This window comes from Pezoporus occidentalis, unplaced genomic scaffold, assembly GCF_034315485.1.
Source record: "Pezoporus occidentalis ecotype Australia unplaced genomic scaffold, CSIRO_AGI_Poc_V1 ctg173, whole genome shotgun sequence".
Taxonomy (NCBI): Eukaryota; Metazoa; Chordata; class Aves; order Psittaciformes; family Psittacidae; genus Pezoporus; species Pezoporus occidentalis.
The window spans coordinates 667463-811641 of NW_026913565.1; the positions used below are offsets into that span (position 1 = coordinate 667463).

At 43.0% G+C, this 144179-nt stretch overlaps 1 protein-coding gene and 1 long non-coding RNA gene across 5 annotated transcripts; one reads left to right on the forward strand and one right to left on the reverse strand.

Annotated features, from left to right (window-relative positions):
• Positions 1–16572: 16572 nt before the first annotated feature.
• Positions 16573–56263, reverse strand: BDNF (brain derived neurotrophic factor). 3 transcript variants are annotated; one of them, XM_062614222.1, is made up of 2 exons: positions 55617–56263; positions 16573–19525 (listed from the first exon to the last, which is right to left on the reverse strand). In XM_062614222.1, exons 1-2 carry the CDS (start codon positions 55617–55619, stop codon positions 18764–18766), a joined length of 765 nt encoding a protein of 254 aa, XP_062470206.1. In that variant the 5' UTR covers positions 55620–56263; the 3' UTR covers positions 16573–18763. The 3 variants fall into 3 exon arrangements, with proteins under 3 accessions (XP_062470206.1, XP_062470208.1, XP_062470207.1); XM_062614224.1 differs by lacking the exon at positions 55617–56263 and adding an exon at positions 54737–55175; XM_062614223.1 differs by lacking the exon at positions 55617–56263 and adding an exon at positions 36654–36930.
• On the forward strand, positions 20955–22804 carry LOC134161408 (uncharacterized). Of its 2 annotated transcripts, XR_009963963.1 has the most exons (4): positions 20955–21080; positions 21694–21897; positions 22062–22133; positions 22212–22804. It is a non-coding gene; the product is annotated as an uncharacterized LOC134161408 (long non-coding RNA). The 2 variants fall into 2 exon arrangements; XR_009963962.1 differs by lacking the exon at positions 20955–21080 and having other exon boundaries at positions 21115–21897.
• Positions 56264–144179: the final 87916 nt, after the last annotated feature.

Genomic DNA, 144179 nt, shown 5'->3' on the forward strand with positions numbered 1-144179 from the left:
TTGCTTTCCAGCAGTTTCAGATTACATTTCACCCTGTGCCACATCTGCACTCTACAGATGTTGAAGCCCAGAAATCTCTTCCAGCAGCTAAGTTTGGCAGCATTTGTTAAACAGTTGGGGTGTTAAAACTCAGAACTCATGGTACTAGAGGGGCATGATATCTTTCCCTGTTGAGCAATGATATATGTAACAGTAATCACAGTGTTTTTTCAGAAACCTATTTATAAGGATAAAAACCTACTTCTGTCACCCATTTTCATGCTAGGGCTGCTTGCTGCTATGTTAAAATCTATGACTAGTCCACTACAAGGAGCATCAGGTTTTATTAGTTGAGGGGAGGGAAAGCAATAGGTCTAGTGTTGTTCTTTCAGTCCTTCTCACACAGATCTCCATGGTATAGTTCTTATAACCAAGTAGGGATTTGGTTCGACAGTTAATTTGCTTTGTTTCACACGATTTTGAAGAATTTCTTCTATTTTTACAAAGGCAGCTGAGTACATAAGATGTATGAGAACTGCTAGGAAGCTGAGAGACAAGTAGGACTGGCAAGATTAGTGCTGAGGATTTAATTAATTTTTGAGTAGTTTTTGATGGTATATTCAGCTGCATAACTCGCTACCATTGTTTTGAAATAAATTAAAACATTTGTAGAATTATCTATCTTACCAACACTTCTGTATTGACATGGCTCTCTGCTCTAGCCGTTACGACTTTCTCCTGGGAGAAGGCTAGCTTGATAGCTTGCTAGTTTGAGTTAAGTGACTTAAATGATAAGTGGCATTTTTGTTCTCATTACACTAAGAAAAGTCAATCAATATAAAGCACATCAATGCACTAATGTAGAAGCAGAAACCAAAGAAAACTGATATTAAATGGAAATTTAGAATCCATTATATTGAACACTACAACTCAATTTCCTGAACTAGAGTTGACAAACCACTAGTAAATGTCCAGCAGGGAATAGTTCTGCACTGATTATACTGACTAGATGATTTAATAGGTCTTTTACCTCCCTAATACCTATGAACATATGAAAATCAATGCAGCCCACTTAGTACTTTCCCTCTTTCACTCCAGATGCGTGATTTAGCTACCTACAGGAAGTAATGCAGAGAAGCCAGTTGTGTGTTACCTCTGGAGGGGGGGTGGAGGGGGAGGCAAGCCCCATACAGAAATCCTAGGCCAAAATCCTGAAGGATTTCACTTTGATGCCTGGTAAAACCCCTCCTCCCTTCCTGCGGAGGACCTTCAGTCAAAGCCTTGCTCTGGGAGAGGAGGGTGCCAGTCCCCAGCTTTGGTACAATGTCCTACAGAAGTGGGGGAGAAGAGGGAGCTTGTGCCCAGCACCCCTTGCTCTCCATGGATGGTCTTAGGACACTGGTCCCTGCAAACCTGTGGAGAGAGGATAGGGACCAGGCACTAACTTGTCTCTGATTAGGGCTCTTCCTGTAAAAACCTCAATAAGGCCTTACTGAGAAATATGCCAAACAGCCTGGCTGTATGGATTTATCCAGGTTGGTCTTCTCTTCACATCATCTCAGGGACTGTGGAAGGTTTGTGTCTCTGAGGAGCGGAAGCAGACACCTCTTCTGTATGGCCAAGGTTTTATTGCACTTTTAATTTCTGAGCTGTCATTTCATTTAGTTTCCAGTAGATGCTACTCTAGATGCTCGCTGGAGCCAGTAATTGCTCCTTCCCTGAACACCAGACCTTTACAGCTATGTTCCTTTGTGTATTTTCAGAATACTGGAAAACAGCATTTAGCCATCGAAAGTTGATCAACAATGTGAAACTGATTAATTAACAAGGGAAGAAGAAGGAGCAGAGCTACAGAGCAGATCCTGAGCCGTGCCTGCCCCATGAAGCCCATGGTGGAAGGCTAGTACCGGACCTAATCCAACAGTTTTCAAGACATTTTAGTAAACAGTGGCAAGAATATGTGAAATCACATTATACACCAGCAGAGCTGGTAAAAAGCAAGCATGGGTATACAAGAAACAATAAAATCTTGTTATACAGTAGTGAAATAAGGGAAAACAAAATAAAACATCCTTTCCAAAGCAATCTTCATGAATATAAACAGAAAAATTTGACCACAAATTGTTTCATGTTCTCATTTACAATATTCAATGTGCAAATGTCATTGACACAGCTTATTTTTCACCAGTTTTGATGTATTTCTCTGCTTTTCTCAAAAAAAACATGGAGGAATATTATTTATTAAAGAGTCATAGGTACCCTTGCAAAGACTTTTGGGACAAAGGACATGGTTTAACTAAATAAATACTAATTTCTCAGCCATTTTAACCCACTCGGCGCTATGGACACAAAAGCCTGACATTCACTAGAAAGTATGGGAAAAAGTATTCTTACCCAAATTTGTATTCATGCTATTTGTTAGTCACGCTTTATGTGCTGGAAGTCCTGGGAGGATAAAACCTGATTCAAAGTGTCTCACATGAAAGGATGCTTAATTGCCACAGAGGTCCTGTCCTAATATCAAACCCCTGGTAGGCTAAAGGCCAACAGCACCTGCTTGTAGACATTCCCATTCAAACCCTTTGCCTTCTTCACTGCCTCTGAGAAATATGTGCCCTAAAACCCTTTCTCCTGCCCTGCTTTCAAGAAGAGACCGACTTATACACAATGACTAATAAAACAGGACCAGAAATTCTGTGAAATTACCTAAAAAGTAAAAAAATAAATCAGGGAAGTGTTGCTTCAGACTATAATTAGTGAAATCTACTGTGAATATTAATGAATGACACCGAGCAAAGTTTTACCAACATTGCATATTTCCATAGCGACTCATCTACAAAAGTCTTCACCTTTTTTTCCCCCTGATACTTTCAGTAAATTTTAAAGTAAGTGGCAGCATTAACTTAATCTTTTATTTAGCTAATAGGGAAAGGTTGCATTAGAGCTTTCCTGGAATAAATGGAAGTGTACTTTAAACCAAACGCGTAATGGCAATTCCCCATTCAGCTGGGAACTGCACTAAATATGGCTTTGTCAAATCTTGAGCTTTTATCGCAAGTGTCACAATATCTGACCTTTTTCTTAAAGCTCTAGTTACCAGAATCATGTTGTTATGTGAAAATCGCATCTTTTATTAGGGGAATAAAGGTTTCCAGCCTTGATGGCTACAGATAAAATGTCAGTTCCAAAGGCTCCTAAAGCAAATGAGAAGTAACTGAGCACCTACTATTAAAGACCCCATAATAATAGAGCTTCAGCTATACACTCTTACATGAGCATTACAGACATGTCTGTGAAAATGTGCTATTATACACAAGGTGGGGGAAAATGGTCCAGTCATCCCCCGTAGACCTGAGCATCCACCCTTTAGGATCCCTGCTTGAACCTGGGGATGCCCACCTCCACATATCCAGGCTTTAACACCATGCAACGGTGCTGGGGAAGCCTGTGGAAGAGATTCAACTCTATTGAGCTAGGATTAATTTAACTGCAACACTCTTATTTGTGCATCAGATAACCTATTAATCCCAGCGTTTCAGGCTGCAACCTTGTTAGTAGTCACTGGCTTCCCTCCTCACCACCACTTGCTGAGTCCTGTTCCTCGCCTACCCCATTCCCAAGACCGTTTGTTTCTCATTTGAACTTTAGCTGCCTGAAAAATAATGTCAACAGCAATCTTGCAGAGGCAAGTTTTGCAAACAGGATACTATTACTTTGCATAAAAGATAACCTTTGTTGAACATTTTGCATGGGAACCTTAATTCGGCATCTGGAGGAAGATGACTATAAAAGCATTCCAGAGCATTTGCATGTCAGAAACCAAGTGTCACACTCACAGAATCACAGAATGGTTTGGATTGGAAGAAACCTTAAAGCTCATACAGTTCCAACGCCTGCCATGGGCAAGGGACACCTTCCACTAGACCAGGTTGCTCCAAGCCCTGTCCAGCCTGGCCTTGAACACTGCCAGGGATGTGGGGGCAGTTGTGGGGGCAGCCACAACTTCTCTGGGCACCCTGTGCCAGGGCCTCACCACCCTCATTAATAGGAAAAAAAAAGAAAACATCAGCTAACCACTTAAAAATACAGTTTAAAACCTTTCTTTCTACTGTCATATTACACTTTATTGTTATTTTTTTTTCCTACTTAGGCTTTCCTTGCAGTATGGGTTACAAACACATGGTCCTGCAGGGTGCAGAAGTTACACCACATAGTAGAGCTGCCCCAGCATGGGCTCTGTCATTACCTACTGGTCCTTCCCAGTGCCTCTTGCATCCCATGGCTGCCCACTCCCCCCACTGATGGCCATGGGGACTTCAAATGGGTCAAACACAATGAGTGCAGATCCTGTCAGCATGCCATGAGTTTCAGAACATTGAGGTTACTGTGCTCCAGCTGAGCTGTAGGCAGAGATGGATGGGTGCAGATCCCTCGGTACAGCACAAGGGCAGTTTCCGTGCACCCTCAGAGTGCTGGACTAGAAGGAAAGAGTGGATGGTTCTCGGGCGGTGCCACCCTTGCCCTGCCTGATAATAACTGCAATTTAAGATTCTGCAGGATAAACTGCTCAAACAGGGAAGAGCATTATGGTTTATTGATGATTTGTCACTTAGCGCTTTCCACAGGCAGTGGTTGAGTCAGGAAAGAGGGAGGATGCCACAGTTGTGATCTTTTTCCCTTCCATGCAAATGGTAACCTAGGCAATATGCAAACGCATCTGCTTAAAGCAAAAGAGTTTCACTCCTAACCCATTCCTGCTCAGGCACAAATAATGGCAGCAATTAGGGAGGTTCAGCAGTACCATGCAAATACATAGAGTGAGAGATGAGAAGCTCACAACTGCATATTTAAATAATATAAGGTTAGTAGAGAAAAAGAATCTATTTTAAAAATGCCAGCTAATCCATTAGGAAAAGCAAACAAGCACTTGTTATTTGTTCCATTTTCATGAAAATGTCTTTAGAACTTAAGAGATACTTATTCTTCCACCTTCTGTGGTGTCTGTGCGAGATGCTAATTCTCAGGTGATAAATGAGAAACCAAATGAGACTTTTCCAGAAAAATGGAAGAGATCAGAGTTATGCCTCAGGTACTGTGTACTGTAATTGATGGCTTAATTATAGTCTATCTGAAACCCACTGGGTTGGGTTTTTTTGCTTTACAGATGGATGTGGCATAAACAACATCCTTTGCACAACTTCTCTGCCAGTGGTTTTAATTGATTGCTGCATTGATTAGGTGTATGCAGATGGCTGGGGGTTTCCTCTGAAAAGTTTTTGACATCTCATTATATAGCACTCCTGAAAGTGACAGGCACTTGTGGCTTACACGAGTAACATTTCAGTTGTTACTCTATGCTACCACAATGGTTTCTTTTCACCCTGAACATCCCTGTAGCTGAGCTGGCTGCTGTGTGATGCTGGCCAGTTTGGAACAGATAGATGAGACCACAGCTCTCGTACCTCACGTGTCCTATTCTCGATTCAGGTATGTACTGGGGTGACTTTACTAAGTAGCTCCAGAGCCAGGTAGGAAGAAACTGTAAAGCCAGCAGTACAGGTGCCTGGCATGTTGGGAGTCCCATATTTGGGTTTCTGGGCCAGGCAGACTGCCAGATGCCTGAAGATCAGAAATGTCAAGGTGTTTGTAGCAGTAGCAGGACTAATTTTATGTTTAAATCTCCGGTTTCTGTGCATACCTTGGACTGTCAGGAGCAGCGTGAAGCGAATGCTGTTGCACAACTGTGTACTACAGCTCGTGTTCAGAGCCGGAGCGTGGGTGGGGAGGGACTGGTTCCACATCTCCAGCAGGAACCCTCCAGGATGTTGTAACAGCCACACAGAGAAAACATCTGCTCGTTAGCGAAGCTGCTCCGGTTCAAACGCCAACAGCACACAAGCACGAACAAGCCCTGTGCACAGGCTACTCATGACTACATCCCCACAGTGAGCTCACGGCCTCTGCGCTTGGCCCCCCGGTCCCTTCAGTCTCTCCCTAACCCACTGTGCTCAGCAGCCTCCCCCAGCCTGCAACTCGCAGTATTCTGAGGGTTTGGGGTTTCCCCCGGCCAGCTGCATTGCTGCTGTTTCTTTTTCCCCTTCCTGCAAACACACTCACCAGCCACCAGTGCATCCCCCCCAGGTCTAGTTTCTCTTTTATTTCCCATTGCTCCATCTAGTTGCCTCCACACGCCGCATGTCAGCCTTTTCCCCCAAAGGCCATGAGAATCCAGGAACACAATTTCCCATCCACTTCCCAGGCTGCTCCTTCCCAGGGCAAATCCTGCCTTCTTTTCCCCATATTTTGTCCCATACATCTCTTCCTGGAAAGCTGTTAACAGACCTTACTCTCTCTGCAAAGCACAGACCTACACAGCCACCACCCCCAAATGTCCTTCAAGCAGTCCCATGGCTGCTTCATCCATGGGTACAGGCTCTCCAGAGGCCTCTTGTGGAGGGAGAGCAGCTTTGCCCGAGGATGGCTCATCCCTGGGGCCAGGTTCATATGGTGGTCTTGGCCACGGAGCAAACCTGTCCTCACTCTGGGCTCTGCTTCAAGTGAGGAGTTGGAGAAACAACAGGAGGGAAGGGAAACCGAGAGGATGAGACCAGTGATGGTGTGATAACAAAGTATCCATGGGGCTTTTTCCCAGTCACCGTTTACCTAGGCTCATGAGCCAGATGCTCAGGACCCCCATGTGCACCCATCTCAAAGGGCTGGTGTCAATATACCCATCTTGGGATTAGAGTCGAGTATGTGTGGGAAATGAGTGCAGGAAGCACTGGATTCCAGCTGAGCTGGGCCCATCCAAACACCAAATGCAAGAGCTGTTTTGTGGTGTATGCCCAGGCCTGTGCAGGGGAGAGCTGGCTCCAGGGACCTTACCAGGAGATGTCACAACATTTGCTTGCCAGGCCCAAAAAAATAAATGTCTGGAGGCCATATTTTCTGTCATTTCAAGCCTGAAGTGTACTTGAGGAGTCTGAAGTTCTCGACAGAGCTTTATACGTGCAGAGGGGGATTTTATTTTGAACATCCTTTAAATACTCTGTGGGTAGGAGTATTTCCAGTTTTGGAGTGGTGCATGTATTCTGATAAGTAAAATCAGCCTACAAAGTGGACCTTTGCATTGGCAATCTATACAGCATGTATCTGCACTAGTGACTCACACAGCCTGTCATGGGTTTTGTTTAGTTATTTCATGTAGAGTTATATTTGTATTACAAAATATTTATATTGTAGATATTTTAGCATCAATGAACAGGTGTGTTGCAATACCCATTTACAGAAAGGATAGTTTTGTGTCCAGTGATGTGCGGAAGTCTTCAGAGATGTGTCATCCAAAACTAAAAGGTTTTGGCATCATACACTGCATGTCAGCAAAGAAAGAAACTGTAGGTCAGAAGTGGTAGCAGTAGTTGAAACACTTTTCCTAATCACATTAATATTTAGTCAAATCCTGTTATACTTCCCAAACACTGCCACTGGCCCAGATTCTTCTCCCAGGTACACTCATTATGTTTAGAATAGATCTGTTAAGGAATAACACTATGTCTGCTGCCCTGTAAACCAAGCTGGTCCACCAAGATGGATTGGCATGCTTGCCATGCAAGGAAAGGAAGCAGAGTTTGATCTCTGCAGCTCAGACATTGTGTTGAAGTTCTTGCAACTCCCTAGTTAGTGCTCACAGCAATCACAGCTTTGGCCAAATATATTTTCTGGGCTCTTGCTTGTTTGTTTTCTAGTATACATGTTCAGCAGAGTCCATTTCCATCTGCGCAAGCAGTCACCACAGCACCAATTAACTGGTCTCATAGAAGTCTCTCTCTAGGCCAAGTCTCTCTCTTTGAGGCCAAGCGACAAAGGGCTTCAAAACATTTGGTAGCCACTGGAAAGGAAAAACTTCTCCAAAACAATTTTTGTCCCTGAGACTTTAGACAGACAATGAAAGCTTCCCTGATAACACAGATCTGCCAGCTTATGCAGCACTTCATGGAAAATTCAACTTCCGTTGGGCTGCTCTCTCTGCCTCTGGGAGATGCTGTTTTTCAGTCCTGATTCTTTGAACCGCATTTACTGCCTAGCATTCTGGATCAGATGCCAAACCTTTCCCACAGCCATTTGGCTTGCAGGTGCCCAAACACCCTCCTGCCCAGTGTGCACTTCCCTGCAAACCCCAGCAGCATGTGGAGCTGCTCAACAGGCACTTGGCCCCAAAAGCTTAGCAATGGGATGAAGGCATCCAAAGGAGAGAGGCTACAAAGCCAGACGTGCAGCAGGCACCCCATCCTGCAGGATGGGTTTTGCAGTGCTGCTGAGGATACAGTGCTTTGGGTGAGCTGCCTTTTGGTGTGCAAAGGTGGGATAAGAGACAGAAAGTTCAAAATTCATGGTGGGATGGGCACCTATGGCATTTGGGGTGGGCTGGGATGAGGCTTGGAAAGGTCGACAGGACATATGTGGGTGCCACCCCATCACCCAGCCATGGGATGCTGGCAGAGCTCTGCATCTATATCCCTCACAGAGGCTTCCCATGCATGTTGTTTGGGCTGAGGATAGCTTGTCCATGCTGATAGAGCATTAATAAAGTCAATATTAAACATCTCTGCTTGAAGGCAGATCTGCAGTAGCCATTAAGCAGTGTGGCTTCTCAGGGCAAAAGGGTCCCTGGGGGGTTTGGCACAGCCACCCAGGATGGGAGCCCTCATCTGCCACAGTGGGTCTGGGTAACCCATCCTCCTCCACCCCCCCACCCGGGGCCAAGCTTTGACTCTCCACCAGCCCAAAACCTTTCTCATTTTCAATAAGTTTGAGTGCTCTCCAAGCTGCACGACCCTAAAGATAAGAGCTTATCTTTAGTGCAGTGTTAAGAGCCTCCTTCTTGGGCCCTGATGATTCTTGGGACAGACACAGCAAAACCCCCTCCTGGGTAACCAAAAAGAAAACCTCTGGATATGATCTATACACATGAAGAGGCAGAACTAGATGGTGGCCGCAGCCCTGAACTAGAGCAGAGGGTTTGCGCTCTGTCTAGTGGGGGGATTAAAACTGCTGGGTGCAACAAGCTCGTTTGCTTCAAAGCAAAGTGGGAATTCCGGGCCGTCCGCACAGCTGTGGGACATCTGCCCGAACACAGGGCTCGGGGCTAGCAACCTGCTGAAAAAGTATAGGCAACAACATCCAGAGCAGCAGCAGCAACAAAAAAGAAAACAACAAAAAACAGACAAAACCTGATGGGAAAGCAGAGCTCGAGTGTGCCTGAGGCCATGTGTCAAATCTGTGGCACCAGTGAGACATGAAGGGTTTCTTGTCCCTGGTTGATTCCCCAGGCTGGCTGTATCTCAAATATATGTGTGTAAATGTGAAACAGACCGCTGCCTGACTTTAATTTACCAGAAAGCTGAACTCACACAATTTAGGAGCGTGAAGACCAAAGTGGCAGGAAGAAGTTACACATGTGGTTGTTTTCAGGCCCCCAGGAGAAGGCTGTATCCACCGTGCCCTCAGAGCAGCCTCCCAGACCGGGCAAGGTCCCACTCGCACCTCCTCTGGGGTCAGTGGTCACCAGGGATGGAAGCATGCAGGTCACACTGTGGTGGTGTCAGGGCCCTGGTGCCAGCACCACCTGCCACAGGGGCTTCTTCACCTTACTCTGCAAGAGCAGAAACTCATTTCTGCACAAGCCCACACCGAATGAGACCACTGCACTGGCCACCCTCATGCTTGACCTTTAGCAGTAGCCAGCAAACCATGCCCAGGATGGCAGCAGAAATGGGGCAATTTCATAGCGATTGTCTCCCAGAGTATTCCTCCACCAACCTTCCTACCAGGGTCTTCCTGAGCTAAAACTGATACTGTGCAGAATGACTTCTGCTAAGTTTATTCTCTATTGATTTATTGAGCTGCTCTTCAATCCTCCCACTAAATTCAGTAGATACTGTCCTTTTCAAAGGCAGAATTAGGCTCTGTGATTAAGGAGAAATTGTCCAATTTAAAGGAGAGAAAAATGAAAGCTTCAAGAAAGATTTGCAGGTGTTTCTGGGCTCTCAGCTTTGCTCTGAAATGCTCCAACACACCGCCGCGTAGGTGGTCATTTTGGTAGTCTGGCACGAAACTATAAATTACACATAGTTACAGCCCTACGTAATACCTGACACACACTTTATTAGAGATGTTGCACCAATTCCTAGAAACCATAGCTATCTACTGTGTTACAAAGCACAGAGCATATCTTGGTTCTAAAGGGGAATTTATGATGTGACCATTGCGTGGGTAATGGATTGCAGACCCCTAAAATAATCTCAGGCTACAGGAGCGCTTCATATCAGGATCTCCTCATGCTAACTACCTGCCTCAAAAGTTTAAGCAAGGTTTTAGATCATCAGCCCCATCCACTGTATTATCTTCAGTAACAGGCAGGGCTAATTAGCTGTGTAGCCATTGTTTGCACTACTTTATCCTCATTATTTCTCCAATTTGCCATGCAGGCAACAATTATAAAGCCGTAAAGACGTGCAGAGTTATGCCTGGAATCTCTGGTTTAATTTAGAGGAGGCACAGACAAGAGCAGCACTGCTACTGCTAACCGCAGATGCCTACCTGACAGATTTATGAAGAGATTTCATGTGCTCTTCTGCCTTTCCTCTGTGTCCTATGCTGTGCAAGTGAATTTAACAGCTGGCAGATGGGGTCCTGGAGCCTCTGTGCTCACTAAGCTTACCAGAATAAAATACCTGACTATCCAGGCCTCAATTCACAAACTCACATGAAGATTTTTAGCTTTGGGGAAACTCAAGGCAATGCATATTCTAAGGGAACATGCAAACCAATGCTTTCCCTCTCACAGCCCCTTCTGAGTGTTTGCCCTGGTTTCCCCTTGGAAAACAAAGCTCCTATTTGGCACTTCAGGTGATAAACTTCCATATAGCTCAGTCTTGGAAATTCCAGGTCACTCACAAAAAGACTTCTAAAGTCAGGAAAGTGGCTCATTCTTCCTGAAGGGCTAAGCAGAGGCTGCCAGTTCTCAGAATTTAAGCCTGGGTTCACCTACACCATGTCATGCCCTGCACTGAGCTAATGAGAATCTCTGTTTTCCACCTACTATATCTCTGTGCAAACAGTGCATGGTGAGAGCAGGCTGCAGGCAGAGGGTTTCCTTTGATTTCCATAGTTGCATCCCTCCAGTCCCTCTCCTGCCCCAACAGCTCTTCAGCAGAGACCTGCACTGCTCAGAGGTATGTACCAGCAGCTATTAGCAAGACTGGATGAGCATGTCTGAACTCATATCCCCTGAAACGGGGAGGTGAGCGCTCCGCACCAGCGCAGCTGACAGCAGGGAGGGGAAATTTAAAGGCTGTTGTGAATAGTTCACCTGAAGCTGAATGAGACTTTCTCTGTACCCTTCAGAATTAAACAGCCAGACTATGGCATCTCTAAGACTTAGATGCTAGTCAAATACAAAAGAATAAAGGCCAAAATATGTAACCAGCTAGGAGGTGACTTAACATCAGATGAAGCAAGCACAAGTCACCTTGTTGCTGCATCACAGCACTGACAGGTGCCTGCACCCACACCAGCACCACATCCATTTGACCATACCCTCTGGAGCAATAGCTTCAACAGGGCAGAAAGGACATTAATTTACAAGTTGATGTAGTGATTTTTTATTTATTGTTTAATCAATGCACTCCTTTTGTTGCCAAGACAAGTGTTCTTGCTCTTAGTATTGTTGGTGGGTTGTGCCATATGGGGATGTCAGGAATGGTGATTGTGCTTGTCCCAAGAATAAAGCAGGCCAGAGATGCCTAGGAACAACAACAACAACAACCAACAAATTTATACAGCATAGGTGGGGCAAAAAAAAGAATTGTTTCTGTGCTTTTTGTTCAAGTAAGTGTACTTCTTGTAACTAAACAGGACTTAAGATGTGCATTTGTTATTTACACCTGCTTGTTGACAGACAAAGGCAGGGATGTTCTTCCTGCTATGCAAGATGCAGCTGTCCTGCATCACATCATCTGTACTTAAATTTCAACAAAGCTCACTAGATTTCCTCTTTTTTATGTTCCTCAGAGCTCTTTTGCATACCTACTTCCATGCAATTTTGCAGCTGTACCAATTAGTGCATGCAATACGTGTGTTTGAGTAAGAGCAGAGCATAGAACTGTGAGGGAAATGAACTCATTGGCCTTTCCACAGATGTAAATGGTGAAGCTGGCAGCTCTAGCTATGTTTGTAACACAAACATGGCCACAAATACTCCATGTTGTCTTCAAATAACAGATTCCCAAGACTGACATCCAAATATAGTGAACCTTCTATAAAGAATCATGCTGGGGTGAGAGCAAAAATGAGTCTCCTGGCAGAGTGGCCTTTAGCTAAAGGTCAGAAAAAAAATAATTGGGAACCTTATTAAGGTAATTTAAAATCCTCAGTGGAGATGCTAGTTAAAGGAATATTTAGTGCAGTCAGTACCTACACTCTTATTTAGAGTCTGAGTAGTTTTAAAAGCTATTATAACCTACATAACACAGTAGAAGACAGTTTGGTTTACATATAAGAACTGCAGCTTTAACTTGGAAATTCCAGTACTTTATAGATTTAAGCTAGACCAGATTGTTTGCTCAGGGTCTTTTTTCAATAAAAGGGAGGAGGGGATGGTATAAAGAAAGGATTATTTTAGCAAGGGGAAACATTTTCATAGTGCAGATGTGTGAGACATCATTTCTGAAAGTGCCAAACTGTACTCCTAGCAGGGTATATTCCTTCCTTGTAACACATCCCTTTGCATATCATCCAAGATATTACTCCTATTAAATAAATCAAATGCTTCTGGAGTTCCTGCTCTGTCATTCTTTACTGTGATACAAAGTTTATTCAGGTTCAGAGGGGATAAGGAAGAGCATTATTTCGCCTCGTGCCGATGGATAAGAGCAACAGTGGCACTGATATCTCATGTTTCTGTTTGCTGGTACCAGTACATACAAACAACTTTCTTCTCCCAACATTTTAGCTTGGTTTCCTCAAGCTCATTTTATCCTAGCTGTCTGCCTGGCCCTATTGGAAGGGCCTCCAAACCCCAGTCACAGCCTTCTCCCATTGCAAGGTGCTTCCAGTCCCAGGGCAGCAGGTAGGATAGCCCACTCCAGCATCCTAGGGGCTAAAGGCAGTTCTCTGCCTCTTCCCACTACCACATGTGTGCCTTGCCCAGCAGGTAGAAGCAGAAATGAGGGATTGAGATGAGAAGCCTTGGAGCTCTGTGACAAATTCTCCTCCTCATCTCCTAAAATCCCTATGTGAGCAAACTGGCAAAGGTTACGTTAATGAGATCAGCTGGCAGCAAGGAGCCCTTAATACCTGCATGTCTCTCCTGGGCACTGGGAATCACCACCCCTTGGTTCCCTCTGCAGGTTGTTCTTATGAAGCAGGGACCTGCAGCAATATGTGGGGTGGCTGCAGTCCTATATGGAGTCAGCAACACAGCACCAGCCCGATCAAAAAAACACAGCAGCACCAGGAGGTATTTTGCATTTAGGAACATGCATACACATATTTGTTTCTTCCATAGGGACACCCAAGAGAACTGAGCAGGTTGCAGACAGGTTTTAGAGACTCACCCTCACACAGCAATGCAAAAACAAAGCACTACTTATTATTTCCCTCAACAGAGGGCTGGCCTAGCAAAGAGCAGCTTACCTCTGAGTGCTTTCTGTCACCATCTAACAGGATGACATTCAAAAGAGATGATTTTGAGAGGCATCCCAAATTCAACAGATGAATCCAAACCTTACCTGGAAAAGTTGGACCCCCTCATGCTACCTCCAGGCTTTCTCCTCCCACAGGCATCAAAAAAGGATATTAGTTTAACTTCATTGGTTTATATCAACACCATAGTATCTGACTACCCAAAATGGTAGCAAGGGAGGGGGAAGCCAAACAAAAATCCACCCCCCAAAAAAACCTTCAGAAAAATCTTATCTTCTTCCAAAACATCCCCCTACAGAACCTTCTGACCTTCATAACTGCTTCATAAGGTGAGGTCCTTGATGCTCTTTATATTCACCTCAAACAAATGCATCCATTCCTTCTTCATTTTAACTGCCCTGCCAGATGGTATCTTTTCAATGAGATCTTAATTAGAAGTAGCCTGTGGAAGCAGTACATTGGATCCACCTGGGACAAACTGCAATAAATCTCCTCTCCCTCTGCTTGCACTTCAATGTAGCTTTGGGATTCTCTTCAAGAATCTTCTTTTACTGCTTGCTGTTGTTTTCTGGCTGAGTAGTTCAGAAGTCTAGCTATATGCCTTTATTTCAGCTCCAAGTAATAAAAGCTATGGAAACATCTTTCTTTTCCCCTACAGAGCTAGGATTCAGTAAAGCGGATGAATGAATGAATGGATGGATGGATGGTTAGCTCCAGTATCTTCCTCCCTAGTTCCAGTATGTCTTTTGAAGGTGCCCATCTCATTCTGTAGGTACCTGGGCCATATCTTTAATACATATTTCATAAGTTAAAGCAACCTTACCCACCTGTGTCCTACCTAGGGTCTGAGCAGAGCTGGCTCCCATAGCCACGAGCAGGCCTGTGATGTGGTAATAACACAGCCCTGTTCTTCCATCCACCAAAGGTTCTAGTACATGTAACTGCTTCTGTTAGCTGATTTTCAAGACAAAAATAAAGCAAGCAATGTAATGATTATAATAATAATCTTCACAAGCACCACTTCCTTGGTTCCTGAGGAGGCTTTGCTGGTGGGAAATATTCAGCAATAGAATTTATTGAGAGTCTGGATTTGTGCTTCCCTCCCCACCTCCCCCCCCCCCCCCCCCCCTTAAGTTATATGAAAGTTTTCTATTCATCATGAATGAATAGAAATCTTCATCATGAAGATTTATTGAGGGCTATGGAATAATTAAATATACAAAGGTTTGGCAGCTGTAGTAGAGAATATTCTTTTAGAAATGCTAAACCATGTTAAATCCAAGGAATCCTACTCCTAGTACTCCAAGGGGGTCATAAATAAGTTCCGTGCAGGGGATATAAATACAGATGACACCACTTAAAAATCATGACTATAGCTATTGAGTTTATATCTCACATCTTCCTTAGTTACTGAGATTTGTAACCCCTCCCCCTCACTTCCATTACACTTATTTTATGGCTGAATAAAATCATATATATGTGTCATTCATGGGTTTTTAGACTCATGAGGACTTATGTCCTAGAATTAAATGGAAATACATCATTCTGCAAGTATCCCCAACTTATATGGAAGGTCAATTCTTTCCACCCCTCCCCTCCCAATGCTAGCTGTCCATCTATGAAACAGGGGGCTATCTGCCCTCCGAGTGAGAGTTTTATTGCTAAAATAAAGTAAAAATGGTTTTAAAACAAAGAACACACATCTTTATAGTAAAACTTGAGTTTGTTTTACAATTAGAGAAAAGAGTCACATGGTCCCCCAAAAAACCCCTTTTATATATATATCTTTTGAAAATATATTTAAAAACATAAAAAACTCTATAGTTAAACATATATTATGTTAATCAGTACACTTAAATATAGCTTAATTATATTTACAGTATGACGCAGTTGCTTTTAAATTTTAATGCCAATTTCAGCTTTTCCCCCAAACCATAAAATTATATAAATATACAATAAATATTTATGTTACACAAGGTGAATAATAGAGAACAAGGCCACAGACATTAACTTACAGTTGCAAGAGTCTTTACTTTAACACAGCACTAGGCCTGCTGACATGCATGATATACCTTTGTCACAAACAGACCACAGCAAGAGTTCCATTAAGTGACATGAAAGAAAACCGCCCCCACCCCTCCTTCCCATCTCTGTCTTAACTGAAACTGCCAAGCCTGGGCTCATGGATATATTAGGTCAGGCAGGTGAGAGTCATGGGAATGCAGTTTAATTGCCAGTTTCACATTGTATCAATAGGCATTGAATTGGTGGAGTATAAGGAACCACTCCAGATGTGGATACAGAACACAGTTATTCTGTAGGTTCTTAGCTCCATCTCTTAGGCCCCCTCTCACCTGCAGACTGCCCTCTACCCCTCTGAACCTACCACCCCACATCAGCACCACCCTGACCTATGTTGGGTGAGGATTGCTGAGTTAAGGCTATAGCCATAATTAACTTTAGGAATGAGGAACTTTATTTCTAGCATGGGTTATGCATTAACACTTCTCTTTTGGAAATTCAATTTCTTAGAACTGGGAATTGTTTTATTCCTGTATCTGAATTAAATTACTGTCACGTCCTAGCTATCATTTCTTTTTCCAGTCTAGATGAGTGATCCATTTGTTATTCACTCATCCTTTCCCCTCCTAAGCGACCAACCCTGGTTTTAAGGGGAGCCACCGTTACACCATCTCTCTGCTGTAGTTTAGGAATATTGCTGAGAATAGCTCCTGAGCCATGTCTGGATTATTAAATGCACAGAATTATAATACACACACAGGTATTGGCCACAGAGGAATTGAATTCTCCCTTATACCAACATTTACTTTGCACGAAGAACAATTCAGTTGAAGTTTTGAGACATTTCATTAAGTTCTTCCCTCCCCCCCCCCCCATTTCTGATATCTGTGTGGGAGCCTGAATAGCTGCAATTGATTGGGAAAGTCAAGGTTTGAAGTTCAGGTGGGACACACAATTTCCTCTTCTCTATAACAATCCAGTGTGCACAGGGCCAATGCAAAAGGTTTTCACTGCACAGCTGGGCTGGTTCCCCTTTGCCCATCAGTTATCCCAGGGAAGGGGAAGCCGTTCTAGCCTAAGTAGAAGAAATTACTGATTTTGAAATGTTAGCCTCTGTTAGCTTCCAGCATGGGTTTCTACTAGAAAGGACATGAAGTCAGTGTTAAATATGCTCTTCAGAGAGAATTACTGTGGGGGAGCATATTCCAAATAAGCTTTGCCCAGTTCAGGTTTTTAATTAACTCAAACAGTGAGGCAGATTAACGCAGATTCTGCACCATTCAGAAGTAGTGATATTTCACAGTACTTCCCTCTTTGTTCAGATACTTTTCTTCATCTACAGGAATTACAAATATAGCATCTGCCTCCAGTGAGCTCACCAATGAGCTATTTCTGCTTCTCTGCCCACTGTAGTCAGTGCAAGTGCTATGCACAACTCCCAGGCTTCCAGCCGGCCTCTTTAGACATACTTCAGGATAGTTAGAGGGGCAGTGCCCAGTTAATACGTATATCAGAACCTCAGCAACATTAAGCAAACTCCTCCAGCACTTGCTCTCCATGTACTTCATGAGTATATTTTTTTCTTATGCCAATATTTGTTTCATAAAATAAGGCTGACAGCAGAGGTAGAGCCACACAAACTCCAAGTGCTTCATCTAGAAGCAAGGCTTCTTCCCACCTCATTCCCCAGCTATCTTCCAGGCAGGGATGCTACTGCAGTTTCCTAACACACTTTGAAGGCCTGGGGCTGCTGGAGATGCCCTGGAGGGTAAAAGTGTAAGTGGAAAAGGCAAGCTCTCCCTCTCACAGGATGCACAGGACAATGTTTAGTGCTGACTACTCAGTCAAAATAAAACACTGCTCTCTGTCCTTGAACTCACTGAGCTACTCAGTCCCATGACCAACCAGACAAACCAGGTTGAACCTGCAGATCCACCATCACCTTTCTAGACATTCCTTCTAGTGCCATTCTTGTGTGCTTCACCAAGACATTTGAACCCACCACAGAGACTTTTATTACATGAAGATCATTGCTCTCAACACTCTATATATAGAGTATTTTCTATATGACAAGCTCCAGTTGCATGGTAAGTGAAATACTTCAAAGATCACAACCACCATCCTTCCAGAGGGAGGAAAAGAAAAACAAAAATCAAACACAAACAAACATGGTATAAGCAAATGCAGGTCTCAAAAGACAGCAAATAAAAAAGTTAAAATAATTAAAAAAGAAAAGAAAATACTCCAAAGAAGCATGTTGCCATACAGTTAATTAAGTGCTGTCTTTCAGCTTCTACAATGTGAAGTGGAACAGTGGAACATCACCATTCTTTTTCAGTTGCCTCTTTTTTTATTATTTTTTGTCAGTAGTTGGACTGCTATTGCAAACACCTTTACAACATACAAAAAGGAAACTGGTTTTTAATCCAGGATAAGGTAACGAGAGGGGTTTTTTTCCTTTTTCAATCTGAAGGGAGTTCAAAAGTAAAACAGAAACAGGAAAACTATGACAACAGCACCTTGACATTGTTTAATTCCAACGCTATCAGGAGTTAAAAGCAGTAAACAGATATAATACCAACAGGAATAAAGATACTCACTGTCTAAAATGTAAACGGAATGTTTTGGTTCAATTTATTTTTCTGAAAGAGGACAGTTTATCATCAATTCACAACTGAAGCAGCATGCAATTTTATTCTTTGTTTTTTTTTTTAATCTTTTTCTATTATCAATTCTTGGCAACGGCGACAAACCACAATGTTCTCAAGGAATGTAATGCAGACTTTGCTGTTTGCTTGGGTCTCTTTTTTTGTTTTTTTTTTGTTTATTTTTTTTTGTTTGTTTTTTGTTTTTTTTTTTAACCTTGTGCGCAAATGACTTTTGTTCCCCTTCAGGTCATGGATATGTTCAATAAATAGATTGTGGAATCACTGTACTGTATAAACTTCAGTTATACATGCAGTCCATAAAATTATTTTTTTACCGAATAATTTACCCTGTTATGTATATATACAAATAGATAATTTTGTCTCAATATAATCTATACAACACAAACCCACTATCTTCCCCTTTTAATGGTTAATGTACATACACAGGAAGTGTCTATCCTTATAAAGCGCCAGCCAACTCTCTTTTTATTATCCATAGTGAGAGCTCTCACGTAAGACTGGGTAGTTCGGCACTGGGAGTTCCAGTGCCTCTTGTCTATGCCCCTGCAGCCCTCCTTTGTGTACCCCTTGGGGTTGCATTTGGTCTCATAGAAGTATTGCTTCAGTTGGCCTTTGGGTACTGGGACTTTCTCCAGGACAGTGACAGTTGCCCCGGACATGTCCACTGCAGTCTTTTTCTCCGCCGCTGTCACCCACTCGCTTGTGCTGTCGCAGACGCTCAGTTCCCCACGGCGAGCTGGGTCAGAGTGGCGCCGGACCCTCATGGACATGTTTGCAGCATCCAAGTAGTTTTTGTACTCCTCAAGCAGAAAGAGCAGTGGGGGTTCCAAAGGCACTTGACTGCTTAGCATGACTCGAGATGTGTACAAGTCTGCATCCTTGTTGTCCTCGCTGGGCTGGATGTCCTGGTCTTCATCTAGAAGCTCCTCTATGACATGTTCAAAAGTGTCTGCCAGTGAGGTCAGTCCTCTTGAACCAGCGTTGGGCCCATTTAGGCTCTCAAGAGTCCCGTGGGTCCGAAGACCTGGGTAAGCCAAGCTGCCTTGTCCTCTTACACTAGCTTCTTTCATCGGGGCAGCTTTCATGCAACTGAAGTATGAGATAACCATAGTAAGGAAAAGGATGGTCATCACTCTTCTCACTTGGTGGAACTGTTAAGGACAAGAAAAAGGAAAAAAAAAATAATTTAAAAAGGATGGAGTAATAATAAAATTCACCTGAGCTGTCATGAGACATGCGTTTTCTGCAGAGATTTGCTGCATGCAGCCGCAACTCATTACCCCCAGTAAAACTTACCCTTGTACAAAGGTATTTGTTGATTCACAGTTTCAGAGAAAGCATATGCCAAAGCTTGGGCAACACTGATGCCACCAAGTCAGAGTTCTTACATGCCAAAGTCTTCCTGTAGTAAGTATTAGATTAAACACTATGCAACCTCCTTATTTATTGACTGATTATACCTATTTAAAGTAACAGCAAAGGCAGAACTGATATTGAGCAACGCAACATTTCAGCAATAAAAGGCAGCTTCAGAAACGTGACAAGCAAGACTTTCATCTCAAGTGGAAATATTTAAGATCTCTCTATGCCAAAATATTTTGTTGTTCTATGCACAATCCCCTCCCCATCCACCCCCCAAAAAGCACCAGGATAAACTGCATTTGTTTTTTGAAAGCAATCTTCAAAACACAAGAAGCCAATGCCACACAGTTCTGACATTTCAGCAGGTCAATTCCTCAACTAAAAGTAGAAGGTATGTGTGTATAAATACAGAACGAGAAAATGGTCCAGCACAGTAGACTAAATTTGAGCAGGACAGCTTGCTTGCATCATGTGAATGCTGTGGAAGGGACCTGTTGGATTACAGGCTGTTAAGAGCTACACTGAAATGACAGTACCAGAACCACTGTACTGTATTTTGCCAAAGCCCTATAGTGCCTGCTCTCAAGCAAGCAAAGCAGAAATCCAGCAGCACAACCAGCCCTACTGCCACACTTAACAAGCTTGCTCATTTCTCTCACCCTCTGCCCCAAGTTCTGGCACATGTTACGCTTTGAGGCTTATGTGTATGCTTGGCTCTGTCTTCATTGAGCATGGAGGGGTAGCACCAGGAAAGTGCCAGTATGAAAACTCCTCCCCAGGCTTGGATTCTGCACGACTCACTCTTCTCAGCACTCCCAACAGCTTGGGCTTGTATGACTGCTCCTTCCCAAGTGCTTCACTAAGTCTCTGTAGATTGTACATTCCTCAAAGTAGAAATGTTTTCCTCCTCAAGTGCAGAGTACACACTGTGTACTATTACAAGAACCGCCAAACCCTGCAGTGACAGACAGCTATATTTTGACCTATCTCAAGAGCTACTACAACATCCATCACATCCAGTTGTTATTTTTTCTCTTTCTGATCCCTGCTCTCACCAGTTCTGCTTGCTAGAAAGCAATGGCATTGTTCACATTTTTGAAGCAGCAGCTAATGCTTGTTTCAGAGCTTTTGAAGTTCATTCGGAAGTACCTCATACTTGGCAACTCTCATTGGAGTAAATGCTATTTCTGTTTGCCAACAGGGTGTTATGTTAAAAGGCTTACTTCATCTCTTGCAAATATGCTGTGGGAAACTAGTACTCTTCAGACTGGAACATGGAAAGACAATCTATCATAAAGCATACAAAGAAAATGAAATATGTACTGGAATGGCAGTGCCCAAAATGTAGGTCTCAAATTATACTTAATGGAGTGTGGGGAGAGTGGGAAGTGTTTGGGTTTGTGTCCATGCCCCTCTCAAACAACATTTTGGCTAAGAATCTGGCTGGCTACCCCAGCACAACTCTTTTTCCATCTCTCCATCCTTCTTCCTGTTTAAAAGTGTTACTGTGGCATAGATTTATTAAAATTAAACAAACCTGACATGTGACTCACAGGAACATAGTGTTTGCTCTAACCATGTAGAACACTAATATTTTGCAGATTTTTTTCATCCTTGGATTTTTATAACATTCTACAGGGAGCAATACCAGATTTCTTCCTCAAAGGGGGGGAAGAGAAACACTTAGAGAGATGATTTACAACTCAAGGAAGGTGGTTATCAGTCTTCCTTTATCAAACAAGGAAAGACAAGCTAAGAGGGAGAAAAGGTGGTTCATACAAATGCAGAGCCAGTGGAACAGGCAACACAAATAATTCATGTACTCTGAAAATTGTTTTATATAAAACTTAAAAGGAAAAATCCCCAAACACCCACATCAAACTCTGTGACCACCAGAGCAGCGAACACACAACACAGATCTTCTGGCTCCTTATCAAGTTCCTGTTATTTTCATTAGAGTAGTGCCCAGAGATCCCAGCCAATATCTTGACTCTGGAGGACAGATTCTGCCTGAGCACATAGTAGTACCCCAGGGGCCTTCCAGTGCAAAAGATAGAGGACACCACACAAGAGGCACCAAGCCCAGCACAAAACAAAGAGAAGATTGCACCCATCAGCTATATACACTGGTTGGAGGCTGGACATTTACTTTTCAAGGTAAGTAGGTCAGCCTTAAGTTAGGCAGGATCTTTGGACCAGGCCACATCCTTCACTGCTGTCACTGGGCTGTTTACCTCATGGTAGCAGTGAACTTGGAGGGATGTGAAATGAATAGAATAGCAGCTATGCAACTTGATTCACACATATATTTTTCTTACACAGAAGAAGACTGAAGAGACGTGGAGAAACCTCACCAATTGACTTCAGTAAGACCTCAGCATCCTCTGCCAATGGCTGGTTGGTCACCAGATCCAATAGTACTTTATAGCTCATGTTAAATTAATCCTTCCTCAATCAATCTTGCCTTCCATTTAGCAAGGAAACTGCTGTCAAGCTTGATCAATTTACATCTCATCTGATGACATACAACCACTGCTGTTATCTGACTGGCAAGAAACAGTGTACAACTGGGCTCTGAAAACCAGGAACTACAAGACAGCCATTATCCATATAACATACTGAAAACACACAAGGAAATGTGTCCACCTGAAAGCCACCCTTCTTCCTCCCATTTATAACAGTAGAAGAGTATGGCACAGTAAGCTTTAGCAGCACAGACACGCAATCCTGCTAGCAAGCAAACAGATCAAACATCTACTTCTTTGTAAATGAATCCCAGACTATGCCTAACTGTATGAGCAGGATATGAAAAGGTTATTCTATCTGAGGATTATACACAATCCTTGTCTTTGGCAGCAAAATAATATCAAATTATTTAATAGAAGAAAACAATATTTTAACACCTAGGAAATCTCTTCATTTTAAAGGCCATAGTAATTTCCAGCAGCAGCTGCTCAAAATCTACTAGTTTAACATCCTATAGCAGAGCAACATTTAAATCTCACTTCATGGGTAGAAACACCACCTTTCAGCTACTGTTGAACTGACTCATGAATGCATGGCTCATGAGTCAGTTCATGAGTTAGTGAGGCAGGACTAATACTCCAATGTGGCACCAAAAAGACCATTGGAAACACTTTGGATGGCAGCTTCAAGTCCTTTCCCTCGGCTCCCTAACTATCTAACCTTCATTATACTGCAAAGATTAAAGATACAACCTGCCCTGTTACACTAATACACTAAGGGGCTTTTTACAAGGGCCTGTAATGACAAAACAAGGGGAACGGCTTTAACCTGACAGAGGGGAGATCTAGACATAGTTTAGTGTGTGGTGTCCCTGCCCATGGCAGGGGGGTTGGAACTAGATGATCTTAAGGTCCTTTCCAACCCTAACCCATTCTATGATTCCACAATCAGGAAGAAATTCCTCCCTATGAGTGTGGTGAGGCACTGGCACAGGCTGCCCAGAGAAGCTGTGGCTGCCCCATCCCTGGCAGTGTTCAAGGCCAGGCTGGATGGTGCTTGGAGCAACCTGGTCTAGTGGAAGGTGTCCCTGCCTGTGGCAGGGTATTGGAGCTGGATGAACTTTAAGGTCCCTTTCAACCTAAGGCAGTCTAGGATTCTGTGTTCATTCTCATGGCTGCAAGAACATCCTTCCTTCTCCCATGCAGCATAGTAAAGCTGAAGCAATGAAAAGAGGTCACCCACCATAGACCAGATCTCAGGAAGGCGTGACCTAGTTTGTACTTCAATAAAGTCCACACAATTACAACTAGAATAAGGGCACATAATTGTGGCAGTTGTCTCCACTAATGGGAAGGAGGCTCATTAAATGAAGGTCATGTCAATTATCTACTGCTAGTTTACATATGCAGTCAATTACCTAGCTGTACAACTTTAGATACTTACATTTAATGAGGATTCACCACTTAATTGTTTGATTTCATTATTTTTAGTTATTTTAAGTAGAAATCTAGCAGCTTAACAGGTTGTATTTCCAGCAGAGAGACCTGAGGGACAGCTGTGAACATGCGCTTGCTTTTCTGCATCCTGATACGTGCCATGAAAGCTGAAGTAACTTTCAGTAGTGAACAGATTCATAATGCTTTAGTCTCCAGCAAGAAGTGTGTGGTGGAAGATAAAATTAGCAGCAAGGAGACATTCATTTTCTGCCTTGCCATTTTTTAAGACCTTTATACACAAGTTCAATTTACTAAATACTATTGAACAGCACAGGCATGAGTTCCTGCTCTACGCATCATTACCAGAGTGTGTGAACAGATACCAAAATGGGATGCATGTCAGCACATGATTTGCAGAGACTAAACATACTGAGAACAAATAGTATTAACCTTTAACACATGCATAACTGGATGTCTGACACACTGGTTATCCTCTCGGCTATTTATGCGGCAAACTATATAATTACTTTTTATTATTGAAAACAAAGCACCCCCCAAATACATACACATGCACACCCACACTCAATTTGTATTCTTGTTAAGTTGGTGCTTCGTGTCAGGAAGAAGAAACCCATTTTATTTTTCTCATGTTGGTTTTCCCTGAGGTAATAAAATCTACTTACCCGTAATGCCAGAGATGGCAGAGACTAAGAACCATTTTGAAGACTAAGATGAATAGCAAGCAAATTTACAAGTAGTTTGTAAACTGAAGCTTTTAACATGAGAAATTTGCTTTTATCTTACATTGCTAAATATTGCCTATGGTACAGCTTCTGAGAGCAGTGAAACTCCACAAAGCGTTCATTGGCTCTGGAGAGGTATGCATCTGGTTAAAGCACTTCCAAGGGGGTTTTGTGGGGTTTTATCACTCTCCCCACAACACACTGAAAATAAAAATCACAACTTCTCCTGCCAACCAGAGGTGGGAAAGAACCCAAAGAGAACAGTGGCAAAATAATAATGCCATGATATTATACCCTGATCTTTCACAGAGTTATGTGTCAGTTTCTTACCAACTTCCTTTATACTTTTCTGGATACTGCAAAGGGCACAGACTTGCTTCAAAGGTTGAAGAGAGAGAATCCAGCTGCCCTAATGGGCACACACCAGACAGCCTCCTCATTACAAGCATCCTTATACTTAAATTGGCCAAGTGCAGGACTACAAGGAGCTCCCAGCAGGATTTCTGTCGGATGGATCTCAGTCCCATTCTGCTCATACCAGGAAATCAGCAGGATGAGTTTTGGCACCACACACAAGAGAAGGAATAGCAGGCCATACTCACACATGGTACCAGTGCTTTCAGAAAGACAACAGCCATGGAAGAGAACAGATGTGGACTATTTTTGTAACTGGACAATAGGAACCGATTGTTGAGCAAGTGACACAATGCTGCCTTTCCAGCTATTTGTACAGCATCCTGCACATGTGGCTTCCAAACTGCATCTGGGGTTGCTATCCCTATGCAAACAAACAGCTCCAAAAAGGTACTTGTGTGCATGCCACTACACATATCAAACACAATCTGCTTTACCATAACATTTTTTTTTTTTGCCCTAATTCCATGTTAAAATACCAAGGTATGCAGTGACAGTCCTCCTCAAATAAGGAGGACTCAAATAAGAACCACTACAAGCAGGTTTATTTTTGCTCATCAGGAGTATCATGGGTAGGGTAACATGCTGCACTCCTACTGCCATGCCTGAAATACTGTACAGTAGGGATGTGACTTCAAAGTCTAAAACCTAAGCATTAGCAAATTCCAATTTCAAACCTGACTTCAGGCTTAAAAAACTGCATTAATCTGTTTTAGAGTTCATGTCAAGTTACATTAATGCCATTCTGTGGTCATTCAGAAGTAACATTATGCAATGCCTGTGAAAGTAAAGTTCACCTTATAGATTAGGGTACCTATTTTGCCCCTCAAAACAAGAAAAAGAACCACAAAACCATTTCATGAAATAATTACTCTGTGCCACAATACTATCTGGTTCTTCTACAGGAGCAGATAATTACAGTTCTCCAAAATCATTTGCTTTGATAGCCACTAGAGCTTTATATAATGCTAATTCAACCTGCACGCAGAAGAACCTCAGACCTTTGAGCAGCATCTGTGGTTTGTCTTCCATTTCACTATGGCTCTCTCGTACAAAATACTGTGCTGAATCGTCACAGGACTAAGCTATTCTGCCAAGTACACACATGAAGCTCCCACTGAAGTCAAGGATAATTGGCACCCGAGAGTAGGAACAGAACAGAGCATGTTGCGTGCAAACTAGCGTTGAGTTGGATCCCTTGTACCGTGACATGTGTCCAGCAGCCCTGGCACAACCCAGAAGCTGCTGTACCAGTTGAGCTTGGATCTTACAAATGCCTGTAAACTTCTGAACAGCATGTAAAACATCCCACGCACCCATCGGTTCTGCTGCAAGTGACAAGCTTCCTAGGACCTATAGAACATTATGCACTCAACAGGAATGTAAGTGAAGCTTAGCCAAGGAAAGTCAATGGTTAAAAAGCATAAGCATCAGATGGAGCAGTTACCCATGGTTTGGGCAGGTAGTGCTTTCTCTAGGGTAAGGGAGAAGAGCAAGGGCTATACCCATTTGTTGCAGGACTCTTACCTTTGCTGAGACCCTGACTGTGTGTGGCATTGCTGTAAGAGAATACCTTGTTTTTAGCCATAGTCAGTCCTTGAAATGAAGCAGATCAGTATGTCGTGGTGTGCACAAACCCCAAACTGGAAATGCCTGTTGTCAGAGCCCTGACAGGTATTAACAATATGCCTGCATTTGCCAGTGGTGTTATCAGTCATCTTTTGGCTGCCCGCCCTCGTGTGCAGATTTCTCTCAACACATGCTCAGTTCAGTTGTTAGCACGGCATCTCTATGGAAATACCTTCCACAGATGGGGCAAGGGATAAAAGCTTACGCTGAGGTATCTATCAGAGCAGCTTCTGGGAGGAGTCAACTCCAAAATTATAAGGGAACAACCAGACCAAGAGCAGAAACTGGGCAGTTTGCAAAGCCACCTCCATTTACATTAATGGAATAATGAAGGATCTGTAAGGAGCAAGGATATACTCATTAGGAATCTAACCTACCTCACCAGAGCCAGCCCTGCATGTGTCCTGCTGTAACAGCAGCTTTTTCTTTGGAGATAACACTGTTGGAAAATTAGGTTACTATGTTAATATAACTGTATTGAAAACACTTCAGCGAGAAGTGCTCTTTCACCACTGATATTTCACCATGACGCAGTTCACCACAGATCTCAAAGCATTACAACATTATAGTTTTTAGGTTTTTTTTTTATTCCACACCCTCAAGGTGGTTTCATGCTGAAACAAAACTTCTGCAATTGTATGCCTGGCTCTCAATCCCTCACCTGTTTTAAAAATCTGGGGACCAACTTCAACTGGATTTAATAGAGGGCAGCAAGTTTCACTGACAACATTATTTCCATGGTCAGATGTTGGAACTAGCATACAGTAGCTCAGACATACCCAAATAACACCATCCCCCCTTCTTCCTTAGTCAGGCAAATACCAGTGTATGTTCTTACCCACTCAGACTTTGCCGCTTTTATTTCACACGCTCCACAGAGGAAAAGCATTTGGAATTACTACAAGGGGTGAGAAGGTACATCTGGTAAAGATGCAAGTGTTTGAAAACAAGCTTCACGAGTTGTAATGCTCAAGGTACAAACATTTAATGGAACATACAGAAAAAAAGCTTGCAGTCTGGAAGGAAAAAGTAATTTCTAAAGCTCCTGCCTTCTCCCAGTTGTAGAATGGTGTAATTTCTTTCACAGTAGTATTACACTTCAATTCCTGTAAATTACACTGAGGCAGGGTCCTTCCCCTCCCCATCTAAAAGTGAAGTTCACCTGGTTCATGACTTTTCATACTTTGCCACCAAATATAACTACAGGTTGTGGCATCATGGGAGATTATTTCCACAAAAGTTCTTGAGGTTTATTGAAGCAGTATATTCCAGTGGACCTAATCCTGGTGGACACAGTCACTGCCTCGTGTAAGCCCATAGTTCACAGATTTATACCAGCTGTAAAGGTGGCCCTGTACTTATGCACTCATAAAAATCAGATGAGTCTGACACCTAAACCCAAGATAACAGCTGTATCAGAACAAAATGTGACAGGTTTCAGCAAAACAGCTTCCTCACATTCAGGACTCCTGAAGAATACCTGCATATTTGGTAATAATTACTTTTTTTTTGAGGGGGGGAGGGGGGGGGGGGAAAGGGAAGCTTTCTAGGTGTGCAGACTAGCTCCTTCCTTCCCCCACCAAGAGCAGCACATAAATAGCTCAGACATGCCTGTAAACAGAAGTATGCAAAATCCAGCCCAACAGCACCTAACTTAACTCTGCTCTGCACTTGGGTGTCTTGTTTCACTCAGACACCCCCCGCTGAAGAAGGTGACTTTGCTGGCAGCATACTGTTCTCACTGTAAGAGCCCTGAAGCTCCAAAGGACAAGTTTGTGTACAGGCTTTCTGTCATTAAATAAACACTTCCCTAGAAAAACTTCAGTACCTGTCACCTCACACAAGCGGATGCTATTGCCCTGGAGTGAAGGAGAACTTCTTTTCAAATAGCTGGGGGTGGAGGGAGGAAAAGGAAAGTTAAAGGGAGAAACATTAAATTACCCAATTAGTCTGTTGAAAACTCTCCCAAACCTCTGCACAACACAACAGATTATGTAGAAGTCACCACCCTATTCAGAATCAAAAGCAGAGCTGTCTTATCAAAGATAATTAGTGGTTCTAGAAAGGAAAAAAACACTTAGAAGCTGCAAGAGCAGAGAGACCTGGTTCTTATGTACAAGTGAAGAGTTGCAGCAGCAACATTTCTTGAAGAACATGTTATCAAAACAGTGGCTTGCAAACACTAAATCTCAGCATCCCTATGTGAGGAGGAACCACATCAGAAATCCTGTTTTCCTTCTGGGTAGGCTGAAGCCCACAAAGACATTTAAACAACTTACCCCAGATTGCACAGCAAGTTGCTGATGCACCAGAGGACAGCAGGGAAGCTCTTGCTCCCAATCCCTTGCTTCAGCCACTACCCCAAGCTGCCTTAACCACGCGTATCACTCACAGATTTTGCAAATCTCTCTATGGCCACTTAGATGTCTAACCCAGAAAGAGGCAGGGCAGCTGATTAAAACCTTAGGGATATTACTTTGAATACATATGCTAGCTTACTTCCATCTGTGTCATTAATTAGTTCCTGACTGTAGGTTAAATGTAGGGCATGTTGTCACGAGCCTAAGGTGGGGTGGCAGGACCTCCTGCTATTGCCATATGGCTTTTTGTTTCTTCCTTCATTCTTCAGCTTTTAGCCTCATGCTTCTAATTTGTGTGCTCAACTATTATATAACAAAGAACAACAAGAACAACAAAACTAGCGTTAAAATAGAAACATTCTTCACCATTAAAACCTTCATGAGGTTTGATCTGAAATGCAACACAACTTCCTGTCTCATCCAGGGACTGCCTTTACCCGCAGCAAATTTGCTATGAAATTCAGGAAAGACCTAGTCCCATGGAGAACTGTGACTGCACAAATAGGTATGTACCAGCCCTATAAGCACAAACCAGGGCGGCTTGCCAGGGCCCAAAGGTCAGCCTTCATTTGTATGAAATGGAGAAGTGCAAGGCAATGTCTATTCATAATACAGATGTTCAGCATATACAGGGGATGAAGCCAGGGTAGCACCACTATACCTATCAAAACAAGGAAAAAAAGATGACAGAGTTCCATTTGTCTTTTTTTCCCAATGCATCTCCACAGATGCATTCTTCTGTTAAAATACAAATGGCTCAGGACTGTCCTCAACAAAATTACAGGTCATGTTTTGAGGTATGCCTGAACATGACTACTTGTAAGATATGGAGAGTGTCAGCAGTTCATCTTCTAGTGAATACCAGTAGGTCTGGTGGTGCTTTGTGACTGAAGACTTACTCCAAAGTTAGTTATTGTGCTTTCTAGCTCTCATTGCATACCTGTCCTTCCATTAGCTAAAGGCAAGGGAAATGATTTCTGGTATTTTCAAGTATAAGATTCTATAATTTTTATAACAGTTACAGGAATAAGAGCAAGGAAAAAAAAACATACAACAATACCTATGTTGAACAAAACTGATTAAGAATCAGGCAATACGACTTCATGGAATTCATGATGTTGCATCTAGGTTTGTCAGACTTCTTTGGAGACATAGAACTCCAAATAGCTTCTTCTTAAATCTTATTTCTGCCTTTTTATTTTTATTTTTTTAATGGAGGCGTGTGGAATTGACTCACTTCTCCTTTTGCAACATCAGTATCACTCCTGCTACTTTTTTGCAGTTACAACTGCAGGAAGGTTCTGCACAGGGTGCAGCAGAAATTAATCATCAGTGTAAAACAGAGAGAGAAAAAGGACTTAACATGAGTCTTCAAGGAAGGTAGCTTTGCTCCTTCTTTTCAATTCAGGTGCAAATCATTACCTTTAAGGGGAAAACTCATTTTCAGATATTCTTTTGCTAGTCATTACACGAAACGGATTTCTGTGAGAAGATGTAAAGAAGCACCCGTTTATCCTCTCTTCGTACCATTTCATTGGCAGGAACTTGGCAACACCCTGCTGCTGTAATAAGACATGAAACATCCTTCTTTGCCTCCCATAAAATAAAACCAACCCTTCTTCACCAGTCTGCAGGACACTTGCTGCCAACAACAACAAAAATTAATCACGAAATTGACATAAACTGTAATGCTTCTATCTGGAAAAGCAGAAATGGGAGAACCTCAGATTCATTTACTGCTAGTTTTGGTTCAACCGATTATAAAGATAAAGGGCAGTCATGATGTTCAGCAGCAAATTCGTACTTCACCACAGTTTCCTGGCACAGGTTCTGGTTAAGTTACCCTTGCCAGCTTGAACTTGTTAGTGGCTTTGCTTCCCCCTTGGACTCACACTGGCTTTCAATACAAATTCTATCAAATAGCATTTCTCTCTTGGCATTTACAGCTCAGTCAAACTGGATTATCAACTCAAAAGGAATGTAAATAGCAAGTGAAGATCCAAGTTTTAATGCAGGCAGCCAGCAGGCACAATTATCCACAAATACTGCAAAACAAGTCCTGTCGTTCATCCCAACAGCGTCCATGCACTTCTGTGGTACAGTGACAGCTATGACTAAGAGGAGGTTAGTTTACATACTAATCCAGCCCTTGAATAAATTTTAGATTTCAGTTCTTTTTATCTCAGCATATCAAGTAATGAACACTTATGGAGAGTGCCACGGCCAGTGTAAAGAAAGGTAAACTAAACCATATGGATACTAAATGTTGCACCAAGCATATAAAGTAAATGGCAGGAGGCACTAAGGAATCCAGAGATCGTAACCTTTAATTCCTTCATCTAGACAAAACGTCATTTCTCCAGGAGCTGTTATGTTTAAAGAAAACCATGTTTTGATCACATTAGATAAGGTACAACCTGCACTAGAACTGGCACAAAATAAGCTTAACTGCCTTTCTTAAGATGTGTACTAACGGATGGGGTAGTGAAGTGGGAGGAGGGAAACAACACGACATGACAATGGGAATGGGATGACAAGGAGTTAGTTCTGGTATTATTGTTACAGCTTTAACTGCAGCAACAAGTCTTTTCTATTCTGAGTTACTAAAGAGCATATAACAGCATTTTGCGCAAGGCTTTGCCTAGTTGAATCTTTTTCCAGGCTCTTCCTGCTATTCTACACACACAAAGGACTTCAAGCCAACTTGTAGCCCAGTGTAGCCAACTGGAAAGGCTGAAGTTGGATGTGGAACTCCAGGTGAGCCAAGGGTAGTTTCTTAAACACTAGTTTGGAACAACAGTTCTCATACACCCTGGTATGGTACAAACAGTTTGCACTTGCGTCCTGAACTTGAATGGCAAATATCCCTATATCACAGCTCCTCAGTTTCACACAGGAAAACTCTGATTCCTCAAAAGCTATATACTAAGTGTTTCTCCTGATATACTTTACACTGACAGATTTCAATTACCTTACGAAATCACCCAAAGCATCACCCAGGAAGATACGCAGCACACACAGTCAACTACTGGCTTGAACTTTCAAGGCTCTGGGAGATCAAAGTTAGCAGCTCCCACTGAGGTTTAGTTGTGTTGAGTTTCTTATTCCACTGGGCACTTGATAGCCATAAGCTAGCAGTTATTATAAAAGCCCCCAAAACATACCGTGTCTGTAAGAGCCCAACAGAAATAACTGCACATGAGATTGAGTTCAGTGGGTAAAAAAGGCACATTGTTTCTCTTTATAAGCAGTTCCTCACAAATTAAATATGGAACAGTGCTTATTCTTCTCTCCCCAATGCAAAGGAAAATCCTGCTATAGCCAAAGATTGACGTACAAAACAAAAAGCTGTGAGTTCAAAACAAAACAGGAAACTAGATCCTAAGAATCAAGGGGCAGATAGAAAAAGCACATGCCATGTTGTTAGATTTGAGGTAGCAACAAATACCTATATATCCAGTTTAACTTTGATACTTATTTGTATCAGGAAATCAGGAACATCCTGGATCTAATGAAACCAAGCTAAAGGCTGCTGCGCTGATACATTAAGAAAAATCAGGATTCCACCAATTATCTACTGAAGGATGACCCCTATCGATTAGACTTCAATAATGGGATGGGGAACAACCTCCCCCAATTCAATCCTTAAGGGAGGAGTTCTACATTGCATTTTTTTTGGTGCAAGCTTTAGACGTGCTACCAAGTCTCAGCCACAGCTGTAAGAAACACATTTGACTTGCAAACACTTCTTTAGGTGTAGTCTAAAGTTCATTCAGCAAATGATTTACTCAAAGTGATGCTCCTCATTCACTTATTTCCAAGGAAGACCATAAAAGAGTGGCTACCTGCATTGATAGGACAGGATTTGCAGGCACCACCTCAGTTACAGGGTTAATTAAAAAACAACACAGCATGCACACACTACACTGCGGAGTAAGAACAGTTTGGACCGGCAGCCTCACTTGCCTGAGCCATGACATCCACGAGCAGCGTGTTTGGCTCGTGAATCTCTAGGTGGCGGTAGCTGCTCAGATTTTAGATACCGAGCGAGGCTTACCTCAAATTTAGCAACCAGTATTCCTCCCATACTCCTAGAATTGCCTTTTCTAATTTGAAATGTGACCCCCTCCCCCATTTCTTCATAATTTATAGTAGTCTGAAGCTGAGTCACAAGGATTTCTGCATTTTCCTAACCAAGTACACAAGAAAAGAAATGAACTGCCAAAGTATTGAGGTAATTTATAGCGTAAGGCATTGAGAGCTTCTAGTCGATCAAAGGACTCAGAGAAACAAACATAAGAACAATCATGCCTTCTGTTCTGTAGAAATGCCACGGCCAGAAATAACTGTCCTAATTAACTGGTTTCAAAAAATGACTTCTCTGAAAGATACAATATTCTTACGGAGGAAAGTATACAACTGCTACAGCCTTATGGCAGCTGTCACTGGGCATGACAATTCCCTATATGAAGTTTCCTTTTACCTCCTCTGGTTGTCTGTGGTGCTCATCTTCAGACAAATGTATCCATCCATAACACTTAAATTTTGCTATAACAGGACCTTCTGCCACCACTAGTATCAGTGTTACTAAAGGATTACAGCCACATCAGAGCAGCAGCATCCCAGCCAACCCTCTGTTCACAGTTTATAAAGGGCAGAAATTGTGTTCAAGATGAGGTTGGCTTTGTTTTTTGGAAGCCTGTTGCCTATTTAGTCAAGTCCATAGGACCTTCAATGCTTCAGACTGTTCCATGTTGATCATTACTGCTGGGTGTAGCAGCCAGTCTATAGTTGCCTGATAATTAGGTCCTGAAAGTCAAAAAGGAGGAAAACATGCGCCTGACCCTACACATCCCCTCCACTTTATGAACATGACCACTTGTCCATGCAGAACAGGACAACTTTTGCCAACAGTGCTCTTCATAGGACAGCTCAGAGCCTAGAACTGTAAGCAAGATGGCCAACATAAGATTATACCAGAGGACAAAGGCCATAATATAATGGTGACGCCAATAAGTCACACATGTATCTCCAAAATTAAATCACTTGTTTTCTGTTATTGTATAGTCTAGTATCTCCAAATCAAGCAGCATAAGGATTTATATTGATAACATGTATGTTTAAGAAGGCACCATGGCAGAGTTGCCTGTATGCACTGCAGAGCAAAATCTGTTATTTATTGTTTGCATTACCAGAGCACTGAAGGAGCCCTTGCCAGGTACCAGGAACAGCACACAGACAACACTACCTCTGCTCCAAAGAACTTATAGTCAAAGATAAGACTGAATAATGGGTATGGATAAGGAAGGGAGACAGTATGATCTGCTGACAGACAGTGGGGACAGCCTACCAGCCCCATCCCAGCTCAAACATCGGGCAGTTTGCTCAGCACAGCTCTTTTCCCAGTGGGTACCCCAGCAAACAGAAGAGGTTTTAGCACCTTTCTAGCTGGAACCAAAGACATCAGGTTATTGGGTTACCTCTTCATTTTGGCAAATACACAAAAATAGCCTAGCTTTGGTGCTTTTAAAAGCTTCTTTTTAAAGGGTGTTCACAGCTAAGCATTAACAAGAATGCCAGCATATGAACTGATCTAAGAAATGATTGAGTTTCCTAATTAAGCAGCATTGTAGCTATTTAGGAGGAACCAAGCACTCACAACATATGCTTGAAAACAGGTCAAGACAAGTTAGCAATTAACCTATTAAAAGCACATATCCTCTTCTACTGGAGTCTCCACCAGTTCACACAATGCCTAATGTGAGATTTCTAGTGTAGGCACAGGGCACATTCCTAGAACAGCATTTCAGCTTTTTATACAAACCAGGGAGGCAGATATGGGGAATTTTTTTTAATAGGACCACATTTACTACACAATCCCCTCTACTGAGTGAATTGTTTCTCATCAGCATGGAGACTTGCCCATAGAAAGGATGAGAGGGTCTCCTACTTTCTTGCAACCTGCTTATATACCTGCACCCCAGCAGAGAGCTATTACCTGAGCTCAACAGGTAATGCAGCTTCTTGTGTTTTCTTCACTGTAACAGCAGAGGAAGAGCTGGAGAAAGTGCTACAGGTACTGCAAGGACTCTTAACTGCAGCTACTTTCAGCTTAGTACTCTTTGCTGCATGCAAAGCTTTTAAGCAAAGGCACAGATCCTTGTTTTCTGCTATATTCTTTCACATTTGAACAAGCCTTTAAAATCCTCTGCATCTGTGCACTACATTTTGTAATATTGCAGCACACTGTAGTACTCCCATAGCACTATGCTACAACATAATGCCTTTGTGTTTAAAAGCATGCTGCTTGGAATTAAACTTTTTTTTTTTTCCAGTTTAGCCTCACTCCCTCTAAGGTAAAAGTCCTTTCCCATTTTCCTCCACTGCTCTATCTGGATTATACCGATAAAGCGTTCTTGATCCTTCTGACCCGTTTTACCCTGATTTCACAGCCATATAACAATAGGATCTACCCTGCAGCTCCGGAAAACAGAGAGCACTGGTGACGTGAACAGAAGGCATGCTACTTACAAATGGGTTTTCCCAGCCGAGGTTCAGTGGAGCTGAACATTAAGTGGTAGTACTACAGCAGAAAATTGTTGTGAGTTGGAGCCCTGCAGAAAGGCTCCTGTATCTAGTCGTATTAAGTAAATAGCTGAAACGTCTACCTGCTCCTTCAAGGTATTAAAGTTGAAACAGAGCCATTGCTTTGCCCTGAGACCCAAGTGAGAGGCGGTGGACCCTTCCCTTCTGCTGTCCAACAGCCACTCAAACCCAGGGACGTGAAAGCTGCTCCTGCCTGCATCCAAAGACAACCGAGGAAATTAATTTTATGTCCTCATCGCGCCATGAATTAAAGATTACAGAAACACTTGCTGAAGAAAAATGTATCGCCCGGATAGATTCCTTGCATTCATTAGAGCGGCGTTACTAGAAACATAAATAAGTAGTGACTATTGATCTCACAATAGTCATGACCTCAGAACAGCAAGCTACAAGAAACTGAAAAGCATGTTTTAACCGTAAAATACAACCCAAGGTGCAACTGCACCCCTTAAAAATCAACAACCAAAGCAGGCATAGCCCACAGCGGTGACACCTTACCCTACTAATCCTGCAAAGGAAAAGGGAAAAAGATCAGAGGGGCAGCGCCAGGGTTCCAAAGTATTGATTCAGCCTTGCCAAGCACATCCACCCTAACGCCAGCTCCTCTCAGGCTGGGGCATGTTTTCCACACCAACACACAATGGAAGCCGGCGGGCAGGATCCATCCCGGCTCCTCTCCCTCCCTTCCCCGCAGGGGGTCGGCGGGCGAGCCAGAGGACAAAGCCCCCACGGCACCGCAAGCCCGGTGAGGGTGCCCGGCGTGCTTCGCATTCCAGCTTCGGTCCCGCTTCAACAAGTGCATCGCTCCCGTCCCTCAAGGCCCGGGGCGGCGCCCAGACCCCGTCCCTCTCCGAAAGCGGCTCTGCGCGCGCTCACACACGGCACGGCGGGGCCCCGACACCGGGACCCTCCTGCCCCGGCCCGGCCCGGCCCGTCAGCAGCTGAGGGGAGGAGGAGGCCACGGCCGCCAGGGGGCGCCGTCCTCGCAGGGCGCCGCCACGCGGGCACGCGCCCCACGCCCGGCCCCGCCTCGCCCCGCGCCGTAGCCGCTGATACCGCCGTCGGGGAAGCGGCACCAGCGTCCGCCGGGCTCCGCGTCCCCCCCTCCACCCCGACGGCGACAGCCCCAACGAAAGCCCCGCCGGGCCGCCCACCCCGACCGACAGGTGCGGAAACAAAGGGGCGCGGGGCTGCCCCGGCCTTCCCTGCTCCCCGGACGCCCCGCGCCCGGCCCCTCAAGTTTCCCGGCGGGGCGCCGCGTACCTCGTCGTCCACACAAAGCCTGTCCGGATCCCCCGTCCGGAAAGTCACATCCTCTCCCGGGTGCCCAGTCCCACCGGCCGCCTCTCGCCAGCCCGGCAACACAAGCAGCAGCTCAAGTGTCTCATCCAAGCTTTATGAGGGGCGGGAGGGCAACGGAGCCGGATCCCCCACCCGCGCCGCCCAACTGGAGCCTCCCGCCCCGGCCCGGCCCGGCCCCGTTGCCGCCGCCGCCTCCCCGCGGAGTGGCTTCGCCCCCCGCCCGGGCGCCTCCGGGCAGCGGCGGCCGCAGGCACCGTGCGGCGCTGACCCGCTTAAAGCCGCCGCGCTGCCCCGCTTAAAGCCTCCGCGCCGCCTCCCTGGCCCCGCCACCGCCCCGCCCGGTCCCCGCTTCCCCGGCGCCCCCCGAGCAGCGGGAAGGGCGCGGAGGGGCCGGGCCGGGCGGGGAGCGGCGAGAGGCGGGGGTGCGGGGGGGATCGGTCCGCCCGCCCGGCGCGGGATATTGGTTTACCCAGGCGGGTATTAAGCAAGCCCCATCCATTTAAATATCGCTCCAGCGCTGACCTCTTCCGTAGTTTGCCTATTAAGAATGCAATCAAGATAATAACAGGCATTGCTTATTAATGAGCGCTCCAGGTAACGTTACACCGGTGACTTTCTGGAGGCGCGCAGCGGGCGCGGGTGCTCAATCCAGGCGGCCCAGAGGCGGCTCTGCCCGCACAGGCACCGGGACTGGCAGCCGGAGCCGCCCGGCGCCCGTCGGCCACCGGAGCAAGGGGCTGCCGCGGTGCCCGGAGGATCCCTCCCGGCAGAGACGCCCCGCTCGGCCCTGCCCGGCCGCCCGAGGGACCGTTTTCCGTCCCCCCTGTCAAAAATCTGTCTGGCCTTAACCCCCTTCTGCCTGTGCACCCGATACGGTGAATTATTGATAGTGGAAATTGCATGGCAGAGGCAATAATGGCATCCCCTGATTGAGTAGCTCCATTTGATCTTGGTAAAGACAGAGATGGCACACTCCCCGGCCGGGCTGGAAGCACACGCATGTGCCAGCGGGGCGCAGCACCTCGTGCCACGGCTCACAACTTCATCCACATCCTGGCACGGGCCAGTGTGGCCTCGCCTCCCATCTCCTCACCCATAAATAATACCCGAGGCATTTGATTTTCAGAAGATACCCCATCTCTTTTACAAGTTGGTTGTAGAATCCCAGAGTGGTTTGGGTTGGAAGGGACCTTAAAGCTTATCCAGTTCCAACCCCCTGCCATGGGCAGAGACACCTTCCACTAGACCAGGTTGCCCCAAGCCCTGCCCAACCTGGCCTTGAACACTGCCAGGGATGGGGCAGCCACAGCTTCTCTGGGCATCCTGTGCCAGGGCCTCACCACCCTCATAAAACTTATTAAATCAATTATCCTTCTACACCTTTAAAGCCCAACTGCAGTCTAATTGAAATTAACACCAAAGGCCTGTCCACTTCGGCATGCCTGTGGCCCTCTATACCAGGAGAAATGTGTGCAACTCATTGCTGCCTTCAGACAGTCTGATTGCCTGTGTGCTTTTGCTATGAAACACCTGCATTGATTAGATCAGTAAAGTAATAAAATATCCCAGGCGTTTGAAATCTGAGCACACCTAAGGCCTTACATATAAAACAGCTTTTAATATATATTAAGGGAAACAATCCTGGTGGTTAATATCCTTTGCAGCTTTAAGAACTTCTTTAAAAAGCATGCGCACAGTACCACGTTACCATCCAGCAGCTTTTTTGCATGGTGGTAAGACAGCCCAGTTTTGATACCCTGTGTTCTTAAGATGATGCCCACAAATACTTGGATGATCTGCCAGTCAAGTTTAATAGCAGCAGCAGCAGAGGCTACTTTAATCAGCTGTCATGTAATACATTACATGCGTGTTATTCCTGGAGGATGGCCTCTTCTCCTACTACATTAGGCAAGCAGATGAGCAGCAGCAAGTACCATGCTTTAGAAACACCCAAGCGTCTGCTGGCTTGTTCTCAGGAGCGAAGGAGAAAGCACATATCCTCAAAAAGTCTGCTTGCAATCAGAACAAGCTTTTTAATTTTGGAATGGAAGCATGTTATGGACCACCTGACAAATCCTCGTGCTGTGATGTGTGCTTTCAGCTCAGCTCTGCTAAGAACATGAGAGCCATCAATCCCGAGCAATGTGTGCCGAAATTCCCACTTTGCTCCAAACATGCTGCCTTTTGCCCCGGTGCAGAGATTTTCCTGGGGAACAGGCATGGTCATGGAGCTGCTGTATCTTGCTGGTATAATCAGCCCTTCGGGGATTATTAACTAGCCAGTGCTTGATTACTGGGAAAATTAAAAAGAGTGTAAGTAATGATCTGTTTGTACTTCTAATGCACATACAAGCTGGGCTCCATATTTTTCAATCAGGCCCTGACTTCAAGGAGAATTTTGTATGAATGAGCCCCAAAAGACTGGGCCCACAAGGGATTAGTTTGTGAAGCAACCGACGGTCATCATGCAGAGGAACTGCCCTGATAGAGCTCTGCTCCTTTGTCCACATGACATACTGTAGCTTGGAGATGTACGTGAGCCCTCTCCTTTGAAACCTGTAGGATATGTAGGATGCAGTACTCAGACATTCTCATGTTTCCTGTGGATTCATTCCCAGGTGACCCCAGAAAGAATTCTCTCTTGCCACATGCAAAATAGAACATCTCCCATCTTCATTCACAGAGGTTTGGACTGTATAGGCATCAGAACTGAGTGGCGCTCAAAAGGAAAGCTGCACCACAGGCTGCATGGGGAAGAAACGGGCAGGCAGGCCCTATCCTGATGATGCTGGGTTGGTTGATTCAAAGCCTCAAGCCTCTTGGTGTCACTGGCATGCCCACCTTACAGCATTTACCTTGAAACTGAGTCTTTTTCGTATACCTAACTAGTTAAAATAATTTTTTTGCATACGCAATCCACATTTCACCCTTTTCCATTCAGCAACAGGGAAATAGTAAGAAGGAGTATGAGTTGTCAATCAACATGTTGATTTATCCCTGCAGCAATATCAGATTGCTTGCAGGGGGGCAAGACCATTGCTTTTTGCTGAATTCAATTTAAACTGTAGTATAGGCACTAATGATGCTGTAGATACTATAAAGAAGAAAGCTGAAGCACACACATCTGGTTTCTGTCTCAGTGGAGGTTGTGCATTATAGTGATTGATGTACAAGGTCCAAATTTACTGATAAACTAATTCTATGATAAAGTAGTTTGTGGGGCTCTTAAATTCCCCCATTGCAATTGTAAGAGAAGCAATAAAAAAAGTCAATATTTGAAAAAAGTAACATTCTTAAAAGTCCGTAGTTAGTCAATACACAGCTGGTGATTCAGTCTCCCCCCACAAACATGTCTTTACACTCCTCATTTTATTCACATAGTATCTCGACTTGCTTTTGAACAAGAAAAAGGTCAAGAAGCTACAATTTGGACTGCTTCTCACTTGGTTGTCAGGAAATATAAACTAATCCTGATTACAGAAATGGGAATGCTGTTGAGGTACTTGGGTTTGACACTGGAGTATTTTTACTATTAATAATTTTAATTGGCTGAGGTCAGTTCTTATATCACGACAAGCATTTTATGTTTAATTATGTTTATTCATGTTTCCTGGTTACCTATCTTTGCTATTTTCTCACATTAAAGGGCTGGAAAGTTCATGGAAATAAACTTTTCCAACTCAAGTAATGCTAAAAATTGCAATGGATTATATAAACACCATTGGAGGTTGCAGGCACATTGCATTTGTAAGAAGATGACTGGGCTGTGAGGCCACTCTAATGATTCAGTGATCGCAGCACACACAGCAGAACCACTCATACTCTACAGTAACATCAGCAGGTCTGGAAAACCCTCAGCATCTTTGAGAACCAAACCCAAATTCTGCTCAGCTATGTCAGGTCTTTGTACTCATCATCCAGGCTGTGACTGAGCGAGGTGGAGCGAGAAGGGGGTCAGCCAAACTGCGGCCACAGCTTCTCCTGGGCGTCTGCAGTACGTGTTAATGCCCTGGGGTTGATAGCACTTGGATTTCACAGCCTCGAGGTTTATTTCACATCCAAGCCGCAAAGAGTTGCTATGGTTCTGGTCTGCAAGTAGCTTGCTGGGTGGCCAGAATATACCCTGTGCCTTAAATAGCACAGGGTACTTGCTCTTAATATCTAGCATAATTTCACCTTTGGTGAACAATGTCTGCAGAGAGGCCTTTCAGCCTCATTTTAGCAGGGAAAGTATTTGTGAAACAGCAAAGACCCAGAGACCTTTCATTAGACATAGTTTGTAGCCTGCATGTGTAGGGGATAAAGCAGTGAAATCTATCCTTTCAATCACAGGCACTGAAACCACAACATTTTTGCTGAAGAAAATATCACCTAATAGCTCAGAACCTTCACCCTGCAGCTACAGCAAAAGTGAATTTGAAACTCCAACAAACAATTAAAATAATTGGTTTCTTCTCATGTCTGCTGGAGGTGCTCATGCCAGCTTTCCATCACATGGGGGGATCTGTACCCTGGATCTCATCCCATGCCTTCTAGTCAGGGATTTCAGCACAATTTATGCGCATGAAACCGCTCCTAGAACAGAGCTCTGTGGTAGGTGCAGATTAGTGTAGATTTTACAAACAAGGAAATGCATGTGTCTATTATATATAAATTCATTAAGCTGCTCATGAACATACTTGTTCGACAAGCATGCCCCTTCTGTGTTTGTTCCTTGCCACTGCTCGTGTAGTTGTCTCTACTGGCATCAACTGTCACAGAAAAGCAATATGAATCATATGTGACAATTACCACATACATCAACTGATGAACACACACAATCCTCCCTGTCCAAACCTCCAGGCTTCCCTTTTGGGGTTTTGTACGAACTCCACACGCTCCACCCAGGAAATCCCTCTTCCCTGTGCAGAAGGGCTGGGGGTAGCCCCCAGGATAATTCACTGTTCATCCTGACTACCTGGTCCCACAGCCAGTGTGGAGCTGTTGGCAGGCTGGCCCCGCACTGCTGGGTGGAGAGCAGCTATTGAGGATGGTGGCAAAGGCAAAAAGCAAAATAAAAAAAAATAGAATAAAGAATGAATCCAGCCCAGCAGCAAAATGAAAAGTTGGGTTTATCATTTAACTCTTTGGCACTCACTAAAACTGGGAATTCACCTCCCAAGTGTGTCTGCCTTACTGCTGTCATTTTGGAGGCATTAAACACCCGGCACCTGAGCAAAGAGCAAAGTATCTGGGTTATGCCTGAGGGTGTCCAGTGTACCAGCTGTCTGTCTGACGTGCAGTGCAGAGCCTTTCCCCACTTGCCCCTGGCCTCCCTGCTAACAGCCCAGCCACAGCTCCATTGCAGTGGATAGAAAAGAGGGCATGGAACAACAACAGCAACAAAGCAGGCTCCGAGTCAGCCACAGACATGGGAAGGGAAAAGAAAATCCCCTCTTCCCCAAAGAGGTTGCGTGTGATTCCTCGAGATGAGGGAAACACGAGCCAAGTGTGGAATGATTAGATGGTTGGAGATGCACTCTTCTGATGAATCCAGCCATTGGAGCTCTGTGATTAAGGAAGATCAGAAAACCTTTGGTGCACTTGTGGGTGAAAGGTGTTGGGATTGACTCATCTCTAAGTATTCATCGGATTTCAATTAGATGCAATACAGTGGATAATTTTTATTATTTAAAGGGATTAGATTGTAGGGGTTTGATAAACTTAGCCAGGCATCTTGTCAGAGTATGTATGTACCTTACCAAACCCTCCTCCATGCGTAACTGTGGAGAGCATATTTTGGGTATGTCCTAAGAATAAGCAAGGCCCAAATCCCCAGGTTTGCAGTCCTGTGAGTGCTCCTTTGTAGTTTATTTCTATTCGAGCAAATAAAATTTCCTCTGACATGAAGCTCAAGCCCTCCCTTCACCAGGTGCGGGCAGCTGTGTGATATTGCCCGGAGGGTGATGGGTGATAAGAGATCTAAATCAAGCAGTCAGGGAGGGGAGAAGGGAGATGGCATGCTGTGCTGAGGGTGGATAGCTGTACCAGGGTGCCCACCACCCCCAGCCCAGAGCTGGCAGGAGGGATCCTCCTTGGGTACGCAGAAAACCTTGGGAATGAAAAGCATGTGTAAACATTAAATAGTTATTGTAGCTCTCCTGCCCTGTACTACTTTAATATTAAGGCATTTCAGACTGCACTTAGATTGCTGTCTTCATCTTCCCAAAGAGGTTAAGGTGCTTTGGCTCCATCCCTCTTTAAAGCACAGCCATGTCAATACTTTTAACAAGCTGATGTGTTTAAAGATGAATTCAAGATTTGTTTTTTTAAACAGGGTATTGAGCTATTTTACCTAAGAAGCAACTCCAGAGTTCAAAGCATTTTCCATGTTAAGCACCTAAAACATTAGAGAGAAGTATCTGAGAAACAGTAGATATTTTTGTTAATTGCAAACTAAAATTACCAGTGCAGCAATAAAGATTAAATAAATAGAGTCCTCAAAATGAATCCCAGACCACATCATGTTCTCCTCCTCCAGTTACCGTGACTTGTGGCTCAAGAAACAAGTACTGGATTAGTCACATTAAAGCCAAAGTTCCCCTTGACTAACATGTTTCATTTGTTTGCTGTCTTTTCCTTTTCTTGAGCACTTAGGATTGTTAACCTCCCACTAATTTAATAGCTGGAACCATGATGTGTATAAACGTTACTACATTCCACTTTGGAGATTAATAGGCAGGTATGTGTCAGTCCGGCAGTTTTCACTTGTCCATGTAAAAGGGATGGTCTCTTTATCTGCGGTGAAGGAGAAATATTGATATATTCCTGAAATACTGATTCAGTAAATCAATACAAATGTTAAGCCATTTTAAAATAACTTTCCTCAAGTCCTCCATCATTTCTCAAATGGGAAAACATATCGATTTGTCTGTCCCAGCCTGCACAAGGACAGGGTGGCTCTTGAAATGTGGCAGTGGGGCAGGAGCATCCAACAAGGGACATGGGCACCACCACAAAACCCATGCAGCCAGAACATCAAGCAGGAAGAAAGCAACTCCACATGCCCCAAAACCCCTTCTATTTTTAGGGCTGGATGCAACTCAAAGACTACTCCAGTAAAACCCACCCCTGGCTTTGGCGAGACATTCAGTGGGGCCTTTTCTCAGTGTTTCGAGACTTGTGCCATTGGAGTATTCATTCGTAAACAACATTATCTACATTTATTTCCTGGACACTGTTTATTTTTTCATGTAGTTTGTACAGCTGAAACGTAAACGCTTGCAAGGGACCAGTGGCTTTAAACACCCCTTTGCATTTCATTATTTAGCCTGTTTAATCTGCTATAATTTACTGCAACTCACAGTTGTATTATATGGCCTTATAGTGCCTGGACTTACTTGACTATAAAAAACACCGAAGTCAACAGGAATGCAAAGTATTTAAATCAGAGGAGAGCCAAGTGCTTGATTATCAGTGAGGACTCTGCAGCAAGGCAGTTAAACCCTTATTTTAGACTTGCATTACGTTGCTGTTTGATGCTTTACCCTGCTATGTGCTCCAAGCAGGATCCCTTCCCCTTCCAGGCATGTATTGTTTCTTCCCCTTTGGTTCCTTAATTTGGGTTCGATCCCATAATATGAAAAATATACTCTGATATTGCACCTAGAGCACATTGATGAGGCCTAAAGAGCTCCTCTGTGATGGGAATTAAGATCAAAAAGGATATGGAATTTAAATATTCAACATCTCTTCTCAGATATGAAACAGAAAAAAATGTTTTGATGCAAAAGTCATTGCGACAGAATATGTTACTTAGACTCTGGGACCATATTAGGGTAAAATGGCTTTTTAGATAGAAATTACACTGAGAGAAACTCCTTCATATGGAAATTATGACATTTTGTCTATTGCCTCTTACTACAAATGTTTAAAAGATCTGTTAAAAATATTCTTTTAAGAAGTTGTATCAAGATAAAAGAAAGTGAATAAGAACCAGTATAATTTAGAGGCTTATTCCTGATTAGTTTCCTAATTTAGACCCTGTTAACTGCCAGAAAATTGCACCACTTACCAGAGCTGGGGAAGCCTAACTGATAACATAGTTTATTTTGCAGTTTGGGATTGCTGTGCTTTTGTCAGGCCCTCACGCTTGCAGTAAATGAATGTTGTGTTAATTCAATGTACTGATGGAATTAATCTATTTCCAGACTCAGGAAAGAAAGGCTGAGCCTGAGTGCTAACCCAAACAAAAGACAAGTGCACAAAAACCATATTCTCGCTGTCTGCTTCACGAACTTTCCCTACACCTCCATCTGAGTTTAGCTGCTTGATTTTAGCTAACCATGGATCTTTACTAACATCGCACAAAAAAACATGGACTCAGGAGAAGGCAGGCAGCTTGCCCCATCAAGGTTTCAAATACAGCCAGGCAGGACCTACTGACAGACAGCTGAGGGACTGCTAAAATGGCTTTCCAGGAAAATGGACCTTAACATCTGGGCAAGATGCATCACCATTTCTTTTCCGTCTGAGCTGCTCCTCCCATCAAATTTGTTTGTATTGGTATAATAGACAGGGTTTGGGGAGTATCCTCAGGTACCTAAAGCATCTCTTCTGCACATGCTTGAACCATACAATCCTATAGTTTCCCTTCCGTATCAATCACTTGCCAATCTATGTTGCCAGAAAAGAAGAGAGGTTCAGGCAGGAGGTGAGGAAAAAATTCTTTACAGTGAGGGTGGCAAAACACTGGCACAGGTTGCCCAGAGAGGTGGTAGATGCACCATCCCTGGAGACATTCAAGACCAGGCTGGATGTGGTTCTGAGTAATTTGATCTAGTTGAAGATGTCCCTGCTCATTGCTGGGGTGTTGGACTAGATGAGCTTTGAAGGTCCTTTCCAACCCAAACTATTCTATGATTCTATGATCATCATTTTGTCTCTGCCTTGCCAAGTGCTTATGATTATGGATAAGGAAAAACTTACTCAGCTGCAGCCCAAATGTCTCCTTTACAAGAGTAAAACTGTGCTGCCACTGAAGGATTGGTACTTGGGGGCTCAGGGATGGCTCATGACCATGTCCTGATCCCATCACAGCAGTGATGCTGCCCTAAAGCCTCTGAGTGCCTGTGTCTAAGAGGCTGTGCTGTCTTTTTCTCAGAAGAGTCAAAGGTGGGGTTGGACAAAGCTTGAGAAGAGGTTGATTAAACTAACAGCAATGCCAAGTTTCAAGCGGAGCACCTGAACACACCATGCATCTGCCAGAGACTCCTCCATGGGGCTCCTTCCCTCACGTCACACAACCAATTTCCTCTTCCAGGGGCTCTCCATGTCCTTCCCACCCTTTCCCCATAGTTACCTGTATCATGGGCTCTTTCCTCCAAGCCACCTTCTTGCACAGTTCCCCATCCCTCCAATCTCCTTTTCTCTGGCTGTAGGAACAGTGCGTGGCTCATTACTGGCTACAGGTTTGCAGCGAGGGTGAGCAGCAGGCTATTGCTATGGGAGGTATTAATGTTCATGAACAATTAGCTCTGTGAGCTTCAAGGAGATAGCTGATCCTATGTGCAGGGTCTCAGGGGTTACCTCAGCCTGCAAGCCATGTTGGGAACCCAAACTGGGCGAGAGTAAAAGGCAAACTGATCCGAATGAGACTTGGCTCCATGGTTACACCATCCCCAGTATGTCCTAGAAGAGCATGTGCTGAAGTCTGCCTGACTGTCCATTGCTGAGAGGGAACTGGCATAACTCACATCATCATCATCATCATGTTTACAGCCTTGGCAGAGGTGAGCTAGGAAGTTCTGCTGCTAAAAAGAGCCTCAGGCAGCTGTCACACACAGGCAGCAGCTGGTGAAATGGCCTCTAGCGGTCAAGAAAGCGAGCCAGTATGTTGCCTTGGTCTTGCCCTATTGCTCTTGGACGGGCTGACTTGCCAGGGGATGGTACAGAACCAAAAGAAAACCACTTGGAAAGGTCCATCATCTTTGGCTTTCCTCCTGGCCTGAAGTGTATGCCTCACATCATTCTGAATTTCCTCCCCATTTGTATGGAAAATCCTTATGGATAAATGAATATGAAATTCTGGCTGTTGCAAATTAACTTTCTAGCTTTGCCTTAAAAAGGGCGCAGCCTTCTTGTAGATATTTTGGTTTCCTTAAAATTTGGGAGCCAGCCGAATTTTCTTTAGGGAATGCTGTGGGAAATCTTTGATGGGAAAGTAGATGATAAAAATAACTATTTGGTGCCAGAGGCAGTAGACTGAGGATTAAAAGCCCCTCTGAAGTCAGAGACATTCAGGTATTTGAAAGAGCTCAAAAAAAAAAAAAAAGGCACGAAAAGCAGTGGGTATCCTGGGCTATGACCATGGTTGGGCAGCTGATGACTGAGTCTAGGTGAAGGATTTGGGAAGAGGAAAACAACAGGTGGCGGGCAGAAAAGGCATGAGAATCAGATCTGCCTGGGGAATAGGTGGTGGATAGAGTGACCGACTGCTGATGTGGGAGCAAATGCCGTGGAGAAAGAGAAGAATCAGGTGAATCTATGATTAAACTCTCCTTCCTAAAAAAACCTAAGACCCTTAGACTTAAAAGTACTTGTTCCCTTCAAAGAGTATGAGAGGAAAATGTAACAGATACTAGTCGTGTCACTTAGAAAGGTGTTCAAATACCACGATGAATGACGAGTATGGTATAAAGACTTAGAATAACTTACTTAGTAAACCAAATTTGTGACATGAAAAGAGATTCACGTGAGAAATATTGTAAGATTCACTTCTTGTGTAGATGCCTTTCTAGAATCGATAGATACATTATTCCTTTTTCTTGTCCGATACAATGAATTTTCAGCAATGGAATAAAGGGTGTCACGCTTCAGGCTGCAGCAAGCGACACGTACACAAACAAAAGAAACTTGAGATGTATCATCATCCACTGGCAAATTCCAAATCCAGAACTTAGCCTCACTTAAAAAACTGCTAGGGCTTTCTGTTTTCCTGTCTGATACTATTTTATCAGATACCTGTTTACAATAATCATCCAGATAGCTTGTCAGATGCTTTTATGAACTTTTGGCAGATGTGAATGAACATGTATTTAACAGAGCCAGCTCTCCACCTAGGCAGCTCCAGTCTCTTGACCCTTGCTCATGAAACCCACTGCATCCCATTTGCAGTAGAGTTGGTCAGGTTTCAAAAGGTATTTGCTGTCAGAATCAGCTGCCCCCCTTTTTTTCTTCCTTCTACTTTTGGTAACCACCTGTTGCCCTGAAACCCATTGACTTTTCATGATGCATTTTGTTTTGAATCTGAGTATTTTATCAAAAGTCATTGTCAGACTTTTGATAGCAGCTTTAGAGGAAAATACTGAAAGATTGCTTAAACACTGTGTAAAACAATACAGAGCTGAGTTTGTGTTGAAAATGTTGGGGGAAGGGAAGGAAGATCATTCTGAAATGTCAAATAGTTTCAAAACTCTGTCTACTTTGTCAGTGTGTGGCCTTTTCTGTTTCCTCTGGGAAAATCTGAATGGGAGCTAAGAGACAGATACAGAACGACCAGCTGGCCACCATGCAACCTTCTTCTGTTGCTCCTGTTGTAAGGAGTGAAAGATGTAAAAGAATAAAGAAACCTGAATGCAGGATCAGGGCTGAAGTCAATACTTTGATATTTCCATAGCTGTACAGGTTTACTGTCTCTAATATTAAAGTAGCATGTTGCAAGAGTGAATACGTTAACCTCTACTGTTATGTCTTATCTTAGGCACAAGCAGTCCCCATCTAGACAGCCTCCATCATTCGCAAGAGTTTCTTAGAAAAAAGAAAAAAAAGACGCTTGAAGTTATTATATTATTATTATCATCATAATATTTTAATTTATGGTAATTTTTACCTGATTCAGTGCTCAGAGAGGAGTTTGATAACTTCTCTGTATTGTTGATGAACAAATAGAGGAAAAAGAATGGGAAAGACCTGCCACAAACCACCAAAGATGCATAGGAACTAAGCTTCATGAATGAAGCAGCCAAGGAACCAGATTCATTGGTCTTCCCTCCAGTCTGTCCTTAGAGAGGACGTATGACCACATGTACAAAGCAAACCCGCTGGACACTACCCTTGTTCTTGTGCTCTTGGTAAGCAGATGAGAGAAGGGTTAATCCCAAAGTCTTCCCACTGCCAGGATCCCTTCCTCCTCAGCATGCCTCAACTTTTTGTTTTAAACTGCTTCAGCTTGTATTTTATCATTTGTTATAATAATGGAGTCTAGCAAGAAGCTTGTGGCCCCATAAACTTTACACATAATTTTAACTATGTCAGCTTTAAAAAGTCAGTATCTGCCTCATCAAAGGGCAATCATATCCAATGTGGGTGTTTGTGCCAATTGTGTTTTGAACTGCAGCAATAATCCAACCAAACCATGCAAAAGAGCTTTTCTACACCCACATTTCTTAATTATCATCATGAGACTGAGGTAGTTGAGACCAGATCTATAATGCTTTCTGGATGTCAAAATGCCCACACACCTTCTGTAATACTTGTGCTACCATCCCCCTTTTATATTGCTTTTGGCTGGTCCGTCTAATTACCTATCACTGTAACTGTTTGCTGCATGATTCCCAAGTCCCACAAAGGCTTGTCAGGAGGAAGGGGCTCTGTTTAAGAAAATAGGAAACAGCTTGTTCGATGAGACCTTCTTAGCTGCACCTATAAACATTTTAGTGGGTGATAAAACCCCTTTGGTCCCCCTTCAGAAATGAACCATTATTTTTTTTTAGCTATCAGGTGAGACCTAGAGCTTTAAAAGCCTTTGCATACATTGCACCTGTAAACAATGTGTTTTCTTGGGAACTTTGGGCTCTACTGTCGTTTGGAGAATAAATGAGTTCATCATTTTTGCATGTGCTACAGTCAATAAGGATCTGGAATAGGAAAGTAGTGAAAATGTTATGACTTAATGAACATGTTGCGTAATCATTCTTGCCAAATGTCAAAATAAATTGGAGGTCAGAGCGTACAGTTTACACTTGTTAAACTGGGGGCTTGTGTGCTATTTTGGGAAGATAAAAAAAAAACAAAAATGGATAGACCAGACCACGGAAAGGCAGGGGGAAGAGAAAGCACACACTTGGCCACTGATGGCAAGACCTTGGTCCATTACAGTCCCACCACTAATGTTCCCCATGGGAGTACAACAACTTAGGACCATGGGGAAACCATTTCTCAACAGCAGAATTGGCTCTATGGCGAATGCCCCAGCCTCAAATCTCTCCACCAGCCAAGGAGGAGCAGGGGCCAATCTCCCACAGCCCTGTTAATGCCACAGACCAGACCTCTAATCCCTAACCCCTGCCTCCCTGGGAAGCGAGGAGCTGCACTGCAGGTGAAAACCAGTCACATCCATTAGGGACTTCAAAAGGCACTTTTCATCAGGATATTCTGAGTTCGTATTCTGCCATGAAGTTCAAATGACAACGGGAATAAAGTGACTGGAGCCAGATTTCACTTTTGCTGGAGGCTGTTGTGAAATTCCTGTTCACTTCTACAGTGAATCTCATTGAATCCAGTTTTGGCATAGAGGTACTGAGAAAAGCAGGTTTTGCCTATTTTATGCAGAGTTTTCTGTTTGTCCAAGCAAGGAGTACCTTGAAAGCTCCAAGTTGGGAAATATCTACACAGTTGAAGGCCTGATTCCTTGAACACCAAAGCAGGTCATGGCTATTTTCCCTTTGAGATTGCCTCAGGAAAAGACCAATTAGGATTACATGATAAGCAAAATTACTCCCATACTTATGTGATTAGGAAAATAGGACTCTCAAACAGCACATTCAAAGAGAGATCAAAGCAATGTTGTTCTTTTGCGGTTAGATTTTGACTTATTTATGGTTTTCCCCATTGAGTACATGTTCTAGCAGCACTGAGAGGCCACAGGCACGTGCTTCTTACTCCACCTCTACTTCTAGTAATGGGAGTGCCGCAAAGGTGCCGATATTTCTTGCTGCTTGCATGAAATGTGTGGATACATGTACTTTCATCTATTTTGTTTCATGGTACAGGGAGGGGGGAAAAATCCTTTTCATACACCTACATCTATCACATAGCAACTAAGAATAGAAGCAATATTGAGACAGATGGAAATGTTAACGGTGACAGCTCACAAGCACGAATCACACATTTGTGAAATAATGAAAAGGGTGGGCAGTTGTTATATGAACCCCATGTCAGTTGGTATGTTTTCCTGGCTATAATTTTTGCAAGAGTGCATCTCAGAGATATTTTTGGTTAATGGGAGAAGACGGTGCCTTGCCCTGCCCTGCACCTTGCTGGCATGTGGGTGTAGGGATTCACTGAGGCAGGCGAGCCATTTGCTTGCAAAACTGCACATCAGGCATCCTGGGTGCTGCAGGATGTCCTCTGACACTTCCCTGCCAGGGCATTTTAGTATTCCTAACCATGTGGTGGGAGAGACGCAGACAGGAGGTGTAAAACCATTTGGAAACCCAAACACAAGGGAAACACATGATACTCACACTGGTTTCAAACCCTTACTTCCAGGCATACAAGGATTAACTTTTTTTCTACGTATCATCTGCCTATGTTCTGTGGTGCCTCTTACCAGCTGGACTCACTGACCACGAACTAAAATGGGGATTATAAAGCCAGCCCAGTGTTTCTAACCCACGTTTCTCAGTTCTTTGTAGTTCTTCATGCCCAAAAAGCCATAATCCCCATTTCAAGGACTGCCTTGACAAGCCTGTTGTCACTAGCCCCAGTTTCTTAGCCCCAATCTAATGCTAGCTCAAAGGGGAGCAAGCTGTGAAAGTGCCTGTCCATATGGATTTTACCTTGTGCTACCTGTCTCTTTCCCAGGCCTGAGGAACCTACTGATTTTCAATGACTTTGAGAGGTACTGTTTCCTGCAGATGCTGTTTAATGAACTTGACGTGGCTATTTTTTGCTGGAGGAATGAACTAGATCTCCCGAAATCTTATGGATGCTCTCTTTGTTTGCGTGTTTGATTAAAAAAATTCGAACAGCTACATCTTTGAGCACTCTGTGGTGATTTACTGCAGTGATTCATAGTGAGACTTACAGCTCTGAGGAAAATCTGTCCCTCAGGATTCATCCACCTTTCCAGAATTTCTCATGGCAGAGCAATCGTACACCACCATATTTTGGAAGCAGCGTATGGTTACTAAATGGCAACCAGTCTTTCATTTTCTTGGAGCGTTTCTGAGAGCTCAACAGTATCAGTGTGATAAAGAAACAAAATAAAGGGCCTGCCTCACAAAGGGAAATGTGTGCATCCAGCCACCTCAGAATAATGAAATACTAGACATAATCCTCCAGCACACATGTCTGTGAATGGTGACCACCAAAAATAAATAGTGAGGACTATCAGACCATTTGAAATGGGAAGTTATTGAATGATGCTAAAAATCAAGTGATTATCCAAATGGAGAGATGCCAAGAATGATGAAGTTGGAGGGAGACCATGCCTACCTCAAACACCATATGAAAACAACATCTCATGCTGGACACAGACACCCAGCAGCCACTAGACCACTAAAGACAACACTCATGGTATCAGGTAAAATAAAAGGAAAACTATAAAATGGAGCAAGACAGACAGCAAAACTTTGCAAGACAAAAGGATAGTTGAAGGGGATGGGACATTTTACAGTATCATAACTATAAGCGATGAAAGGTGGTGATGAACCACCACCACGCTGGTGACAGCTCTTGGAGAAATAGTAGATACTAAAATCAATAAAGCTACTTGCAGATGAAGGTATGAGTCACCGTGAGCAAATGTGACCGAATAGGGCCCAGTGTCATTTGTTAGCAGCTTTCCATCCCATGCGACTGCAGAGAACTATTAGAATTCAACACAAACATAGCAACAGAAGCAGAAATACTGGAGTGAAGAGGGGGGTTAAGAGCTGGAAAAGAAATAATGGGTGTAAAATTAAAATATAGGAAGATATACAAGATTACCCATGGAGTGGAAAATTGATACGAATAGAAACTCCCTAGCAACCTCCTATATAACAGAACCATTTTTGGGGGGAAATGGATAGGTCTTAGTAGGGCTCATCACCAGTAGAGCACGGTAGGTGTATTCAAGTATTAATTCTACCACCTGACTTTTCCATAGAGTAAGAAAAAAAAAGATCAGGGGAAGTTTCACCACGAACTGAATGAAACCGAGACTGCAAACTAGGTGTGTGTGAGTTTTATCCAGCCTGCCCATGACGGGTGCTTCCAAGACCCAGCTCTTCTCGGGCTAGTTTCTCCTCACCTTGGAGCTCCCAAGAAGTGCCTCTCATCACATCCTGATAGGCATTCCCAGAAAATGGTCTACGAGGGGAAATGGAAAAATACATAGCGGGGATCCTCCCCGGCGCCGTCCCTGGGCTCCCACCCGCACATCTCCGCGAGAGGAGGGTGCCTGCTTTTCTTTAATGATAAAAAAACACCTTCCCCCCCTCCCCGCCGCGATAGGTACTAACGCAGAAGAGAAGCCAGGTGACGGAGTTGGTGGGATCTACCCCTGGTGCCGTCCTGCAGCACGTCCATTTTAGCTGTTTATCCAGGGGCTGCTATCGACTAGCCTCTCCCGGGGGATGGGGACGGGGAGGGGGACGTGCGGCATCCCCGGCCCCCTTCCCGCAGGATGGTGCCTCCCGGCTGGGAGGCGGTCGCCGTAGCAACCGCGGCGGGGACACTGACACCCACAGCGGAGGGGGGAGCCCGGCCCGGTGCGGTGCGCGGCGGGGATGCCGCGCCGTCCCCCGCGGTGCCAGCCCGCTGCCTGCCGCGGGGTTCCCTCCTCAGCGGAGCTACGTGCGAGCCGCGGCTGGAGGCTGGGGGGGGGGCACGTATCCTCCCTCCTTCCCTCTTTTCTTCCTTCCTTCCTCCTCACCCGCTCCCTCCCTCCTTCCTTCCCCGGCGGGCCACGGCGCCGCAGCGGGGCCGGCCGCGGGGCGCCGCCGGTTCTGCCGCAGGGAGCGCCCGTTCACCGCCGCGCCGTGGCGAGCTGGGCTGAGGGGAGCCGGACTCCCCGCTCCGTGTCCCCCTCCTCCGGCGGGGTGCTGCCGGTGTCCGGGAATCCCCATAGCGCGGAGGTGCAGGCTGGCCGGAGCAGAGCGGCGGAGGCAGCGTGGACTCCTCCTCCGCGGGAGCGCACCCCTCCGAGGCAGCATGGGCGGGGGGGGGGAGAGGGACACATCTCCGTGAGGAGCCGGAGAGCCCCAGAGCTTCTCTACCTGAGAGCACTGCCGCTACCGCCGCTGCTTCGCCAAACTGCTGACTTTCCAGAGCTTATTTTTAGCCCGGAGACTAAATATTATTAGCTACCTTTCTACGTAGGAAGAATCGGAAGGGGGGAGGGGGTAGAGGGAGGCACTAGAGAGAGGGAGATGAGCAGAAAGCTTATCCGAATGATCTCCAGGTGGGGGGGGGGGGGGGCTGCCTTTGGGTTTCAGGCTTGTCAAACACCACCACCACCCTCCCTTTAATTATAGCAAAGTAACTGCGGATATTGGATCATCAGCAGTACATTCACGGCTCTCCCTCCCAGCCGATGGTTGCGTACACAGAGGGGCCATCAGGACTCCCTCAAGCTGAGGACCAGCTCATTTCCATGTAGGTAAAGATCAGATGCGTCTTTTTATCTATGCAGGATCAGTTGTGCACGGTGCCAGCTAGGGCTCAGCTGCATCTCTTTAGCTATGCAAAATCAACTTGCATCCTTAGCTAGAGGGTTAAAAATAAATAAATAAAAAAATCCGTTGCATCTGCTTATCTAGGTAAAGCTCAGTTGCGTCTCTGCCCAAAGCATGCACACGCACATAGAGAAGAGATTCCCAGATTAAAATCAGGCACAACTTAACTCAACTCGTAGTACAATCTCACCAAGCTTCTCCTGCCTTTTCTCGCCTCTGCACACCGAGCAGCCAGCAAGGTAACAAAACTAAAGACTAATGGCAAAGAGCAGGCATCCATCCCCGCGCCGCGGAGGGGGAGAGGCAGGGGCCGGGGGGGGGGGGGGTCACCCCTCCGCTTACCTTGGTCACAGCTAACACCACGGGCAGTGGCTAGATCGCGGAGATAAACACTGGCATTTCCCAAAGTTGACACCGTCAAACCAAGCCCCGGAGCTTGCAAGACTCTGTGGGGTCTGGTTTTGGGTGTTTTATTTCCCCTCCTCTCTGTTTCCTATTCCAGCCCGCACCACCAGGAATCCAACTTCGCCCAGCTACAGCGGGGCGAGAGGGCGGCGGGCGGAGAGGGGAGGGGAAGGACCGGGAGCAGGGAGAGGGGGGTGGCGGAGGGGAAGGGGAAGACGGCGGGGAGAAGCCGGTATCAAGCGCCAGCAGCTCCCGGAGCCCGCAGGGGCGCGGAGCTGGGCGCGGAGCGATGCGGAGCAGGGCCGCCCCCGCCCGGTCCCCGCCGCCTCTGTCCAGGGTGCTGCCTCCGCCGCTTCGCGTCCCCCCGCGCCGTCACGTGCCGCGGCCGCGCCGCTCCGCACACCGCGCCCCCCCCCCCCATCTCCCCAACCGCTCCCTCCCGCGGAGGGCCGCGGAGCGCGTCCGTCCGCGTGTGTGTGTGCCCGTCCCCCCCACCCCGGCTGTCAGCCGCGGAAAGAGCCGGGGGGGAAGGAAGGGGGGGGGAAGCTCCCGGCGGCAGCTCCAAGTTTCTCAAGCGCGGCGTCTTCATCGCAGCCTTAAATCAAAGAGCTTTGCGATTAAAGTTACACCGTCTAAAGCACAATTCCCCCGGCCTCCGCGCCTGACATGCTGCTCTGGTGTAGTAAGTGCCAAGAAAGCCGAGCCCGTGATACCAGATACTGTCGTTAAGCAACAACTCAATCTTTTTCTTAATTTTGTTGTTGTTGTTGTTGTTTTCTCTCCAGTTATAAAAATAGGCTTTTTTATTGGTACTCACCATTGTTTCTTTGCTGTCCTGGAGACAGAAGTGTCTTAAAATCCAGTCTCTCCAACAGATGCTGGAAGGTAATGTGTCTTGTTTGAAGTCATCATGTGAGAACTTCTGCTTTGCTCAGTGGATCGCCCACCACTTGGTGTGACTTATGAATCTAATAACCCTTTGCAATATCCGCAAGCTTAAACTCTCCACCACCTTGGTGCCTACAGAAGACAGAAAGCAACTGGCAGGGAGTTTTAAAAACCTATAGATTTACGCAAATGCCTTAGCTCAGAGTCACGTTTCCCTTTGAGTTATTACGTGAGCTTAATGAATGAGAGGGGTTACCAGCTAACAACGGTATAAAACGTGATCCCAGCCGCCTCCCAGGAAACCAGAGCGGGACGGAAAGTTCCCGAGGAAAGTCCTTCCCGGCAGTGGAGCCAGCCCTGGCTCCCGCCACCCTCCGTCCGCCTCCTGGCCCGCACCGGCGGCCGGCCCCAGAGCTCTCCGCTGGGGACAGGTAAGTAAATGTTTGCCTTTTGGTTTTTTTTATTCATTTATTCATTTATTTTTAAATGTCACGTTCACTCCGGCTCACACCGGGAAGCGCTCCAGGGACTTGTTGCATCCTACCTCCTGCCACAAGAGGAGCGTGGCAGAGTTGCCAAGACGAGTTCCTTTCGGAAACCCCTGCCTTTCCCAGGCGCAAATTCCCAGCACCTCCTCCTTCCCTCGCTGTGCCCCCCGGGGCTACCCCACACCAAGTGGGAGGAGGGAAGCAGGGTGCATCCCGGGACCCGGCCTTCCCCTTCTCCCCTTCCTCGCCGCCCGTCCCCGGCCGTTCCTGCTACGGCTCCGTCCGTCCGTCAGTCCGCGGCGTAAAACCACCCACCCGGGCGCAACCGCTGTCCCTTTCCCCACGGGAGGAGGTCGGTCCCCGCTGTTATTCGTGCCACAAGTCGCACAAAGTCCTTGCCCCAGCATTTTTGTCTCCGAAACTCGAGTTGATTACTCGCTGAACAGCCCAGCGCTGAGCGTGTGCGGGGCGGGGTGGGATGCGGGGTGGGGGTTGGAATGCAGGGAGGGCTGCTTCGCCTTTGGTGTCGAACTGTAGGCAACTGAACCCGAACTCTCCAAAGTTTGTGAGAGCTGCCCCTCCTAACAGGAAAAAGCAAGCCCAAGCCTCAGCAGCTCATCGCCCGCTCACATTCTCTCCCGAGCGACTCTCGCAATCGCGTTTACGGGTCGTTTTCTTCCGAGCGCCCCTTCTCCCATGCCCACCCCCCGCGTCCCAGGTACCTCTGCCCGGGAGCCCAAGCAATCAGCCTCTTCCATGACAACCATCTATGTTGATCCATGCAATAACCAGCAGATGCTGCCCTAGGACTGGTACAGCTGGTACTTCCCTGCCTCGGGGGCAAGGTGTTAGAAGAAAAGTCAAGTGGTCTCCAGCAACGCTGCCCTGAAGAGAAAGAACTGCTGGATCCCTTCATCGGCGTCCCGCACTTGCTGTATGTCATGCAGCAGGCAGAGCCTTTCAGAGAGGCTGTTGCCGGTGTAAGGCTGCACCCAATAGATCACCCTATCAGTTGTCACCCGAGCTGCATCCTTAAGTATTGATCTTCAGTCAGGAAGCTGAAGTTTTCTTCCAGCAGTTGGAAGTACTCATCATTTGTGTTACTACTAGTTGGGAATACTGCTTTTTAAATAACATTAAAGAAAAAAAAAACAAAACAAAACAAAAAACCACCCAAAAACCAACTCCAAACCAAACTGTTTCAGCAAGTGGGCTTGCAGTGAATTCTGCCTTCCCCCAGCCTTCTAAGCAAACAGCTCCTGCCCCTCCTTCAGGGGAATAAAATAACTATGGTAATATTTACTTTGGGAAGCTAGTCACACAGTTCATATTTTGAACACACAAATATGTATTCAAGTCTTAAAAGTTTCTGAATCCATGGAGTTCTCAGTGGTTCTGGGTAGAGAGAACTTTATAAATATGAAATATCAGTAAAAAAAATATTTTTACATACTTATTTCATAGCTCAAAAAAGAGTCTTTCATTGAGAAAGCAGCTCCAGCTCTGCCACTTGTAAGGAAGTACCTACAGTACCTACAACACTGTTCCCCCTCAGCTTCTCATCTCATTAAGTTCTTAGATATTTCAATTTTCTGAGGAAGGTCTCAGTTGTCAGAGATGCCCAGAAGAATCCTTTGGTGGGTCACAGTATTATACTGATGTAGTAATGTTAAACTTTTAAAGCTTCCCAGGAGATCCACAGCAGGAACTGGCTCATTTCCGTCCTGCCCAGCTGCATTTTCCAGAGCAAATCAATAGGGTTTGCTAAGACTACTAAGGCAGGGTCATGCTGACAGTACCACAAGCAAAGAAAGAGCTGACTATAAGAGCTCCTGGTCAAGACTTCTGCTTAAGACAACACAATAGAAATCCACCCACTTGGGGATAGGTGACAGATTATAACCTCCCTTGCTCCTTAGGCCAAATTAAGCATGTATTTGCTTTATGTCACTTCAATCACATCAGTCTGAAGTAACAAATGCAAAACCATCAGAGTAATCAAGAGAATGGTACCAAAGTGTAGGGAAGGAAAAAAAGTCATTGGTAGGGTAATATGGGATGCTATGGAGTATGAGAATTATCTGGCAGAAGAGGATGAGGTACTATAAAACAATCACAGTCCTTTCCTTATTGTGTCATTCACTGGTGAGAGAACAGCCCAAGTTGTTCTAATGGACCAGAGCTGAAGATGGGACATCAGTCAATGCACAGAAGTGCTGGAGGAGAGTCACTGACAGACAGCTGGGAGATATTCCTGCAAGAAAGGTACCGGAGAGGGAATGGAGTAGAATTAAGCCCAGATGCCTGTTGAGTTTTCAGCCACTTCCTTTCTCTACATCTTGTTTCCGACTATGGTTTTTACCTTTAGAAGGGCTGATCCCTAGGCTATGGGAGATTCAGCCATGAAAAATCACTTGATGTGAGTAGGTGTAGGGGATTATTATTCCTTATTACCATAGAGGGGCACAATAGATTCAAAATTACTCATTGGACAAGTCATACACATCAGTACAAGTCAGGACCAGTGAGTAGAGTTTGGTCCACCACTTAAAACTAATAGTCAGGTGATCCATTTAAGGGGTGTTGAAACAGGATAGCTGTTAGCTTTTGCCAGAATGACAGGGCCCAGAATTTGCTATATCCAGGTAGTTCATACATATAAGGCAATGTACATCTCTTGTTCCAAGTCTGTTTATCTTGGATTTACATTGTTACCAGATGAAGTATACAGCTGTAGGATTTGACTTCAGTGGGACTACTCATATGTAAATAGTGACATAACTGTTTATCAGATGAGGCCTAATTAAGTGGGAATCAGTCATACATTTTCCCTTCTCTCAGACAAAAGAATGCAAAGAATACTGCAGGAGCACTGCTAGAAAGCCACAGCACCTTGAACCATCCTGCCAAACATCCAAAAATCCTCAGCGAGCTGCAAACATTCATTCCCTGTCTTAAAACATTTTTGAAAACAATGAGCTATTCTTGGTTGGCTTTTTCACATACTTGAAAGGCTACCAAAATGTGTGGACAACTGCTAAGTGCACGCTAAAAGACACCTTACACCCATTGTGCACAGACTGCTCCTTCAGAGATCCCTGAAAAACCACCTGGAACACCAGCGTTAGCAATCTGAGCAGAATCAGATGCTAACAGCAGCTGTCAACTTTCTGTATTATTACATCATTGCTGTGTGAAACAGGGCTGCCAGACATCAAATGGCGTGTTTGAAAGAAAGGTCCCCCAGGGGTCACTGTGTGCTGGTTTGGCTGGTAACCTTCTGCTCCTTCAACAGGCAGGTTTGGCACCTGCCCTGCTACTCCCTGGAGGGTAAATACCATCCTCCCAGTACGTGTTTAGAGCAGCCTCCCATCAAGTGTTGATTTTCTGTGGCTAATCTCCTCCTCCTAGAGAGATTATCCCACTCCCAGATCTCCATCTTTTCCTGCTGCAAGCCTTAGCAGACTTTCACTCTGCCTTCTCCCTCCCTGGAAGAGTTTTTCTTTCTTTCTGAGCCTACTCGTCTTCAAACTGCTCCCAACTGCGTATATTCGATGCTGGTAACATGCAGATGAACATCGTAGTCATGATCCCACTCAGATACTAAACAAGCCTCCCACCAATGCCTAGTCCTCATTTAAAGCACTAGAACATTTCAGCTTGCTTTCAGTCTCCTGAAAGCACCAGGAAATCCTCTGGAGTAGGCAGGCGGCAGCAAATGTGTTTGCTGTGTTTTCACCTCAGAGAATGACTCGGCATGGACTCGCCTCTGAGTGCATGGTTGGAGGGCAGAGAGGGTGAGACCCCTAAGGTGTGGTGGTGGATCCATAGCCAGCACAGAGCCTTGGCTCCTGCTCACCTCCATTCAGCACTCGAGGAGAGGGGCTTTCAGCATCAGCATCAGTGGGAGGCATTTTGCATTTTGGCTTCTGTTAAAATCACAAGTTGTGCCAAGGTCATGTTCATGCTTGGTTAAACCAGAAGAGAGACCCAAAGGAGAACTGAAGCTTGGTATGCCCAAGGAAACCCAGACCTGGTATAAGTCAAGATAACATCAGGGTTTCCACCATCCAAGGTGTTTTGAGCAAACACCTTGAGATGCGTGCCTGGGGCAGTGTTCCTGCACTGCAGGGGCAACAGTGCAGGCTACAGCGGGAAGAAGCATGGCAAAGTTAGGAATGGGGCTGCCAGCACTGTGTCAGCCTGTTTACTCATGCTGGAAAATCCTTTGCTCTGCATTCTCGACTGGTTCTAGGTCCTCCTGCATCGCTCCTGCAGCACACTGGGGCTGTACCCAGGGTTTAAGAACGGATGTTTGGTTTTGCATTAAGTATTTATTTGCCATCAACTGTTGTAAAAGTTTTGCTCAAGCTATTTTTGTTGTTTATGGAAAAGGCGCTGTTTCAGGAAAACTTCTAGAAATAAGGTTTCGTTTTTCTCAAACTACCACTGATGCAAATGTAGTTCAGACTGTATCTTATCTGCTTATGTGGCACTCATTCAGGTTAGCTGCAAAAGACAAGAGAGGAGATAAATGTAATGGAAACTATTGGCCCACTTAAGTTCTCCTGGATGACCTAAGCAAAATGAGCCAGTGAGTATCCCTTACTAGAAGAAAACCAGAGATAGGGAGAGAAATCAGAACCTGCAGAAAAAAAGAAGCATGACAGCCGTAATCTGTTACTATTGCAACCTGATTACAGGATTCATTGACATGATGGGGGACCCAGTCTTTTGGCAGTAAAGACAATGTGTTGCTTCACATAACCACAGGGAAAGTATTTCTGGGAATAGCAACCTTTAAAACTGATTTTTTTTTTAAATTTCCTTTAAGAAGAGCAAACCGACAACAAGACCGTGAACAAAATAAGCTACTCCACCACTTCATCACACTTTTGAATGCAGTTCTGTACAGCCCTGAGTTAGTAAAGAACTCCGGTACTTCCAGTACAGAAATACTCTTATGGAACTAAAGGGGATTAGCCTTAATTGTACTTATGAGCAGAAAGTAAACACCTACTTTAGTTCCTTTCTAAGTTAATGTTTATAAGGAAACTATCTCCCAAACTGTATTAATCTACTTCTCGACAGTCAAATACCCTATCAGTTTCCAAGGGAGTTCTCAGTAACAGCTGAGAACCTCATTGAGCATGATGGAAACGTGTTATTGTTAAGAACAAAATATCTGTTGGAGAAATTATACACTGAGTTAGCAGAGAGCAAGAGGAACTGGGTGCATATCATGTCAGGATTATTAAGGGATGCTGGCGAGCTCTGAGTAAGAGCGACACTTGACTTTGTCTCAGCATTTATATGAGGAACTCTTCCAAATATAACTGTGTTCTCTGTAAGTCCCCAGTGTAAAAAAGGAAGGAGGTAAGTTGACAACAGAAGAAGAGGGGAACAGGGAAATAGTAATGTAGGATACAAATGCTAAAGGAAAGTAGAAATACAGAGAAACTGTTATGAGGCCACCACTGAACTGCGAGCATTTAGTAAATAATAACCTCCATCCAGGCTCTTGCACCAAGTCAAATGAAAAAAAAGCGCTGCTGTGTTTGCAACTGTCCAGTATATTTTTATCCTGTCATTTTCCAACTAAAATGACAAACAAATTCTCCCCTGAGACAGTATTCACAGCAGCCAGGAAATAGTGCTAATGTTGACCTAAATAAATAAAGCTTCTCCTGCATAAGAATTCCTGCAAGGATCCTTTAACACAAGGTACTCTGAAAACATTTACTGCAAAATGCATATGAAGCCCAGAGGGACAAACACCCTGCTAGACACTGTGGTCTCACTATCCCAATTTGGCAAGTGAGGCTGAGAGCTTTATAAATATACTGCTGAAGAAAATAGTAGTACAGGGTAAGACTTCTGATGCCAAATCAGAAGGTCCTGGATCCTACTAGACAACTTTCAGTTCCAGCACAGGTGAATTCTCATAGGGAAAAACCTTATTTTGTGGAGTTGTATGCAAGTGTTTGAGCTAAGGGGTATTGGGACACATACAGCTTTACCTACATTGTTTGATGATGATTTGCATGATGTTTTCTGCCTCAGGTGGTGCTATTACTCCTGCTTAACTTTTTGATGGGGTTATTCATTGCTGTTAATGAGAGCAGTTACCCACTTAAAACAGATCTCTTTAGGTGCATTGTTTATTGAGGTCAGTTAGGTCTGTTGTTCTTAGCCAATCTGAAGCAGTAGAGCTGAGATCCCTTTCCAAAACCAAGGCACACATAGATAGGGGCATGTCTAAAGGAAGATTTTATGGAGTCTTATTTATGATTTTATTGTAAATGCACCAAACTCAGCAATGTAAGAGGTTGTTGGTAAAAATATTATTGCTACTCCTACTTTCCATTTGTATGATAGATTTGAAGCTGGTTTAGTTCCATTTGCAGCCCACATACAGCTGCAGCATCCTTCCATTTGCTCTACCTGATAGCTTCTCACAAAGGTAAGCTGTTAGTGAAAACTTCACTGGCCATGCCTTCTGTTCCATGGTCAAAGATGACAAAATTGCCTTTTGTTTTTCCAGGATTTGGGGCTAATATGGCAAAAAAGGGCCATTATTTTCATTTAGTGCTCCCTCTAATGCTGCCTGCTTACCTTAAAGATGTTCTGCATGAGCTCTATGAGTCAGTACCTTTCTTGCATGTAATGTGCATAGGAAGCCTTTACATGCACAGGAGTACTGTGTCCACCTCTGGGACACCCAGCATAAGGAGGATGGGGACCTGTTGGAGTGAGACCAGAGGAGGCCACTGAGATGCTCTGAGGGCTAGAGCAGCTCTGCTCTGGAGCCAGGCTGAGAGAGCTGGGCTTGTTCAGCCTGGAGAAGAGAAGGCTCCTGGGAGACCTTAGAGCAGCTTCCAGTGCCTGAAGGGGCTACAAGAAACCTGGAGAGGGGCTTTAGACAAGGGCCTGTAGGGACAGGACAAGGGGGAATGGCTTTAACCTGACACAGGGGAGACTGAGATGAGATCTCAGGCAAAAATTCTTCCCTGTGAGGGTGGTGAGGCGCTGGCACAGGTTGCCCAGAGAAGCTGTGGCTGCCCCATCCCTGGCAGTGTTCAAGGCCAGTTGGACGGTGCTTGGAGCAGCCTGGTCTAGTGGAAGGTGTCCCTGCCCATGGCAGGGGGTTGGAACTCAATGGTCTTTAAGGTCCTTTCCAACACAAACCAGTCTGTGATTTTATGAATTAATACACTTCAGCCACATGAGTCCTTTCTGCCTTTTATCACCCCTGCTGGAGCTGAACTAAATATCATTTATGCATTTTCCCTTCCACTTTCTTTTTTGATGCGCTCTCCTATTCTAATTGCTCCTCTTAGGAGCTGAAGTAACTTTTGTTTGTGACCCAGAGAACTTTATTCAGCAAGTATATCAATAAGTGTTTCTAACACTGAACAGAACACAAACTGCGTGATTACTTTTAGTGTATCTTATTGAACAGAAAATATTTTAATAACCTGAAATATTCTTTAGTGAACAGTGCTGGATCTGCACAACTTATAGCATATTTAAATATTTTTACATTGGTACCCAAGATTGAATTGCAATATTTCTCTTTTGTATCTCTGAGCATTTTAATACACCTCTGGGAACACTTACCTTTTATGATGAAAACAATATTTTCTAACATAAAGTGGTGATTTCAGCTTAAGTGCAACCATATGTATCTTAAGGCAAGGGCTTTTGGTTCTAAATAACTGTTTAATGTTAAGGATCTTTGACGATGGAAATGTCACAAACTACCATATACCAGCTTTCCTGGAGAAACAAAGATAAAACGCAGAACAGTACAGCTTCTATAGTTAAAAATAAATACTTTGAAGCACAACTGCAAATTGAGATTTTTTTTTTCAATGTAAATTGTGTAACTACAGATATATGGGAAAACCACAAAACAAATCCGCTTGATTTAATGAGCCTGTCTCTCTTGGTATGGGTTAGATTATGTCCTATTTTAGTTTACCAGTCTGATTACTGGTGGGTAATAACACTGCTAAAACTAATTCCACAAAACTATGCAAATACCTTATCCCTGGCCCTGTGCAGCACATAGCCCTCATCAGTAGAAACATCACATTCAATTATTTTGTTTCAGGCCAAGATCTCAAATCTTTCAGAAACCTGAATTAATCTGTATGGCTTTGAGGGACATTTTTGTGTCCATTTTACAAGAAGGAAAACTGAGGCAGAGAGCACTTAAACTGCCAGTAAATGACTCCGATATTGCAGCTCAGTCCCTAAGCAGTTTGCCCACAATAATAATGCCAGTCAAGATTTTGCAGTCCTAACACTTTTTTTCTAAGAAGTGTATAATGATTCTTCTCTTGTGCCTGCTGGGTATATTATTCTGACACTGGGAATAGAGCCATGTAAAAAACATTTGTATCATAATATCAAGGATATGCACTCATTCATACAACCTAACTGCAAAACACTGGTGAGGAACAATTATTAATTTGGGGATAAAATGGCTTTAGTTCTTCAACTTGTATGTAAATCAGAAGAGAAAGCAGAGGACTTGAGCAAACAGTGAGAGAACAGCAATTAGATTTCCCAGCTCTTAAGCCTTCTTGGACTTGCCCCACCTACCCTGAATGTTAATATTCACCTCTGGGTCATGATGTGCTCATAAGGCATTTACCCTATAGTCTGCACCCTGAGGTAGTGAGCTGGGAAGAAGTTTTATGGAAAAGTTTTGAAATCATAGAATAGAATCATAGAATCATTTAGGTTGGAAAAGATCTTTAAGATCATCAAGTCCATCCACTAATGTAACACTGTGAAGTCCACCACTAAACCATGTCTCTGAGCACCACATCTACACATCTTTTAAATACCTCCAGTGATGGTGACTCTACCACTTCCCTGGGCAGCATGTTCCTATGCCTGACAACCCTTTCAGTGTAGAATTTTTTCCTAATATTCAATCTAAATCTCCTCTGGCACAACTTGATGTTGTTTCCTTTTGTCCTAATACTTGTTACTTGGGAGAAGAGACCAGCCACCTCCTGGCTCCATCCTCCTTCAGGTATCTGTAGAGAGCGACAAGGTCCTCCCGATCCTTCTCTTCTCCAGACTAAAGCCCTCCAGGTCCTTCAGCTGTTCCTCATCACACTTGTGCTCCAGGCCCTGCACCAGCTTTGCTGCCCTTCTCTGGACTCACTCCAGCACCTCAATATCTCCCTTGTAGTGAGGAGCCCAGAAGTGAACACAGGATTTGAAGTGCAGCCTCATGAGTGCCCAGTACAGGGGGATGATCACTGCCCAGGTCCCACTAGCTATGCTACTTCTGATACAGGTCAGGATGCCGTTGCCCTTCATGGCTGCCTGGGCATAAGCAGGCTCATGTTCAGCTCCATCAGTCAGCATCCCAGGTCCTTTTCCATGAAGCAGCTTTCCAGCCACTTTTCCACAAGCCTGGAGCATTGAATGGGAGTGTTGTGACCCAGGTGCAGGACCCGTTCCTGAGCCTTGTTGAACTTCATACAATTGGCCTTGGCCCATTGATCCAGCCTGTCCAGATCCCTCTGCATGGCCTTCCTACACTCCAGCAGATCAGCACTCCTGCCCAATTTGGTGTCATCTGCAAACTTACTGAGGGTGCACTCAGTCCAATCAGATCACTGATAAAGACATTAAACAGAACCAGCCCCCACACTGAGCCCTGGGGAACACCACTCGTGACCAGCTGCCAACTGGACTTAACTCCATTCACCACCACTCTTTGGGACCTGCCACTCAGCCAGGTTTGTACCCAGCAAAGAGTACACCCATCCACACCATGAGCAGCCAGTTTCTGCAAGAGAATGTTGTGGGAAATGGTGTCAAAGGCTTTACTGAAGCCCGGGTAAACAACATCAACAGTCTTTCCCTCATCCATTAGGGTGAGCAGGGCAGTCCATCTTGCTATAGGATGAGATCAGGTTGGCTAAATGCCCTGGGAGTTCCCAGCTGTGGAGGCAGGGGATGGTCACTGCTCGTGACCCTGCAGTAGAGCCTGCTCTCCCTTTGTGCCTGGGTACCCTTGGAGCCCTGCCCTGCCTTGCAGCTACAGGAACTGGGCAGCAAGAGGAGCCCGGTGATGTGCTGTGCTGGGCGGCTGGAAGTGCACACGTTCGGTGGGCAATGGCAGTGATCCAGCCAGGATACTGGGGGCCCTCCATGCCACGGCAGCCATCCCATGCCTCACTGAGCTGCCAGCCTTCCCTCTGTAATCAGGCTTTTAATCAGTCAGCACGTGGGACAAAGCAAGAGCCTGAAGAGCAGATGATGTATGCCAATATTTTCTGATCTTTTATGAGTGACTCATTTTTTGTGCAGCCTGTTTTCCATGAGGAGGAGAAGGCAACCCAGATACTACCAGGGAAGGGAGGTGTGAAGATTCAGATAACTACAATAAAGATAATACCAAATTATTTGTCGGGAAAGCTCAAGATGACTATCGTTATTAGTAATTTCAGTCTCTGAGGTCTGTGCAGATATGTGAGACTGAAATGAAACTTGGCCTAAGGTATCACTGCCTTTCAGTGGGTTTGATTGTTGGCTTAAAGATGCAGTTGTGGTGAAGATGCTGTCTCTCATAATCTCACATTTATCTTTTTCTTGGGTTCCTCACAAATCTTTCGACATTCCTTGCTCAGGAGTAATCCCCACTATATTTAAAGTACATGGCAGTACTCCGAAGGAAAAGATCTGGGAGTAAAATCTAGAAGGAAAACCATAGGATGAAAAACAAATGATTAATCATGGCTGAATGGGTAAGAAGAAAGTAATAGAATACCAATACTTCTCAATTATTTAAACTTAACAACATATAAATCACTGTATCTTAACGTGTCACCTTCCTGTACCTCTAAGCCTCTCTCAAACGAATATCTTTTTGGGTATTGGCCTAAAGAGTGTTCTCAGAGAGCAGAGCAACACAAGCAAAAAATATGGTAAGATAAAATGATTCAAACAAAAGTCATATAGTTAATTAACAACATCAAGCTACCTAAAGAGCCTTGAATGCCATTTGAAAAATGCAAGCAGATTCTCAGCTGCTTCAATTGACATAGGTCCCTTGCTTTGTAATGCTGAGCCACCTTGCACAACAGCAGGATCTCTCTTATGTGCCTCAGGCTTCTTAGAGAAACAGTAAAGAAAACCAAACAAAACCTGTTTAAATCACTTCAATGATTGCTTGTCTATATTGATAACTAAATGAAGCTAATTAAAAACCTTTCCTCCACCTAATTCCTTATTATGATAAAGGCTTTTTGTTGTGTAAAGTCATTAATGGAGCTTATTCTTTGTCATTTACACTTACTAATATAAATAGCCAAAAAGCACGGATGGATAAACCACTGGCTCTGAAATCCAGCAGTATGGAGAGACCTATGCTCATAGTCACATGAAGTAAATAAGCACAACATGCTACCCTCTGTTGTTAACATTCTCCATTTTTATATGCACCATTTTATACATTTTATATCCCAAGTTATTCTTCCCAGTGCAGCTACATACAAACAACACAAAAAGCAAGAAGCACCTGAAATAGTTGTGCCCTGATGTCAGGGTGTATGCTAAGCCCTGGGAGATGGTGGTGTTGTTTTATGAAGTGAGGTAGGAACTGGCTGTTCCTGGGCCAGCCAGAGGAGCAGTCAGGAGCACGCAGGCGCTCCCTAAAAGCCTGTCCAGAGGACATAAAGTACATGGAGCACATGGAGCAGGGAGGGATTAGACGCAGACAGCACCCGCTCTGCAGGTTTCTGGCTGGAAGGCAGGAATTGGTAATAAGTGACGAGGTGCTAGGATTCAGCAATAGCGAGGGCAGTGATGGGGCCTGGGAGAGACTATAGCAACAAGTCCTCAGTGGGAAATCCCATGCCAGTCCAGTACAGCAGCAGGTGGGGAGGTGCTGGTGCCACAAGAGCACAAGAACTCAAGTATCTCAGGTGTATCTGGACTGCAGGCAAAAGGAGGCATCTCCAGGTGTTGCCTGCAGTGCAGACCAAAATTCTTAGGAAGAGATTAAAATCAGAGCCTATCGTTCAGATCTCAGCCCTCGAAACCTGTTTCTCCTCCAAAGCAGTCAAGGCTGGGGTTCAGGCAAGACCTTCCAAGTTTACCTTACAAAGACACGGCTGGTGGTAGCACACCATGCTTTGGCAAGGCCAATAGGAGAAGGGGCAGGCAGGGCATGGCCACCCTTCACCACTGTGCATCCCCCACAGTGCCTGGGATGCTGTGCAGAGGAGAGGATGGGCTAACGTCTACAGAGAGCAGAAATGCTCTGGCAAGTGGAAAGGCTTTTATTAATCTGAGAAATGTGGTTATGTAAAGCAGGAGTGTTGTGTCCCAGAGTGAAAAGCTGGGCATCATAGTGGCCTACTGCTTCCCGATCTTTCCATACACACATGTGTATATATGAGTAACATATTTACATGCACCTGTATGCATTTACATGCGCACAAAGACTGACTATTAGCCAGAATGGAAATATGGCAATTTAGAGAATAAAGAAATAGAAATTAGAAAACAAGTGAGAGCAATGGTACAAAAAATGGTCTTCCTCAGCTCCTGGTGCTCTGTAAAGCTAGAATGAGCTATCTGAAGCCTTTTCCCTGAAGGTACACTGGAGAAGGAATGCCAGCAGGGATGCTACGGTGAGAACATGGCTGTGAAGATTATTTGTATGGGATAGGGTGAAAAAGTCAGGAGGACTTCATGTCTCCGCCATGCTGTCCTACAGAAATGACCCTTTCTTGTGCATGGCTCTCAGTTTACAAGAGTGAGAGAGAGAGAGCAGGACCTGAAATGTGTGGGCAATATTTTCTCTCTGTCTTATGAAAAGCAAAGCAACGCTGAAATAGTGAAGTTGACAGAAATAGTTTTAATACATAATCATTATTTCCCACACAAAATTAATGGCTAGTTGGCAAAGGCATTCCTACTTTACCACTCTCGCATGGTTCAATGGCCAAGTATTAAGAAGTTAAAATGCTTCTCCCAGTAAACTTAGAGCAGAGCAGGGTGTAAAAGCCACTGTATCTATGCAAATCTCAGACTCCCTCACTTTCGCTTCCTACACGCTCATGGTGTACAGAGGACTCAGGTATCGGAGAGATAGGCAGGAGCATGCAACATGAGCCTGGACACCCTGGAAAACTATAAACCCAACCTACTTCACAGTTCCCCATGCCCTCCTGGTCAAGCGATCCTGCCTCTGAGAAGACATGAAGAGCCACATGAGATCCTTACCTCCTGGAGATGCTGGGAGGACACAATCCTCTGTCCGCAGGGCAGCTGTGGGGATTTGCCGGGCAGAAGTACCAGAGCAAACACTCTCAGGAGTGAACAGAGCAGCCAGTTTGTACCGATATAAGGTAGCGGTTGTGTAACAGCCCTGGTGATTTACATGTGCTATCTGCAGATAGGGATGAAACGCGGGGTGCCTGCAGTACGCTTGCACGCTCATACACGCACACCCCGGAGGAAGAGTAAAGCGAAGCCCTTGGATCTCAGTCAAGGCAGTGATTCAGAGGCAGAGCAGCACGCGCGGGATGGGTAGCTGCTAGCCAGCTACTTGTTGGGTGGGCTTGGGCTAATTAAGCTGTCTGATTGGAGAAAGGAATCAAGGATTCAGAAGTGAGAAGAGAGCAAAAGTGCAAGTCAAACTTCAGCTTTCTGAATGTATCAGAAAATTATCTATTTTTATGTTGCAGAAGGATGCTGAGCTGAAGACAACACTTAGTTCACAAAACGCAGTTTGGCTTCTTTTTAGTCTTAAGTTACCTCCTGCTACGCACCCCTCTGTCCAAAACAATACACATCTTCATAACATCACTTGCACGTGAGGTAACCTTGTTTTGTAACAGGACCAGGTTCAGGGAGAAAATTGGTTTCTGATGCTCTGAATGGCTTTGTAAATGAATGATGAATGAAGACACAGGCAAACCGGGAGATACAGGGAAGAAATTGATAAACAGAAAAGAACACTGTGGAAAAAAACCCAAGGGGATCTAAATTACTTACACAAAATCCAGTAGTAATTTACATGCTTGGGATTAGGTATTAATGGCATCTCTCTTCCTGCTACACCAAAATATGCTTTATATGCATAAACAAAGGAAACTGCCAACCACCCCAGTGTTTGTGTTAGTTTTAGAGAACCCCCACATTTCATTTCCAAGCTTAGCAGGAAATAAGAATCCTGGAGCTCTGGGGATCATTGCTGTTTCCTTCCAGAGCAATTCTGCATGTTTGACATCTTATCTATTGTTTATGTCAGGCAAACAGTGCCTGGACAACACACAGAGTGGTCTGCAGCAGTAACACGGCAAGAGAATAGCTGTGAGTCTCGGTGATTCATCGTGCCAAGGAGCCCTTGCTTTAATCACAGAGGACAGATGAGGAAGACCATGAGGATTTATGACTTTGGGGCAGAGTGACAGCTGCCCCAGGTATTCCATCCCAAGTCACAAATCAATGCCTTTATTAGAAAGTGACAGTATTAATGGCGAAGGGTTGAGCAACCAACCACCCCCCAGAACAAAACTGTCGCGCGAGAGAGCAACCGTGCTTCACCCACAGAGAAAAATCAATCTGAAATGAAAGTTTTTGGATGGCATAGGGATCCATCTGCAGGCTCATTTCTAGCTAAGGTAATCTTGCCTTTCTGTGTGCTGGGCTGCCCGTTTTATCACAGACATGAAATGAGATGATAGAGTTTAGTGCTAGGACCTTGTAAGCAGCAATTAGCTGTAGAGCATCCCTCAGCCCTGTTGTATCCCTGTGTGGCTGCTGCCTTTCATTTGCTCCACTTCCACAGAACCCTTTTCTCACCCACTCTGCTGTTTTAGATGGACGGTTCGGTGTCCACATCATGTTTTACGTAACAGACAGATGCTCCCTCCATAGCTGCACTTCTCTACCACAAACAGGTGGGTCCTGTCTGAAAGCAGCAATCCCTACAGGTCATGGAAAAATGAAAGTTTCCCTTCAGAATTTGTGGTGGAAGCATAAGGCAATAAATTAAAGAGACCTGGGCACCATCATCCCTTTACAACACTCACATATGCAGGTGAATAGTTTCCTTATCTGTGCAACTCGGTTTCTCCATCTCTGAAATGGAAAAGCTGCCTCTTTTGGAGTGTTTATTCACGAAAAGGGATGCAAAGCTTTCAGGCAGGTGGAAACATGGAAGTGCAAAGTGCTAGTACAGGCAGCAGCTGTGTCCTGCTTCCACCCAGAAATAAAGAGAACTCCTAAGGAGGGATATACTGAATGCTTTCCCACACAACCCCCTCCATGAATCATGAAATGCTCTTTATATTAGATGAGGGACAGGGACCTGTGCCGCAGCTGCTGCTGCTCTGTAGAGCAGGGAGGTACAAGGGACCCTTATGCAGAGCCCTCTCCCAGACTGAGCTGCTCCAGTAAGGTGATAACTGCCTTCTAGCTACAAAGAAATTTCCATGGGAGTGGTGCCTTTTCCAGCTTTGTTTGAATCACCAAGAGCAGTCCTTCCAGCCTGCAAGCACTCAATTAATCACAATGTGTCAGTCCATGCCTGCTGCAAGGGCTGAGCCACATGGCTGCCCTTTGATGGCCTATGAGTGGCCATTACAACATCCCATCAGGGTAGTTTAGGGTTGGTTGATTTGTCTGTTTGATTTCAGTTTCAGTAGCTGTAAAAACCAAATACTTGCTGTCCCACTGAACATCTTGTAATTCATTGCAGAAAGCAAAGTCAAATGCAAGGTTGCATTCAGAAGCCAATGCCCATTTTGTCATTGCAAACTATACAGACAACACATTTAATTTAGAGATACTATCCTTGGAGTTGAGTGCTGGCACAGGATAATGGTCACCTAGCACTGCAAAAGCAATACCAAGATATTTTTGTTTAGAGAAGATGTGAAATCCTACGTGAAGCCCATTACGCTAACATGGTTCCTGAGTTGCTGTCTCCAAGGAAGGCTTGGGAAGAGGAAGTTCACTGCTCCCAGAAATGCTGGAGGCTGCCACATCCCACTTGAGCTATCATTAATCGGTGGTAGATCAAGCAACAAGCCTACCTTCTACTGGGTAAGGGTGGCCTGTTCAGAGCTTTAAGATTGTTTGTAATAACACTTTGCTACCTGTCTCCATTTGTTTTCAAGGGTGATCAGAAAAGTAGTATTTAGGAGGTTGGGGATAAAAAAAGACTTCTGAGGGACTGAGCAACCCCTGGAGATGTTATTGCATCCTCATGGCACACTCTCATCATTTTATTAGGAAATACTGCAATTTTCCTTCAGCTCTACTCTTTTGGAGAGGCAGCATCAGTAGTCAGAACCACCACTGAAGTTTCTGTATGGAAGCATCATCACCTGAAACCAAAAGTGTTGGCATAATATTTTCCTACTTCTGCTTTCCCTTCTGCAACGGGTCCCTTCTACCTATCATATAAGTAAGACTGAGGGCTTTTGCTGAGGATGTTATCCCAGGGATGCATTTCTTTTCCCCCATTGATAACAAGAAAGACAAGAATGATCTCCCAGGTCATTGCTGTGGCTATCATCAATTATCAGAGAAGAACATAAAAATACTTTGAGACTTATATATAAAACGGAACGGTATCAAACAAGTGCATAGAAATCAGGAGAAAGTAAAAACTACAAGCCAAGAGTATCTTTGAAGCTTCTACAGTAATGTGAAACATCGTTCTATCATTTTGTTTGGAAAAGTATTTCCTGTGGTGCTGCCTCTGTATGTGCATGACGATTGTTTACGCAGCTAGTACCTAAGCTCTATACACTTCCAGCTGAAAGATCAGGAAAAAATGGACAAGTCAGAAAATGTCACCTCAGCTGGGATTTTTGATCACAGAAGACTCTTAGTAACGACAGTGATTCCTGGAATAAGATGATGGAGCATTTGAAAGAGGAAAAAAAAAAGGAGATATTGTCAAGGTATTGCCTAGTGACTTGGTGGTTTGAGGAGAGTTTTGCAAAGACACAATGAAACTGATGGTGCTGTGGGCTGTGATGCTCCAAACCATTTATCAGCTTAGCAATACTGGAGAAACTCTGAAGTTTGCCTATTTCCCACTTTCCAGACGGTGATGAATACTCAGCTTTGGAAAACAATAGCTTCCAAGACCTGCCATAAGAGTATTTCTAACATTTTAATGACCTGAGAGCCAGACATATTTTTCGGTTTTGGTTAGCATTTCAGTAACATGCCTCAGATGTTTTACTTCACTTCTCAGCCTCACACGTGGTACAGCATAGCCAGACGCTTGCGATATGCAGCATCACAGGCAGGCACCGAGAAAGTGTTGCACATACAATGGAAAAAATGCAGTAGCCACACATAGGCATCTATTGCTATTTATACATACTGCCATTCAGGTGAGCACAGGCAGCCTGGATTTTCCAGGCTGACAGGTTATTTACTTTTCTCCCAGTCTTGGAAAGTTTTCCCTGGTGCTTGTAACCTGTACCCCTCTGACAGGGCTGGGGAATGAACAGACCACAAGGCTCTTCTGACAGCCTCCAGCTCACCTTCCTTCCCAGTTAATGTTAAGTAAACATCAGCTTTTAATCCCTAGGACATTACGCTTGACCTTTGCACCCACAGCAAATATCTTCATAAATAAATGCTCAAGTAACGAGGAAGGAGGAGGTGGAAGGAGAGAGGGGGAAAAAAAGCCTATGTAAAACTCAATTGAGCTGTCTGGTCACTACATCCTGATACAAACGTGATTGGGGAGGTTTTGTGATAGATGACGTCATTCACAAGAGCTCTGTCTGTAGTTGCCAGCATAGAAAGAGGTCCTTAAAATTCCAGCAACTGAAGACCTGCCATCCATCAGGGAGAGGAACACAGCCATCCACACACCTGCTTGGCCAGCGCAGGAGTCCAGACCATGAGCATAAGTCACAATCATTTTGTTTGTGCAAAACTCTTGGCCAGAAAGCAGCAGCTGGTGCCTGGCTTGTGGTGTGTGGCACTCTTATTTGTACTGACAAATACATCTGTGTGTTCAGGGCTCCCAAACTCTTGTGCAGGGCGTTCCCTACCCAGCAGCAAACTGGTCATGAGGGAAGATGCTGCTGCTTATTGTGGGGTCACCCAGTCATGGGAGTACAGCCTGTCCCTGCCTATGAGAATGATTGATTTCATAAAGGAAAAGAGGTCAGTGTTGTTCAGGCTTCCATTTGAAGGCATTTAAATACTATTTTAACCTAATTAATCTTTTTTTTTTATCCTTTAGACTGTCACCCATCATGTAGGGTGCAAAGTGGAAATGTTTTTTGTCTGCTTTTGTATGGATCTCAGCAGCATTAATTTTTAATTGAAAGCTATGCTCTTACACCAAGAAGCCAGATGGATTTGATTCAAACCTCACTCAAGCATCCTTGGATTCTGCTTTGAGTACTTTATATTATAATTTATGTTATTTAGACTAAATATTATTTGTTATTTAGACTTTATATTATTTAGACTAAAATAAAACACTGATCTATGCAACACACTCCACATTCAGAATCTTTGGAGAACTTTGCAGATAAATCCCACCTTTTTCCCCTGCAGCTCCTTACTTGGTCTGGTTCCCATACTGCTTACACTGGTTAAACACCGACCAATTCCTAGCAAAATAAATAGTGTTTATTAGGCAGTACAAAAGCATGTGGCTTCTTTGCCTGAATTACAGATTCTCCAGAGGTTACACCTGTGGCCAATGGGGCCTGAGGGATGAAGCAATATGAAAGCAGGTCATTATTTGGGTAAACATGAGATGATGCCATGAGGAAGTATTTGGCTCATCAGGTGGCAGAGAGAAACAGCAGTGTTATTCCATTTTCCTCTGTTCCTTCGTCAAGGCGGGCACCACCAGCCATTTTTCACATTACACAACTGTCCTCCTGCATTCCCTATGGGTTAAGTGGTGGTTTAGGGAATAATGTAAGCAGAACAGGAATTTGGGCTTGATTGATAGCTTTTTGCCCGCCAGTTTGAGGCACCAGATGGGGAGCACCTGCAATTAACAGGACCAGCACATTGATGTAGAGAACACAGGGCAGTACGGCACATCTCATCAGCCCCCATTTACCCAGGGGAAACCAGGTATAGATATGCAAGTCAAGGCACGTGTACTGCTGCAGTTCAGAGTTACTATCATTTAATCTTGATTTCTCTGGGCTAAAGGGCAGCTACCTTGGGAAGGCAGAGGGTACGGGGTTGATCCCCAGCTCCCCTCCTGCAGCCAGCCCCCGGGCTGGCACGATCTGCACACTGACCTTTCCAGGAACGGGGCTGCATGTCTAAGTGAAGACTCACTCAGGATCAACCCCCGTGACTCTGGATAAATGAAACACTTTGCCGTCTGGCATATCACTCCGTTTCCCACAAGCGGCACAAATAGTCACCGTGGCATGTACAAACACAAGGAATCTATTATTGGCACCTCTCCTTGGCTCGCCGTCGTGACGTCCAACCTAGAGGCAAGTGTTAATGCCCTTATAAGGCTCCTCACACACATTTCAATGTGTTATCCTTTGGCCGATGATACAAAACTGCTATCTCAGTAGCATACGGCATGGGGAGGTGGGAGATTTTCTTGGCTCTGTGGTGAGAGAGAGAAATTAAAAAGGAGCCTACAATGCTGAGTCACTGTGACAAATAACTTACTATGGAATACATTCAGGCTTTAGCAAGGAGGCAGCTGATAGTGAGTCAGTGACTGACTAGTGCCTCCTAGATTTTCCTCCTTGGGAAAGATTCAACCTAATGGGATGAAGTGCCAGCAAAAAGTCATTCTCAGAGGTACCGAGTCAATATCAATAATCGTACACACAGTTAAAACTTTCAAGTGTCATTATAGTGTGTCACATAGTTGTGTGCATTTTGTTTGGTGCGTAGCATTCCACCCCCCACCCCCCATTATGAAGCAGTTCAGCACGTCCCATTAAAAACACCACTTTTCAGACATTGGAAATTTTGCCACACTTCAACTGTTCAGCTGTGTTAATTCAAGCATCTGCCCTCTTTTGGATGCTCAACTTTGCAGGCTTATGAATGTCCCATTTAGTGTTCCTGGTTTAGCACTTCACAACACAATTTAAACTGAAATAGACAGTCTTGTTAAAACCCCCTTTCCAAGTGCAACACTGGCACAATTTTGAAGCAGAAGGCAGAAGGTGGTCACAATTCACCCAAACATTTAACATCAGTGAAGTCAAATCTGCATGTGCTCAATCATGGCCAATTTTATGCATGTGTATGTCTTCCCTCCACCTCCCACCCCCCTCCCCCAGTCTGACAGACCCATTCTCAGGGAGGGAAACAAAATCTTGCCCTGAGAAGTAGCTCATTCACGACTCTGGACCCAAAGGCGGGAAGCAAAAAGCAGGTCTGAGCAACTTTGTTCTGGTCCACTTCCCTTGGGCCTCAGGTCACATACCTGCCAGTGAAACAGCAGAAACATCAAGAAACAAAGCCTCTCAAAGGCTGAAAAGCTGCAGCCAAACCTCTTTCCCATTCACACAACCCCCTTTCTCTTTACATTGCCCGACACAGCTGCTGATGAGATTCTCAGACATTCATACACGTGAACGACACTGTTCCCTTCAGGAGACAATTTGCTGTCCTGCTGCACATAAATAATATCAAGAAGTTAAAAGGCAATTCTATCACCCAAGAACCAAGTGCTGAAGCCTTTTCAGTCAGCCCATCCTTGCCCACAGCAGCAGGGGATCAAAGGGCCTGAGCAATGCGATACCTTCCCACCAGCTGATGTCCTTTTCATCTTTGCCTGTGCTCTGGGCCTCCAGAGAGACCCAACAGCATCAACCCTGAAATTCATAAGATACCACGCTAACTATTACATTATGGGGAAGATTATAACTATTCCTGAGCAGACCACAACCAGGTGGAAAGACTTTCCTATCTTCCTCTTCCACCTGCACTGTGGGAGGAGACATGAGGTTCAGCCTGGCAAAGGGAACGTTTCCCCACAAGTAATTCCAGCTGGGACACTGCAGTCAGGCTGTACTTTCTGAGCACAAGAATCATAAAGGCATAGAACAATCCACTGTTTCCTTGAACTATTAACTAGCAAGTGAGTTATACTAATGCTGTTCGTGTCTAAATACTGGCTGCTAAAGAAATGTAATCAATTATTCACATGTGTTCAACTCATTTGAACTACAGTGGTCCAGCTGCCAGTGAATGGGGTCCATAAAGTTGGTCAAATATTTTTGCATGATGCTTTTGTTTGTTTCTTGAACAAATGTGTCTTTTTTTTCCCCCTAAAACAAAGCTTTTCTTGAGAAATGGTGATATCATCAACAATTTCACAGTCTTTTTTTAGCCCAGTGCATCTCCCTCCAACCCTGTCTGACAAAGGGTTTCCTTATTTTCACCGTAGCTTTACTAAATCTCATTACAAACCCCACCATTAAAGCAACTGGCATTCTTGATAGAAGGGCACAGGAGCAGCCAAGAGCTTTTCCAGGCCAGGGAAGAGGCAAGTCCACAAGGCTGCACGGAACTACTTGTTCCGCCAGTGCTTGCTCAAGCACATTGGAGTCAGGATTTCACTGGCCTTGAGGCGATATAGAGGGCTTAAAGTGGACGTGAGTGCATAGTTATGATCAAGAGACTCTGCTTTTAAGGAAGAATTGTCCTCTATCTGTGAAAAATCACACACACACCCTGATTTTAAGAACAGCAAGTTAATATAATTTTAAATAAAAAAAACCCTTATGTTTTTCTTTGCATGCTTGTGAGGAGAGGCTCTCAGATATGACCTTTCCAGAATGCCTGTCAGCGATCAGCTATAAAACAAGAGAGATCTCAGTAATATTTTTCTAATGCAGAGTGAAGAGCAGCCAACTTCCCATAGAAAAGGGGGAGGATTTTCTCAAACTAATTTTATTTCCTTATCTTTAGTCATCTCTTGAAAAGAAAACACTAAATATATTCCTTAGTCTACTCCTTCCAGTGATAGCTCGAAGGAGTAAAGAACCATATGCTCCTTCAGCTGATCTATACTGTCTCCATGACAATGCACATTTACAAAGTTTGCTTCTAACAACTTTGTAGTATGAGCTCCAATTGCTTTTAATTAAGGGTACCAGGCAGCCTTTCAGGAAGGAAACGCTGCTTGTGTTCAAGACCAGGTTGGACAGGGCCTTGAGCAACCTGGTCTAGTGGAAGGTGTCCCTGCCTGTGGCAGGGGGTTGGAACTGGATGATCTTAAGATCATTCTATGATTCCATGCTGGTGCAGCTCAGCCATCTAGCACCAGCTGAGGAGCTAAAATACTTAGTCCCATCAAGTTCCATACAAGTTTTAATATGTAAAGTACCTTAAAAGTGTTTTTACTTATGGGGAAGTCAGAAAGTCTTGGGTTTTCACAGAGTGTCTTCCTTTATAAAGGATGTTTTGCTCACACACTGCTCTAAATTCAGTGAAAACAGATTTCCCCAAGGTTTCTCTTACATGAGTACAGAAGGGTCTTGAAGCCGTGACCTCCCTGAGCAGGAAAGAAGAATGGAGGAGCAGGAGCTGGGCAAGGGTACCCTGCATGAGGACACTCACTATGGCTGGAACCCAGGGAAGGGGAGAGGGTTAGCTGGCTAGCAGGTAAAGGAAGGAGCATGACAGAAAATAGAAGGGCATGATTTACAAACAACGAGGCTTAAGTGTCAGTAGTAAAAAAAAAAAGTAGCCACTCTAAGATGTGAAGGGGGACTTTGCCTCAAAGGCAAACAATAACATTTCACAACATCACTTTCTAACACCTTAATAATGTAGTTGTAGACATAGGCACATTTTATGCTAAAAAAAAAGGCAATTCCTTGTCTGACCATCCTCCTGGTACTTCAGGCATACTGCGGGTTGGGAAGTCCCATGTTTAAGGCTTTACTCCTCTCTGTGGTCCAGCACAGCTCACACAGCATGGTGGACTGGCATTTCTTCCCAAGCTCAGTGTGTACATCAGAAGGGCTGTCCTTCACTCAGAGGACCAGAGTGGCTTGGGCAGAAGGAGGTTGAACCACAACATGGACAGGAGGCAGAGTCTGTCCAGTCTCACAGGGGCTGGGTGCTGTGAACATGCTTTGAGGTCCTGGGACAACCTGTCCAGGATCCAGACCCCCATGGAGCAGGCTGTGTCTTGAGCCCTTTAGCACTGCAAAGTCAGCCCCACAGGGATTTATTTTGCTTATTGACACTTACTGGCATGCCCATGGTTAGCAGCATGGTGCGTGATGTACATAGATACCTGCCAAGGGCAAGGGAGCTACACAACAAAGCACTTGGGCTGGGGCACCTCTAAAATTTAGGAATCTTTTCCAAAACAGAATTTGGAGAGGCCAGGATCAAGAAGTTGCTTTACAGCTCCCAGTGCATCATATCAGGGATAAACAACCAGTAAGTACAGTTGCTTTCTTGGGCTTTTACTCTGTGCAAAACACTGAATAATATGTGTTCCGGGACTTGTGGGAGTTACCAGCATCCAGGAAAGGCATCAACCACCCCTCCTGCCACCCAGGTATGTCAGGATGCGCTCTCCCTGAGAAAGGGGACGATGCAGTGGCAGATTTTACATGTTAACCCATTAGATCTGTTGGATCTCTCTTAAGAAGTGCCAAGAAAGGGTCAGAAATGCTGGCTGGTGGGCAGTAGCATGGGAGTGGGACAGGTGCCACGTTTATTGGCACAAAGGCGCAAACAAGCAGTTGCCCATGATGGGGATCACTGCTCCTGGAGGTGAAGGTAAGCAGCCTTCCTGGTTGATGCAAGGTCTTGCCACCCAGAACCAGAGGTGTGGCAAACCTCTGCTTTATTCTCCTTTAAATCATTTATACTCCTGAGTTTTCTTCTCAACTTTCTTGGGTTCCCACCCCCCCCCCCCCCTTTTTTTTTAATCTAAATACTTGGTACCGTTTAGTCTTTTATTTTTTTATGTATATTTTTCTTCTGTGTTGAGAGTTTTCCTTTTTACTGCAACTGTAAGAATAACTTTCATTTGAAAACACCACTTGCCAGAAAATGCTGACATGTTCCAATACTTAGAGAAGCCACCTTACATACCAAACAGCATACAGAAGTTTTGATTTCATTCTAACCAAGCAAGCCAGGATGCCCAACTTACCAACTACTTTAATGGACAATACTACAATATAATAGCAGAAAAGCATTTGGGAACAGGCTGTCACTTGGCAGTCCTCACCTGAACAAGCGCAGAAAGACGTTATATTATCTTCATACATATTGGGAGTTTTTCACTATTTCCCAACCAGTACAATAACTGCCAGCACTCCTGTATTGAATTTCATGCATTTGCTTAATCAGGAACGGGCAGAAATACACAACAGGCTGAGGGTGATGCGTGAGGCTCTGATTCTTTCCTTATCAAGGAGTAACCCAGAATACAGGTTGCAGATCAGGTTAACCCCACATAAGCAGTTTCAACAGACCTATAGTACATATTTCAGATCAATTATGAAAACTTTAGCTGGCTAAGATGTGACTATTTTAAAAAAGTACAAAAGAACAAGGATACGTTTATTATTTTTGAATAAACCCGACACATCTTAATTGTCAGAATGAAGCATTTAGAGATTTTTATGTTCTTCCTGTGTTCAAAACCCCAAAAACTGACCCAGGCAGAAAAATTCCTATGAATACGTCAGATATTTTGATTTTTGCAAGACTTGCATCATTAAAATGACCTCTATAATTAAAAGTTCACTGCTCATACACCTCATTTAAACACAAACTCCAGGACTCCCAGGATCTGGCAAACACTGAAGAGCAGCGTTCTGCCACTCTGGTCCTCCCAGCCCTTGGCCTCCCAGCAGCCAGGCTCAGGACGCTGCTCACAAGCTGTCTCCACATTCATTTGATGCCTGTAAATATATGCCAAGTTCTAATTATGCTTCACAGTCTTCTAGAAATTCAGATTTCCTTTTCCTCCACCCCAAAAATGCCAGATTCCTCCCAAGGACTATTTAGAGGGAGTGAAACCAAAGCTTTTCTAATTAGAACTGAGTCTCCAGTTATCTCTTCACCCCATATACCAGGAGCTAAGGCAAATTCTGCCAGAGAAGAGTCACATCTAGACTAGTCTACCAGCATGATGCAATGAAAGGAGGTGTGCTGTGCAAGGAGTTTCGGCTGGGAAGAGAGACAGCTCAGAGTCACAGCTTCCTCTTCAAGCCTCCAAAACTCATAGTTTCAGAAAGATTTGGTTTCCCCAGTGCAAAACGTCCTTCTTCCAGGGAGTAAGAGCCAGCCCTGCTTGGGCTTTGCTAATGTCCCATTTAGCGGGAAAGCACATGAGACCTGCCATGCCAGAAGCTCAGGAGGCGTCACTCAAAGGTATTTGGTGCTTCTGAGACTTCCCTAGTGAATGACAAAGTAAAGGATACAATGTGTGTGCTCAAGTGTCGAACAAACACTGCCTATTAAAGAGTTTAAGGGGAGGAAATTCTTTCCAGACACACAAGCCTTTTCTAAGGGATTGCTACGTCGTAGGATGTCAGACACATAATGCCAATGCCATAAATGTCACCATACAGCAGTTTTCATTCAGAAAATATATGATTGAAGTCAAGAAAACCCAAGGAAATATTTATCCCTTTTAATTCCCCTTACTCCTGCCCCCTTCTCCAGGCCTTTAAGCTCCAGGAGATGCTTTGAACAGTCATGCAAAATCAATCACCTCCAGCTTTCAGAGGGTGGGAAGAAGCTAAAAAATTGCCAACATCTTTTGGGAGGTCAGGAAAGGGGAGCAGCCCTGGCAGAAGCTCCTACACACCTGGTGCCTTCACATCCTGGCTATCCAGCCTGCTGTGCCCTTTGGGGGTACATGGCTGGTGGGTCCCAGAGACCTACAAGACATTCTTTTGCCAGGAAGGATTTCAGGCCAGAACCCTGGTGGAAAAAAGTATCCACCAGTGCAGGCAGAAGAGTTGCTTGCTGCTTGCAAAATTACTGTACCCCAGTGATAAAACCAGAGTATTCTTTCCTAGCTTATTTGGGGCATAGGAGAGCAGATGGAGCCAGAGGCACCTTATAAGACAGTATCAGATGAACCCAGATGAATAGGAATGCATGGATGGCAGCAAGCCCTGAGCCCATGTGGTGAGCAACATCTGTTTGCTCCCATAACATCAAGCTCAGGCTGGGAGTGGGCTGCATCTCCGTATGTCCTTTGGTCCAGGAGCCCTGAAAGCAATCCCCTTCTCCATGGCTAGGAAAGCTAACCTATTTTTCTTATTCCTTTTTCCTATTTACTTTGTTTGGTTTACTTTTCCCCAAGCCAAAACCTGCATTATGTGAGGTACAACAACAACCCAAAGAGTTCACAGTTTGGGGAGACAAGCCAGGCAAAGAAAAGTCTTGTCCTTATTATGTACGGAGACTAAGACACTTGTTGATTTTTAATTGCCTCCAGTTTCTTTTGGTCAACAAGGGAAGGGAAACACCTCCAGAGTGATCCAAACCAAGGACTAAACACCCTGGAAATGAACCTACGTAACTAAATTGTTACAAAAACGGCCCTTCTGATTTAGATGTGTTTGTTAAATGGGGTTATCGCCGGCCTGAGTTAATGGCTCAGGGCTGCGTCCAGGCTTGGGTTCAAGTTGCAGCTGGCAGAAGAGTTGTGCCCACATCCCTGGAAACCCAGACTAAGACCTGATTGAACAGCCACCCCATCACCCTAGATTTTTCCACGTTACTGATGTGTTTCATGGTCACCAAGGTGGCTTTCTTCCCCCTCCTGATATGCGACTCTCCAGAGTGGGCTGTTTGTCCCCCCAGCAGAAAATAAGGAGTCACACCAGCAGCAGAGGGTGTGGGGGCAGACGCTTTTTGGGCATCAGAACTGGCAGTTTTTAGAGCCTCCGAATGAGTAGGCGACTGTGCTGAGGCTCTTTCTCCCACCACAAATCACGAAGCCAAATATCTTAGCTGCACTGCATGTCTGCAGGAGCTACTGCTCCGGTGCTGGCTAGTGTGGGAAGGGCTCTGCTGCCATGCAGCTCACCCGAGAGACCACTTGCGTGCATGTGGTCAAAACCAAGGTGAGTCCCAGTGCATGTGTTTGAGATGCACATGTGGGCAAAGCCCTTCTGCCGCTTACTACCTGTCTGGCTTCACAAGAGCAACCCAGAGCACACCCAGCATCAGGACTGCACCCGACCAACCAACCCTCTGGCGATGTTGGCACTTGGATAGCCCTGTGCAAGGAGAGAGATGTGGGCAAAAGGGCACCAGAAAGCAGAGGTCTCCTCTGTTTCTTCTTGGAGAAGGGAGGGAAGTGAATTAGCTAAAGGTAGCAGAAACAGATATACTTATGTATCTTGTAGCCTATAAAAGAAAGGCCCTTCCAGTTAAACAGATGGGTTTAAGTGCCATTTAAAGCAACTGCTTTTCCCAAGAAAGCCTCAGACAAGTTTTGCGTGTGGATTACGCATGCAGTTTATACAGGAAAGAGTCTGGCCACATATCTCTAACATCACAGAAAGGCTTCTTAATCAAAGCTGAACCAGAGGAGTCAAGAAAAACAGCCCCATAGTACTAAAACTACCAGTGGCTGGGAGCTGCACTTAATTTTGGAACTGCTGCTTCTCCCTCCTTCTTTGCTCGCATCCTTTGATAGCCCAAGTAGTTTTTAAGAACACGGAGCAGCATGGCTTCATTGTTTCTCATGAATTATAAAGACCATCACAAAACTGCATATGCAAAAGGTGAAGAGATGTCACAAAAACAGCCGTGCAAGCGGAAGTTGTCCATATAGACATCATGTCTCTGAATTCTTCAGTGCTGAGCCACCAACTCAGCGTGTACTGCCTCAGCCACTGTGCACCTTCCCCGGGTTAATTTTCTTCAGGGACCAGAGCAATGAGTACTAAGCAATAGGCTTCAGAGATTTCCTTTTTCTCCCTCCTTTCTTTTACAATCCTGTATTGCGAATGAGGGTCATAACTAATATGCTCCTCTGACCTATGAGTGGAGAAGAATGTGGAAGACAGGAAACACCTTAATTTTTCATCATGTTCAGTGGAAAAGAGCTGGACACAGAAAAAGGTGAACTTGTTCATTCCCTTCCAGTCAAAGCATTACTTCACAGTTAAACCTCAACAAATGATAGAAGAATGATAACAGAGTCAGACTTTGTTAGAATAATCAATATGGATAGAAGAAAGATTAGCTTGAATAAAATTTAGAGAGAAAAATATCTTTTCATCCTTCCTCCTTACAGGCTAGTCCAAACACTCAGCTCACGCTGCTACTGTCATTTCAGAAGTGACAGCTTTCAAAAGAGCCAGGACTGGTTTGCAATTCTAAGCTGAGGGAAGCACATGCAAGCAACAGCTGAACACAAAAATGCAGAGGAAACTAAAGTGTTTTTAAAAGAAAAAAAAAGAAAAAATAATCCCAAGGTTATAACATAGAGTGTGTAAAACAGAGTAGAGTCAAGGTACTCTTAGCAGTGAAAGACAAATTGCAGTTTTGGCTTGTTGACTAAACCAATGCTTAAGAAAGATGGTACAGAAACACTAAACATACCTGCTGGTAGCTACACTAAAAGCCTGAAGGTTCATTTCCTGCATAAAAGAGCATTCATGGTCAACTACTTCTCCGTATGCTTATACCCATGAACGCTCCCACCACCAGCACTCATTCACTCTTGTCAACAGCAAACACTTGAGCCTTTTCCCTGTAAGCACTTACACCTGCTTCCTGTAGAGCTGGTAGCTGTGCTCACGCACTTGACATCAAGTAGGTTAGGGATCAGCTGGCCCTATATGAGCCATGCTTAGGAAGAGCCCTTGCATCCTTAGTGCTTCACGTCTTAGTTTTCAGATGTCAGTTCTACCAGCCAGTGACTTTCTAACAGTACAGGAAGGAAACGAATTGCACATTAACACCGTTGCTTCACTCTTGTTTCCACCTCTTTAGGGTCAGCTGCTTGTTCCAGGTGACAGCACCATGGTTGCTAACAAGGTTATACCACCCCTTCTGTTCATCATAACAATATAATAAAGCAATACAATATTTTTGGCTGAGAGGGAAGATAAAAAAAATTGATTGTAACTATGAGTCCAAATAAATCCATCTGCTTTTTGTTAGATATTACAGGAGACACAGCAGCAGATGAGCGCAGAGCTCTGGGATAAGCATGCGCAAGTTGACAAAGCTAATGAAGCAAACATTTCTCAACACATTCAAAAGCAAAATGGCTAAAAGGTAGAATGGGACAAAACTTTCATGGGAGAACAGATTTGTCCACATTTTCAGTATTTGTACTGCACATGTTTCTCAGGCCAGATTTTTGGTGGCTCTTTGGGGTTTTTCCAGAACTGCTTGCGGCCTGTGGAGTGAGTCCTTCTGTATGCAGTAGGAAGACAGTGGCAAATACTGAATTTTTACAGGTATAACTCTTCTCACCTCAGCTGACAAATCCTGACTTACACCCTTCGTAACGGTGAAACCTGAACTGGGTAGATATTCACTACTGTTTTAATGGCTTTGGTCAGTGCTGTGGGCAAGGCTCTGAGCAGCACTGTGTCTTTCTAACACAACAGGAACATGCAACAGAGACCTTTCAATGCAGGCGTCTTGTGGCATGCAATTCAGAAATGCATGCAAAAGGGCATATACTCAACCACCCATTTAAACAACCTGTAGGAACCTTACTGAGAGGCCATAGGATACTAGTAGAGCTCAAGGATGACAGCAGTGTATTTGGTGAGGAAATACATGAACAACCAACTGGAATTCAGCCAACTCAGTATTTTATTCAAAAGGAAGGATATGAGGGATAGATGAAGATGAAGCAGCAGGGTAACATAGAAAATTCCCAAGGAAAGGAGACAAAACAAACAAACAAGGATATTCACAGTGGAAAAAGGGAGCTATGAACCATGTGAAGCTCGGATAAAAATCAGTTTCAGGTATGTGGGGAACAGATCTCTGGCTTGAAAAGAAATGTCATTGTAGTAACTCCATAAAAGGGGTTCTGGCAAAGCCTGAGAATGACTGAAATGAAGGTAAGAGGAAGGAAGAATGGCTGTCCAGCCACAGCTGGGCATCATTTAAGCATGATGTTGTTTTCAGACTGGAAATAATAACAGATCTTCCAATTGAGTATGCATGATGCATAAAAATATTAGAAAAATGTTTAGGAACTATAAAAGCATATGAAGGCAAAAAAAGACTTCATGACAAGTTAAATCTGTGTTTCTCCAAAGGTACTTGCAGAGCACCCACCGCTTTCAGTGAAGTAGTCTTTCAGGCTAGTTGTCTTAACCTGAGACTTCACATAAGAAAAAAGGCTTCGGTTTCACATCAGAGTGATGAATGGTGAATCTCTTCCTGGAGCTAATTTAGCCCATCACTTCTAGGGAGTCAGGGAGAACAAAACTGTCTTTCCTCCCAGCTGAAGCAGAAAAACAAAAGTGCCAGTTTTGGGCCCCAGCAATGATACTAGTTTGTGTGTGCTTGCTCTCCCTTATTTGAGATATACTGGGGAAGCCTGATGTCTTTTGGCTGCTGGAAGCATTCCTCATGAGACTTAGAGGAATGGAGCTTGCTGCCTTTGATGAGGAAGACAAACAACTGACTCCATGATAAGAAGAGGAAATCCTTGTAGTTTGTTTTTTTTCCTCCTTCCAGATGTTCATTCAAACATTTGAGTTAGCATTAAAAAAAAATAAAATAAAAAGCTTAAACCAGACTATCCAAAATCACTCTTAATCAGGTTTTGTTTCCATGGCACCTTTGATGTCATAAGCTTAATAGCTCCCCTGTGATCCATAGAAGTCTTCCAGGAACAAAAAAAAAAAAAAAAAAAAAAATGGCTAGACAACCTGAGTGCCAAATGTTGAATACACCCTTAAAAAAATCCTTTCTGAAAAGTTTTCAGGCCTCCCTTCTCTTTTAAGAGCCAAGGGAAACCAAAATGCAATCCAGGAATTTCCCCCTCCCACACACCTCCACCCCGCATATCACCGGAAATCTTTGCATGGCAGTTGGAATATATGGAGGCCTACAAATGCATTATTAAACTGCAAACGAAATGCATACCCCCCCCCCCCCCAAATAGCTGTAAAACACTTTTTTTCATTCTACAGATGCAAACTCTCAAGAAACATCTTTCTGTCAAAACTGAAACAGATTGTGGTGCTCAGCAGCACATTTCTTCACTAGGGAAACATTCCTGGTGCAGTATTTTTGCTCTTCGTCTGCTGCTTCTTCCAAGGATTTTCTAATTAATCATGGTGCTGATGGATGATAGCCGTCATGCTATGGCTGCTACTAACGCACACAAGTCTTGCCAGAGGTAAAGTACGTGTAATTTGCTTTTATTTAAAAGCTTTTGCTCAGTAATACTGTTATGGCCTGATCTGGCATTTCTGGTCAAGCAACAACCCCAGCCTCATCAGCTTTCAGGACCCTTATTTGATTTTATATGAAGTAAAAGGGGCAGATCTTCAGTTTGTTGCTTTTCTGGTTATCACTGGCCACTGCCACTGTTTGAGGAGAGACACATCCCTCTGCCTGTGGTTTTGGCATATATAAGAGTGAGACCAAAGCTTCAGATGACATGACTTACAGAAACTTACTGCTGGAGAAATGTAATATCATGAACTACTGAAAAAAAATCAAAGTCCTAATCCCGATTAGAAGCTTTGTGTCTCTGAAGGCAGTGTTATGATTTTGATGCGCTGATAGTGAAATACACAGCAAAGGTCTACTGACTTTTATGGAAGGAACTGTTTAAAAATCCTAATATATATTTTTTATTCTTGATAAAACTCTATTTAAGAGATACCAAACATGCCTACCAAACAAGATACCTATAAAATGTGATATGAACAAAATTAATAGTTCTTCCAAATAAATGTCACTAATAAAAATACTTCGTCATTTACTGTTGTTAGAACAGAAAAATGAAGCAATGCTATACACTTCGCATGTCTGGGCTTGAACCCTGCAATACATGTAGAGTGAACCTGGATGCTGTCAAAGGAGCCAGCATCCTAGCTAACCCTCATTTAGCACAATAAATAAGCTTTTCATATTGAAATAATTACTTTTTAAAGGGTAATATATAAGAGAATTTGAAGTTTAACTTAAAGAGTTGATTACTGCAATACCACTTCTATATATGAAAGGATTTGAACTAAGAACACTCTACTGGTGGATTACTCTAGGTTTTTGATGATCTAACAGGTGTGTAAAAGAGTTTACCTTAAATCACCCTTGTGCGTCTTAGAATTTGGCCCTGTCATACTTTCTGTGATATGAAATGTAGTGGCTGGTCTGTTGTGGTCTGGTAGGGAAAACATAAAAACACAGATCTAAAACCAACCAATCAAAACCCCCAGCATATATTTCTAGATGCAGTAATTACGTATTTGCTTTCTCATTTAGGCCACCAGCTTGTTTTTCTCTTTAACCTTGTGTCAGTATGGAAAAGAGAAGGCACACTATTACAGTGTATTTAAAACCAGAAAGAAACTCCTTCTTTTATTTTGGTACTGTTTTTTTTTTCTTGTGTGGCTTGTATTTTGCAAAATGGGACAGATAGATTTAAATAGATATTTATATATTCATATATGTAAATGATATTATTCAAATTATGTTCTGTAATAAACATTAGCAATTTTCTCACTGGAAATTTTTCCAGGTAAAGTTTCCCAGTGAACCATGCAGCCATTCATATACACACCCATGTTCAAGTTTTAATGTGTTTCTATTTATCCTGCTTAAAAACAACCATCTCCAGACAGAAGAGACTGACAGGCACATGAAAGACCCCTTTAATCTCCTTCCCCAGACAGTGCTGATATATGAAGTGTGGTATAAAGTGGAGCATGCTGAGCTCACATTGTGGGAATCCTTGGAAAGGTGCTTTCCAAAATATTGCTGTATATGAGACCATTCCTTATAAATGACTTTGTAGAATGATGATGAAAAATAATAGCAATGTCTGGGAACAAATGCTAGTGGGAGCTGCTTGCTGATACGCCTACAAGCTGTGTTAGGTATGGCTCTTACAGGGCAAACCCAAGCAAAACATGCCTGCCTATTAAGCTAATGTGAAATGCATATACCATAAATCTTGTGAAGTTATATATATATACCTGTCTTCCGCTTGGTAAGTGAGCCACTGATTAAAGACAGGGACCAGGGCCTGTAGGGATCCAGATTCACAACTGGAGAAGTGGAAACCACAAATAATTCAGGATTTTTAAGAGCAAGTTGTTATCATCACTGTACACAACCACACATGCACACATTGACTTTTTTGGTAAATGGAAATCAAATAGAATCTTTTAAAAGAACAAAAATGTCTTACTGAAAGCTGTTGACTTTTCCATCTTGAAAATATTCTCCTCCTTTTTTACTTTTAGTCATAATTTCTCCTTCCTCAGACTTGTCTAAGCCACTCTCTCCCTCCCGCGTTCTTTCTCTCCTGGTGACTAACAGGTTTCAGGAATGAACTTCAGAGGAGTCTAAGAGAAAAAATCTCTTCCAGATTGGCTATTTTTCAATTAACTCCTACAAATACATATTGCAGGCAGCTCGGAAGACTGACCATAAAATACACACTCTTTCATCTCCGTGTTATACTTTCAGCTGCAGTTCCAGGCAGTAATAATCAGAGCTGTCAGTGAACTTCAGTCAGCATCACTTTCTTGAGGATCCATACTCAGGACTGATTTTTGCAGAACAAGCTCACCCTTGCCAAAAGGAGATGTTCTTAACAAACACCCCACTTTCTTCCAGTCTTCCATCACTAGGTTGTTGTATTTTTTTAAGAGCATAATTGTTTCCTTCTTGATTCAAATCCTCTCTTAAACAGACCTGACTCACTCACCCTCTGTTTTTGTAGCCAGTGGTGGGATTTCAGCATCTTTTCTCTCTGCATCATCCACATAACAGCTCTTTTTGTCTCCCATAGCATGTTCCTTTTGAACAGCCCAACTCAGTCTGCAGCAATAGTTTACCTTAAAATATACGTCTTTCTCTCCTTTTATCCATTCTCCACCCCTTCCTCCCCTCCATCCAATCAGCAGAGTAACCCCAGTATTAAAGATAAGCGTTTTTTTCAAACTCAGCATTTCTGTCCAAGCCAGATAAAGAATACAGGTTTTCTTTTCTCATTTTTAAGCTTTACCTTTAAACAACCCAGCTTTTTTTTTTTTTTTTTTCACCTGTTCTGGGGATCAAATTTCTCTTCCGTTTAATGTTCTTGTCCTGAAGTTCAGTGTAAGGTGGAAGGTTCAAAGGTACCAAGTAGCTCCCAATTATTCCAGATTTACATCACAGTAATAGAGCAAAGTCTGGACTCAAAGCCCCAGAGTGATGTCTGTGCCACAGATTTTATTGTTATTTGCATGTACTATAGCATCCCTTATAAAAACACGTGTCTCTGATTTACATAACGGCCTCTAACCTCAGAGTTAGCTTTTTCTTCCACAGACCCATAAAATGCACATAAGGAGAAAATAAGGGCAACTGCAACCCCAGCAGTTTCTGATTGCTCCACTTCTGCAGGAGATCAGGGAGAGGCAGAACCCTCTGATGGCAATGCAGCTCAGCCAGAGGTTCAGGAGTCATGGAGCATCACACACCAGGGGGAACTCAAAACACATTCACAGGTTTTTGTTTATTTTGAAATTAAACCCAACAGAGCAGGAAATATTCAGCTTGATGCACCTCAGATCAAACACTTCATCATTCTGTGTGTACACCATGTACAGGACTGATCCCACCACAGCACTTCACCTTCAGAAGAACTTGTGTAATGATTACAGCAAGGAACAAGGAGCTGAGATCCCAAGGTTATGGTTCTAGCTCTGTTTGAAATTCCTCCACCAAAAAATAAATGCAAAAGTTTGAAGAGCTTGCCAGAGGGCATTCTGCTGACCCCAGAGAGTGGTGTAACTTACACCAGCTAGCACTCTGGCCAAGGCTCCACTTCTGTTTCACAAGCCCTGTATTTTGTACTTGCTTAGTAAGAAGAATCTCTGTTTGTGCTTCTTCATTTCAATTTGCTGGTTGGAGCAAAACTACCAACTGGCCACTCTCATGGAGGAGCGAGACCACAGCACTTCTGTGGGTGAAAGGGGCCATTTCTTGTTTATCAGGATGGAGAGCTGGATGTTCCATCCCACAGGGAGCTTCCTCTTCCAGTGCAGCTTGGGCACAGTGACAGAATTCTTTTGAGGGAGACCTCTGCACTTGTACTCAATACTAACTGTTAATAATGAGCTAAATTGAACTGAAACATCAACTGTTTTACTGCCATGAACTTCACACTCCCAGTGCTTTACAAAGATGTTTGAATAAATGCTCTTTACCAGACTAGCGATGGCTTCAGATCAATCCCAACAACTGTTACAATATTTGAATGCTTTGTAATTTCATTAGTCTGGCTTTTTTCACACATATTTATTTTGAAGCCCTTTTGCAGTGTTCTGATATTAATGGAGTAAATCATGCAGCATTGCACTGTGATATTGGTGATGGCCATCCACCAGGCTGGTCAAAAAGAAAAAAAAAAAGGAAAAATAGAAAGAAAAATCACAACGGAACAGGCTGTGGTTGCAGCTTTTTAAAGTTTATCTGTAAGCAGGATTCCAGCTACATAGCTTCTACCCATTTTAATGGTCCTAAGCAACAAAAAACCCTTTTCACATGTTTGGGTTGGAACTTAAAGCACTGTAATGTATTTGTGGCCTTGTTTGTCCACACAGCAAATATTCCCTAAAATACACTTATGGGTCTGAATGACAAGAGGGAAGTATTTATCTTGTGATTCTTTTGTGGCTGCCGCTTCCAGCCATCCTTCAAGCACCCCTCAGTAGAAATGCCTCAGATCTTCACAGCATAGCTGCTGAGTTGCCAGTTTGCAATTCAGTGTAGGAAAGAAATGTACACTTGGTACAGGTTTACCCCAGAGTAAACTACGTACTGTGACACCCTGGCAGAGGAGGGCAGCCCTATTCATTATAGACTAAGTCATGCTTGCTCATCAATCACAGCCCTTTGGATCTTAGTTGTTATTTAAACTATAATCTTTTTACACAGACTTGGCCATACCTAGAGGACTTCTTGTATAAATAGAAATTATGGCTATTGTAAAGCCCCTTTAATTTGCGAAAGAGGTGAAATGAGTTTTACTGTGAATAAACATTCAGGTGAAAGCTTTTCAAAAGGCACAGTCTTTGGGATTTTTGACAACAGATATTTTATAAGTAGTTCTGGTTTTGTTATTTTTTTAATCACATTGTTGTCTTTTCTGTGTAAGTAGCACTCCAAACATGATTAGGTCAGTGAATAATAGTGGATTTGGTGGTATTTGCTATTTTGGATTGGTGCCTAAGTAGTCTAAATCACATATACACATGCTGGCATCACTGGATGTGAGATTATAGGAAAGGAGAATTACATATGCCTTTTTAGTAATTAAAATTTCTGTTGTATTTGATATCTTTATTAGGAGTCCCTGAGCCCTCTTAATTCCCAGTGTTAGAATCCCCGTTGCCTATTTTTAATATTCCTGCCACGTAAATACATTTTTCACATTGCTATAAGGACCTTGTGTGAATAATACCGAAATAAACACAAAACAGTAAAACATATCATTTCTGGATGTTTCACATGTAAGTAGTATGAATTCAGGTCATGGAGCACAGTGAATTTATAAAGATGCTTTCCTGGCTTGTAAGTCAAATTAAACAAAAAAGTAAAGTAGATTGCTTTAGCTGTTTTGCAAAAAAAAGAAAACATTTCATTTCCATTTTGTTTACCAGGAGCTCCCAGTGCAAAATTCGGTACTGCCAGAGATAGCAACGGGCTGAGCCTGTCACCTGCTCCACTGCAAAGCAGTACCTGCATGCAGCAGCTATCGCAGTCTCTGAAAGCTGGATAAGGTCATAACTGAAATGATTAACTGAAGAGGTGAATAATGTAAATACCAATGTATCTGGTATAGGTTCTTACACCCTCTCACCTTGCTAAACTGTCTATGCACCAAACTGCCCATGTAATCCAAGAGCAAGGCTGGGGTGCAGTTTTTCTCCTAATTCTCCTGTGACTTGAACGATACCCTAGGGAAGAGCCTTAATGTTTGTGGCTTGGTGGTATCTACATTGGATGCTATATTTAATATAATTTCTAGACTGCAAACTGACATAACAACAAAACCTTACAGTGTTACTGAAAGTAGGATATTTGAATAGGCTAGAAAGGAGGAGGAACAAGAACTTTGTATATACTGCCATTACATATCCAGCTATACTTCACACCGAGTCCAAATTAGATATCATTGTTAATTAGCACAAGTGGAAGAGTCTTTCTGATTTATGGTATTTAATTTCCGTTTCCCTCACATTTTACTTGGCAAGTGTCTGAACGGTCTACAGCAGACAAACTTCTGTCTTTTGTCCTGGACCCCTATACATTATTGTGATTTCACCAAAAAAGGCCCAGTAGTTGCAACTGGAAAAGGTCAGTCCAAGTTATTAGTCATTGACTTGTTTATATCTTACTGTACAAAAGTGAGGAGTGTCATGTGAGGTGAGGTAGGGTTGAAACCTTTTGCCTTGTGATTTTAGGAACAGATTCTCTGTTAGGTCTTGGCCTGCAGTTTCTCATAAGATAGGGCACGCTCAACACTTTTTCTCAGCTTCAACATATTACAAACATTTTGTCACAACAAGTAGGACACACCTGCAAACAAAAATGTAACAACTTCATACTTGCTCCATCAGAAAGGCTCCATTTGCGTAAATTGTGAAGTCTGACGTGGTCCTGTGAAAGAAAGCAGTCTTCCTTGGTTTATAGATTCCCCTGAATATGCTGGATATCTGCCTCAACATATGCAAAACTTCAGTTACCTGAAGGACAGGTCAAAAACTGGATAAAAACAATGCCATTGAGACTCCCTGAGGAAACGAACAATGCTGTGATATTTTGTTTTGGTCAAAATCAAGCTTTCCATGTAGTGTATATTAAATAACATGGAGATTTTGGTTAGTAACTGATTCCTCACCCCTCCAACATGTAAAACTTTTTCCTCTCCCTCAGTTGCATTTTTTTAGGCAGTGTCTTACTTTCCCAAAGAGCTAGAAGTGATATCAAACAGTGTGAGTCTATGTGGGACACATTTGACTAGGTGCCTACGAGCACAGCATCATCTCGTGAAGAGTTTTGCTGGGCAGGTTTCAACACTCTATGTTTCTGCAACATTTTCAATGGCAACATCTGGATATGGACCACATGGCCACCTACTACATCTTCTTGAGCAAGGCTGGTTAAAACCTCTGTCAGTAAAAACTGCAGAGCTGTGTTCCCCAAATGGTCATACATGACTCTCACTTTTGCCAGATTTTTCATCAAAGGTCAAAAGAAAGTATTGCAGGGTCAGAAAATTTTATTTGTAGAGCCTTTAAAAAGCTCAAAATTGAAAGGAAAAGTTTCTTGTTGAGTGAAATATTTTCACAGAATCCTAGACTGGTTTGGGTTGGAAGGGATCTCTAAAGCTCATCCAGTTCCAACCTCCTGCCACAGGCAGGGACACCTTCCACTAGACCAGGTTGCTCCAAGCCCTGTCCAACCTGGCCTTGAACACTGCCAGGGATGGAGCAGCCACAGCTTCTCTGGGCAACCTGTGCCGGTGCTTCACTAACCTCACGGGGAAGAACTTCCTCCCAGTATCTAATCAAAATCTCCCCTCTGTCAATTTAAAGCCAGTCCTCTACACACTCTTATGGAAAGTCCCTCTCCATCTTTCTTGAAGGCCCCTTTTATGTATTGGAATACTGTTATAAGGTCTCCTCTGTGTATAATGTCTTCCCTGAAACCTTTGGTCCAGTATAAAACATATTAACTTTGCAGTCCTTTGATTTTTATATTTATTTTTTTTTAGGGAGCCAGCAACTCAAGAACTTCCTTAAGCTAAAACTCTTTTCCCAGAGGATGTGCGAGGCAGAGATACAAAGCAAGTTTTCCTGGATTGTCTGAGTGACAATATTAGTCTTCTCGACCTCCGGCACCAAAACACCTGCATATGTGTCTGTGCATACCATGGAAATGCTTTGGCATCAGGTGAGAGCTCTGAAGATGAACACCACGTCTTCTCTAAGTGTGTCTTCTCTTTGGCACAGTTGGGCTTTCTGCCTCACCCATATCTTTCTGCTCCCTTACCTGTATTCGGCCTAAACCACTGGCAAGCGGTGCCTGCTGAACTTGAAGTCCTCTTCAAAAAGAATGTGACCAGCAGGTCGAAGGAGGTGATCCTGCCCCTCTACTCTGCTCTCGTGAGACCTCACCTGGAGTATTGTGTGCAGTTCTGGTGTCCTCAACATAAAAAGGACATGGAACTGTTGGAACAAGTCCAGAGGAGGGCCCTGAGGATGATCAGGGGACTGGAGCACCTGCCGTATGAAGACAGGCTGAGAAAGTTGGGGCTGTTCAGGCTGGAGAAGAGAAGGCTGCGTGGAGACCTCATAGCAGCCTTCCAGTATCTGAAGGGGGCCTACAGGGATGCTGGAGAGAGACTCCTCATTAGGGACTGTGGTGACAGGACAAGGGGTAACAGGTTAAAACTTAAACAGGGGAAGTTTAGATTGGATATAAGGAAGAAATTCTTTACTGTGACAGACTGAGGCACTGGAACAGGTTTCCCAAAGAAGTGGTGAATGTTCCATCGCTGACAGTGCTCAAAGCCAGTTTGGACAGAGCCTTGGGCAACACAGTGTAATGTGAGGCATCCCTGCCCATGGCAGGGGGGTTGGAACTTGATGATCTTAAGGTTCTTTCCAACCTTAACTATTTTATGATTTTATGATTCTTGGGCAACCTATTCTTTAAGCATATCTACGAGATACATTGCCTTGTCCCTCCAGTGTTCAAGGGGAAAAAAAATTGCTTCTTATTCCAGAGTTTTTCATATAAGAGAAGACTGCCAGGCCTTAATCACTCCTACATTAATGCTGCAGCTCAGCGTGGCAATAACAGTGAAGAAGAGAAGCTCTCACCCATGGGGCGTCCATCCATAACCACCTCCCAGAGTTAAGCCGCCCAGAGGTGGACTCCCTACTCAACATTCAGTGCCAGCAGTAGCACCAGAAATGGCAGAGCCAGGAATGGTGCTGACACAGGCCAAGCATTAAAGAAAAGAAGCAACGGTGTCCCAGGTCATTAGATGACTAGGCCATTAAGATGAAGGGAACAGCATATTTCTTACACAGATTGCTTTGTCACCTGCTTACCGAGGTTCAGCAGTGGCTTCCCACGTCATAACCAAGCGGGAAGTGTCAGAGCTCAAAGGAGCATCTCCTAAACTATGCTGAAGGAGAAGGACATCCTCTTCTCCACTGCAGTTTCAAAGCAACAGCACATTTGCCTCCCTCCATCTCCTTTTCTCTCTTCACCTTCTATATTTATCTCCTTGCAAATGCTGTGGAAGTGAGGCTGTGCATTAAGCAAACACACTTCACCTTGGATGATGAGTACACTGGACTTCCACTTCAGGCTTTGCACCAAAGAAGTTCTGGTATTTTCAGGTTTTTATCCCTTACCTATTGTCATGACATCTGATGAGCTAATCTAGTGGGAAAACCCAATCAAAGAGCAGGTTTCTCCCTTCCCCCAACACAGGGGCACAAGCACATGTAACCGTGTTCCAGCTAATTTAACAACATAAAAGTGAAATATTTTACATGTAGGATCCGGAACCATCATTTTCTAGTGTCAAAGGTCACATGAAATACCTCTTACGTTGCCTCAGCCTATTTCCTGGCATAGAGTTGTAATCTCCGAGAACACATAAATGTTTCAGTATTAGTACTAAGAAGCCACATGAGGGAGCATTTGGAGAATTGAAATGCTTTCCTTGTATCGTTGTAAATAAGGGAGGGAATCAAACTTGATCCCTCTGGGATACATAGAATTCAGGCAAATCTAGATGTTATTATCCATTCCTCCACTCATACAGGGATGCAGAATTTGTGATTCCCACTGAAGACAGAGTTTCTAAAAGAAAAGCCCATTAGTGGTCTGAGCCAGACAGTTTCTTACTCTTGCCAAGGTACGCTGTGACTGGTATACCTCGAAGGGAGCACAACTAAGTGGCTTTAAGTTTCAGCTAAATGAAAACAGAAGACACTCTGTACAGGTCATTCCGGGCTGAGCGTGGCAGTGGTGCCAGCTTTACCAGGTTGTCAGCAACCTCAGATAACAGTGGGAGGGAAGAGTAAGGTCTCAGTTCCTGCAATCTTCTGACTAGGCAAACAGCTCAGCCAACATGCTTTTACACCTTAGGCTTTTATATCTTAGGGCTTATCAAAGAAAATAACCCCCACAGGTAAATAACATGGATATCTCAATATTTTCATAAGCTGACTCAAGTTTTTGAATGTTTCAGGTTTGCAATACCAAAGGTTCAAAGTGGGAAACAAAATAATGGGAAATAAAATAATGGGGAAAAAAAAATGTCAGCGCGAACTGTGGTGGGAAATGGGTATACACGTCTGCTCTGTACTATTACCTCAGCAAAAAAATCAGCTGCAGCTCAGGCTATCCTCATTGGCAGTCATCTCAGTCAAAGAACAACATGAAATGATTGTACTGAAAACATTTTTGCTAATAGTGCTAAACAGGTGTTGAGTGAATAAAAAATTTAGCACTCTACCTCCAAAAATCAACATCCATAGTAAATTGTTGTCAGAAAAAACTACTATGAAAGGCGATTTTGAAATCATTAGAAAAACACTTCACCAAGATCCCTTTTTTTTCCCTCGTTAGTTACAGCCAAAACGGACTAAAGAGCAAGTAATTAATGAACTATATGAAAATAAAATTGCAGCTATGCTGTTATGAGCACACATTGCTGTGAACATCTGACTGAGAAATTTACAAACAATTTTAATGGCCAGAAGTTCCATCACCTCTTTCTTTCCTTCTGCCTAAAATTTGTCACCAACTCTTGCCATGGCAGAAAGGTGGAGAGGAAAGAGAGAAAAGAAAGCTAAACCTGAAGTTTCAAATTGAGTCTGTTTGCTGGACTTGTTGAAGGAGGTCCAGGATGCTCTGCACTGTGGCACCCATGGTGGGAGTGGAGGACGCCTGCCAAGCCGCACCGGGTCCAGGGAGCCTAGTGGCCACCTCCAAGCTGCAATGGGGCTTTGCTGGCTGTTTGTGAGATGGCCCTGCAAATCATGGTGAGCATTTTATCTGCATTTGAAATAATCCCTGTTTTCCTAAGGATTAAATTTAACCCAGATCACTTCAGTAGCCGGTTTATGGCTCAGTCCCCCATGCAGTCATGTCACTGCAGCTGAGGGGGGAGCAAACTCTGGCATGGGAGCAAGTGCCTAAAGGCAGGACCTCCACAAGCCTCCCCTGCTGCTGAAACCAGCAACCTGGACCTGAGGAGGAGGACAGGTTGGCATTTGTCCCCTTTAATTTTTACTGTGTTCACTGCTTACTGGTTTTCTTTGCATGAAATCATCTGACCATTTTTATTAAACCAAAGAAGGTCTGAAAGTCTGGTGTTTGCTGTTATCCTCATCTCCAGAGAGCAATTCTTTGCAGCTCCAGTAAATAGGACTTAAAAGGTAAATGGTATTATAGTGTTAATTTCAAAGTGAATTATTCAAAAAGTGCTCCATATGTCAGCAAACATCATTTTGTGGAACTATATTAATGTCTTAAATACAGTTCTCCCTTTCTAAAAGCTGTTTTATAGATCCAGGAAATATGTCTGATATGAAGAAGTACTTATTGTAAAGGATGTTTTAGCAGTTGTGTTCAATTAATGAGGAAGGCAGGATGTAGCCCTATATAAGAAATAGCATAACAGCAATAATGGGGCTTGGGAATCTTCACACTTTCAGGTACTGTGCAGTTATGCATTCACTCAAGATACCAGGTCAGTTTTGTTTCATATTCTGTATTTTACATCAAAAAAGGGTAATACCTCCTTTTGACAGGACTGGAGCATGATTTTTAAGGTCCCTTCTAGCCCAAAACATTCTATGACTGTTAAGAATTGAGAAAATAAAACTAAAAAGAAGTGTTGCTTTTCAGCAGAGATGCCTGAAAGTAAATGACTCAAAAAGGACCTCAAAGCTTCCAGGATCAGCTGGAACAAGCAGACAACTCTCAGCACTGACAGCAACAGCCATTCGACAAGGGAAGGACCACACCACAGAATTCTATTTTATCCCACTGACTCAACCATCAGCTCGCTTTTTGCCATTTCTCAAACGCTAAGGATGGCTAGAAGATATATGAGCAGCAAAAGATGTCCCTAGATTTCTCCATATTAACCTGTTATTGGACACCAATCAGCAAGTAAACAGTAGCCTTGATTTAAGGGAGAATGTATGTGCTCTGAAACTGTACAACAGGGAAGGACTTTGGAATCCAAGCAGCAAGCCTGGTTTTCTGGATTTCTCCCAGTCATTTGAAAGGACTGAAACTCCCTGTTTTTTACATTCCCTGTCCATTTCATGAATTCTATGGCACTGCGGATTAAAGACAAATAAATGCAAATATTAAGAGGATTTAAAATGTCTGCAAGGTGGCTGTGCCCCTGTCATCTTTCGTAAATGATGGCTTCTTTTTTTTTGTGTTGTCAAATTGCTTAGAAGCCCAGTCAGGTTTGGGATCCTACAGTGAGGGCTGGTACAGATAGGGACACGGAGCTGACAGCAGGCAAGGATTGTTCTCATTCCTATTGTACAAGGGATAATTGAAGCGTAGGGAGATTACACACAGCCGAGCATCAGTCACACAGTGGGCAACAGTGGAAATACTAGTGCAAGAGGCATGTCAGAAAGCTGTAACTGTCACTTCTGCATCTAAGAGGCATCCTTGCTAGAACTGTAAAAGTCAATGGTTTCACATCCAAAAAACAACCTGCCTGGTTTAACTCATGATTACACTCTCCGGGCCTCTTCAGTGTACTTTATTGTATCCACAAAAGAAAAACACTATTTACTGGTAACTGAGACGTCAGTGCTATAACTCAGGCTTACCTGTGAGGCTGGGTCCAAGGTCCAGAGCTTGGTCTTGGCTCTCCATCTTTTACTATGCAGGTGAAAAATCTAGCCAGACTTTATTTGCATTTAATACAGTACTTGGCAGATTATTGCATGGCATTACAGAATAAGTGCTATTGCTACAGTTTCTTCTGATACTTACTTTCAAATCTTCCTCTCCTGAAGTTGTGTGCTGTTCTACACTGTTTATACGTAAAATATAGGGCAGAGAACATTTCTGATGACATTTTTCATATCAATTAGAAGCCCTGTAATGTTCAGCTGACTTGCAAACTGCATGGGCCTGCAAGTCCCCATAACTGCAAACTCCTGCAAACTGCACTAGCTGTTAGTGGTGGAAAACAATAACAGCTCTTCTATACAGTGATTTTTTTATAGTGAGTGTGACCTCTTCTGCATTTGAACTGATCATAATGTTGACTTTTCATATTGATAGTTGATACAAGTGAGATATTAGTCCAATACTTAGATTTTGGTGATGAATTTTGACTTTAATTCCTCAGGTTTATTGAGAAAATTAGTCCCACTACAAAATTACAGTAAGGGCAATACATCTCAAACTGCCCTTCTCGGTGGAAAACATCCATTGGCATATTCAAGTGCCTTACAAAAATAACCTGTGTGGTAAGTGGGCAGAAAGAAATAGAAATTCGGAATATTTTCTCACAGACAATTAGAGAATGGGAGCTCAAAATCCAGAACTCAACTCATTAAACCTGCAGCAAGTCAAAATGGTTCAGGCAAGGACTTGTACCATACATTTGCCACTGACATTATGGTCTCCTGATGATATATTAGCTGCCATACTGTCAAAGCCTAGCTCAAAATTATTATTATTATTAGTAGTAGTAGTAGTAGGAGGAGTAGTAATGATAGTATCATCAGTATTACAAAAAAGCTGGAAAGGGACCTTTTACAAGGTCATGTAGTGATAGGACAAGGGGGAATGTCTTTAAACTGACCGAGGAGAGATTTAGATTAGATATAAGTAAGAAATTCTTCCCTGTGAGGGTGCTGAGGCGCTGACACAGGGTACCCAGAGAAGTGGTGAACGCTCCATCCCTGGCAGTGTTCAAGGCCAGGATGGAAGGGGCTTGGAGCAACCTGGTCTAGTGAAAGGTGTCCCTGTCTGTGGCAGGGGGTTGGAACTGGATGAGCTTTAAGGTCTCTTTCAACCCAAACCATTCCAGGATTCTATTAGTATTAGTATTGCATAGCAACCTTTCAGCAGGTGGGCCCATACAAACCTAATGAGGTTTAATGGGGCCAAGCACAGGGTCCTGCACATGGGTCGGGGCAACCCCCACTATCAATACGGTCTGGGGGATGAAGGAATTGAAAGCACCCTGAGGAGAAGGACTTGGGGGTACTGGTGGATGAAAGACTGGACATGAGCCAGCAATGTGCGTTTGCAGCCCAGAAGGCCAATCATAGAATCATAGAATAGTTAGGGTTGGAAAGGACCTTAAGATCATCTAGTTCCAACTAGATCATCTAGTTCCATGGGCAGGGACACCTCACACTAAACCATCTCACCCAAGGCCTTGTCCTGCCTCCAAAGAATGAAGGTCAAGGGAGGAGATTTTGCTCCTCTGCTCCGGTAAGGCCCCACCTGGAGTACTGTGTACAGCTGTGGAATCCTCAGTACAGGAAAGACATGGACCTGTTGGAGAGGGTCCAGAGAAGGGCCATAAAAGTTATCAGAGGAATGGAGCACCTCTCCTATGAGGAAAGTCTGAGAGAGCTGGGGTTGTTCAGCCTTGAGGAGAGAAGGCTCCAGGAAGTCCTTATTGTGAGCTTTCAGTATTAAAAGGGGCCGATAAGAAAGATGGGGAAAGACTTCTTAGCAGGGCCTGTTGTGATAGGACAAGGGGTGATGGTTTTAAATTAAAAGAGGGAGAAATCAGGCTTGAGGTGAGGAAGAAATTCTTTACAATGAGGGGGGTAAAACACTGGCACAGGTTGCCCAGAGAGGTAGTGAATGCACCATCCCTGGAGACATTCAAGGTGAGGCTAGATGTGGTTCTGGGCAACCTGATATAGATGAAGACATCCCTGGTCATTGCAGAGGTGGTTGGACTTTGAAGGTCCCTTCCAACTCGAACTATTCTATGATTCAAGGTTCAGACACTGCTGTGGGAACTGCGGTACAGGAAGTATAAAAGGTGACTACAACTCTCTCATTCTGAACCTATAACAGGGTAAGCAGAAGGAGGAGGAGAGCTTGATAGGGATGTATTGCCCAGCAGCCTGAAGAGACAACTGGAGCAGAGTCCACCCCAGCCTCTCCAGCCTGGTGCTTCACCACTGCTCACACATGCTGCTGAGCACAGGCACACAGACTTCCTTCTTCCTTTCTTTCTTTCTGTTTGTTTTTTTTTTTTTTTTTATTTAACTGGGACTTACAAGTTGGCCAAGTTTCAGCAGATTTTCATAAGGATGGCTAAAAGCACATTGCCAGCATCAGGCTGACAGACCTGCTTACTTCACCCAAATAACGCTTAGCCAGTTTTTAAATTCCTGTTTTCTAGCATGAAGACACTTCAAGTGAAACTTTGTAGAGCAAAAATAAAGTACTAAACCAATACTTCTCCCGCTAACCTTACTCCACAGATTACCCTGTGTTTCGTTCACACACATACACATATCAGCTTGGTGCAGTCTGAGAAAATTACATTCCCAGTAATGAAACTCTACCAAAGTTAAAAAACAGATAAAGATGGTCTTTACTGGGCCATGCCAGGCAGCTTTCATGGTGGTGCTCCAAGCTGAGCCAAAATATTTGTACATTTAAAGAATGTAAAAGAGGCAACTAGCAGGAGAAATGTATCTGAGACAAGTATGCAGGTAAGACTTGAGCAAAAAAGGATTGCAAAGAGCTCTGGCTCTGAAAAGTAAGGTGTGGGGTGAAGGATGTTTGGTATAATTATACCTTTCTTTTATTATTATTTTTTTTTATCCATATATGCTTCTTCTTATGAGTTAACTTCTCTGGAATGAACACAATTTAAAGCATCCCTTTTGGAGTCTTTTGTGATACAGGTTATTTCTAAGTAGCTTCTGTGCCTGTGCTGCCCGCCTCATCTAACTGAAAATAGGTTACTACTTTGTGTGCAAACTGTTTATGTAGATAACCCAAATATGTTGAAGTGCTATACACTGCTATTTCAATTATTTGTCGAAAGACAGTTACAAAGTTAAGGTCTGGTAGATTATCACATAAGGAAAATATAACTTCAGCAGTCATGTCCATGCTTATTTCAGAAGCAGCAGAAACCTGTGGGCTTTGACTCAGCATCAGTACACACACTACAGCAAAACACAACAGCAAGGAACTTGCTCGTAAGACAAACTTCACTGAAACCCCAAACTACGTGACGTTTTATGTAGCTGAACCACAAAATCACATTTTTCCCCCAGCTGCATGGATTGGACATGAGGTTTGCTCTCATCACAGGCTTATTCTCCAAGCCAGCACTGATGCGCTTCCCACTCAGTCACCAGAGTAGCACCTATGATCAGTGGTAAAAGAGGCTATTGAGGATGCCAAGAATAAACAGTAGGGTGTCATTTTTACCTGTACACTTAGGTGCTAACTCATACCCCAGAAGAGAGGGCCAAACCATACTGCCAGTCAGAGGTGGCCTCTGGGTCTTGCTGTCCCTCCAGCTGTGCCCTGGCACATCTGAGGAGGGCACCAGAAGGGATGTTAGAAGGTGGGTTTGCAAGTGCTAGAGCTCACGCCTGTGCCTATCTTCATCCCATTTGCTGGGATTAGTGGTGGCCCACAGCCCATGATGATAAGCAGAGGGTTGCATATGGCACAGTGTACAGGAGAACCAGCTGGCATGGGAAGCAACTCTGCCGCAGGCTTTTACAAGTTCATTCATTTCACTCAGGTGCCAGCAATTAGCTCTTCTCTGTGCAACACTGTTGCATAGGAGGGCTTTGAAATTCAGTAGAGACTATTTGATTTTCTTCTTTCTTTATGTCTCCTTTCATGGGTGTATTAGAAAGTCTATGAGGACAGATTTACCCAGTCCTTTTCCTCAGCTTCCTTGGTCTTTGCTGCAATCAGAGATGTTGGAGTCTGATTTATATCTGCTGAGGGCCATCCCTGAGGGTGTTTGCTCCCACACATGCTTTTATTCTCCCAGCTTTCCACCTACCACCCGCATTGAGGACTGACTGGTACAACAGCCAACATGGGCCTTTTGGCCGCTCCTCCCTGAGCAGCTCTTAGCTGGTGAGTTATAGCCACAGCCTGGCCCTGTTGCACTGCCCATCAAGGGCCTGCCTCAACAACCTCACTCCCTATTAAATGCATCAATTCCCATGATAGTTTTTCTATAAGGAAATTAGTTTTTTCACAATATTACTTGCTGTCTCTCCACCAAAATGGTAATACGTAAGTCCCTCCACCGTCACTAAACGAACTCTGTACTGGCCTTGGTAATCTGTATTATAGGGTATGTCAATTACTTCCACAACAAACTCTTTTGAATTACAGGAGAAAATGGATAAAAGCAAAGCAGAGAGAAGGAAAACATATACTGCAGCCTTTAATTTCCATGATCTTGCTCTCCCTCCCTAGGGAAATAAATGAGTTACTGTGTGGTCTGCTCAGCAGATGGGTCAGCAGAGACACTTTCTGTCTTGGATGTTCTGTGTAAAACAGGGCACGAGTTTACATTTACTGCAAGTGAATCCACAATTTGAAGTGGGTTCACAAACTAGTGCACTTAAAGTACTAAAACTAGCAACAGTAAGGAAACTTTTGTCACAGCAGACTGAATACCAGTGTCAAAGCTGTAACTGTGCTTACATTTTTAGTTGCCAATAGCCAGCAGATTGAGAGAGTTTTGTAGATCCTGCAAGTCTCATCCACGTAACAAGCCAAGACCAGGTGTTTAGTGATTTTCAAAGTATCACAGATACCTTGTTCACAGGATGGCGTGTCTAGTAGTTCACAGGATGGAATGTGTCTAGTAGCTTCTTAAAGGATGTAATGAAGCCACCAAAGAGCACAATGGCAGCTGACCGAGAAAGTACCAGCTGATGACATCGTTCTCTTTTTCATTACAAACCTATAAACCCGAATGTGCTAAGTAGGACTGAAATCTAAAAACCCATACCCCATTTTGTCACAGCTAGTGCAGATGGAGGCGATTTTGCTTGTCTGTGTTCTGTTTATTTCTCAACGTGTGTGCTCTGGAAATAAATATTTTTTCCCTCAATATATTGTATTTCCCTCAAAATATTGTTTCCCTCAATATTTTCCTCTAATTTTTAGGTTCTAATTCATAGAAAGTAGAAAAGAATTTTGTCACACCTTTTTTTGTTAGCTACCTCTTCTTCTAACTGAAGAATTGCATGCCACCAGGATAGCTCAGTGCCTTTCTAACCGTACCCAAAGCTGTTGCTGTGTCAGCTCTAGATGAATTTGTTTCTGTGTGAAAGTCCATAGTTTTCCTCCTTCATTCCTAAATCACTTCTGCCTTGGCTGTCTCCTTTCACATTTGGTGACAAGAAATAAAAATGGCACCTTCAAAAAAAGGAATGACTGATTTCTAAAATAGAATCATATATTTATACTTTTTCCCCACGATTTATACCGTGTGTTGCTCTCATTCCTTTTGGAATTCGATACTGAACAGAATTTCACTGAACTGAGACTACGTTGATATGTCAATTGATACTACACTGACACACAAGTCTTCCTTTGGAGTAGTAACAACTCATTAATTAAGAAGCCACTTCCTGTGCACAGTGGTGTGCATTTACCAATACCACATTCCCAATGCTGTGTCTGCCCATTCTTTTGTCCTGTGGAGGTCTTGTACTTCTGCTTTACCTTCTTCTAGCTTGCTAGGGAGCTGTGGGTCTGTCAGGAGTGCATAGTTCCCATAGATCCTTATGAGCAAGCTGTTCACTTCTGGTTTTATACAAACCTATAAGGAAATACTCCATGAAGATGATTCTGGCCACCTGGAAAAGGGCACCTGAGTTAATATATAGGAAGCCTAAGCACCAAACACCAAGTCCTGGCACCTATAGGTAACTACAGTCCTGGATCAAAGATCAGTGCAGTAAGTTTGATTGCAACTGAGCAAAATAATAGGTTTAGGAGTATTGCCTACAACAGAAACCAAAGTTTATTGGGCTGGAGCAAACCCAGGCACAGCTACAGGCTGGGCAAAGAAGAGATTCAGAGCAGCCCTGTGGAGGAGGACTTGGGGGTGTTGGTTGATGAGAAAATGAACATGAGCCAGCTTCAGTGTGGGCTCGCAGCCCAGAAAGCCAACCGTATCCTGGGCTGCATCAAAAGGAGCGTGACCAGCAGGTCGAAGGAGGTGATCCTGCCCCTCTACTCTGCTCTTGTGAGACCTCACCTGAAGTATTGTGTGCAGTTCTGGTGTCCTCAACATAAAAAGGACATGGAACTGTTGGAACAAGTCCAGAGAAGGGCCACGAGGATGATCAGGGCACTGGAGCACCTCCTGTGTGAAGACAGGCTGAGGAAGTTGGGGCTGTTCAGGCTGGAGAAGAGAAGGCTGCATGGAGATCTCATAGCAGCCTTCCAGTATCTGAAGGGGTGCTATAGGGATGCTGGAGAGGGTATCTTCATTGGGGACTCTAGTGATAGGACAAGGGGTAACGGGTTCAAACTTAAACAGGGGAAGTTTAGATTGGATATAAGGAGGAAATTCTTTACTGTGAGGGTGGTGAGGCACTGGAATGGGTTGCCCGAGGAAGTTGTGAACATCACATTCCTCCTGGTGTTCAAGACCAGGTTGGACAGAGCCTTGGGTGACACGGTTTAGTGTGGGGTGTCCCTACCCATGGCAGGGGGGTTGGAACTTGATGATCTTAAGGTCCTTTCCAATCATAACTGTTCTGTGATTCTGTCATTCTATGTACACTGGAATTTGCTGTTTCTTGCAGTCTCTCTTGGCCACATGAGCCAAAGGCCATCACATAATATGGAAATAAAACCTTTCCACGGAAATCAAGTCCTCCTTGTGAGTGCAGCTAGCTGGAAGGGTCAGTAGGGAATGTAGTCTGGGAGCTTAAGATGCCACAGAACTTGCCCTCCCAGGAATGGTGGTTCACTGTGCTGGTTCACTGGCTCGCTCAGAAAGGCTGGACACAGGCAGGAGCCCAACAAATATCCCCATCAACCACTTCAAGGGTCATTCCACTACTGATGCCTTGCCAAGTTTATATTTAGAGCAGCTTCTATTTTCTGGCCACTAATCTCTTTAAACTTAATAGCATTTTACCTCTCATTTTATGCTTTCTTTACTTCTTAACAGTCACTTGTAAATACAAAATAAAAATCAAGATTAAAGAGGTACTGTTCCTTCAGAGAGGCTGGATTTCCTCTTTCAGTTCATGTCTGCTGCCAAGCATTTTAAACAAGCATCACTTATGATTGTTTTTACAGGTTTTCCTAGAAGTAATGAACACAAACTTGTACTTTTGGGGGCCATCATTCCTCGTAGAGGATACTGAAAAACACCACTTTAATTTCCATTATAAATGTATCTGCTATAGGCACTGTATCTAATACATATTGGCTACTTACATGGGAATGTTTTAAAGCTTTATACTTAAGCTCCTCTGGAGTCAAAGTGCAAGCCCTGAGCTATTTCATCATCTGGCTTTGCTGTCCTGTTATGCCTCAGCTGATCTATTTCTTACAAAATGTATTAAAGCAGCACCTCAGTCCCAGATGGTGTCATCTCTGTTGCCCGAGGAAAACCTGTGCCTCCCAGCAGCCTCTCAGAGAAGACTGACAGAAGTACATCCATGAGCTCTTCAGCAGTATTCTTTAATTACCTCTCACCTTTATTTTCTAGTAACTCACTTGTCACACTATAACCTTTTTTTTTTTTTCTCCAAGATACTTAAAGAGCTTCTTGTTTGTTTTCACAATTTGGCCTTCTGCTTTTCACATTTCCCCTTATTAGTCAGAGTTTGGACGCATTTTTTTGGCTCTACAGTTTGGCTAAAGCACCTTTGCATAAGCAAAGCACCACTGAGAAGATTTTCCGCATTTCTGCTTTATGTGCCCAAATATATTTGAGGGTCAGTTAGTGGGTAAACCTTTGTGTTGGGCACTCTGGTTTACTCTCCCAAGTTTTCTGACTATTTTTATCTTTCCCATTATTTGTGACTCTATTTCTGATATCTTCAACTCAATCCCAGACTGGAAGTTCTGGTTCACACCCAAAAATGGAAAATTTGACCCATTTTTACTTGTCCCAATATTCTGTTTCTTCTCACACTGATCCTTCCCTTCCTGTTTTCCAATGATACTCAATATCCAACATAAAATAGATAGATCAATCCCTTGCACATCTGCTGTGTTAGAGATTCAGGTTTCACACCCACAGATAAGAATCTTTAAAGGGAGATTAATCCCAAATAACAAACTCTGAGGGAATGAGCAGTCCTGGCCTTTGATCCCTCCCCCCTCCATAGTAATGGAATCTTTAAAGTGATGCTAACCATTAGGAGTTAAAAATGAGATAAAGATAACATTGTGTATGTCTTCATTGAGTGGCTTACTGAACAAAGAGTAGACATATGGGGTATATTACACAAAAATCAAAATCACAGGTTTTCCCATTCATCTTCAAAAAACACAAGCAAATACTAAACTCATCCAGAGTTCCCTCAAGATGAAGTAAACCTTGCTCTGCTTCTGAACATAAATAGATAATCCAGACTGATATGCTTTCCAAAGAATTAGTGCTCAAAATACATTCCAGGCACAATGAATATCCAATTTTATTCAATGTGCATTATAAACAAAAGAAATTAATGTTCCTCGTTACATGTAGGCAGAAATGCTGTCGATTTCCTAAATGTTTTTAGCACACAGGATTTACAGGAGTGTTCATATTAGACCTGGTAAGAGAAGCCCCAGAATTTAATGCATTGCTAGGGCTAAAGACAGTCCAAAATCCGCAAGTTTGTTTTGTCATCAGGCCAACCAAAAAACAGTGGGATCATTTAAATGCTTTGGTGGTTTCCCCTGACATAATTGGATCCATAGGAACATTTGCAAAGTAAATTAGATAGGAAGAAGAGTAAATGAATATGTTAATAAGAGAGACAGGGACATGAATTATGTTGGATGCAGTCTGTAGCACTGTGCTAACACCTAAAGCACCTACAGCTACCAATAGGTGGCAGAATATTAAAAACAAGATAAAAAAACTGAACTCCCCTTTTAGCAGAGATTCAAACAAATCATCTTTGCCACGTCTCTCCCACATCTGCATGGAATTAGATGCAAAGAGAAAAATATTTGTGAAGGTGACGGATTACTTGCTAGGATTTCTCCTCTTTTTTAATAATTTCAGCAATTTCCCTAGAGCGTGTGAAAGCCCACAGTGCAAATTATTTGATCCTTGTCACTGTTTGTATAATAAGCCATAAATGCCTCTGACCTATTGGAGGATTTAGCTTACTCCAGGCTCCGAGGACCCTGTTCTTTTGCCGTGTGGTCCCAAACAACACCCTTTCATACTTCCAGAGGTGAACAAAGCCTCTAAACTGTGAGTGCTAGCTAAAGAGAATTACTCTGAAACAGAGCAATTGGGTGAGCAGCTGAGTTCTCCAAGTAATAGATTCCTAGTGTTTCTGAAGAAAGAAAACTTACAGAATCTTAACATTAGCAAACTTTTAGCTTCATACCTAAAATAATTTGTTGGAAACATTAACAAAATAAAGAAGTTTCAGTCATGGTAGCCCACTATGAACTTTAAAATGCTGATTATATCATCAATTAGTATAACTTCCCAGGGGATACCTGGTTTAGACAGCACATCAGTACAGTGGCTCTAAAGATTTCTACCTTCTTAGATCAGCCAAGAGATCAAGAAAAAATTTTAAAAAGGAAGAATTTGTAGTTAATCAAACTTGGATCCTTCAGTATTTATGATATATTTGTTGCCAAAAAAGATAATTACAATCACCACATTCTTCATTTCATTAGTGCTATGTCAAAGAAATCTACTGAAGCTCATATGTAACTATTAGATTTGCACAAAAGAAACAGAGGCAGATGTGCTGGTAAGACAGTTCTGGGTTATCTGGTTGCAGGTAAAACTGCTACTGCAACATTTTTAGCAGTAAAGTACATTTATAAGAGTTCTTTGCACATGTCTTATTTGTTCTCATCACAGTCAAAGGGACAAACTTTTAAAAGCAAATAAATTCTCCCTCCATAATAGGTTCGAGGCCCTGGATCTTGAAGGAGAGGTAGGTGAGGATGTGGGGCAAGGCCAGCCTACAAGGCCACATAGGAAAAGGCGGTCGACTTTGCACCTCAAGACTGCCTCTGATAAGAAAGAAAGAAGGGTCATTGTAGTAGGCGATTCCCTTCTGAGAGGAGCAGAGGGCCCGATATGCAGAGTTGACCCTCATCATAGGGAAGTGTGTAGTCTGCCTGGAGCCCGGATCAGGGATATCACCAGGGTGCTCCCCAACCTGGTACACCCGACAGACTACTACCCGCTGCTGGTCTTCCAGAGAGGTGAGGGGGAAGCTGCTTCCCGCAGTCTGAGGGGGATGAAGAAAGACTACAGGGCCTTGGGGCAGATGGTGAAAGAGTCTGGGGCTCAAGTGATCTTGTCCTCACTCCTTCCATCTTCCACTGATGATGTGGGAAGGAATGGGAAGATTCAGTCCGTAAACGAATGGCTTCGAGACTGGTGCTACAGGCAGGGCTTTGGATTCTTTGATAACGGCTGGTTTTATAGGGCACCAGTCTGGACAATGACAAGTGGGAAAGGTTTATCTCACAGAGGCAAAAGGATGCTGGGGCACGAATTAGCAGGGCTCATTTGGAGAGCTTTAAACTAGATTCGAAGGGGGATGGGGTTGTAGCTGGGCTTGCCCCAGTGGGGCAGCACTCCAGAATTGATGAAGACTGGGAGGTCTCCTATAATCCTAGGGTGAAATCGGTGTGCTGAGCTCGTTCCCTGGAATGTCTGTACACCAATGCGCGCAGCATGGGAAATAAGCAGGAGGAGTTGGAAACCTGTGTTAAGTCAGGAGACTATGATCTGGTGGCAATTACAGAGACGTGGTGGGACAGCTCACATGACTGGAATATAGTCATGGAGGGCTATGTCCTTTTCAGGAAAGACAGGCCAGCCACGCGGGGTGGTGGGGTTGCTCTTTATGGGCCGGAGCAACTACAATGCACTGAGTTCTGTCCAGGGACAGATGACGAGCGAGTTGAGAGTCTGTGGGTGAGAATTAAGGGGCAGGCTGGCAGGGGCGATACTGTTGTGGGTGTCTGTTACAGACCACCAGATCAGGGTGAGGAAGTTGACGAGGCCTTCTACAGGCAGCTGAGAGCAGCCTCACAGTCACAGACCGTGGTCGTCGTGGGGGATTTTAACTTCCCTGATGTTTGCTGGAAGGACCACTCGGCAACCCAGCCACAGTCCAGGAGGTTCCTCCAGTGTATGGATGATAACTTCCTTCTGCAAATGGTGGATGAGCCGACCAGGAGAGGAGCGCTGCTGGATCTCATCCTCACTAACAAGGAGGATCTGGTCGAAGCAGTAAGGGTTGAGGGCTGCCTTGGTTGCAGCGACCATGAGATGGTGGAGTTCAGGATCTTGTGTGGTAGGACCAGTAGAATAGCAAGTAGAATTGCAACCCTGGGCTTTAGCAGGGCAAACTTTGGCCTTTTCAAGCAATTGCTAGGGGAAATCCCATGGGCAAGGCTGTTTGAAGGTAAAGGGGCCCAAGATAGTTGGTTGGCATTCAAGGATTGCTTTTTCCGAGCTCAGGATCGGAGCATCCCGACACGTAGGAAGTCAAGGAAGAGGGCCAGGAGACCTGCGTGGCTAAATAGGGAATTGCTGGGTATGCTCAAGTGGAAGAGGAGAGTTTACAGGTCATGGAAGGAGGGGCTGGCCACTTGGGAAGAATATAAGGCTGCTGCTAGAGGATGTAGGAAGGGAGCTAGGATGACTAAGGCCTCCTTAGAATTAAACCTGGCAAGGAGGGTCAAGGACAGCAAAAAGAGCTTTTTCAAATACATGGCAGATAAAATTAACACCAGAGACAATGTAGGCCCACTGATGAACGGGATGGGTGCCCTGGTGACAGAAGATACAGAGATGGCAGAGTTACTGAATGCCTTCTTTGTCTCTGTCTACTGTGCTGCAGGCAGTCCTGAAGAGCCCTGTAGCCCTGAGACCTTAGATGAAGTCAGGTCGACAGAGCGGTTTGCCTTAGTCGATGAGGAATGGGTTAGAGACCAGCTGAGCAATCTGGACATCCATAAATCCATGGGTCCAGATGGGATGCACCCGTGGGTGCTGAGGGAACTGGCGGAAGTCATTGCTAGACCACTCTCCATCATCTTTACCAAGTCTTGGGAAACGGGAGAGGTGCCTGAGGACTGGAGGAAAGCAAATGTCACTTCAGTCTTCAAAAAGGGCAAGAAGGAGGACCCGGGTAACTATAGACCGGTCAGCCTCACCTCCATCCCTGGGAAAGTGATGGAACACCTTATCCTTGGTGCCATCTTAAGGCATATCAAGGATAAGAGGGTTATGAGGGGCAGTCAACATGGCTTCACCAAGGGGAAATCATGTTTGACCAATCTCTTAGCCTTTTATGAGGAAATAACACGGTGGACGGATGATGGCAGAGCAGTGGATGTGTTCTACCTTGACTTCAGCAAAGCGTTTGACACAGTCTCCCACAGCATCCTCATAGCTAAATTGAGGAAGTGTGGTCTGGATGATCAGGTAGTGAGGTGGACTGTGAACTGGCTGAAGGAGAGAAGCCAGAGAGTTGTAGTCTATGGGGCAGAGTCTAGTTGGAGGCCTGTAACTAGTGGAGTGCCTCAAGGGTCAGTACTGGGACCAGTATTATTTAATATATTCATCAATGATTTAGATGAGGGAATTGAGTGTACTATCAGCAAGTTTGCTGATGACGCTAAGCTGGGAGGAGTGGCTGACACGCCAGAAGGCTGTGCTGCCATCCAGCGAGACCTGGACAGGCTGGAGAGTTGGGCAGGGAATAACTTGATGAAATATAACAAGGGAAAGTGTAGAGTCCTGCATCTGGGCAGGAACAACCCCAGGTTCCAGTATAGGTTGGGGAACGACCTGTTAGAGAGCAGTGCAGGGGAGAGGAACCTGGGGGTCCTAGTGGAAGACAGGATGACCATGAGCCAACACTGTGCCCTTGTGGCCAAGAAGGCCAATGGCATCCTGGGGTGTATTAGAAGGGGGGTGGTTAGTAGGTCGAGAGAGGTCCTCCTTCCCCTCTACTCTGCCCTGGTGAGACCGCGTCTGGAATATTGTGTCCAGTTCTGGGCCCCTCAGTTCAAGAAGGACAGGGACCTGCTCGAGAGAGTCCAGCACAGGGCAACGAAGATGATTAAGGGAGTGGAGCATCTCCCTTATGAGGAAAGACTGAGGGAGCTGGGTCTGTATAGTTTAGAGAAGAGGAGACTGAGGGGTGACCTTATTAGTGTCTATAAATATATAAAGGGGGAGTGTCACAAGGATGGAGCCAGGCTCTACTCAGTGGCAAACAATGATAGGACAAGGGGTAATGGGTACAAACTGGAACACAAGAGGTTCCACTTAAACTTGAGAAGAAACTTCTTCTCAGTGAGGGTGACGGAACACTGGAACAGGCTGCCCAGGGAGGTTGTGGAGTCTCCTTCCCTGGAGACATTCAAAACTCGCCTGGACACATTCCTGTGTAACATTATCTAGGTGTTCGTGATCCGGCAGGGGGATTGGACTAGATGATCTTTTGAGGTCTCTTCCAATCTCTAGCATACTGTGATACTGTGATACTGTAAATTGGACAAATAAGGCTTAATATTCAAATCATCAGCTGAAAAGTAGGTGAAAGTACTTACACCTGCAAATGTAGGCTACATTTTATTTTTATTTTCCTCAAAGAAAATAAGACTGTTCTGAAATTTCCAGTACCTTCTATTTCTGGGCAGAAGTCAACTACATATCTGCTTCAGCCAATTGAAATCAGAATACAGATCCACAAACTAACAATGGAATGAGAATTAGTCTGGGCAAAGTACTTAATACCCTATGCACTTAGTGTCCAGGATATGAATAAGACTTTATAGGCACTTGGAGCTAGTTTGGGGAGCTTCTACACTAAGCCATATTGGGCCAAATAGATGCTCCCTAGGAGAGCCCAGACCCTAGTATTATAAGCATTTGTAATGTGCATATACAGTCATGGCTATGGAAAACTTACCATTGAATCAGCTCAAATCCTACTGTCTTCACTACAGGCCCGATACTAACATATCAGGTTGAGGAACAGCTTTATGTTGCATCATTGTAATAAATTCTTACAAGTCTGGTGGCTTAGCTGTGAGTGGAAAAACGTGATGCACTCAGGTGGCTGTGAGGAAGTAAAAGAAAAATTGTAGTGTTACAGAATTGCAATTATTCTTTCTTTTCATTGTCAAAATGGTAAAGGACCCATGGGGTTTTTGCTAGCTGCTTCCACTCCTGAGGAGGGGCTATTTCTACTCCCTACTTCATTGCTTAGCAGCTGGCCTAGGAGGTGTGACAACTGGTAAATGAGTAACAGCCCTGCTTCCAAAGCTATTGGGGTTCTTTGGTAGTGTTTTTTTTTGGTTTTCTTTTTTTTTTTGGCTTCTGTTTTACTTTGCTTTTTTTTTAATTTTAAAAATTATTTAAAATAAAGAAATTTTTCTTGCCAGGACTGTTTTTCTAAATTCTTGCTGCTCTGTTACTCACATGAAAAAGAAAATAAATAGGATAATCTATAACACCACTATGTCTATAATGAAATTGTGCCAGAAGATTTTTCCCTGCTTGGCTTCACGTTCATTCAAAGACCTGAAGCCAAGTAAATGTCATGCAGTTGGGACTAAATAACCCCTCAGGAGCAGAGGGGTGAAAGATATGCAAACACCATCCAAAAGCCTCCAGTAAGCATGGAAAGAAGGAAGTTAAGGAGGAGGGCACTTTTCAGCTCTAAATATCTTCTTGTAAGCTCAAGCATGAAGAGGCTTAATGATTTTGAAGAGAAACATAGTGGCCTCCCACCCAGTACACACTCATGTACACTGAGCCAGCAACCACCCCTTCTCCTTACCTTTCCCAGCAAAGCCATGGGGTACCACGGGGGGGTCGCCTGTGCCCATGGCAGCATGTTGGGGCTCCGACTTGCATTGTGAGACTTGAGTTAAAAGCTGAGCCAAAACCTGGTGGTGACCCTCTGTCAGTGACCTGTACTCAGGTCTTCTTTTTTCTCTGAGCTGGTTTTGCTATGAATATCAAGGAAGGTGGGGATAAATATCTCGGGAACAATTGAGGTGACTGATATCAACACAGACAACACTCATTACAATGCAGGGGTAGGTGATGCTCTGTTAGGCAGATTCTGACATTCTGTTTTCTTAAAATTTCTCTGAAGGTAAGCAGGTTAATGTAGTACTCATTTCTGAATGAGTATACCCCATTTTTACCCTAGGACCTATAGTTCCGCCCCCCCCACCCCCCGAGTTTTCCAAGCCATTCAGAGTTACTGGGCTACATTTAATTTATTTGGATATGTTCAATTGTTTAATCTAATTTCCCAAATTGGAGCATGAGGCATTTATTCTTCATTATAGTCTGGTTAGAGCAGTCTGAAGGATGCTCTCGACTGGGGGGATAGAGCAGCTGCAATCTGCTGCTCTGGTAATAGTAATATTCCTAGGCAGACACCAAGGGGAAGTGCAGATGGAAAACACAGTTCTGACAGGAATGAGAGATGAAGGGTGCCATAAGTTAGCCACTAATAGCTCTCCACATGGTTACAATATTAAATTTCCGGAAGCAAATACTATCTTTTTGAGATGTTGTTTTAACTGACAAATCTTGAAGCGTGACTAAATTGGATAGAAGCAAGGCAGCGTAAGTTTTTAGGCACATTAATAGGCAGTCTGATTTTAGCACATTATCGTTTTAGAGAATAAGGTTAAAGCTGCCACGGATGACAATGAGAGGCTGGAAGCAGCTAATGGGGGTGCTTGGTAAAACAAGAGCGTACCTTGAGGAAGGACATTAGTATACTGCCAGTATATTTTTTTTCAGGTGTCTAAAGTTCTCCCCCCAGCTCCTTATGTTCTCATCTAATTTCCAAGTCATGCTCCTGAGTCCTTAATATTTTTTTGCAAATGCCAATGTCAGATCTTCAGTCTGCAGAGGAGAAAGGCACTGGAACTCTTTTTACCTACACAGTAGTTTCCTATTTCTACTTGAGAATTTGAATGTAATACAATATATTTGAAGGGTACCATTGACGTATGGACTTTACCTGCTGTGGGAAATGCTCATTTATGGCACCTATAGCGCCAGCTATCCAGGTAGACATGCAGCTTATAGTACCAAAGAGAAATTTTGCATTTTCTCAGTATGGTTTATACAAATCTCAAAGCAAAACAAGGCATGAAGGCAAGAGCTCTCAAACCAGTATTTTTTTACAGTATTCATTATAATCACCATTATTATGTGAGTTTTGCAAATGCAGCCTCTCCTCTGTACAAAAAAGTTCCAAGGGTCCTATCACCTGATTGAAATTACCTTGCCAAGAGAAGTTTTTATCTCATATGTAACTGCTATGTAGGATAAGACACTGGTGGCACATAGCTAGTTAGTCTGGAGACGCAACAACACTGTATATCCTTCTCTCTGATCACAACATTAAGCATACAAGTCTGCTCAGAGAACACTTTTCCCTCTATTAGTCAAAAGCAATGAACAGTAACAAGCATTTTAGTTTTTTACAAGGCGCAGGGAACTCTGAGAGTCAGCTTCCGTGTCTATTTCTGCAAGCTTTCACAACAGTGTCCCAGCTAGATAATAAACACTTTAGGGATAAATTGCTGCAGGTAAACTAAATTCCCTATAAACCAAAGAAAATATACCCAGATGTTATCTCTTTATATCTGACCATCAAGAAGATGCTCACTGCAGTGCCTTGGATTTCAAATAATGATTTTACTACATTGCAATGTGGGGCTCTTTTCTTGCTATCACAGTATCACAGTATCACAGTATGCTAGAGATTGGAAGGGACCTCAAAAGATCATCTAGTCCAATCCCCCTGCCGGATCACGAACACCTAGATAGTGTTACACAGGAATGTGTCCAGGCGAGTTTTGAATGTCTCCAGGGAAGGAGACTCCACAACCTCCCTGGGCAGCCTGTTCCAGTGTTCCGTCACCCTCACTGAGAAGAAGTTTCTTCTCAAGTTTAAGTGGAACCTCTTGTGTTCCAGTTTGTACCCATTACCCCTTGTCCTATCATTGTTTGCCACTGAGTAGAGCCTGGCTCCATCCTTGTGACACTCCCCCTTTATATATTTATATACACTAATATAAATTCACCTCCATCTGACTTACCAATGAGTATTTAAATCTTAAAGGGTAAAAAAATTGTAAAACAATCTAGGAGTGAACACACTGGACTTTTGCCCTTGAATATAGCCTGTCTGGATTGGACAGAGACAGATCTAGACTTTTTGTTTTGGCTGGGTGTTTCTTTGCTTTGGTTGGGTTGATTTTTCTGGGTTTGGTGCATTTTTTTGTTCTGTTTTTTTGTTTCTTTGGCTTGCTTTTTTTGTGTGTTTTTTTCTTCTTTTTTTTTTTGTTTTCAGTTTTTTAATGTTTATACATTGATTTTCTTATTTCTACAATTTGCTTTTGAGCTTGGCAGTTTGATTCAAGAAGCAAAGCTGAGAACAGGAAGCTCTTTCTTGCTATGCCATGCTAGTATGACAGTTACCCAATAAAAATGCTTCCTTTGGTGATCACCACAACCGTGTTGGAGTTTTTGTTCCACTGATGGGTCAGAAGGTTGAGAGACGAGACTAAGATATTTCACCCCCTCCTTTGGCCAGGTTATGTTTTCTAAAGACAGTTTACCTGCCGCTTCTAGGAAAGATGAATGGCGACACATCTACAGGATCAAGAAGCAAATACAACCCAAGGCCATAGCAGTGTTTTCTGGAAAAGAAATCCCAGCAATCTGGGAGGTTTAAGTCAATACTTTTGGCCAGTTAAGCTGATAACATCCAAAGAAAAACCATTTATGCTTTGTTCTTGTAAGGTCCTTGAGCAATCAAGAAAATTAGTGATGTTGTATGTTAAACTGTCCATTTAACCTGCAAGCAGGTGAATAAAAATGGACAGGAAAGTCATTAAATAATATTTTTTCATACTTCATGAATTTCCTTTCCATACAATCATAATTCACTATACAAAGTTGGGTAGCAGGTATCATTTATTAGTTATATTGCATTCCAGCTCATTGGCTCACTTCAGCCGAGCCCAACCTTTACTGCACGGGGCACTGCACGAATATACCTAAATGACATTTCCTGGAGCTACATGTGGCAGACATCATCAGTCACGGTGTACCCATGGATGTGGAATTACAGCCCCACTGAAAGCACAGGGGCTTTTTCATGATAACAACAGAGGTGGAATTTCATTCATGTAAATTAAGCCACAAAAAATTAGTTAACTTGTCCCTTGAGGTCAGATAGGAAGAGTCTTTCGAAGTGTAGCGTGGAGCATTTAATTTTCATTGCTTAAGTGGAATTCAATGAACTATTGATCAGATGAAGAATTTAGTTTTATATTTTCCCATTTCTTGTTCAAAGCCTGAGATTATGCACATAGGATAATATTCTACTCAGAAATACAGGAGTGCCTTATACCACCTAGGAAATTGAAATAATTTTTGTGTGTTCGGCTTTATTTTATACGTATACACAAATACATATAAAATGTAATTTATAAATGGAACAAATTATTTTTTATGATGAACGTATTTATTATGTATTTGATGGTTGCTAATGAATATATTCATGTTGCCCCTTTGGGCTAGCTTTGAAATTCTGACCATTTGTTAATTTTATGAAATATGTATCACACATTATATACTGCATAGTAATCCAATAAACCTTACTACTGCATGAGACTAATAATTTTTTAACCTTCAGAATACGATTTGCCTCTTTCTGCTTATGTGTCTGTTTTCAAACCCTGTAGCTTTATTTCATTGTCTCTCAGTTGGAGAAAATTAGATTAAGGCAGATCTTACAGTATTTTAGGCTTACCTTCTGCTCTGCTGGGGTGAAGCACCTTGAAGGCATGTTGTGTGGGACCTCTGTACAGCCTACATATTGACTATAAGAAGTTAGTAAAATGGTCAATGCATCTGACAGAAAAATTCAGGCTTTACAAAAAAAAGATATACCCAAACCATAACTGAAATCGCTCAAACAAAACCAAACCACTTTTTGTCGCAGCATCATCGCATGAAAATGTGAGATTCATTTTTGGTTGGTTGGTTTTGCGCTAACACCAGTTCAAAAGAAAAGTTCCTTTTCTCCACCAGTTGCCTTTACAAAGCAAAACCAAAACAAACAAATGGAAAAATAAATAAAAGCCACTTGTAACTTCCTGGCACCTAACTTTGAAGGGAGACTGTTTTTTAAAGCAGGCCTCACTGGTGACTATAGCAGCAAAGGAAGTGCAGCGCTCAGCACACAGCTGTCTGCACTGCTCAGTGATGCCCTGAGAAGCTCAGCCCATGGTCTCAGCAGGACAAAGTCATGCACAGGCTGAAGAGCTGAGGTTCAGATCTCTTCCAGGCGATTTTCTTAGACAATTAGGCCTGTGGCAGAAGGATTTTAGCATGTCACTCTGAGCCATGCAATACAGAAAGTATACATGTAGGAGCTTGTAGCCACATAGCTGGTTGAGTACATTTTGCACCCAGCACTGAGATAAGCCTGACAGAAGGGGTATTGCCAAGGTCCCACTTCTAGAGACTGCAGGAGTTCAGTCTGGGATTCACCTGTGGTTGTCACGGGGCAGGGGAAAGCGTTACGTTATGAATATTTCATTATGAAAGTGAGAATGCGCTTTCCCCTTGAGCAGATTTTGTTAGTTAGCACTTTTCATCTCCAGCCTTTGCAGCAAAATCCCAGGTTGAATTTCATGCTCCCTGAAATATGTTGAAGGAATTCCCCTCTGCTCACCACAAAGGCACTTTCTGTGATACAGCATAGAAGGAAGGATGGGAAAAGAAAAATCAAAGATAATTAGAAGGGGAGAAATTAATAAAATATCACTAAGAAAATTCCTGCTGTGGTGCATCAGGGAAATCAAGAAGACCAGTACCTCAAAGACCTCATTTTTAGCCTAGATTTTTCTTATCAAATACATATCAAGTAACCGGCAGATTAGTAGTAAATGACTTTTAGTATAAAATGTAAATATAAAAACAATATTTAATTATTCTAAGATTCATACCTGAAGACTTCAAAATACCTTCTTGCATTTTCTCTCTCTCTTCCACTTTCATGAATAGAATATATAATATTAAAATATTCATGCACCATTGCCAGCTGATTGACTGGAGAGAATATTTGGTGGGTTGTACACTTGCCTGCCTATTTTAACACATAACTAATTATCTGATCTGTATGAGCATCATTAGTGCATATATGTCCCAGAACATTTTAGACAGTGCAGTGGGCAAAATCTTAAAGGCCTTGAATACACCAGACTTAAATTTTCCATATAGCTTACTCCTTGAGACAGTCTTGGATACAATAGGTTTGCTCTAAACATGAAAGGGTACAACAATTTGCTCATTTTAGACATCTAAACTGTGAATTGCTCTTGTCAAACTTTTTTTCTCCCACTAGGGAGAGGCTTTTTCAATTATCATAAGCCAATAGTTTTTTTTTGAAGTTTCGCATGTCTTCTTATATGTAGATCTCAGGAAACCTGTAGAAGTTTGAAACATAAAGTTACTGAATTAGATGTGGGGGGACCAATCCTGAAGAGATCTTCTAATTGAAAGAAATTAGAGGCTCTTTTATCTAGAAGAAATATGCACTCTGAGGTAAATCTTACAGTGCGTTGGTAATGTAATCTACTATTCTGCAATTTATAGTTTCAGTACCATCCATTTGGATTTCTTTTTATTATTATTTAAATCTCCTTTTAAATCTAACATTAAAAGTTAACACTCAATGAGGTCAAACTGAGCAGAGAAGGTACATTTGAAAAAATAAAAATTAGGACATCTATTACCATGAAAAAAAAATGAAATAAAAACCAATTCAGAAAGAAGGTGTGGCCTCCTCTGGAAAAGTCCCTATCTAGCTTTCCATATGCACCATGCATGGGAGTAATGGGAAGCTTTTTCACTTCTAATTTGCAGGTGATCATAAGGCTATTGGGAGCTGTCAATTGTTGGAACATCTCTAGTATAATTACATTAAACTCATCTGGTGAAATCTGAGTGTAAATTACTTCTTCACTTAATAAGAAGATTTAGTTGAAGTTGTTCTCAGTCAACTGTGTGACACATTTCTGAGGGAAGGTTTGACATTCTATATATTTTTAATGGTGCTTAGGTTTAGAAAGAAAGACCTGTTGAAAAGGAATTTTACATCTCAGTGATTTTTAAGAATGGACTTCAAAGAAAGCAGGAAAATTAAGTATTCTTGTCCTCACCACCAGTTATAAATGGCTGGGATCTTCAGCCATGGTAAATGAGAACAGGCACACAGATTTATGAATTAAGGTATCAGCCAGCCAATTAGCTGCAGAAATTACATCCTTCCCCTCAGGATGGAGTCATCTCTTCCCAGTTATAGCAGCTCAAATGTCAAATACGTAGTAAATGTTGTGAATGAGGAAGAATCAACACCTCTTTGCCTTCTTTTAAACAAAAACAGTTAGTATTTTTTTTTTTAGTAATTGCGTTATTTGATCCCCCAGTGCAATTTCCTGCCTCCTCCAACATTGACAGAGGTGGTGACAGGGGAGGGGGGCGAAGTGCTTCTCAAAATGGTTAGAGAAAACTATAATGATTGGCTACTCATTTTTTTCCCGTCATTGAATTTTTATATGCCTTTATATAATACTTTATTGCTGAATACATTTAGTGGTACTTATTTCCTTTAATAAACCTTGAGGTGATGAAAGACAAGAGAGACAACTGTAACAGAAGTTTCTCTGGCTTGACACTTTTAGCCTGACAGAAAATATAGCACATTTTTGATTTATTTATTTTTGAACTGAACAACATTGCTCATAACTTTTGTGCAGATTATTTTTCTCAAAAATCTTATTTTTAATAGAAGATACCTAAATGTTCTTTATACAACATTTCCTTCCCTGGTTTTGTAAAATATTACAGAAAAGGAAGAATTATATGAAGTAATCTCTATTAAACTGACTGAGACACAGGTATATAGTTGGCCACAAAAAGCTCTCAACATCTCAGGGAATGTTTATGCGTCCAATTTTTTATATATCCCCCTCCCAAGTCTGTATCAGTCTAATAAAACGTATGACCATACCCTGCAATCCTTGTCTCCTTATAGCTTTGGAATGTCAAAGCTAAAGCATTGCCACTATTTTTAAAAGTACTATAATTTAAAACAAGCTTTATCAATTCCAAAGTGCTTCTTTACTGAAAAAAAAAAAGTGGGAAAAAATGTTTTGGTGAAAAGACCAGGGTGTTATCTTGAAAATCTTACTGGGAAAAAAAACAACCCAAAAGCTTGTTTAATTTCAAAACGTCTAATGTAAAAAACACCTTTTTTTGAAAAAAACAGCACAAGCATAATAAGCTGTAACTGGAATCTGATGCTAGACACATTTCAGCTAGAAGTAAGATGCAAATGTTGAACAGTAAGAGTAATTAACTGTCGGAGTAAGTGACATTAAGATGAAGACAGGATGTTTCCTAAGAGGTATCTTTTAGTTTAGCCATATTTATGGAACTGGAAGCAGGAATTAATTCAGGGAAGTGCATCCATTAGATGCCATGGATGAGTCAGCAACATCTCAGAGACAGCAGCATCAATCTTCCCATGAAACTATCATGTAGCACTTTGTCTATTACTAGCAGATCACTGACCACAAGCATTAATATCTACCTTGCTCTGATTGTAAAATGTCCTGAAGCTAAGCTGATAACGACCTAAGAAATTCAACCCAGGTCTGAATCACACCACCTTCGCCATCATTTTTCCTAGCTAGGAACACATAAAAAACAGGTTCCTGTCAGGCTTGTTAGCATCAGATGATGGCTATATTAACAAATCTCTCTTATTTAAGGGTAGCTGGCTGCTACTTCTTCCAGAGCAAGGCATGAGTAATGCCATAGCAAAAAACACAAACAAAGAAAGAAGCAAAAATAAACAAAAAAAGGAGAAACAGAAAAAAAATCCTGACCACCCCATGCTATACTGTCACATGCAAAGGCCAAAAATTTATGCCAGTACTGTTTAAAGTTAAATTTTTGGGGACCATTAATTTTGGTTTTATTTACCCTTTGTATACAAGAGCAGAGACAGAGTTGCATCTGGAGGGCAGCAAGAAGAAAAGTTTTCCAGGTGGATGGCTGTTGGACATGCCATTATTCCCCTCCTGAGCTCTCCCTGTGCAGTCAACCTGTCAGGTCTTTATGGTCAACTTGAAATACTGTGAATCTTTATTGACCCATAGTGACAGCTAAAAGATTTTTAAAAGCAACAAATACATACAGTATCGCAGATGCAACTGATAGGAGTTGCAGGGAGCTGCCACCTTTGGTAACAGGCACCCATCTCTAGTATTCATCCTTGCTGTCATTCCTGGAGATTACCAATGACTCACTGCATTGTCATGTTTACTGTAAAGAGATCACAAACATCTTCAAACTAGGGTAACTCAGCAAATGACATAATAAATTAATCTGCTAGTCGCAATCTATACTGATTCCTTTAAAATAACAGTAAGACCCTCCTATTTCAATCACAGAAACCTAGATCTGTGAATGAGCTTAAAAGAAATAATGATTTGCTAAATCAGGACTCACATGTTTTGTTAAAACATAGCTTAAGCTACTAGTTTACAAAATCTGGTAAAGCAAATGATACTATTAATGGCTTTAGTTTTTTTTCCTGTAACATAAGCTTCTACAGAACCATGCAGAAACACAGGATGAAATGAATGCCAGTGAACACAAACTACGTAAACCAGATTGTGGTCCCTTTTCCTGCACACCTTTGTTCAAGACCAGCATCTCCCCTCTAAAATTAGAAGTTAACATGCTGATGAAGGCATGGCACAGGCTGGCATTCTCAGCCCTAAATCTCAGAGTCCCGCTGAGTCAGGAGCTGCCCATTCATTTACCATGAGCGGGAACAATCCTGCAGTACCTGCCACTGCTTTTGCTAGCTATTGGCATGTAAGTCTGCAAATCAAGGTTCCATTTTTTGGACCCAAATGAGAAGTGGAGAAGCTATCAGTCTAATAAGAGTTTTTTTCTTTCTTTCTTTGAGTTTTTTTAACTTTAATATTTATTTTTCAACACCATAAAAGCCATTCAGAGACAAAAAGTCTGAGGCAGTACCTTCAAATTCCTTCTATTCACTGCAGAGGATTCTTTTGATAAAGAAAGTGTACACTCTATATGCAGGTGCATCAACAATTTGGGACTGACTTTAAGACTTCATTAGAAATATTGATGCTTCTGTTTCTTTCTTGTAAACAGACAACTGAGTTCCGACTGTAGCAATATGCGCAACTAAATCAGATTATGTTTGTCATTCTTGGTATTATTGATGGCTGTCTGAGTTCCCTTTAGTATATGATACTTACAACTTTTATTCACATTATTTCATTACCTGTAATGGAGGATAATCAGAAACAGGAACAAACAGCATGTTTTAATTCCTTTTTTTTTTTTTCCATAAAGAAACCCCCCTAACTTTGCTATGACAGTTGCTTTATTTTAACATCATCTTTTGACATGAGATCGTTGAGCTGAATATTACTGAGAAGTGCCTTGTGAAGGAGCAATTACCCAGACTAAATGGATTTCTAAGCAGATTTAAAGAGAAAGATAACAACAAGCAGTGAAATGTACATTAGAGAAATAAAGCTAAATCAAATAAGGATTAGAAGAAGCTGAATGATCTTCAAATAACGCAGTATTCTAACTACTTAATTAAAAATGGTTCTCATGCCCAAGGGATTGCGTTGCATTACAGCTTAGCCATAGGAAGCGCAAAGTTGGCTAATGGGGCATGTCCATGCCCAATTCCTCTAGGTGCTACTGTAACACAAATTATCAAAGGAGAGGGCTTTTATAACAAAAAGAGAAACTGAGTTATGCCCCATGTGCTATCACACCGAGGATGCATCTGGAGAGAAGCAGGGACCTCTGTCTCACAGCAGCCCTTGAAGGGATGTGTCTGGGCACAAAGAGGGCTTTGTGCCGCCTCAATCCCAGCAGTGTTGATGATTGCAGCATCAGCATGGAGCACCAGGGACCAAACCTCAGCGCACTCTAGCCAAGGAAGACCTGTGCTGGAATATAGGACCTACTGAGTTTGATGCACAGGTTTTTCTCCCGATGAAATACCCAACATTATGAACTTCAATGTATTGCGCAAGTTTTGAAGTGTTGAAACTTGATTGCATGGATTGCAGTATTTAATGAGTATTTATTAAAATATCATATAGCTGAAGAAAGGTCTGGAAAGTTTCTTTCAAGTGTAAGCCCAGCCTTTTCATGGTACAAATAATTTCACTTGCTCCCCTAGAAATTTGCCTTATCAGTGGAGGAAACGTTAACTTTTGACACCAACCCATTTATTAATCTATGTATTAACAAAATAATTTCTTTAAAGAGGTAAAGGAAAAAAAGTGGTTGGTATATAACAGGAGCTTCTAAATCCTTTTTATGAATTTTCAGACTAGCCCAAGGTGCATAATCCATTTATAATGATCATAAACTCAACACCAAATCCTGCTTCCCTGCATCACCTGAGAAGCCCCACCATCTGAAATGAGATGAACCTAGGCACGACACATTACCAGCTAAGCTTGATGAGGGAATGTTGCTTTTGCAGGTTACTGACTGAAATGCAGAGAGGATAAAATACTAATATTAGAGCTCATTAAAGGAGTCCTTTTCTGCAGCCTTCGTTTACTTTTTCATGTAAGGGTTGCTTGTCTGAGAAGGATTTGTGTAGAAAACAGATCTTATAGCACATAGCATAGTAATCCTTTACTGAGCAAAGGAAGCAGAGTTTGGGACAACAGCCTACTCTTACTCAGTTTTATCCTTTGTGAGAGTTTTGGCTGTCTAGCACGTACGGGATTTAGTTGTTAGCCTTGTCCCAGGAGCAGCTAAGCATCCTGAAACAAAATGTCTGCGTGATGAGTAGGCAGTTCTGAATTTAAGCTCCAAGAGCAGGTAATGAATAACGCTCTAACTTATCTGATCTTCTTTTGACTCACCAGCTACTGAAAGAGGAAGGTTACTGGTTCCCCAGCCAACTCTGTCATGGGCTTTTATTAGGAGATTTTCTTGAAAGACTGCTGGATTGCACTGATGTTACAGGACACAGGCAAACCAGAAAATGTCTGTGTGACCTTGGCCCAAGTTTAGCAAAGAAGGAAATGCCAAGAGTCACTGCATAGCCACCAACCTCACTGCAAGTTTAAAACCTAATTTGTGATTGGAATTGGTGGGAATAAAAGTAAAGTATACTGGAGGAGAGGCAAGAAATTCCCAAATCAAAGAAACTCAAGAGATTTATGCAGCTGAGTTACACCAGGGCTAGGCTTTTCCTCTTGCAGTTAATTTACACAAAACAGCTGTTCTATGGTCATAATCAGGAAGCATTAGGACACACTTGTAAAATTAGGCTTTGGAATACACTGCAAAACCTCAGACACAAACACTCAAAACACTAATTATTCAATGACTATGAAATCATGTTCACTTCCAACAGAGAACATTCTGTTTGACATGCCAGCTCAAGGCTTCTGTGTACTTGGCTATGTCGATCCTTGCAAAATTACATACATTGAAGGTCTGAATAACATACAACAGATTAGCTTGGGATTGGGCAGCATTGTTTGAAATGAATTTCTGACTACAAAAGGCTGAGCTGCATTGGCAGGCATCCTTGAATTTGACAACTGATGCACAGAGGGCAGAAACAAAACACTATTTTTTTTTGCCTGGGGGAAATTCTCTAAAGGGAATTCTCTAAGAAAGTGTCAGATAAACTACAATAGCAGCAAAGTAGTAACCACATCTCATTATCAGTGTGAAAGCCAGAAGGGAAACAATTATCTTGCTGTCATTGTTTATGTTACAGCAGCTTATAGAACCCCTTATCAACACACATCCACAATGTGCAATGCTTTGTGTGTCTGTGGGGAGCAAAGGGGGAAGGAGACCTCCACAGCAGCATTCAGCATCTTGCAAGACCAGCTCAAGTTATTTACCTGGAAGTGCCATATTTAAAATAGTGTGATGCTCATATCTGAGCACTAATACCAAAATCATTTTCTAAAATACTGTCATTTCTCTAATCAAAATGAACTTTGCATATTGAAACCACATTTCTACAATTGTCACCTGTGCAAAAAGATGGCCATGAGAAAGGAGGAGGTAAAGGTTTTGTTTACTGTTTTCCAGGGTTAATTCAAACTTCTTCCTCCACAAACCTTGTTCCTGCACTTAACTTTCCCATGTTGTAAGTCTAAGCAACCATTCGCCTGAGACAGAAGGATGACTCATTTCCTTCTGTAACATGTTTTAAGGGATGTCTTTGGAACGTAGAGAACTTTTTAATGTCCAAAATTCCATGAAAGAGCACTTATCTCCTGAAAGATATTTGCCTCCCTTATTGATCTTCTCAGACTTTAATAGAATCATAGCACGAATATAAGTTTGAACTAATTTTAAATTTAGCAAACTGTGGAGTCTACAAAGTGTTCTGGATGTTTAGCTACTTAAAAACGTACTTAAAACTTTTTTTTTCGATTCAGCTCCAGAGGAACTTCCTAAATTAACCCTCTATAGTGCTTGACATCTCTCCATTCAACTTCTCTGATGAAATGTCATCTCCTAATCAAGTGGTACTCACATACATAGCCCGTCAGTCATCCTTACACCCCATTCCACTGCAATATGTATTCAATCATCATAAAAGAGTTCTTAAACAGATTATTTCAATACATTGCTGCTAATAAGCCATATGAAAAAAGTTTCAATAAAATGAAGTAGAAACCTTATCTAAAGACCAAAGGATGAAAGAAAATAATATTTTAACATTCAGACATTGCTAGATATTTTCTATCTTGAAATATTTTACATATGCATATGCATTAGAAGAACTGGTAATCTATGGTTTTTAGTAAGCTCAAGTAAGTACTCAAGAAAAAATAGTTTCCTAGGATAATTCATGCCCTATGCCTAACGCAAAGAGTAAGGTCAGTAATAGTGCTATGGGGTGACAATCAAAATAAAGAAGAAAATATCTTGACTTGGACATCTGAGGAGAAGGACTTAGGGGTACTGGTGGATGAAAGACTGGACATGAGATAGCAATGTGTGTTTGCAGCCCAGAAGGCCAGTCATACCTTGGCCTGCATCCAAAGGATCATGGACATCAGGTCAAGGGAAGGGATTTTGTCCCTTTACTCTACTCTGGTAAGACCCCACCTGGAATCCTGTGTCCAACTGTGGAGTTCTCAGTACAGGAAAGACATGGACCTGTTGGAGAGAGGCCAGAGAAGGGCCACAAAATGATCAGAGGGCTGGAGCACATCTCCTATGAGGAAAGTCTAAGAGAGCTGGGGTTGTTCCGCCTTGAGAAGACTCAGGTGAGACTTTATTGTGACCTTTCAGTACTTAAAAGGGACTTATAAGAAAGATGGGGAGAGACTTTTTAGCAGGGACTGTTGCTACAGGACGTGGGGTAATGGTTTTAAACTAAAAGAGGGGAGATTCAGGCCTGGATGTGAGGAAGAAATTCTTTAAAATGAGGGGGGTAAAATAATGGTACAGGTTGCCCAGAGAGGTGGTGGATTCACCATCCTTAGAGATATTCAGGGCCAGGCTGGATGTAGTTGTGGGCAACCTGATCTAGTTGAAGATGTCCCTGCTCATAGCAGGGGGGTTGGACCTTTGAAAGTTCCTTCCAACTCAGACTGTTCTGACTCTATGATCTTACTCCTATTTAATATTGCAGTTGCTAAACCCAAGATGACAATTCTCAAAGGTCTCATTTTATCCTGTCAATCTTTGCCCATTAAGCTGTTGTCTTTTCAATTTGTATGTGATCCACAGCTATGCTTCTGCCTTTCCCCCAGACCCTCTTCTGTCTGGAGCTTAGCAGCACAGTTGAGAACGAGATGGGTGGGAGACCTGCCATCCTTTCCTATGAATCCTGATTCCCAGAGAAATCACTGGGTAGAATGGAGTGTGTATAAGAGATTTCAGCCTGTGAATTCAATCTGCTAGGCACCTTGCATTAGCCTACAGCCTCCTCCTGAAACAGGCATCTGCCCTCCAGCCCTTCCACTGAAGCTTTCTCTTAAATAACAAAGATTACCTGGGAAATAAGGGGCACAGAAACAGCATGAAGCAAAATCCCACATGATGTTGTAACTTCAGCCATGTCAGAGGGACTAGTTCACAGCTTTCATTCCAAACAGGGCTTTTATCAGTCAAGGGTTTTCTACTATGAAATAGAAGGTTGACCCTCAAGTAGACCCTGGACCCCCTGTGCCCAGGCGTGCCTCCACAGTCCTGAACTCACCGCCATTTTCTCAAAGCTTAGCATCTCAAGGACACCAAAATAGACCCAATACTGGCATTTTTCATAATGCAAATCATCAACCGCAGTATTTCTTTTCAAGTATCCAGTTGTCATCGTTTTGGAAGTGGTGACTAATAGGCAGTAGCCATCAACATGAATTAACTTGATATTAAAGCAGCTCTCAAGTGGGGTTCCAGAAGTGTTCATTACAGATACAGCAGTAACAAGACACTAAGGCTTGTTCTAAAGCAATGTTCTAAATGTTCCATTGTTCTAAAGCAATGTGACATCCTATTCAGTCTGCTTATTACACCACCTTGTTTCAACACCTAACTCTAAATGAAACTTAATAAAAGAAAAAAGAAGAAATATTATTTTTAATACTAATTTCTCTGTGCTCTAGAATTTATCTTGAAGATCTTTTGCACATAATGAGATATTGATTCACTGCATCAAGATCACTTTTGCAGTCAGATAGAAAACTTAGGACAAGATTCTGTTCTCTGAATGTTGTCCACCATTCTACTGTTCTCTGAATGTCTACTGTTCTCTGAATGGTGTCTACCGTTCCAGCAATTTGGATTGAATATACTGCATCTCAAAGGTCCTCTGTATGTTCTTATATTACACTCCAGTTTTACGGTGATCCTGCAGTGGGGTTTATTAACATTTTTGGATGAAGTCTTATTTGTTTAAGCCTAAAATGTAAATAGAACTGGTTCAGAGAAATTTATATTCACGTGGTTTCTCGCAACCAAAGAAGGTTTTATGGTTTTATGATACTATGATATATCATATAACCAACAAAGTTATATTGTCAAGAGCACAGCATCTACAGCTGGGGTTAAATTCTCAGAATAACTCTCTTCTCCCTTTGGATGCATAGATCACACTTTCTTTTTTACCGTCCCTCCTTTTGCAGGCAGGTTTTAAAATCCTGGCCCTTGGAACTGAGCTTTTGGTATGTATCTTGGATACTGAGTACTCAAGAGCATGATGCCCACTAACAAACATTTTTGAACCCAAGTATTGTGAAAAAAGATCAGGTTGGGCTGACGGCTGAGTTGAATAAAGCTGTGTCGAGCTAATTATTTGTAAGTAGGAAATCATACACATCTCAGTTCTGAGGTTGAAGACGTAAACATGGGATAAGAAACAAAATAAAGTCTGAGACCTACAAGCACAGATATTTTTATGACAGAAAATACAAAATTGAAGCTGTTTGGGGATATATGAGATACAAGATAAACCAGAATGAGTTAAGATATGCAAAGATTTTTTTTTCTTTTTCTCTAGGAAAAAATGACATTTCAATATCATTTATGTAGCTAAGTCGTATCATTTATTTCACATTAATTGACCGAGGGTTCTAAATGACAGCAGTCAGAAAAACTGCTCTATAATTACCTGGGAAAGATACAGCTTGTCCATATGCATTAAAGGGCCTCAAAGTTTTTACTTATCTGAAAAAGTAGCCTCATGGTCAAACGCAGCTTTGAGAGGGTTCCTTTTTTTCCCTTTATATTTTATATTACTATAAGTTACATTTCAACATTCGATAGTTCTACTAACTACTTTGTCTTGGCAAATGGCTATTTGAAATCAGAGGAGCTGGAAAGAGATTGGCATCCCTTCACAGGCAGGTCCAATCTCCTAGAAATATCAAAGCTTAGAATTCTGCATAAAATCTGAAATTTTGGTATTTCCTATCAGTTAGGTTTCAAAGTTCTTGTAAAGAGAATTTAGAAATATTTCATATAGGTGTCCAAAATAAAAGATTAAAGGTATGTATTTGTTTTATGCACAAACAGGTGATAGTAAAATTGGTATTTCAAAAACCATGCTCATCATAATGGAACTAATAAACAGGATTAAAGTTCATATTTTTTTAAATCGTCTTTTAAACATTAATTATATGACATAATTATGAAAAATAAGTTTGTTTGTTTTTTTTTTTCTTAACAAAAAGGAAGTGCTGTGAGTCAGAAGATGTGGCTCTGGCCCCAGGTTCATCAGCAGTTCAGATTCTCACAATGTAGTAGCTGAGACAACACCTGTACATGTTTGCTAAGCATTGTTTGGGTGTTCAGTCTGAATTAATGCATCTTGTTAAATAGGGTCAGGTGGTTGTGGTTAAAATAGTTCTCCCATTCAGATTTACTCCTTAGATGTTTTAGTATACATTGTGGGAGAATCAGGGAAAGAGTTTGGGTTCCCTGCAAAGAAAGTTGTTAATTTCCTGAACATGTCTTGTAAACACATTTATTTTACATTCAGGTCACAGTTCAGAGCACACCTTTCTGAGAGCTTTTCTTTAATAGCTTTTCATCTGGCTCAAGCTATCACTGCATAACAGGCACCCCTGGACCTCTACTTTCACACACAGGTACCCTGGGGTAAGATGCACCCTCTCCTGTGGGGGTGCAAAGCATGCAGGTGGCTGCAAACTGAACTCCAGGTAGAAGCGGATTTGCATGAAGATAGGTATTTGCTGGGTTCCATTTCACAGAGCAATCTGATCCAAAGGGAAGCATTTGGATGCCAGAGAGAGACTCTTCATCAGGGACTGTAGCAATAGGACAAAGGGTAATGGATTAAAGCTTAAATAGGGGCTGTTCAGGTTAGATATTAAGAGGAAATTCCCTACTGTAAGGGTAGTGAGGCCCTGGCAAAAGTTGCCCAGAGAAGCTGTGGCAGCCCCATCCCTGGCAGTGTTCAATGCCAGGTTGGATGGGGTTTGGAGCAACCTGGTCTAGTGGAAGGTGTCCCTGACTGTGGCAAGGGGTTAGAACTGGATGATCTTAAGGTCCTTTCCAATCCTAACCATTCTATGATTCCATGATCCCATGATCTCAGCTCTTGTGCCAACACATTTTGGAAGGTAGCACAGAATAAGAATGAGCAGTTGAAACATACGATTACTGTCAGAAAAATGAGCAGCTATAGCAAATGCCATTCTTGAAATGTATTCAACCCTTAGAACTTGCAAAGCAAACATGAATGCTCAACTAAAAATTTGCCCAAGGGGCTATGCAGCCTGGAGTGGGTGGCACATGAGGAGAAGGCCCCTGTGGAATTGCCAAAAGGCTAATCATAACTCCTCCTGAGATTTCCTTGGAACAGAAAAGCAGCTGCTGCATCTGCACAGCATCCCATCAGCTTTTTAGGAGTACTACATACAGGGGTAACTTTTCACACCTCCACAATAATACTGCAGCCACAGGATTAGTATTACAGGGCACAGGAACATACATATTTTATCCTATCTTAAATACTATGGTGTAAACTGATGACTTCTGGAGTAGTATATTTCTGCTCATGTCCAGTGTTGGCTGACTGGCAGTCAAGAATATATGATTTGATATTAGCTATTATTTGAAGACTTTCTTCTTTGTGGCTGTTGAATTAAATTTCAACTGGAAATTAAAGTTTTTGTAACTATGAGTTTGATTTAAAGTACAAGATGTGTATAAAGGTCATAAGAAAAAAATGAGGCAACTGTAGATTATGTATTATTTATGGATACTGAGAGGAATAAATATTCATAATTCAAGAAAAAGAGATAACATGGGCCTAAGTTATTGAGTGTTGTCTACTAAAAAAAAAGGAAAAGTTCTTTTAAATGGAGAGAGATTATTCCTTCCGGTATGTGTAAAGACAAGTTAGGAAAGTGTGATTTGTTTGACTGTGACTCATCCCTTCAACATTTGACGGATATGAATCAGATGACCTTCCCCTGGGAGCATATGCTGAAAACAAACTGAAGTTTCTGATTGTTTGTAAGTCTTCAAAGACAGTTGTTATAGTCAAAGGGATCATCTTCATTTAGTGCCCATTTTTTATTGCTTTTTCCTTTCCCTTAAGTATTATGCCTCGATAATGACTTACCTCTTCAGTCTGGAGTGAGGAAGACACTTAACAGATAATGTACTGGACCAGAGGATGGGAAACCAAAGAAGGAGGAGAAGGACTCCAGCTGAGTGTGTTGATGGTTGACTTGACACCACTGTACTAGGACATCGTCTAGGGACACCAAGTCTGTTTGAGAACACTTGAACCAACCAGTAAATTGCCTCATGAAAAGGTCTCATCCTCAATTCATGAAGAAGTCACTTACTAAGAAGGCCTCCCTGGAAACTTTTTTCATTTTTTTTTTTTTTTTTTTATGAAGTGGTCTCCATCCACCTACTGGATGATGGCAAAGTTGATTTGTAATCACTCCAGTTCCTTTGAGGCATTTAACTGACCTTGGGATGAGGTCAAAAAGTCAGATCAAGGAAGTTGCCAGCAATGAAGAAAAAAAAAGGTTCGTTTTTTTTATTCCCACAGTTAGTGTTCTGTCTTTCACACTTTCTGCAAGTCAGCCTACCCTAGTCAATAAATCTGATTGCAAGTCAGCCACAGAAAATCTGAGTCAGCTTGAGAACTCCCACCACAGTGAAGAACACAGTCGGCCTGAAGAAGTCCATGAGAAGAACAATTTCCATCTAATAGGTAGCCACACCCAAGTATTTCCATCAGGTTGCTCACTTCCATGTGGTTCTAGAAATATCTTGCACAGGAGAACAAATCCCAACTGTCCTAAAGTCTGCAACAGGCTTTCCAGCTCCATCAGTGATATCTTGTATCATTCTTGGTTGTAAAAGAAAAAGTGGTTTTGTGCCTCAGTTATCTCAATTTAAAAATCACAATCTCCAGAAACTAAAGGAGAATCTAAGTAGATTTTATGAATATGAATGGGTCCAAACCAGAGGGAAACATGGAGAGCTAATGAAATGGGAGTCTATCAAACACGGCTAGGAGAATGAAGAAACTATGCTTGTACTGGCTACTGTCAAGGCATCCTGGAGGGGACCGCAGGCTCCACACAGTTTTTGGGCACAAAAACCTGTGAAGGTTTGGTCAGCCTGTGCTCGCTGACAATGCTGCTGCACAATCTCATCTTGGCCACAGTTTGGCAAAATTACAGGTGCCAAATAATAGTTTCTAAGTGTCTGAAAAAAAGAAATACAGTGCAGGAAGAAGAATTGAGATACGCAGAGCCTGACAGTAATAGGATGCAAGGAAGACAGGACTATAGTGGCTAATTTCACAGAATAAATGCACCTGACTGTGAGATGTCCTGGACTGTATCCTCATCTCTTAAGGATACAGAAGCATCTCTCCTTCTTGAGGTAATTTAAATCAAATGGAACAAAATACCAGCAAAGATGCTCTGGGAAAAAGCCTTCTTTGAAAAGGAAGGTGTACAAATGCTAAAATTCTTCCCTAAGATTGATGAAAACAAGAGATGTACATAAGATTTAACAATGAAGGATAAAAATGCTGGTTAATGAATTGTTCTAACAAAATTACAGGGATTTCCTACAGCTTTTCAGAAATGAGAAAACATACCATTATTTATTCATTTTTGACAATTCATGTTAGTACAAGTCCCAGAGCATGACTTTGTTAGACCCATCTCCCCTCCTTTTTGACGGATTACAGCACTGCCTCAGCATGTTGCTAGAAGCTGATGAGGTCTCGCAGGAAGCTCAGAAACAGAGTACCATAAAAGATGAGGAAACATATAAATAATTTACAACCAAAATAATATGAAGAGAATCCTTAAATTAAGATTCAGGAAACTCAAAAGCAACAATTTAAAAAATAAAGATAATATATTAAATGACTGGTTTCCTTTGCCTTTCAGATCTTGTGTTCACTTTCTACACTGCTTGCATTTTGTTCTCTCCCGCTGCATGGCTGAACCACAGAGCAAGACTAAAATTTTTAATAACAACAAAACGTCTTTTGAAATCCTCCTAGGAGGAGCTCTTGATGTTATAGGTAGCAGGATCTTCCTTGTTAAAGAGAGAATGGATGTTTACATTGGAACATTATATTTGTCTTAATGCAAAACTAACCTAAACATTAAACATTTTACTTCAAATACAGTGTATTTGCTTAATGTTACTCCATCTGTAACTCCTTCTTCCAAATAAAATACTGGTATTCTGCAGCTCTGCATGAGAAAGGTTTCCTGACAGCTATGTGTTACATGGGGTTGGGCAATAGCATAAGCAATTAGATTTCTGAGCCTAAAGAAACCATACAAGATGTATTCAGGTTCGTCCATCTGTGTGTCATTTCTAACACATTAATTATTTCAGGTGCAGTAGCACTTACAGGAGAGATGCTTCCCTTCCGTGACTGGGTATGGAATGCTGTCACCCCATTTGCACTGAGAGACTTGCCAGAAAAATGTTTACCTAGACGTATTGTTAAAAAAAGAAATCCACTAGTAATGGACTACAGCATAAAATTGATACATTGCAACAGATTACCATTAGGAGACTAATTACCTATTCATGCCATAATCAAAAAGGAACTTTTTTCATCACTTCTGATGAACTTTGAAGTGTACATTATTGCTGTTAGTATTATTTTAGATTATACATACTAGCAAACACAGGATAGCCCTGGGCTTGATATTGTCAAATTGTTACCAAACCATAGTGGTTAGCAGTGTTTTGACCTGAAAGGTGTCACCCTTCCAGACAATGCCCAGGCAGGGGTTAGCATAGAATAGTGACTTCCACTGGTAACTCTTAGTGCACCTGCAGCTACGGAGCCTTTTCTCCCCATTTTACCAACAGGTTACTGCTCAACAGCACTCAACACAAATGGATAAAACAGACATCTATGTAGAATCATAGAATAGTTTGGGTTGGGACAACCTATGCAGGTAGTTTCCTCTTACTACCTACATGCTCAAAAGCAAACAATAAGCTTTTACAGCAACAGGCTCAAACTGTCTTGTGAGGAAAAAAGTAACTGCTATTGACCTATGAGGATAAACCAGGAAAACAAATTCCATGTTTGGCCGTTTTGCTTCTGCATCTCCTCTTTTGCTCATCCATGCTTAGCCCAGCCCCTCCTTTGCATAAGCACCCAGTAAGGCTTTTATTTGTATAAGAGCTCCTGGACGTAACCAACAAATTGGGTTTCAAATCCACATGTTCACCCCCAGCACCAACAAAGAATCAAACCCCAGCACCAACAAGAAACCCTTCCCAAACACAGATTGCTGGACTTCATCTTCTTCCAAAGTCCTTGGTGGCTTGGGAGTACAGAGAAATACAAGTCTCCCATTAACTGGATAATACTTTTGGCCTAATCAGACCATTCAGAATGATTCTGGTGAAGCATCTTCCAAAAAAGGTGTAGTGAGAATCACTAGTCCAGTTTCAACGTGATGACAGATGTATTTCTTGCCCAGGCATAATTTGCCTCACTCTCAACATTAGTAGGGCACTGAAGTTCACTTGTGGTCTTCAAGCATCAGAGTTTAGCCCATTACATACCTGTTAGCTCTTGATAGGACAAGAAGAAATGGCCTCAAGCTGCGCCAGGGGAGGTTTAGATTGGATATTAGGAAAAATTTCGTCACAGAGAGGGTGATCAGGTTATTGGAACAGGGTGGCCAGGGAAGTGGTGTAATCACCATTCTTGGAAGTGTTCAAAATCCATGTGGATGAGGTCCTTGGTGATATTGTTTAGTGGTGCTCTTGTAATCAGTGCTGGGGGAATGGTTTTACTTGATCTTACAGGTCTTTTCCAACCCAGTTGATTCTATGATTTGATGTGTGTCACCTCGTAATTAGCTCATTCTTTGTCAGTTACCTGAAGCAGGGTGAGCAGATCAAGTTTATTTCTGCTTTATGGATAAGAACCTGATTAACCTCTCAGTTTAATGGTTGTAAAACTTGGCAGCTCTACTGCTGAACAGTGCTGGACAAGCACAACAGCTTTATTGCTTACGTGCCGAATGAGGCTCAGCACAGAGGCATTCTGTTTGGCTAAATTAGTTCCCACTAGTTCAAGAGATAAATCACCACTGTTTATGTGTGAGAACTGTCTGAACAACTAAACTGATCTCTCTTTGGCAGGTTTTAGCTTATACACAGTCAATTTTCTTACTTGATTTTGAATTAGAAGAGCACACATAATTAAACATGAGCATGGCCAGTGAAAGCCAAAGCAAACCCCATGAGAAAGAGAAGAAAACTACATTGTCCCTATTCAGCCCTGCTGGAAACAGAAAATTCCTGTATCTCTGCTACCCCTTCATTTGCTGACCATGCCAAATAAAATGGCCTCTACAGGCCCTTTCTCAAGGCAAAAGGGTGTATTTGTTATAGAGTGGAAGGCTGTGTTCACAGCTTTTGACACACAACACAGTTAAGACAGTGCAGCAGGGGGACCTCCATAATTATGGGCACTCTGAAGTGTCAAATGCCATGAGCATGATGGGGTCAAGTTGTTCAACAATGCAATTTAAAAGATACCAATGGACTGCAATTTCAGTCCCTGTCATGGAGGTTAGGGAGCACATGCTAAAGCCAGAGACAGATGGAGACACAGTATCAAAGGTAAAAATGGTACTCAATTAAGAATGTGCTAAATTTGTTTAGAAGGAGGTTAAAACAAAAGATGTGAAATGTATAAAAGTGGTTAAGGTTTAATAAAGTAAACTTGTAAACTCTGAAGGTATGAAACAATCACAAGCATCTTCCAGAGGTCAAGAAGTTAGCTTACGGAGCTCAAGCCATGTCTACACTCTCCAACAAAGGTGACCTCTTAACCGGAGTTAGTTGAGTAAATATCCTGACAAAGACAAGGCAGTCCATAGTTTCTCTGTGAATCATCTGGCTGCAGTAAAGTTTCCCATGTTGTAAGGTTTTGACTTGACTTGGGAAATCACACAAAAACTAACATCATGCTTCATTGTCAGTACATTGTCTACCTAAAGTTAGAAACCACAGCTTTTCCCAAAGTGAAGGCAATGCTCATGCAGAAGACAAGGAAGTAGCTTCTGCAAGCATCTGTATGAGTATTAATCATTCTCATTTTTAAATTCTGGAGATTGAACCAGATACTCTTAACCAGACGCAAATGGCCATGTAAGTGCATGAGTTTTGCATAAAGCTACCTCTGGAAAGACCTAGGCTTTAGTTTTGGTTGTCAAGTCATTGTGAGATTGTCAAACCATTTACAGCTTGACTTTTCACCAGAGATTTAGGTGCCCTGACTTCCAGTAATTGCTTCAGACGTAAAGTAGCTAAAATGGGAAACAGACTGCATTTAGTAAGCACAGAAACAGAAGATGTTCTTATTACCATCTGCAGCCATCTAGCACAACCATGAGGATGCCAAAGATTGTTTCGGGAATTTGTATCTACAACAAGAAGTATAAAGTAATGGTGAAATACTTTCCTAGAAAGCACTGACACTGCTATGCTGAGCTGTGAAAAACTAAGAACTGTGTCATCACAACAAGGTGTATTATCTCCAGAAATGCAACTAGCAGAGCTATATAAGTAGGTATGCACAATATGATACACTGCTAGTCTCAAGTATTCAGAAATCCCTAATCAGACAGCAAAAGACATTACAGAAGTCACATAAAAATGTGTAAGTTTTATCAAGTAATAAATGTCCAGTTCCATCTAATTCACTTGATTTGCTACATATTTTAGTATTGTTTTTAACATTTACTGAAACCCCGAATATCAGAACTTATAACAAACAAATGAAAAAAAAAACAAAACCCCACAAAAGCCCCAACCAATCAACTAAACAAAAAAAAAAAAAACCAACCAAAAAAAAAAACCAAACACTGATATTCTGATGGAGTTCCATGATTCTGGTACCTCATTTGAAAATTTAGACAAAAGTTTTCTGAGACTTGCCATAAAACTGACTCTTGTCAGCCCAGCTGATGTATGTTAACACTGTGGACTTCTGCTTTTATAGCTTGAGGCTGGAAAAGAAAAACCTTAGCTTGGCAGCACAGGGGAAAACAGTTAATGGTTCCCCCCAACATGGGAAAGGCAGCCTTTTTCTAACTTCTGATGCCTTGATTATATCCTAATATCTCTCGTTTCTTTTTGCCTAAGACCTCTGAAATTGGAGCTTTATTCACACAGGCAGAGCTTTTATCCAAACTCTTACCACCTTAAATATTGCAACATTCTACCCTGACAAAATGCAGCCTTGCCCCACTGATCTCTACCCTGAATGCTCTACCAAGATATATTTTCTGACCCGTCTGCCCATGTAACTTCACCTTTGCATTGACTGAGCTGGCTACTCCTCTTACCTCCAGCCATTGCAAACCTAAACTACTCACTTCCACACTTCTAAGGACCCTCTATTTGCCTACCAGCTTTCATTCACAGAGGATATATCTGCTGCCATTTACTACTAGGTATATTCTTTTTCATAATACCTATAAAACCAAAAGGCAGACTACTGATGTGCTTAACCCCTGCCTGCTATGCTGGCCAGTACTGTCTTTTTTCTTGGTATATGTTATCATGCCCTGCGACCTTGCTAGCATTTTGGGGCATGGGCTTTCTCTCCATTGTATAGTTTTTCTGGTTTTGGGTCCTGTTCCATGTTTAAAGCTTCTAGGCACTACAATCATAGAAAATATATGTAATAATAATAAATAATTTAAGGGAGTCTATTGTTAGGTAACTGGAGACTTCCAGAATACAAATTGATGCAGTAATGTGATAATAGGTAATGCTCTATCATTTACTGGAGACTAGCGCAGAATGCAACTCTGATACCATCACTCTAACACAGAGCAACTTTATGCAGTAATACTTGTAAATCTTTTAAAATCCTTGTAGAGTGTTCTCTAAGAACACAAAACTGGTGCTTATTAGAACAGGTAGCAGTTGGAAATTACTAGCTTTGCACCTTTTGTTTTATGTCTAGAAATACCCACTCGTTCTGAATGCCAGATCAGGGTATATTGGGCTGCATTCTTTCTGAGAAATGCAAGCACCTGAAACATAGCCAAAGTCTGCACAGCTGTAGTTTCTGTCCAGCACATACTAATTTGCCAAAATGAATAAACACGGTACTTAAAACATCACAATGGTGCCTACAAATCCACAAGGAGGTTTTGACATCGATTATTTTCGAAGTGTGTATTTAGTGCTCACCCTCTAATGCCTACAGTATGCCTGTCATGCCTGATACTTCTTCCTCACAGGATTTTTCATAAGTGTTATTAAGAAAAAAAAAAAAAAGAAAGAAAAAAAATCACATGGGTGGAGAAGTGCATGTTTTTGTGACTAAACAAAGCTATAAGCATCAAAGCTTTAAATGTTTTAATTGCAGCAAAACCCTTTGGTCTTGAATTTACCTTTCTTTCTAGGGGATGAAAATAAGCTTATATTGCTTTAACAGTTTACCTTTTTTTTTGATACTCTGATACTTACAAAGTTGACCCCATTACTTTGAGTGTTCATTTGAATTAAATCCAAAACAAAAACACAAGAAAAAAGAAAACACACAGCACAAAGCTACAGATAGCAGAGGCTAAAGTTATGAAGTTCCTAAGAGTCTAAGCACTCAAGCTCATCTTCAGCTTTTTAGCTTACATTTTAGGTTTTAAGCATTTACCATATTTGCCAGATATTTGAACTCTGGGATTATAGCATAAGTTAAGAACCTGCAGGGTCTAAGGATGACAATGATTTTCTTTTGAATCACATTTACCTTGGAGTGTAATTTCTCCTAGGACAGGAAGTTTTTTTGAGCTGCTTTCTTCAGCCATGCCAAAATATAGTGCCTTGTAAGTCATGTGTGTGAAGGTAAAAGTGTCTGTGCAAGCAGAACTCAAGCAATGCCGTAGTGATGATACTGAGATGATGCTTCGTTTAAATCCAGTTACAGCAAATTAAATTTGAAAGGAGAGAGCTGTAGGGTGCTGAGCCAAGTAATTTGCTCAAGGCACTGAGCAACTAAATGAAGCACCTGTTAAGAAAGGGTGTGTGCTAATCTTCGATTGGTCTTCATTGATGGGCCATTACATTCTCCACTGGTAAAGCATTCTCAGGTAAAGCAGCATGCTGTGCTGAGGGTGTGAAAACCATAGCTTTTACTCATTTCATGGAGCAGAATTATTGTCACTGCACATACTTGTCTGTAGTAAACCATTATCTCCTAGTCATTAGAGCCCATGTCAGAAAAGATGTTTGAAATCTCTGTGTATAAGACAGGAGAGCTTGGAGTCTTTACCTTCTCTGCAAGGCAACAAAATCATGAAGTATAGGGTATTGTGGAAATCCTGGCTGCTTGAGATGGAGGGGATGCAGATATCGCAGGGAGACACCCTGTGAATAAGTTCTGCAGTGTCTGTTTTGTCTGCCTGCCTATTATGCAGCAGACAAAACACAATCCTGACTGGCAGCTTCAAGCTCTACCAGGCACACACTAGGCAGAAAGCCAGAGGAAGACCACAGCTCCTGATGAACAAGAGTCAAACGTGTTTCAGACAAAGGCAGCCAATGTGTAGCCACGCTCCCCTACAGCTGAGGAACAAAAATTAATCCCATGCCAGGAAATAAACTGCAGAATTTTATCACTAAGAGAACATCAAATTTATAAATCATAAAACCAACAGACATGTAGCAGACCATAGCTACAATTCCTGGGTCTACAGTTGTCATTAACTAAGAGTGCTTCTTAAAATTAATACTCTATGTAAAACAGTGCATTAAGTAACTTAGCAGAAATGAAAAAAAGACCGACAATCAATTTAGTTCCTTGTGTCTTTTCTTTATATTCCTCTCTTTCCCTGTGTCGTGGTTTAAACCCAGTCAGCCATAAATCAGCCATGCAGTCTCTCACTCCCCCCCTTTTCTTTCCCCTGCTCCCGGAGGGATGGGAAGGAGAATCGAAAGAATGTAACTCCTGTGGGTTGAGATAAGAACAGTCCAGTAACTAAGGTATAACACAAATCTCTACTGCTGCCACCAATGATAATAAATGATAAAGGAAATAACAAGGGAAGAGAATACAATACCACCCGCCGACCAATAATACCCAGTCCGACTGAGTGCCGACCGATACCTAGTCCAACCCCACAGTGAACTAGCCCTACCGGGTAACTGCTCCCGGTTCTACATCCTGGGCATGACGTGCTGTGGTATGGAATACCTCTTTGGCTAGTTTGGGTCAAGTGCCCTGTCTCTGCTTCCTCCCAGCTTCCCCTCCTCCCTGGCAGAGCATGAGGCTCACAAAGTCCTTGGCCAGACTAAACATTTGAGCAGTAACTAAAAACATTGGTGTTATCAGCGCTGTTCCCAGGCCGAAAGTCAAAACCACAGCGCTGCACCAGCTACTAAGGAGAAAAAATGACTGCTACTGCTGAACCCAGGACAGCCTGTGTGCACATACGCAGGTACTCAGCCCCTACATTTACATGCAATTATATTCCTACTCCTATCTATAATATCACACCTCTAAATGGCAAGAGCAGGCTATTTTAATCAAACCACATCTTATCTCCATTTCCAGAGATACTTCATTGGCACTGTTAAAGGCATTCAACCACAACTGTTTCTTTTCTCCTCTGTCAAATACTCGTTCCTCCCAAAAGCCTTAGTTCTGCTTGCACTGAGACCTTTTCCTCCACACACACGACTTACAAGACACTATATTTTCCTAGAATAAGCTTTAGTGCCATCATATTTCCTCATTTACCATATCATGGGTTTAGAGATTCATCAGAGGATGAAATACTTTGAAAACAAGTTATTTAGTACCTCAGGTCACTGGCCACATGTCAAATCATGGCTCAAGACCATCCCAAAAGCCTGTTAAGACAGTTTCAAAAGCACAAACCTACTTTGAAACACACTTGCATACACAAAATTTGCCCTAGACAATTACATAATAATTGAGCAGTACACAAGGAATCTTGTTCTGTACTGCTTCTTTCATGTTGTATTACCTAACTTATTATTAGTTTACCAGATTGTGTTTCTCACATTTTCATTATTTACAAAGGTGCAACCTACAGGGAAAAAACCCCATAACATTTTTTGAGGGATCCAAGGCCTGAATATGAAAGAGGGCATTAACAGCAGTACCTACTCTGAGGCCCACCTCATCTCAGTGTCCCTTCAGACTCATAGACAAAGTACTCTAGGAGACAGCCAGAGAGATTCTAGCAGAACATAGATAACATTTCATTATTCCTTTGATGTTCTGTAATTAAGTATACCATGGCAAATGGTCCAACAGCAGAACTGCAGCCCATTACACTCTAGGCAGGATTTTTCTTGGTAACATGGGAAAGGGTAGCACAGATACGTTAATACAGTGGTATGCTGTCTCAGTATCAGTCCAGCAGGGATAGCAGCA